At 37.3% G+C, this 117233-nt stretch overlaps 2 protein-coding genes, 1 long non-coding RNA gene and 2 pseudogenes across 3 annotated transcripts; 1 reads left to right on the top strand and 4 right to left on the bottom strand.

Annotated features, from left to right (window-relative positions):
* Positions 1 to 16465: 16465 nt before the first annotated feature.
* On the bottom strand, positions 16466 to 18495 carry LOC127125768 (uncharacterized). The gene is made up of 2 exons (XR_007804802.1): positions 18337 to 18495; positions 16466 to 18096 (listed from the first exon to the last, which is right to left on the bottom strand). It is a non-coding gene; the product is annotated as an uncharacterized LOC127125768 (long non-coding RNA).
* A 4249-nt stretch (positions 18496 to 22744) lies between these two features.
* On the bottom strand, positions 22745 to 24922 carry LOC127125769 (uncharacterized). The gene has a single exon (XM_051054592.1). The coding sequence runs from the start codon at positions 24843 to 24845 to the stop codon at positions 22974 to 22976; it is 1872 nt and encodes a 623-aa protein (XP_050910549.1). The 5' UTR covers positions 24846 to 24922; the 3' UTR covers positions 22745 to 22973.
* A 2530-nt stretch (positions 24923 to 27452) lies between these two features.
* LOC127130034 (nucleobase-ascorbate transporter 4-like) lies at positions 27453 to 86991 on the bottom strand (annotated as a pseudogene).
* LOC127130033 (uncharacterized) lies at positions 40344 to 43694 on the top strand. Its single transcript, XM_051059115.1, has 2 exons — positions 40344 to 41104; positions 41225 to 43694. Exons 1-2 carry the CDS (start codon positions 40344 to 40346, stop codon positions 43692 to 43694), a joined length of 3231 nt encoding a protein of 1076 aa, XP_050915072.1.
* A 4084-nt stretch (positions 86992 to 91075) lies between the features above and the next one.
* Positions 91076 to 97048, bottom strand: LOC127130035 (nucleobase-ascorbate transporter 4-like; annotated as a pseudogene).
* Between the last annotated feature and the right edge of the window lie 20185 nt (positions 97049 to 117233).

Genomic DNA, 117233 nt, shown 5'->3' on the forward strand with positions numbered 1-117233 from the left:
CTTGGACTTTCTTCTTAGTGCAGAAAAATGATGCATTCAAGGCGTTCAAGAAATATGCAAAGCAAATCCAAAATGAGAAATCACTAACTATTGCCTCCATAAGAAGCGACCATGGTGGAGAATTCCAAAATGGCTCCTTCGAAGAGTTTTGCGAAGAACATGGAATATTTCATAATTTCTCGGCACCAAGGACTCCTCAACAAAATGGAGTGGTGGAGAGAAAGAATATGTCACTTATGGAACTTGCACGAACGATGCTAAGCGACTCAAATCTTCCAAAGTACTTTTGGGCAGATGCGGTAAGCACGACATGCTATGTAAGTAATAGAATTATTATTAGACCTATCTTGAAAAAGACTCCTTATGAACTCTTCAAAGGAAGGAAACCCAACATATCTCACTTTCACATTTTTGGATGCAAATGCTTTGTCCTCAATAATGACAAAGACAATTTAGGTAAGTTCGACGAGAAGCCCGACGAAGGTATATTTCTTGGATACTCTCTTACTAGTAAAGCCTATAGAATATATAATAAAAGAACTTTAAAAATTGAAGAATCTATGCATGTTACTTTCGATGAATCTAACCCCTCCAAGGAGGATATTGTGTTTGTGTGATTATGATGATGATATTGTAGAAGTTCCTCAAATAGATACTTCAAGTGGAAACAATGGTGATCAACCAAAACATCAAGATGAGTAAAAAGAAAATGATAATAATCTACCTAAGGAATGGAGAACTCATCGGGATCATCCAATTGATAAAGTCATTGGTGATATCAGTCAAGGCGTTGCAACTAGATTAAATCTCAAAGATGCATGCTTAAATATGGCTTTTGTTTCACAAATTGAACCTTCCAAGGTTGATGAAGCTTTAGGTGACGACCAATGGATAATTGCTATGCAAGAAGAGTTAAACAAATTCGAAAGAAATCAAGTTTGGGAAATTGTCCCTAGGCCAAGTCATAAACACATCATAGGTACCAGATGGGTGTTTAAGAACAAGCTTGATGAGAATGGTATAATTGTTCGAAACAAAGAAAGATTGGTGGCCAAGGATACAATCAAGAGGAAGGCATTGATTTTGAAGAAACATTCGTTCCAGTTGCAAGGTTAGAAGCTATCCGTTTATTACTTACTTATGCATGTTCATTAAATTTTCAATTATTTCAAATGGATGTCAAGAGCGCATTCTTGAATGGCTACATCAATGAAGAAGTCTATGTCAAATAACCCCCGGGCTTTGAAGACTTCAAAAATCCTTCACATGTTTTCAAGTTTAGGAAAGCTCTTTATGGCCTAAATCAAGCACCTAGAGCATGGTATGATCGTCTCAGCAACTTTCTTTGTGAAAAGGGATTTGAAAAAGGTAAAATTGACAAAACCTTATTTATTAAGAAAATTAAAGGTAACACTTTATTGGTTCAAGTCTACGTTGACGACATCATATTCGGCTCAACAAACAAGGAAATGTGTGAAGAATTTTCATTGATGATGCAAGGAGAATTCGAGATGTCCATGATGGGTAAGATGAACTATTTTCTTGGACTTTAAATCAAGTAACTGAAGGATGGAATTTTCATCAACCAATCAAAGTACTGCAAAGAGTTGTTAAAAAGATTCGACATGGATAGTTGCAAGGCAATGTCTACTCCGATGGGATCCGGATCTTATGTTGATCAAGATGAATCAGGTGTTTCAATTGATATAACAAATTATCGAGGTATGATTGGTTCCTTACTTTATTTGACGGCAAGCCGTCCTGATATTATGTTTAGTGTGTGTCTTTGTGCTCGTTTTCAAGCAAATCCAAAAGAATCACATATCACCACTGTTAAGAGGATCATGAAGTATCTCAAGGGAACAACAAATGTAGGCTTATGGTATCCTAAAGGTAGTATTTGCAAATTAGTTGGTTATTCTGACGCTGCTTATGCAGGATGTAAAACTGATCGAAAAAATACTAGTGGTACATGTCACATCCTTGGAAATGCATTAGTATCGTGGGCTTGCAAGAAACAAGCGTGTGTTTCTCTAAGCACCGCCGAAGCGGAATACATAGTAGCAGGTAGCTGTTGCGCTCGAATACTTTGTCTTAAGCAACAACTTCGTGACTACGGACTCGATCTTGGATGCATTCCTCTTCTTTGTGACAACACATGTGCGATAAACATTACAAAAAATCTGATCATGCACTCAAGAACCAAACATATTGACATTCAACATCATTTTCTTCATGATCATGTGCTTCAAGGAGATGTCGAAGTCACTTTTGTGGATACTCATAATCAACTTGCCGACATCTTCACAAAACCTTTGGCGCGAGAACCATTTTACAAAATTCGAAGGGAACTTGGGATTCTAAATGAGTGTGATATATAACTCATCAAAATAACATCAAAATTTAAAAGGTGCACTCTTTCTTATAATATTTAGTAATTAATTGTTTACATCTCTTAAAAATGTTTTTATTATGATAAGTATGCTTGCTTATGTGTTAATTTAAGTATTTTTCAAAATTTATTTGGTATCAATCGATTGATGGTAGGGTGTCAATCGATTGGTCCCTCTTAATTTCTCAAATTTCATTTTATAGAAAGTTCTTACAATTGATTACATCTTTGAATCAATCGATTGGTTCCCTATTTTTTTTAATTTTTTATAAATTTGTTTTCAACCAATCGATTGTATCTCTAACATCAATCGATTGGTCCTCGTTATTTTTTCAACTTTTTCACCATGCCAATCGATTGGTCCTTGCATGTCAATCGATTGGTCCATTAAATTTTTTGTTTTATATGTTCAGCATGCGCATGATTCCTTTCCATTTTCTCCTCTCTTTAATTGTTGCCATGTGATTTCTGATTTCATTTATTGATACACTCTTCATATTGCATTTACTCTTATTTTGTCCTTTACCTCTTTTTTCTCCTTTTCCTATTTTCAAGTAAATGCCATTTGCCAAGATTTTCCTATTCTTTATGTCACTTTATTTCCTTTCATTGCCTTTTATTTTTCTTGGTCCAACTACTTGATCATTCCCATTACTACACTCCACCACCATAAAACCACATCTCTCCTCAAGCAAAAATTCAGAATTCACACGACTATTCACTTCTATTCAAAGGTTTTTACTTTATCTCTTGATTCTCACTCCAAGCAACATTCATGGCATCACAACTTTCATCCAGAGGCAAAGGCAAAGGTAATACTTCTAGTTCTAGAGGCCCCCTAGATTTATCATGACTTTTCACTATAAAGAGTCAACAGGAAAGGTATGAGACTTTTTTCTTCCAAAAGAAAATCATGAAGCCTAAGTATAGTACTTTCGTTTCTTTTCCTGATGATGTGTTTACCTTTCCTACTATCTTTGAGGAATTGGGTTTGAGTGACCTCATTGGTTACAATACAATTTTTTACCCTGAATTGGTTAAGGTGTTCTACTCCAACATGGTGAAGAAGAAATGGAAATTAACATCTGTGGTGAAGGGAGTCCCAATCTCCTTAATTGCATCTGATATATGTGCTATTTTTGAAATCCCTACTGGTGGTCACAAATTTGTTGGGACAAAAGCTACATGGGAAAACTATAGCAAACATGCTTTTCACTATAGTTTGAGTCGGTTGTCCGAGCATCAGTTTTATAACAAGAGGAAGAAGAGTTTTGGAGGAGATGACCCGGAGCGTGTCTACTGGTCCCCAGCAAAGTTTTCTATTGATGATAGGATGTTGCACTATTTTATGGTATATGTTATTGTGCCTAGATTTTCTAATCACTGCACTATAACAGAAATGATGCTCTTATATGCCATCAAAACTCATTTACGTGTTGATTGGGGACATATAATCCTGTCACATATGATGTCTCATGACGAACATGCTAAGGGTCTACCATATGCTCATTTCTTGACCAAAATTTTCCGACATTTCAACATTAACCTGGAAAATGAGATGCGTTTCTCAATGGAAAAACCTTCTTTCATGATAAGTATCAAGCAGGTAAATAGGAAGATGGTAGTCATTTTAAATCAACGGACTCATGAGATAAAATACCTGGAAAATGAAGATGAAGAACCTCAACAAGAATCCCACAATGATGATGAGTTTAACCCACCTACAGAAGCTCAACCGGATCAACCTTCCAACCAAATGATAATGGACTATCTGCAAGGATTTCGCACGGATGTTATGACCGAGATTGGTCATTTATCGTCGAGAATGGATCATTGGGAGTTGTCTCAAGCTGGCTATCAAGGTAGTGGTTATCAAGGTGGTGGTTATCAAGGTGGTGGCTATCAAGGTGGTGGCTATCAAGGTGGTGGGTCTAATGATGGGAACAACAATCAATGATTTGATATCTTATGGTGTTTTATGACTTTGTTATGTTTTAATTCTGTTTTTATCATCCTTGTTTTATGTTCTGCATGACTTCTTTGGTTCTTTGTGTTGTAATATTTAGACATCGTTTATATGGTTTAATGCTTACTTTTCTCTTAGATATTATTGTGTCTCTTTTCCCTTCTTTTTGATTATGACAAAGGGGGAAAAGATGTTTGCATATGTGTTTTGCTTGTGTTGCTTAATGCAGGGGGAGTTTTGTATGTGATCATTTCTAAGAAGATAGGGGGAGTATGAGTTCAAGCTTCAAATTGGTTGTCATCATCAAAAATGGGGAGAATGTGAAGACAAGCTTCCTACAAGATTTTGATGAAGACAACACATCAATCTCTCCATAACAAACGAATAGAAAAAGAAGATCATCTCAACATTGCTCAAGTTTTTCATGGATCTAGTAAAGGTATATGTAATTCTTGATAATATACTCCTAGTGCTCAAAAGTTTTTATCATACATTAAAATGATCACTCTAAACTTTTTCTATCATGATTATTTGTTTTAAAATAATGTTTAAAAATTGCATGTTCAAAAGTTTTTTAACTTAGAATTTTTTTTAATGTTTTGGCTATGTCAATCGATTGATGCCATACTACAATCGATTGGTCAAACTTTCTGTTTTAGAATTTTTCGTTTTTAAATCTGGACCAATCGATTGGTGTTGTATGTCAATCGATTGATCCTAGTGTATATTTTCAATATTTTGCTTATGTCAATCGATTGGTTATGTGTGTCAATCGATTGATGCTGGAAATTTTTTGAAAAATCTGAAAAATTATTTCACCATTCTTTGCACCAATTCATCATGAATCTTCGTGGCAAAAGTTTACATCTCTTCATCATCAAATCTATGATTTCCATTCTAACCATTGCCATGTTATGATTGAAGGGATGCATTCATACTATAAATAATCCTTATATTTTCATTACAAAATTCACCTCTTTCAAATCAATTTGCAAAATCTCTATACATTCATTTTCATCTATTTTTCATATTAAGATACTTTTGAAAAAGAATTTTCCTATCATTTTCTTCAAAAGTACTCTTGAGCACTTAGAGATTATTTTGTTTTGAACTTTCATATTGAAAGAGAAGAAGATTCTAATCAATTGATTAAAGTCTTATCCAATACAAATATTCATATATTTACTCAATTACTTTGTAAAATCCTAAGTACCAAGGGTTGTTTGGTTTTAGGTGTATTGCTTATTATCCAGGATTATTGGATATACGTGTCAAGAAAAGGAAGGATTGTTTTCTTTTCTTGTAAGTTAAGTTTTCAAGAGGAGTGTTCTTGACTACTTAGTTAGAGGCTTGCTTTAGGAGATCTAACAATAATAAAATCTCTTACACATTGTAAGGGGACTGGAGTACTCTCGAGTTGTGAGGGGAACTAGTATAATTCCTGGTGTTCTTTACTTTCCGCTCTTTACTGCTTTCAATATCATACCAATCCAGAAAAGAAAAGAACCTTATCCACCAAATCCGACTAAATTTCTAAAAGTCCTAATTCACCTACCCTCTTAGGCTCATTCCTAACTTATACTACCTTCATTCACTTCACGTGATACACCCTATCTTTGAGCCAAATACACTACCTTTGTGCTCCATCTTATGTCAGCTTATTAACCTTGAGTTGTTTGACTTGTACCCAAACATCTAATTCCTTATTTTTGGGTAAGACAATACAATGGGTATGCCTAGTTTCCTCCACGTCTTAGTCTATACCAGTTTGGCTCTTGGGTTCATATTTTACCCCTTGTTGTAGTTCAAACAACATAATCCTTTGGTTTAGACCATACTTTGATCATAATTCTTTTCACCTTCCACCATTATTTCTTTGAACTATGAAGCTCTGAATTCCTCATTGCACTATGAGGATACGTAGGCATGAGGGCCCTAATCCTCGTCGAGCACTTTATCTATTTCTTTCCTCTCCCTTATTCTTTTGCGATTAATCTTTAGATATCACACCTTTTCGAGCGAGAACAATCAAAACGGTTCCCATGGAGTACCATGGATGTTTGGGGTGCTAATACCATCCCTTTGCATAACGGACTTCCTTACCCAACATATCTCTTTCCCCTGGGTTTTATCGATGTTTTCCCTTTCCTTCGGGAATAAATAAAGTTCGATGGCGACTCTGTTATATGTTCGAGCATGCGATACATTCGGGTATATTTCTGCTAGCTTCAATTAGTAGAAAACATTCAACAATGTTTGGGTTATTAGTAAGGAATTTAGGTATATCAAAATTAATTACAAGTTTTCCCCTTAGATATGTTTATCCCCTTTGTCATCAATCAAAAAGACATAGACAAATAAAATAGAATAAATATGATATTTCATTAATCAATGCCAAAAGGAAAAAAGATACAAAAAAGAAAAACACTTAAAGCAAAAAAAATTAAAAGTGTGAAGGGTTCTAAGGAGGAGGCGGAGGAAGTGTGGATAATATCAGTTGAAACATCATTTCCTGTTTGTCCATACATTCTTTGACTAGAGCATTATCAACTTTTATCTCATCAAGTCTTCCGAAGCGCATTAGGAATTTCTCCATAAGAAGTTCCAGCAGAGTGTTGATGAAGAGAAACTTCAATTTGTTGGTCTTCAGAAACAACAGGTTGTACAACATCTTCTTCCATAACAAATTATGGATGCCCATAATCTACCTCAACATCCTGAACCACTTCCTTAATCTTCGGAGCAAGAAGATACAACAGTGTATTCCTTAACTTTCATATTTTCATTAAGTGAATAAACCTAGAAGGAAATTTTCTTTCAGATACTTTATATCCTAAGTTCTTTAGCTTAGAGATTTTGAAGTTAATCCACCTTCTGTAGGCTTCCCAAGCATAATCACTTTCAACCAGATTTGCTGAAGAATGAATGATCGTCATAGCTTCATGCAGATGGCTTCTTGAATCTAACTCAAATTTCCTCAAAATCTTACCAATATTGGGAATATGTTTAAGTGGTTTAGGAGTTTTGACATAAATGTCTATTATGGTTTCATCATGATCAGGACCATAAAGAGTTGGAAGAATGGGGGAAATGATTGAGGTGTTTCTGGATCAGATATTGCTGGTTCAGGTTCAAAATTGAACATGCTCTCAGGAGTACCCTCAGACATATGGTTTCCTGAATCTTTCGAGGGAGATGTTTTGAGGGTTGTTATCTTTGGATTTTCTTTGTGGGGAGCAGAAACAAATGGAGGTGGAATGAGTGAAGATTGTAATTGTGAAGAAGGTAGTGTTGATGGTATTTGTTGTTGTTGTTGTTGCAACTGAGTTTCAGAAAATTTAGGAGTTCCTGTAACAGGTTCTATGATGGTCGTTTATGTGGGAGGTGGAAGTAGGACAACTGAGAGATGGATAATATTGGTTGAGAGGGAGGTGGAATTAGTAAGGTTCTTTCAGAAATAACAGAATCGGAAACAACATGATTACTAACTTCAGGAAGCTTACAAGAAGTAGTAGTTTCAAAAGCTTCAGAAGATTGATGAACAACATTGGATGTGTCCTTCAGAAGCATTGACTTCTGGCGCTCACTGAGAGGCACCTCATCTTCATCCAGAAGGACAACAATTTTCTTCTTCTTCTTCTTCTTCTTCTTCTTATTCTTCTAAGGCCTTGAAGATCTTTCTTATCTTTATTCCTTCTTCCTTTTCCCATGAACATCAGGGTAGGTTTCTGGTAGATTTAAGGGATCCACCAATGGATCAATTCCATCCTTCAGACAGATTTCCAGATAGTATGCCGGAACTTCAAGAGGATCAATCTGGGTGAAGAATGGGAAGTTGTCTACTGGAATCCTTATTCCACAGATATCATCCTTTAAGGGAATTAAATTTGGAGTTACTACCTTAGAGATGATACCCATGCTCTTGAGATTCTTCCCCCAGAATATCTTTCTAGCATCCTTCACTAATTCATAAGTTAAACCACTGACTAGAAGGTCATCCACCAGACCATTCTCAACAAGAATATCATAAATAAGCCTTCCATTTGGAATGAACTTACTTTTGCTTTTCATTGAAGAACCACCAGTTATGGATTCTCTGATTAAATCCCTCATAAATTTGAAAAAAATAGAAGGGGGTACCAGCTTGAGACCCTTTTTCCATAAAGAACATCATAAATTACTAACGAGTGTTGACATAGTCAGAACTATTTGTGCTAGGTCTATGATGAATGCAACCCATAGTGATTTTGAACCAAACTCTTAGTTTGTTGGTCGAATCCTTGGCACGAGGACTTTTATCATCATCAAGATTAGTTACAACCTTGAAGATAACAGAGGCAATTGTTACTTCTCTCTTATCATTAGTTTTGACACTGTGAATTCTTTTTCCTCTTCTATTATGCGAGCTTAAATCAACAATGGATTTCTCAGTGATGACGATCTTCCTATTCATCACATAGGAAGTTATTGTTTCCTTTTCCGCAGTAGCATGCACCAAAATCTGCTTCACAAGAACTAGATAAATAGGACCTGTAAGACCCCAATTTTGTCCCTAAGATCCCTCATGGCATCATATCATACCATATCATTGCCTCAAGGATCTTTGTGCACCTTTGCTTCCCTCCTAGTGGGTGGGTTATCTTGTGAGTGTGGTTCTTGATCACCAAGCATGTATTGCATTTGTATATCATTGCTTTTCATCTGTTTACTAACCAAAAGTAAAAAAATATTATCATCTAACCATACTACTTGCAGATGAAGCCAGCTAGGTCAAATCAGTCAAAACAGTCATTGAGCAGTCATGGTGGCCATTCTTGAAGAATTTGGGCACCATGATCATTCATCAAGAGTTCATATGGGTTGTGACATCATTTTGAATCAAGATCTCAAGTGGTAGGGGCTTGGAACTCATCAGAACATGGTTCAGTCAACCAAAACCCTAGCAAAGTCAACTGAAGTCAACTGTGGTCAACTGTGCATTTAATCAATGATTTGATGGTGGGAATTGGTTTGAGAGGTCTCATTCATGTCCATACAAGCCTCATATAACATGTCAAACATCCACAGTGAAGAATTTGGGGTCAGACAAAAAGTTTCCAAAAATAGAAAGTTGACCTGTAATTGGAATTTGCCAAAAATGGAAAGTTCTTCTCCTCAAAATTACTTCATCATACAAGTTTCAAATGAATTTTTGTCCAACATGAAAGTTGAAGATCTTGTTCTCCCATTTCCAAAAAGTCCAAGAACACTCATTTCTCATGTGTGGTTGGCAAGTTATGATCAAATCATTCTCAAAAAATTTTGAACTTCAAAGTGAGATAACTTTCAAACCATTTGGCCAAATTGAGTGAGGTTTTTTGCTACAAGTCACATTTGATATGCTCTATACAAATCCTTCATCACATTTCACCAAAAATCATCCAATCAAAATGGCCTTTTTCAAGTGCATTGAATTAAAAAGAGAGGGGTGAAAAATGGACTTTCAAATTAATCATTGTCCACATATTTTACCAATTGCAAATGACTGAAAACCACATTTGGAGTGTGCCTAAGCCCATTTTCGCACTGTAGCATGCCATGCACATGCAACTTGAGTAAATTCACCAATTAACCAAAACACTTCATTAAGCTAAATTCAATTACCATTTCACTAACCAAGCTTATGCATTGTTAATCAAGGGTATATATTGCTCATTTCAGACTGAAAAACCCTAGCCACATTTTACAAATCAGATCTGAAATTCATTTTCTCTCAAAAACTCTCATTTCCTTACTTGGATTTTTCTGGAAAAATTGTCAAAGAATTCGTGCCTTGGTCCATTGATTCACCATCTACCATCATTGTTGAGGTCTTTGCAAGCATCATCTCCCAACTGTAGAGCCATTCCCAACACTATTGCATTGAGCTTTCTTTCATGGCAGATATTGATTGGAGCTGCCTCAAGGGTTGTTGAGCTAAAATTCGTTGTCCATTCATCAATACAAACATCATTGAGCTACTGTTTCTGCATTCCAAGGCAAAAAAAAAACACTGTTTCGAAACTGCATCTTCAAAGAGGTTGGTTTTCGATTCTCTCTATTCTTGAAATCATGATATGCTTGTTAAAGATCTTTCCATGCTGGTTGCAATGAACTTTGAATCATGAAATATTGTTGAGTATTAAGAGAGATATGTTGAAATGAAATTTGATGTTTAGATGTTATTTTGCTCGGTTCATCCATTTCAGCATGATTTAGTGTTAATGATTGTTGGTTTGTTGATGTACATGATGAGATGAACACAATGGTATATAGATTGTTAATTTTGGCCACAGTTTGTTCTTGCTGGAGATTTCGTGGAAGAACACCTTGAACATGGCATAAACCCTACTTTTTGAACCCAGAATTCGTATTTTGATCCTGTGGAACTTCGTCTGCATGCGTTTTTGCGTTTTTCCGCCATGCACCAATGAGCACACGACACGCCCTTAAGTGAAACGCAGTGTTTCACTTAAGGGACCAGATAATTACAATTATGCCATTGCCGGTTATTTATTTAATTAAATCATTTTCTTTTTTTTTCAATATTTATTTCATTTTGTATGCCAATCTTCAAAAATTCATAAGTTCTTCAATATTTATCCAAATTTGATGGGATTTTTGTGAAATGCTCCTCATGATCTCAAGTTTATTATGGTGATTTTTCCAGATTTTTTGCACGTGTGGATTTTTAAATGTGCTAGGGTTTGTTCATGTGTGTCCATTTTGTGTATGCCTTGCCATTTTGCTTATGAAATGATGATACTTAATCCAATGCCTCTGAAATTTTTTGTGCTTAAGCTAGACATGTTCATGGTGATTTTGGTGTAGAGTTTGTGATTTTATCATTGCTGGTTGATGAGATATGATTTTTTGAATAGAGGTGTGACAATTTGTGTCACACCATTCATGTCCAACTTCATGATTTTAATTACCATGCTTATTGAACTGAAAATGGTCTGGATTTTTGCATGAATATACTTATGGATGTTGAGAATACATGTGAATTTTTATGGAATTATTGATGGCATTTCCTATTTGATTGGAATTTTCTCCCCTGTTTGGTCATTTGTTGATTTTTTGTGATACATGTTTGTATTTGGATTGTGAAATTCTGGTTATTAATTGGATGGACTTGAAATTTGACATGTGAATTGTAGACATCTTAAAGTTTGTCATGGTTTTAGTCCCATTCATTTATCATGTGTTGTTTCTGTTTTATGATTAATTGAAGTTGGTGCATGTTTTGATGCTTTGTATGAGTTTGCTTGAACTTGCTTTGACTTTCTGATTTTCATTGACCTACTTCCTTTGATCCAAATGAGCTGAAATTTGGTATGCTTATCATGTTTTGGATGATGGTTGATCATGAATTATTTGAGAATTGTTTGAAATGTTTGTGATTGGATTTGACTTGAATCTTTCTGTTGACTTCTTTGAGGTTCTATATGACATGTTTTGATCTAATTTGTTTGTGAAATGATAATGATGAATGATATGAATGTGAAACCACTTGGGTTTGTTTCTTAATTGTTTGAACTTGATTTTAGATATCTTTCACTTGCTGTTTTGGATTTTTTATCTCCTTTTGACCCTAGGCTTGTCCTAGTGGTCTTGTTGCTCATGTTTGAGTTTGGTTTTTCAAGTTAAGAAGCAAATGCTTTAAGGAAATTAATGCAAGTTAATTGAGTTTGGTTGATTATCATGAACTAACTTGTTTGTTTTGTAGGATGCTTAGCTCATATGCTTTGAGCTTTGTGCTTTGCACATGGGATTGATTGTGTTGACTGTTGATCTTTATCCTATATTGGTTTTGAATTTGAGTTGTATACTGATTTTATTTGATTGATTTCAGGTACCATTAGTTGCTAATATTTCTTTGAGAACTTGCATTTCTTTGCTTGATAGCATTTGCATTGAGGTAGAATCTCTTGTCCTCATGTAGTCTGGAAGACCTGGCCTGTTACTTGGCCAGGCAACTGTCTGAAGTCCTCCTTAAGAGGCGATGTTTGTGCTTGTTTACTTTTGTCCCAAGCAGGAAAAGTCCTTTGAATAAGGCAATTGGTAGAATCCAAGAGATATGTAGCCTATCTCCTACTATTCTGTGAGTCACTCACCTTGCTCACACTACTTGTGTTGATGCATAGTGAGTAAAAACCCAAGATCTATAGAAATCTAACTTGTGGAGAGAGTTCCATCTTTCTGAACTCCCACACCTTCTGATATTCAAAGCTCTCCCTGACCAGGGATAAGAGCATGAGGCACACCCCTCATATCCTTTCATTTGCTTCACCTTGGCTCTCAATGTCAAGGTTAAGAGCACCATTAACCCTATTCCAGTTGGCTTTAATGCCTACCCTTTGTATGAGCCTAATTGTTTGGTTATAGAGTGTGCTGAATGACTTTGGTTGATTGATTACTTAGTTCATTTGTACATGTCTGCTTGCATGTTTTGTGCATTTATCATCATTAATTGCCCATTAGTGCATGATCATTTCATTTGTCTTTGTGACATATCTTTGTTGTTTGCCCATTGAGGACAATTGTAAGACCATTCATTGGCCATTGTTCCTATGATATGGAAGTGAGTATAAGACCATTTCATTGGCCACTCATATTCTCTTTGCTTGATGCATTTGTTTGATTTATGTGAGGATGCAATTGTAAGTCCATGTAATTTGGCATTTGTCTTCCTATGATCATATGTTGGAGGTTAGAGTAAGCCCAGATAGATTGGCATCTGACATCCAAGTTGTTTGCTTTGTTTTTGTTGGAGATTGGTATAAGCCCAGATAGATTGGCATCCGGTATCCACTTTTTATTCTTTTGTTGAGGAGATTGGTATAAGTCCATAGAGTGGCCTCTGATATCCAGTTCTGTTTTAGGAGATTGGTATAAGTCCAGTGATTGGCGTCCGGTATCCGCTTTTGTTGACTTTCTTCCTTTCCTTTGCTTGTTTGTTATTGCTCATTGTCTATTCCAGAGGACACACTTGAGTCATCTTCTATATGATTTCAAGAGGTGAACCTTCTAGGAAGTTTTACACTCCATCTTCATCCATTCATCCATTTTGTCCTAAACCTTTTCACACATTACTTTCAAAACTTGAGATAAATATTGTGCAAACATCTTCATGCTTTCAAATTAGAAACCTGGACCCTAAGTCCTTGACTTTTCAAACTCCATTTCATAATACTTCTTTTGAATCAATCTTAATCATACTTTGACCCTCCTTTTGTAAATACTCATAATCAATTAACTTCACCCATTCAATTGTTTTGTGGCTTTGTCCATTCTTGTTAAGTCTTCATACATTAGCCATAGGTTTGATTTATCCTAGTTGGTTGATGTTAATCTCACCTATTTGTCCTTAGTTGATTGAATTGTAAGTCTTCCTTGCTTATTATAGGGTTAACCCCTCACTAGCAAGTTGAAGCTTTTCTCACATGGTGGACTTGTTGTTTGTATAAGGTTGAGTTTTCTCCCGTGGATAACGTAAGACCTTAGGGCTTGTGTTTAAAATTGAATCCACTAACTTTTGGAAATCTTTTAGCCGAACTACGGCGTTTTGATCCTTACCTTTGATGGAAGGTACGTAGGCAACGGGTTCATCCGTTCGAACACAAAAACAATAAAAATTGTATATTCTTTTCTCATCATCCCAATCATGTTTGCACAATAAATATTTCATAACAAATAACAATTTAGTACAACAAGTGTGAAAAGGGCTCCCTAGGAGTACCTAGGACGTAGTGGGTGCCTAACACCTTCCCATTGCGTAATTTACCCCTTACTCAGACTCTCTGATCTTTTCATTGGTTTTCTATGTGTAAAACTTCTTAGGCTTTTGTTCGCTTTTTAGCCAGTCCTTTGGATAAATAAAAGTGCGGTGGCGACTCGATTCATTGTATGCTTTGCTTATGATTTAACCAATAAATCATATAGCGACGAATACACCGCTACAGGACCAGTTAGCCTTTCAAAGAAACTCTTTCATCCTTGAATTTCCAATGTTTCAGAGAAATTGAATCTATTGTCCTTCAGGTTTTTGAAGTCCACGATAGTCTCACAAAGCACCATTAACTCATTAACAGGAGTATTTAGAGTTAACTCTGGAATTCCTTCCATAACGGGATGATTTTCATCATCCATTGAGCGACCGGGAGATTTTTGAATTTGTTGTTGAGGAGCAACCATTTCTGAAGTTGAAGGAGAGGATGAACAATTGCAAAGAGGTGTTTTAGGTTTGAAAGATGAAAGTGTGGGAATATTGTGCCCGTAGTGTGAAAATTATACTGAAGTGGGTTTAAATTTAAAAAAATTGCAACGATGATAAGGTAAGAAAAATACACAGTCACGGGGGAAGCATAAGAGTTTTTAACCTAATTCTAAGAATTATGAAACCTAATGTGTCACACCATTAACACGCATGCTCAGAAAGTGAGACAACTGTCACCACTAAGAGCCACACCTTATCAATAGACACGACAAGCATTTAATGCAATGACTGTTCAAAATCAAGAAGACAAATCGATAAGATTGCTTTTGATTAAAACATTTCTGATTTATAAAACTTCCTTACTTCAAAAAAGTTTATGTTTCAGAGTCAACAAATAACTTCTCAGAATCTAATCTAGAGTTCTGAAGACTTAAACATTCTGAAATACATCTTTTCATTATGGACAAAAATCCATAAATAAGTTTTTCATAATGAAAATGAATCTATCTTCAGCAAGGGGTTTTGTAAAGATATTAGTCTGTTGATGGTTTGTATCAACAAGTTTTAGGTGAAAAATACCCTTTTGAAAAATATGGATTGTGTATGGAATTGTTTGATTGAAGGAGTTAAAATTGAATTGGTTTTGAAATTCATTTTGAAATAGTTTTTGTGAAATCTTACTTTGACATGTTTGGATGCTAATTTTGAAATGGATTTGCAGGTTAATGGAATGGTGGAATTCATGCTTGTCTATGGAGTGACTTTGGCTTGTGAAATTTATTGGCTTGACTTGGCAATAGCTTGGAGAATGGAAATTGATGGATGCCATGTTTGAATCAAGGAAGATCATCAAACTTGGAATTGATTTGGATAGAAAAAGTGCAATTTTGGTTGTTTTAGATTTGATTAGGAATTGTAACTTGAATGAAAATGTTGTAATATTGAAATTATAAATATGAATTGACTTGTAATTTGTATGAAAATGTTTGAATATTGTTCATGGAAATTGAATTGAAAGTTATAATGAACATTAGATATAAAAATTGAATTGAATTAAGTGTTGGTTTGAAATGTTTGGAATGTTATTTGGAAATTTGGAAATGAGAACAAAATTGAAATACAAATCGAAATGTAATTCTAAATTGCAAATTAAATTGAAACATAATTGGAATTGGAATGTTGGAAACATTTGGAAACTGTCGCTACGCGAAAAATACATAGTCGTCATCGGTTTTTATTTATTCCAAAGGAAAGGTAAAATATCGGTAAAACCCCAAAGAATGGTCATCGCAACCACGAACAGGTTCGGAAGCCAGTTATGCAAGGGGAAGGTATTAACGCCCCTCACATCCATGGTACTCTATGGGAACCATCTAGGATGTTTACGCTTGAATGACTGTCGTTATCGAAATGTTTGCTTGCTAAAGGTTTGTGGAGTGGAGGTAGATTTTAAATTAATGTGCTCACCAAGGATTTGGGTCCTCGTGCCTACCTATGCCCGCTTGTCGAAGTGAGAAATCAGAGCCTCGTAGTTCGTGGGTACAAACTATTATTTGTATTGTTGATTTTATACCTTGAAAAAGGGTTTCCGAAAGCGATGCTCTAAGGCTCAAACAAAAGGTTTGGATGAGTTAATGTTTTTTTTAGGTTTTGAAGAAAGTATGTTCTTGACTTCGGATTTCACTAAAGAATATGGATAAAAGTGAATACCTCAAACTACCAAGCCAAACGTTTTGTGTTCAAAGCATTCAGAACGAGTGTAGGAAAGCTCCATTCTCATTCCTTCTTTACTACTTAAGGCTCGTGATATACAATCCTAATCGCCTCTTATTATGTTTTTTAGTTTGATTTGAGAAAAGACCGTTCGACGTTGGATCAAGGGTTTGTTTATTAAATGTGAAAGAGTGATCACTCCTAATGTCTAAGGGATATCAATCAAGCAATAAGAAAGATAAGGAAAGCAAGTAAAAGTGTACATCCAAAAGGGGAGGGGGGTACATGAAAAGTACAAGGGATTGCATGAAATAAAATGTCTCATTGTCAGGTAGCCCAGGAGAAAGCCTTGTGCGTGCAATTGTGTCATAAGCTAGAAATTACACAAAAAATATTACAATTCCTTTGATTCTTGAATGCTCCTTTCGTGCTCGGGTCTAATATTTGTCCAAGGTCTAATGCAAGTGTCCTAATAGAAATCTCTAAGTCCATGGTCCATTGTCCATTCTATGCTTAGGTCTTAATCTTTTCTTTTTTCCATTTTTTATGTTGATCCATTTTAAGTCGATTATTAAGATGAAGTGAAGAATGATGATGGATGCACAATTATGGTGTAAAGCAAAGTAAAGTCAAAGTAAGTAAAAATGACAAAAGTTAAATGTTAGAAGTTAGGTACAAGAAATTAAAAGTTAGAGTGCAAAATTAAAAGTTAGGAGTTAGATGTTAGATGTTAAAAAATTAGTATTATAGAGAAATATGAGAAATATAAGAGAATTAAAATCAATACTAGAATATTAAATATAAATAATATCTAAAATTAATATTCAAATGTATCAAAACAAGTATATACTAAAGACTTCAAGAATCAAATTTTAAAATCACCTCTAAAATCAACAAATCAAACCATATTCTAAAGACATTCAAAATAATTCTAAAATCAAAACAATCTCTAAAATCAAATCCAAATCAATATCTAAACTATTAAAAAAAGAAATCAAATCAAAAGATCTAAATCGATTCTAAACAATATTCAAAACAAATATCTAGGATTTATTCAAAAAATCAATATCTAAAATTATTTCTAAAATAATATTCACAACTCAATTCTAACATAATATCCAAAAATCGATATCTAAAATTAATATTTAATCTAATCCTAAAAACTAACCTAGACTTAACCCTAATATTAATCTAAACTATATCCTAATTAACTAACTAAATTCCAATTAACCAAACCAAATCTTAATCAACTAAACCAGACCCTACTTAACTAAAGATCCACAAAAAAGCAAGTTAATGGATTCAGAAAACGGAATGGGCAAAGACTGAGGGGGTGCAAGCCCAAACAACAGTAGGCTAAACAATGAAATGGTGGTGTGGGCAACAAGGCCCAAGACTGATTCAATTGGACTGTGGGGGTGCCAAAAGCGGTGAGTTGCGCAGGGACATTCGGCTGTAGGGCACGCGGGTTCAAACTCACGACATCTCATTTATTCATCTTCATAAGGTGAAATTTCAGTCATTAGACTATTAAATTTAAAAAAATAGTAAGAATAATTCTCAGGTCTTACCATGAGATAAATGCATGATGAAATTACGAAGGTCTAATATCGACCAAGATAGGCATCAGCTACGTAAACTCCTACAACCGGCATCAATAAAACCGAACCCGACCAATTGCTAACGCTGTTTGAAGATTCCACAGTACCCTCGTGAAGCTTGTTTGTAAGATACACAACTAAATTTGTTGCTATCCCAAAATAAGTCATTCTCACAAATATTTCATACCTTGTAAATTTAAAAATTACACATAATTCATCTCAGCATCCTCACATCTCACATCACCGGCGAGAGTTGAAGTCATGATAAACTAATCTTAATTGGCCGATATAGATAGTTTATATATAAACTATGTACTTTTATTTTATGTTTTTATAATATAAGCTATACATATTTAATTAAGTTGTTTAGTTAAATAAGTCATAAGTAATCATTATATTAAGCAGCAAAATGCTTGATTAAATTTACCTACTATAAAAGAACATGCTTTCCATCTTCCAGATTTTGATCTTAAAACAGGTCTACCTTGTAAGTCTACTGTGCCATCTTCAGTGTGCTTCTCTTGACCTTTTTCTTCAACTACTGCCATAACTATGGAGTTTGGATAACAATTGACAATTTTTCTACAAGAACCATGTTTGTCTACAAGAATCATGTTTGTATAGACAGTTAAATTTTAAGGTATCAACTTTATTGACCATTATTGTCATATTTAATGCTTTTTGAAATAACTATCAACTAACTTCTGGACTACTATTTATTCATATTAATTATTTGTCATAGCAAATACTAATGCTTTTTTTTTCTCCAATATTAATTCTACCGATGATTATTTTGTATCTCATTCACCATTTTTATTCCTCCGTCTCATAAAACATATCTTATTTAAATAATTAATTATTTTTAAGGTAATGATTGAGTGTGTTAATTTTGATGATAAAATTAGTATAATTTATTAGAATATCTCTATTAATTATAATTAAAAAAGTGATTGGATAAAGTAAAAATTAATAAATAAGGGTATTATAATAGAAAAATAATAATAAATATTACATTGATATTAGAAAAGGGTAATTATTTTGAGAAAGAAAAAGTATAAATAAGATACTTTTTATAAGATAGAAGGAGTATATCTTATCAATTATTTAATTTACCCTTATCATTAATGAATGTTATTTCATTAAAACAAATACTCACTCGGTCTTAAAATAAATGTTATATTTGATACTTTTAAATAGATTAAAAAAACTGATAAAGAATAATAATTTTATAAAACTATCTGTATTGATTATTATTGCATTATAGTTACTCCCCCATTTAACTTTATAATAAATATCATCTATTCTATTTTTATTTGTCTCAAATTATTTATCATTTTAAAATATCAATATAATATTTTTTTTTAATTTACTTTTATTTATTTATTATATTTTAAATTATATAATTATTTTAATCACTCTTATTAATAAATTTATTTTAATAAATAACATTTATTTTATCATTTAAATCGACCCGTGTGAAAATATCAAAGAATGCACCTATGGTGAATATGGAGGAAGGATCATTAATATAAGGTGAGAGGAATAATAAATTGAATATTAATTAGATTATATAACTAGAAGATAAAGGTTAAAATTATATTAAAAATTAAAAGTGATATTTATTTTAAAACAAATAATTCTTATAAAATGGATAATTATTTTAGGATAGAAAGAGTAAGTTATAGTTTCTCTTTTTCATAAAATACTAATAATATTTTTTTAGTTTATGTAAAAAATTTAAAAAATCACATAATTTGAGATACAAGAAGTATAATATGAAGAAACTAACAACTTTTTAATTTTCTTTAATTATGACTATCCATTTACTCATCGTAATAATTAAAAATGTAATTTATAAGTAACTAGTTACAAGTTTCTTTTTTGTGACATATTATCTTTTCCCTACTCTTTAACGACTCAGCGCCTCTTAGCTTCACTCACTCACACATTGTATTGTTGAAAAAGAATAATACATTTGTTTTCACTAGTATTTTTATTACTTTACACACTTGTGTTAAATGCGTGCTTTATAAATTTTGAGTTACTATTACTTTTTAAAAATAAACTCTTAGATGAGAAATTTTCTTTAAATAATTATTATTTTTTTTAATTTTTTTAAATAATTATTATTTTAATTTTTTTTAAATAATAATTATTTTTCAAAACAAATGCGTCAGATGAACTAACGCATTCATTTTTCAGCAAGAGGAGACGCCAGCATGAGTGACGCATGTTTTGAAAGCCTCATGAAGAGACGCCAATGCCTCTGACGCATGAACTTTGGCTCATGAAGAGGCGCCAATGCCTCTGGCACTTACATGTCTTGACATGTGAGGCGCCAAGCCCTTTGGCGCATGCATTTTCTGGCTCCTCTATAAATATCTCGCCCTGTATGCAATATTTTTCACACAACTCTTAACCTATAGCCATATTTTCTTTCATTCAACTTTACTCTCCTTCAAATTTTTGAGTTTTAACCATGTATAAATACATTCACAAGTGAAATGTCGATTTAATATTTTCCGCCGTCGCGTCTCCAATAAACATTCAACTTTGGAATATAGATTCGTTTGAACGTCTTAATCGGTTAGTTATTGTATTGCAGTTGTTTTAATTGGTTGTGTTGTTGTTTATGTAATGGTATTTTTCTCACAAACCTATAATATGAAATAAATTTAGTTTTTCATATATTGCAACAGAGGTACATGTAAATTTATCTGGTTGTACTCGTTCCAACACTAGGACAGTTAGTACGATTGTGACCTGACTGACGACATGAACTACATAATCTAACCATTTTGTTCGCCGTATCCATTTCGGTTCGAATAAGATGTTGTTTAGACGACCCCTTTTCTTCCTTCGCATAACTTCCTTGTGCTAGACAACGTCCCCTTGATATTCTGGTCAGTAATCCTCTTTTGTCACTACGGAAAAACTAATTTTATAAACATTTGATAGGCTGATGACTTTGTAAACGTCAGATAGCAAGTATGATGGATCCCTTCGAACCTTTGAACATGCCGCAATGACATGGGAGCAGGGCGTACGAAAGGCTTGGAACTTTCCGCAGTCGCACCAACCTCTATCTAGTTCGACTCTGTACTATCCCATCGGTATGCCCTCATTGTGATCCATGGACTCGACAACACTATAACAACCTTTAGTGCGGTCAAACACCGTGACCACATGTGTGTTTGCTTTGACAGCTTCTTGTCTAATGAATTTCATTGAAGCATCACTGAACAACTGTCCAGATTGCAACACTGAACTCCATTTGGAACGTCTGGTCTCAAACAGCGCCCTAGCCTGAAATATGTTGTCTGCACCAAAGTAGTTATAGGTAGGTTATAGATGCCTTTGAAGACATAGTTCATTGATTTCACAAGATTTGTTGTCACGTGGCCCCAACGTTAACCGTTGTCGTATGCCCTAGTCCATTTCTCTAATGGAATACCGTCGATCAACCGTACTGCATCTGCGTTTGACAATCTTATTTCTTCGTGGTAGTGTTTGAAAGAAGGTTCTGATAATGCGTAACCCGCGTTGACAACTTTCTTCCATAACGTTTTGTCTTTGATCTCCCGCATAAAATTCTGAACAATATGTCTAATACAAAAGACATGCGTCGAAGGAGGATCTTGTCAGCCATTATCAAATTAAATATATGTACAATTTACTTTTATGAGTCAAATTATATATATATATATAATATATATATATATATATATATATATATATATATATATATATATATATATATATATATATATATATATATATATATATATATATTGTATTTTTTTTGACATTCTTTTATTTTTGCTAATGTATTGTTTGTGTCTTATGTGTATTGATAACTATATAAAAATCATTTATAATCACGAAACCATCTGAACTGATATTCTTGTGAATACTATGTTATGAAAGATATGTTGAATAATGTCTCTTAGGCATTAGTGATTCGTGAGTTAATGTATTTTTATTCATATGCATGTCATTTATTTATGTTAGTTATTAAGTTAATATTGTTGTTGTTAGCCAGTAAAATGTTTATTTTAAAAGGTTTATGTTAAAAGGGTTCATGTTGTTCTTTTTATGGAGATTTAATCTTTAGTGTTGTTGTGTTGGATTATTTTAATTTTAATTATGTTTAAATCATACGTGTTTAACAATCCAACACCATCCCTACAAAAATATATAAATAATATTTGTTCACATTAGGACTGTTACTTCATATTGTTTTATGAAATTCAACGACATTAGTTTCTTTTGGTCGTTGTAAACAATATGTATATATTTTCTCATATATATATATATATATATATTTGATGTTGTATAATGATTTTGTTTTCAAATATATAGATGTACCATTTTTTATGTGTATATTAGATTATATTATAAATTTTATAAACAATTTAATTTGATATTTTGCATGTATTAGATTCTGTTCAATTATAAAATGAAATGTTATAAGTTATTTTTAAATATATATGTTAAATTAAAATTTAAAATAAATTATAATCGATAAAAAAAAAATTTCTTATTCGATTATTAATTCAAATCAAAGTAGATACACACTTTCCGTCTCAGATATTAACAGAATTCGGGAGGTATAATGGTGTGCGCTTTCTAGTTTTACAAATACAAAATTTTTGTTATTGGAAATCAAATTCAGGATCAATACAATTTTTCCTCGATAAATTTATAACCATAAAAAAAATTGACAAATTTCACGATACCCTTCATTATCTCGCATATAATTAATGAAGTAAGACTTATTTTTTAACCAAAATAAAAAGGGTTTTATATAATAATGATTGTATGTAATCACCACATAACAGTAAAAAGAAACTCCACAAGCAACTATTTATTCATAATTTCACAAAGCAAATCAAACTAATCACCACATAACTATTCAATTGTTTTCCAAAAAATAGTACACACCAATTAGTAACTACAACCAAAGTACACTTCCTTTTCAAATGCAAGCAAGGGATGAACAATAAATTGAGATTAACTACACCTGTCTTTAACCAGATCTTAAATTTTGATCCAATCAATTCTTCATACTCTGACATGTCCTTCCGGCCGGGGAGTATGTGAATCCCCGGCCGCAGCCGCACCTAACATTACGCCGCGGTTGTCTTCATTTTCAAACAGAACATCACCCTTTTTCACAATCCTCGTGTCAACATCAGCTGCTTCAAGTTCTGTCCTATACTTTCTATATATATCTTTATAAAACTTTCTAGTCCTAAACGCCAAAATTAAAGAAACAAAACATCCTATTAAAGTTGATGCTGTAATTATAATAAAAGCCATTCTATAACACTCTACACCAACACAAGTTAAGTCCTTCCCTTCTTGTCTCCTAAACCCCTTTGCCTCCAATTGTTTCAAACCTTCTTTATCATACAAATAACCAGCCACTCTCACATTGAATATATAAGATCCCACAGGACTTGCCGCAGCTCCAAAATTATACAAAGTTGAGTAATATTTCAATCCAAAAATTTCTGAAATGATCGCAAACATCAACGGCCATTGAGCTCCAAAACAAAATCCAATAATCACCGAAGCGTAATAAAGAGAGTTAGAAACACCAAGAGCGATTAGAATATGACCAACGCAAGAGAGAAGCATTACAGCAGTGAGTAGATATGGACGAGGGATTTTGTATTTGGTTAACAAGATCTCTGATAAATAACCCGACGCAACTCGTCCTAGATAGTTCCAGATACTCACCAGCGACACGAAAGTCGTGGTACTTTTACTTGGATATCCCAACGAATGACCAATTTGTCCCAAATTATCAATCGCTGTTAATGTTCCACCAACACCAAAAGTTGTTGCTAGGAAAAGAATCAACATGTCGATACTAAACAAAGCTTGCAAAATTGTGTAATCTTCACCTCTATTCGGAGGTTGGAATATTGTCCTCAAACAAGAAATTTTCTTTTCAGAATGTGTTGATTCTTCAACTTCTCGTTCATTTGATGACACGTTATGAGACGGGACATCAGCGACTATGACTTTTAATTGAGATATTGAACTATCATTCTTCGAGAGGCTATTGAGTTTGAATTCTTCTCTAAATACAACAACAAGTGGAAGAAGGAGTAAGAAAATAACAACACATCCATCACCTAAATACTCCATCCTTGAGAAAGATAACTTGCTTTGAACAATGATCAAAACCATGAGAAAACAAGCTAGACCAAGTGAAATATAAAGAAGATTATAGAAAACTTTGTATTCTTTTTGTCTTAAGGTTTCTAATTTCAATATTCTAATAGTTGGAAGAAAAAGAAAAGAAATAGCAGCAGGAAGCCAAGCAATAAGCAAAATAAGAGATTGAGTGTTATCATTATTGTTCTCACTATAGTATAAAGTATGATAAATTTGTGTGATTATAGCACCACTTAAACCAACGTAACCTTTTAAAAGACCCAAAACACTACCACGAGTATTAGGAAAATTCTTAACACAAGTAACTAAAGCACCGGTGTTAGAAAAAGTCTGAGAGTTTGCACCAATGCAAATGTAAACACACATTTGCCATACTTTTGGTGTATGGATTCTTTTGGTCACCGAAAGCCATATCATGAAGTAACCAAAGAAGTTCATGATGATACCGGTGGAGAGAACAACCCAAGGTGGTGTGATTTCGTTGATTAAACCGGAGATAACACCGACGTTTGCGCCGAGGTCTTTGAAGAAACTGAGAAGGTTGAGTGTTGTTTGGTCGTAGGATAAAGAGGTTTTGATTTGGTTTGAGTATAGACCGAACATGTAGGTTGCACCTGCTACGGACATGATTAGTGATGATGCGAATAACATGAACCAACGACCTGTGAGAAGTTGGTGTGTGAAAGTTTTTGTTCTTTTCCAATTAGTAGTGTGGACACCATTGACGGTGTGCTCTCGAGCTGCCATTTTGCTAGTATTCTGTTTTTTGACACTTTTTTGTGGTTATGTGAGATCAATGGGAGATGAAGATGATGTATGTATATGAGGTGTATCTTTATAGGGGAAAATAGTGGATTTTATGGATAAGACTTCTAACTTTTTATTTAGAGTAAAAAAACAGTTTAGTATAGAGAAAAAAATAGTAACAATTATGTTTTATTTCTAAAAATTATAGGTAATTATTTTAAGAGTACGGCTATTCTTACATCCAAATGCAAATACTTACACTATATATGGTTCACCCCTTTATAAGATCAACAGTGTTTTTTATTATTTTAATAAATAAAATAAAAATATTTATAAAAAAATGTTTTTATTTTTATAACATAAATATAAATTTTTTATTAATCAACTTTATTATTATATTAACCACAAAAATACATGTGATTAACCACATATCTTATTTATAATTTATTAATCAGGTTTACTATTTAATTAACCAATAAATATATATTATTAACTAAATTATGACATTAAAATATAAAATATAGTAATTAATTTTTAATCAAAATCTGTATTTTATATTTTAATGTCAGAATTTAGTCAATATTATGTATTTTATTGGTTAATGAAATAATAAATTTGATTAACGAATTATAAATAAAATATGTGGTAGATAATCTATATTTTTGTGGTTAATTCAATATTAAAATTGATTAATGAAATTTTTTATATTTGTGTTATAAAAATAATTTTAAAAAAAATATATTTTTTTTATAATTTTCTTTCTTATTTATTAAAGAATAAAAAATACTGTTCATCGGTGAACAGTGTATGAAATAAGTATTAGGTGTAATATTTGAGTGTAAGAATAACATTATTATTTTAAAGAAATTAATTTGTATGGAGAAGTAAAATTATTTTATACAGGCAACCACATTTATATTGTATAAATCTTTTAAAGGCTAAGGATTTAGTTAATAATATGTATTTATTGGTTAATTAAATAATAAATCTCGTTAATAAATTATAAATAAAATATGTGGTTAATAACCTATATTTTTATGGTTAATTTAATAACAAAATTGGTTAATGAATTTTTTTTATATTTGTGCTGTAAAAATAATTTAAAAAATATATATATTTTTTATAATATATTTTTTATTTATTAAAAAAATAAAAAATACTACTCATCGTATAAATATAGATACCGTGTATGGAGTAAATATTGGATGAAATATTTGAGTGTAAGAATAGTATTATTTTTATTTTAAAGAAATTAATTTGTATGGAGAAGTAAAACTATTTTATACATGCAATCACATTTATATTGTATAAACTTTTTAAAGGCTAAGGATGGTTTTGTCTCTATAAATAACTTATAATTTAATTTTGTCTATAAAAAATAATTTGAATAATGATTTTTTAAAAGTTTTTCATCACAATTTTAGTTTTGCCATTGGAAGTCGCTGGGAACTTGCAAATGACAAATTTTTTAGAAAATGGCTATTTGATCATTAGTATTTAATAATTAATTGATACGTATTTATTTACTATTAAACTTCATATTAACTTATTAAAGTGGGACATCATATATACTTAATAAAAAGTTTTACAATCAATACTATGTATTTAAATGTTACGGTAGAGTTATCTTAATTTTTATTTAGAGAATTTTGTTGTTATTTGTAATCATCCTTGATTCGAGGAGATTAAAAAAAGAAGTGGTTTCATCACTTTATAAATGAGGAAATTTTATATCTAATATTTTAATATTTTAAATACACGATTGTTTCTCATTTATGTGTAATTTTATCTGATACTTCTCTCGTGATTTATCAATCATTAGAGTCACGTATATTCAGTGAGAGTTGTGAATCAACTCTGAATTTTACTATTTAGAACATGAATTATGTTAGTTCAATTCACAAATTCGTTTGTAACCCTTTAAAAAATATTTTTAAGATTAATTAAATTTTGTTAAAAAAAATTAGCTACAGGGTATATGAATATTATGAATGATTGGTTTAAAATATATATTAAAATTATTTTAAAATATTTTTTAAAATTTTTGTGTTTAGTACCTACTGTTTATAAATTTTAATTTCAAATAATCAACCATAATATTTTTAATTTAAAAATAATTAAGTTTTTTATTTATTCAATCACATCATCCTTTTCTTTTCTTTTATTTTAAAAATTAAAAATTAAAATCAATTTACACTAAAGATAGCCCTACCCAACTAAAACTTATTTAAGAATTTACTGTTTTTTGTCACTATTTTAAATTTGTATTTTAACAAAAAATAATTTACTCATTTTGTCAAGACTCCAAGTTATTTGTGAACTAAAAGCAAGCCAGACTTTGACCAATATATTAGAATTTATTAATATTAAAAATTAACTACAGTCTAGAATGAAGAAAAGTTTAAGATGACCAAAATTTAAAGAATTTTTTTCTAAAGAACTGAAAACAAAATTTGATATATTTAAAAACGATAAACATATTTACTTTTAGTTAAAATTGAAAGAAAGAAAAAATTGTACCAAATTTTCTTAAGGACTTAAATGAATTCGTAATTATCTATTATTAAAGCGTTTTTTGGAGTTATTTATTATTTCCAGGCTCTCTCAATTTTTGTATTTTTGTTACATTTATGTATATAAGATGATTCCTTTTTCTCAGTTTTATTGGGAAATACAATCTACAAAGTGAGAAAGAATGTAACTACTACCACCAAGGTTTCATGTGTCAATATCATTAATTTGTTGTTGTATATAAGTGAGGAGTCACATCACATTGCAAATAGATCCCTGCATAATAGCAAACCCATATAATTAGTTAGGAGGGATTATGACTTTCAAAAATTAAAGCAGGCAATTATATAAAATTTGGAATGGATAGAAAACAACATTGTGTCATAATGTATTAGTACAATGATATGAATGGAGAAAATGACGAGCACTAGGTGATGCTCCTCAATGATGCACTAAAGTGGGAAAGTGGGGATGACCATTACTCATAAGAGAAGTTCTCCACTTCTCTGAGCCTGTGGCCTACGACAATTTGAACTTCTTAGTCCATTAGTCTTTGGCACTTTACTCCTCGTCACGTCTCTTTAAACATGGTTAATGATTGGTATGATATTTCTTTGAAAAACTAAAAGATTATCATTGCCAACAATCAAAACAAGTGTTGTTTTTAAATATTGATATTTGACTTGTGTGACTGACTAATCTAATACGATCAATTTCACCGTTGATGAACGGGTTCTGTTTAAAGCCAAGAGTAAAGTTATGTATAAATCGACCAACAAAAAAAATTGTTAACACTTAAGAGAAATTGAATTTGAGACTTTGAATTTGTTATCTAGGTGGCAACTGTCGCCAATGTTTTCTAATTCTCACTTATCTCAATAACAAAATTGTAAAGTTGAGTGGAAGTGTATGACTTATTAATTATTTAAGTCTTCAAGATTATACTAATATATAAGGAAAAGTAGTAACGGTCTAGTTTATTTTTGAAAGGAATGCTCTAGTTTATTGTGTGTGTATAAATATGAGACTAAAATTGAAAAAAAAACATTATTCTTGAGTTTCATTTTCTTTATAATGTAATAGTCACCCAAAAGTCGGTAATTGATAGATATATATCTATCATTCTCAACTTGGATAAAAGATGTTGAAAGGTTGAGAAATGATAGATTTTGTATAATAAATAAACACAAGTTGGTTCTTAGAAGACACGTGTAGTAACTTCATGAGGCCAACTTGTATTTTTCTCTCACAATGCGATAATCAATTTCAAAGTGCTTAGTCCTTTCATGAAAGAGAAACAATGTGGATGAAATTGAGGTTATCGCAGTAAACAATATGAAGTGGTCAAATATTTTTTTGTTTTTCGAGAAATCAAAGATTAACCAATAATGAATCAGATGAGGATTTTCTTCATTAAGCACAAACAACTCAGTCAGCATAAAAAAAGCCAAGATGGTGAAATTAGCCTCTTAAGAAGAGTAAGTCTTTGTCTAGGAATCCTTGAGACACTTGAGAGCTTTGGTAGCAACTTGATGATGAATGATGGTGAGACTATTTAAAAACTAATCGGGTTGAGTGATGTAGTTCATATCCGACCTAGTTGTGGTCATGTAGAGCAATATGCTAATAAGTATTCTAAATGTAGGAATGAACTCAAATGGTATGCCAATATCTTTGTGCAATTTTAAAGATGAATCGGAGGGAGTAGACACATGTTTTGAGTCCATAAATCACACATTTTGAAGAGATCCAATTATGGGATGAGATTTTCTGCAATTATTACATTATCTACATAATCTAGTAACAAAGTGAAGGAAATTTTAGGTTTCTTTATGAATAAGGAATGGTGGGAGGTGCTTGATGGAAGTTTTGTTTGAGTAGAAAAAAGGTGAGTTTCTCATACCATTTTGTGCTAGTTTATTTAAGGTCATAAAAAGATTTGATGAGTTTGGAGACTAAGTTAGGTTTGGATAGAGTAGCACTAGATGGTATAACCATGTACACTTTTTCTTGTAAATTTCCATCTAGGAAGGTATTATTAACATCAAGTTGATACATATGCTAGTTGTGAATGGAAGTGAGTGCAATAACTAATGTAAAAATAGTAAGATTTTCGAAAAGGGAGTAGGTATTAAAGTAATCCAACCCCATAATTTGGTTATAACAATTTGCTACTATTTTGGCGTTAAACCTTTCTATAGTACCATCACGATGTTTGATTTTATAAATCCATCTACAATCTATAGTGTTAACATGAGGAAGGATATCAACAAGTTTCCAAGTATCGGTCCTATTAAGAGCATCCAATTCAATTCGCATAATTTGTTTCCAACAATCATAATTTCTAGCCTCAACATGAGATTTGGTTCAATGTGTTTAGTGTAAGAGATATAGTTTCCTAATAAGATATTCCATACTTGATAATAAGTGATTTGGTGAATCATGGGATGTGTCACATAAAAAATAAAAAATCTTAAAAGTGTGATAGTGTATACTCATGTCTAGATGAAATTCTCTTTGGTTAGGAACGAGTATCACTAAGTGGAGGAATAACAAGGTCAAAACTAGTAAGAATATGATTGTTAGAAGCAATGATTCCATCTTTTGAAATGGGATTAGGAATATGACTATCAAGGTTAGGTGAAACAAGCACAATTAAAGGGATGACAAGGTCATTTGAGTTGGGAGGAGCTATAGTAGGATTCGTATCTGAAGGGAAATATTTCCAACCATCAGTTACAGATAAGGACACACCATAATACACAAGTAAATTATACTTGGTAAAAGTACTATATGTAACAATCCATATTGATTAAGGGCTTTTATATACTTTTAAGGTTTGTTGTAAGGTTAGAGTTATCTCACATAGGGAGGTGAAAAAATATGTATGTGGTACTTTTGTGTTGTGAATTTGATCCCTTCTCAACCTTAGTTTAAGGTTTATATAGAAGTCCATGGGCATGAACCTCACACTCTTAAGAAGTAATACTCATTTCTAAGAGGATGGGAATTGAATAATTAATCCCCAATTATTCAAGATAACGTGATTAATGTTGGACTTAATACTTCATACACAAGAGGGAAGGTGAATCGGGTGGTTTGAAAAAAACGTGGATTTGAAAAACTTTGTGAAATAAAAGCATAGTTTAAAAACTATTTAAAACCTAAGTAGCGGGAAATAAAATGAGTTAAGGAAAGAGGAATGAACACCAAGAGTTATACAGGTTCAGTAAAAAACGACTTAGTCATGTCCCCAATAATTGATCTTGAGAGTCTACAATAATACGTTGAGAGCTTTTAGTAGGAAAGACTCAAGAACTCCCTTATACAAGGAAATGATGATTGATATTCGATCATAATATACATGATGATGGATATGTGTGTTTGCGTCTTTTCTTCATAATGATCTTGAGAGTGAAGGGGTCAATCTTCTTTCCCAAACGGTGGATTGAAGCGATTAGTCTTTGTTCCACAAACACGAACCTTGGAGCAGTTAATCTTCAAGTTCCATAACCTTTAAGCACAATATCTTGATTTTAACACCGGGATGACCAAGAACCTTTGAGATTTTAACACATGCTAATCTCTAACCTAAACTAGGATTGAAATACCCAATCCTAAACAAATCTTTTTACGGGTTTAGCTTTAACCCAATCAAATCCCTAATTGGACAACATTCAACCAAGATATATACAAAAGGTTCCCTTGGTGAATTTTACAATTCTACTCATTCCACAATTATAAAAGTAATCTCACTCGCAAAAGGACTTTTCTCACAAAAGCACTTAGACTAAAAATATAATAAGAGAAAGTCAATAAAATGTTTATATATATATATAGCTTTAACCCAATCAAATCCCTAATTGGACAACATTCAACCAAGATATACACAAAAGGTTCCCTTGGTGAATTTTACAATTCTACTCATTCCACAATTATAAAAGTAATCTCACTCGCAAAAGGACTTTTCTCACAAAAGCACTTAGACTAAAAATATGATAAGAGAAAGTCAACAAAATGTTTATATATATCTGTCATACCCCAATTTTGTCCGGTCATATTTAAAATTTTCATAAAATTAATTTCATTTTTTTTAAATATAACATCATATGCACATCATGGCATACCTTTCATCACGAGAATACTTCACTTTAGTTTCCTATCATTATTATGCCATTTTCATACCACCTAGAAACATGCATTTCATAAAATCCATTTCATTAAAGAGTATGATTTATTATATGAATGTAAGAAAAGGGATATAGTGAAAGGATATTTCTTAAGGTGGGATACCAATATGGATCAAGGACACGTTTGAGTTTCATCTTGACAACACCATAATACTGAATCCATAAGCAAAGTCATGAACATGGTTTATTACAGACAGTAATCGTTGACACGCCATGGACTAGCTTATTTTACTTCTTGCACCTTACTGAACCAAGTTACCAAGTTGGCAAGAGTTGAAGAGATATTAAATGAATGACTTAAATTCGCAAATTCACATTTTTTGTTCTTCATTTATAACCATCATGGCCTTAGGCCAAGGATTAAGAGATCTCTTGCTCAAACGTGTATCAAATGGCCAATGATCCCAAAATACAATATGGCACGGTTTAAAAATGTCAATAAAGAAATACATTGGCTGAATAAATTTTGGATTTTTTTTTTTTACAAACACAATTGTTTCAAGTATAACCATGAGAAGTCATGTTGTTGGTTACAAACAGTCCAATGATCTAAGTTACGTTACAATCAAGTCAAACGAAAGGAATAAGCTTCAAACTGGAAATTAAACATCCCTTTGCCATGATGCTTTCCTAGATTTTCCCTGCAGCCCATTACAATCTCGCTCCACAGCCTACAAAGTCCACAAACCAAGCAACATGCCTTAACAGTTTTGTGTTGAGGAATTAGGCCCTGCGAAAAAATACCGAGCTAAAATTCAAAGCAGCCAAGAGAATCAATGACATTACAAGAAGAAACAGATTTCCAAAAGATTTAACAAGCAACATGCCGTGTCCGGATAAGCGCAGTCCAGCCTGCATCACCTGTATCACACAAATTTAACCAAGGTTTCAGTACACTTATTATGGCATATGTTTTATAATCAATGTTCATCACTAAGCCAAGGAGAAATATGGGAATTCCACCGAGAGTGTTGCCGATAAAGAGTTTACGGCATGTTTAAACTCAGTCTTCTACATGAAAAAAAGAAAGTCCGCTTGATGCATGAAATTACATCAGAGTCTTCAAAAACTGGGACTCCAAGTCTTTCGAACTAAGGATGTCCAAAACGGCTGCGTTTGCACCGGACCGGAGTGCTATTATTTACAACAATTTGTTTGATTATGGTAGGTCATCATTCAACAAAGATTTTATCCAGAAAGATGTAAGGTTGGATGCTACGTTGAAGAACCACGAAGAGGATGTTATCCCAAATATAGACTGTCAGGATCTTCAGCAAACAGGCACCTACACTACAGTCAATTTACACCAGCATCAGGAAAATGGCAGTGAAAGGCTTATGGCGCATGAGCTGAAGGCTATGGTCATTACCTTTCAAAACAGAAGTGAAATCATGGAACTTGAAGTTACTCGCCAACTTATGTCGGCATAACAGCACCCTGCAATATAACAAATCCATTCAAAATTCCCAAGAGTTTCGGATGTCCAAGAATTGTCGAAACAGTAAGACACCGCAAGATACCATGGAGTTTAGCAAAACTGTGAGCCACAAATAACCGACCATATTGCAGGATAGAAATCCACTGCAGGGCCATTTGGTTAACATCAGAAACCTGCATATCACAAATGCACCCTTATAAGATCACCAACCATACATCTTGCAACGCTCGAATAATTTCATAACAGCCATACCAGGAGTAGAACAATAAACAAATGAAGAACAAGTTATTTTCAAGTTTGTACATAAAAAGCATCCTAAGAATGGACTTTGATACCTTAACTTGTTAATTATGCACGAGCCACCTCATGAAATTGACTGGTACATGACCTGTAAAGAAGCAACCTGCAATACATTTTTAATACCATAAGAGCCACGCGGTGACGTAAAGCAGATTCAGCATAACTACACCATGATACCAAGATGCACGACGCATAACGTACCTAAGGCCGAACAGGCCGAACAGGACAAAATGCTGCCGCTATACACCAGCCCGGAATCACTACAACAACAAAGTGATACCAAGCATCATGAATTCACCATCACCATGACTTCAATCTTTACAACAGCCAATAATGCACAACCACATGCCAAACTCATGATGCAAGTCTATCCATCACATAACTATGCCATCTACCTACCTGTCATCATTCAAAAAAAACCTGCATCAAACCAACATTTAACCTAACTAATACCAGGCTCAGACCAACACCAAACGCATAAATTCTAATGGCCTACCCATCCTTCAACCAAAACCAAACATGTCCTAAGATATGTGAGAGAAACCAATCCAGCAGTCAGCATTCAAGATAGCATGATAGCATGACAAAATCTGCAAAGCCATGGCACATTGAAGTCAGGCATAGAATTGGCAAAGTTTAAGGATTCATAAAAATCAATACAAGAAAATACCTGTCACGATGAAACATACTCGTCAATCTTCCAAACCTTGTAAACATGCATCTATCACAACATAAACCTATTGCAAAATCAGAACACGAGCTTAAAAAAAACAAATGGCAAATGCTAAGTAAAATAGACAATTACTGCAGTGAAAAGTAAAAAATAGGTGGTTACCACGGATTCACTACAGACAAAACCTCATCCTGCCATTTGAGGGACCACACCGATTTGAAGCACCACTAACTCTGAGAAATTCTGCTACCTAACGGAATGATTCTCCCACTAACTTGCCAAGCTCATGAGAGAGGAATTCAAAACCTCGTACATCAAAAATGCTATAAATAAGGACCTCCAGGGATGAAGTAGGGATCCGAATTTCTGCGCCGTTACTCTGGAGAAATCATTCCAAAGCCCTAGTTAAAAAAGCTCTGTTTTGAACTTGTTGAGATTTTCACACCGAAGCTCAACAAGCTCGAGCTAAGCCCCCTGTCAAAACCGAAACGAACCCAAATCGTTAAAGAGGAAGCGAAGAAGGCGGAAAGTTCGAGAGGAAGAAAGAACCTTGAAGGACCTAAGGATCATTTACCTCACCTTGCCGGAGTTGAAACGTCGGACTAGCTCCGATTTGGTATTTAACATTTCTCCTTTGCATGATTTGATATTGCCATCTTGTTCACATCGCCTCAAATGCCATAACCCCCATGATTATTACACGAGATTTCTGTTGTCTTGTTGTTTCGGTTTTTGTTTCGATTTCTTTGGGTCGTTTGTTTTTGATTTGGAAGCTACATGGTTAGGTTCGTGTTTGGAAATGTTTGTTTGGCTAGGATTTAGGTGTGATTTTTGTGTACCCGCGACAACGCCGCCGTGGCCTTACAGAGAGAGGTTCCGACGTGGAGATTAGGTGGTTACCACCAGGTTTTCCTCAGTGTCGACGTTGATGTTAGAATAATGAAAAAGAAAAATAAAGGTTAACAGAAGGAAGATAGACGAAAATTGGAGAGAGAGAGAGAGTTTAAGAAAGGGAATTAGTGTGATTTCTTTTAATTAGATGTCATTGGCCTTTAAGTTCCCATTTAATCTCTTTTATTTCATTAATTAATACTCAAATTTTGAATCCATAATTAAATGAGAATGATTAATGAAAAGAGGGAGACGGCTGGGCTAATGATGTTCACTTTTTGCATTCCATTCCATTAGTTTATTATTATTATTATGCATAGTAAATGATGATGATAAGTGCATATTAACCCACTTGCCTTTTTTCAAAGCCGAACATGATTATTCAGTGGTCATTTCTTGACTCTTGGTCTGACCATATACCGCCTCCCTCAATCTTCTTGCCATCACTAGGTTTTTTTTGGTGTTAAGGTTTTGGGCCTCCCCGAGCCCATTATGACCTGTTTTTTTTTTTTTGTTGTTGAGATTTTTACCCCTGTTTATCGCCCACACACCCAGATTCTTTGACCTATTATGTTCTTATTTTATATGCTTTATTAAAAGATAATTACAATTACATAATAATAGCTTAAATTTGATTATTATTCCCAATCAAGTTTAGAACATCATAGTTAATTAATATACTTTCTAAAAAATATTTTAATTAATCTTTAAATGAAAAAGAGATTAATGAGCATCCGCTTTATTATCTCTCGATTATTCGAATAATTAGCGTACGCCATATTACTCGAGTTCTCGTCATTTAATTTAAAACTCTAAAACTCTATTAAATTAATGACTTCCTCAAATTAATTATAAAATCTTAAAAGTTTCATTATTTAATAATGTAATTTTGAATGAAAAGGAGAATAGTAAGCTTCCGCTTTACTACCTCTCGACTATTCGAATAATTGGCGTACGCCATATTGCTCGAATTGTCGTCATTTAATTAAAACCTTAAAAAACTCTATAAAATTAAAATCATTTTCCCAATTTAATTATTCTAATATTCTCTTAAAATTATTTAATAATGTGATTTTGAATGAAAAGGAGAATAGTAAGCTTCCGCTTTACTACCTCTCGACTATTCGAATAATTGGCGTACGCCATATTGCTCGAATTGTCGTCATTTAATTAAAACCCTAAAAAACCCTATAAAATCAAAATCACTCTCCAAATTATTTATAAATTCTAAAAGCCCTATCTTAATAATAAACCTTTGAATGAAAAGGAGAATAATGAGCATCCGCTTCATTATCTCTCGATTATTCGAATAATTGGCGTACGCCATATTGCTCGGATCTTCGTCATTTAATTTAAACCACTATCATACAAGCTCAAATCATCTTTAAATCCAAACCTACCAATTCAAATACAAACCATTTTCGCAAAACAATTAAAAACATATCTTTTACAATTTAAACCTCGGGTGATAGGAGATGGGAGGCGCACGCCTCATTGTCTCTCGATTATTTGAATAATTGGCGTACGCCATATTGCACAAATTATCGACTTCCGATTAAAACACTTTAAATAAACTTGGATAAGGGAATAGGGGGCGGACGCCTCATTATTCTTTGAATAAGCAAGTAGGGGGCGTACGCCTCACTACTGTGCATACTCAACATCCACAAACACAACTTTCAAAATAATCAAACGAAAAAGGAGTGGAGGGCGTACGCCTTATTACTCCTCGAAGGAATTGGTCAATTGGTGTACACCACATTGCTCAATCTTTTGTCGTTCTTTAAAATACCTTAACAAATCAAACTAATGTCCCGCCCCGTGCAACCTATAACTTAAAAATTCTTTTCAAAAGAACACTGTCAATCCTTTCTAATGCGCATAACAAACCAATGCTTAAGCCTCCGCCGAGAGTAAACAAGCCAGCGTTTAGCCTTTAGAACGCGATCTACACAGTTGTTCATTAAAAGACACCAACAAAAACCGTAGTCCCCCGAACTACGAATGCTCTGACTTCCTTATTACACCATAAGGATACGTAGGCACGAGATTGCGAGATCTTGGCGAGCACACTAATAAAAAACCTCCCCTTTTCCCTCCTGAGGTCTTCATCCATATTTATTATCAATTTTAAATTACTCGAAGAAAGCAAATAACATTTAACTAACATTCAAATAGCAAATTAGACTAAAAGGTTCCCGTTGAGTACAACGGACGTGAGGGGTGCTAATACCTTCCCCTTGCGTAATCGACTCCCGAACCCGAATATGGTTGCGACGACCATTATTCTATTTTTCAAAGGTTTTATCGATATTTTCCTATTCCTTCATTGGGATAAATAAAGTTCGGTGGCGACTCTGTTCGAACAAATTTTTCCGCGACCATCGCGAGGAATCGTATTTTTCGAGATGCGACAGATGGCGACTCTGCTGGGGAGATTTAACTGCTCCAAGCTAGAGAGAGTCAAACCTAACTTAGTCAATTTGCTATGAATGTTAGAATATCGCTTTCATTTGCTTTTGTATATCTTGATGTATTATTTATGTTATATAATTTATTCTGCTATTGTGTTGGGTGATCTATGGTACTTGGCATATGTTGTGAGATAAGCTCCGTACCCGAGCTTTGAGAAGAACTTAGAACCCGGAGTTGTGTAGTATTGAACCGGGGGGTGTACACCTCATTGGGACAATACGAGAACTCCACCTAGAGTAGATCTGTTCAGAATTTCCATCATAATATGGCTAGCCCATTATTGCGAGGAAACGTTGAACATGGTCAATGACTCTGGGAACCTCATCTTAAACTGAAGTCCGTCTTCATGATTGGCGATCGTGTAGTATTGAACCGAAGGGTGTACACCCTGTTCGTACAATACGAGGATCCCACTTAGAATAGACTGATTCAGGACTTCCATTTCAATGTGGCTAGCCCATTATTGCGATGGAAGACTGAACTTAGTCCATGACTCTAAGTTCTTATCATGAAAATGGATAACCTTAGAGCAACCCTTGTTGTGTGGGGTAAAAGACATAGAACCGTTGTTAAGTTGAACCTTGTGATAGATGTGAAACCTGGATCCCTGTCATTGCATAAACATCATGTTGCATTCATTATGAGCATAGCAAAATCATTTACACACTTTTTATTCTCAGGGAATTTCAAAACTTTCAGTTAATTAAGCATTCAAGAACAAATGGAGTCAGAAAAGAAGAAAACATTCCAAATCAAAGCTAAGGTACCATGTGTGAAGAAGTTCATTGCATTCAGAGATGGGTTGACTAACATCCGTCGAGACGCATTCACACTCAAATATGGGAAGATTCTACAGTTGTTGTCTGTACCAGTACAAAAGGATGCTATTACTGCACTAGCCCAGTTTTATGATCCACCACTCAGAAGTTTCCTCTTTAAAGATTTCCAGTTGGCCCCGACTTTGGAAGAATTTGGAAGAATATTGGACTCTCCTAAGCAAAAGAAGGGACCATACAAAGGGTTAGGTCAAATCCCTGAATCCGAAGAGTTGGCAAAAGTACTAGACATCCCAGTCAAAGATCTAACCCCTAACATCAAAATTTGGGGAAAGGTGCAAGGGATTCCACAAGAGTACCTGGAGAAAACTGCTCAAAGCTTTGCCAAAGCCCAAAAGTGGGAAGCCCATGATACTATTATGGCTTTACTTATTTTTGGATTGGTGTTATTTCCTAACATGGAGAAGTTAGTTAATGTAGCAGCTATTAGCGTCTTTTGGGCCGTCAAGGTCAAGAACGAAGATCCGGTACCCGCACTCTTGGCAGATGTTTATCACACCTTGCACCTACGCTTTGAGAAGAGGGGAGGACTGATGTTATGTTGCATACCACTCCTTTACCAATGGCTTGTCTCTCATGTGTTCAAAGAGGTTGATACAATTGAAAGTATGGATGGATATGAGTGGTCTCAAAAGCTGGTAGGACTCACTGAAAATACCATTATTTGGTATCCTTATGGCTTGAATGTGGGAGACACAATTACTAGCTGTGGAGAATTCTCGAATGTACCGCTAATAGGGTCAAAAGGGTGCATTAACTACAATCCTGCTTTAGCAGTAAGGCAGTTGGGTTATCCTATCACATACAAACCAGATGACCAGTTGTTAGAAGGTTTTGTGTTCCATGATATGGAGGATCCTGTTATGCTGAGAAGGGTTATCCGAGCCTGGGAGAAAGTTCGCTTCAGAGGACAAGACAAAGGAAAGGGTGTCATAGGGGATAAAGAACCCTATCATCAATGGGTCACTAGAAGAAGTCAAGAGGTCAAACTGCCATTCATCCTCGATCCTCCAACTCAACCTCCATCACCAGAACCCATTCCTGTCTCCATGGAAGAAGTGGAAGCATTAAGAGCTACTATAGCAAGACTTGGACGAGAAAACGAAGAGCTACAGGCCAGCTTCCAACAAGTTTCAAATGAAAGAAATGAGATAAAATGGGAACTAGAGAGGAAGAAGGCCCAGCTTGAAGCAACTGAGGAAAAGGTCGACAAAGAAGAACATAAGAGAAAGAAAGTGAAAATAGGCATGGAACAAGCTGACCACTGCCTAGAAACCCTTAAAGAGCAGTTGAGACAGGTTGAGAAAGAATGCCTAAAGAATAAGCGGTGGTGGGTACGAGCCACAGAAGAGAAAAAAGAGGTTAGAGAGATATTGGAGGCAAAGATACAAGATCTCACTATCTCCCTCCATAATGCTGAGACCCAAGCCGAGCACGAGCGCCGACTTAAGGAAAGAGCCCTGGAAGCTTCTCGAGTCACACCCACGACTTGGGCCGAGAAATGCCAAGAAGCAAAAGATGCTAAAGGAGTTGCTCAACATTGGAAAGATAGATTTGAGGCATTCCATCAAGACAGTGTGATATGGCTAAGGGAAAGAGAGCAAGTCATTGAGGATTACGACACCTTTAGGAGAACTATCAATTTCTTGCAAGCAGACAAAGATGGGTACCGTGCAAAGCTCAACGGTTTGGTGCAATTCTGCAATTGGATAACCCAAGAAATGCCTTGGAGATTGAGAGAGGCAGTGGAAGGATTGGACCAGCATGACACACATCCTGCTGTAATCCATTTTGTTATGATGTGTGAGGGGATGGTGAAGAGGTTCAACTCTGAATTAGAAGAGCTCATAACTCGAAAGACTTCTGTGTGATTCTTCTGTCTTTCTTATATTCAGTTAGTATTTGAGCTGTATCGATTTGGGCGGTTATGCCTTTGTACTCCGTACTTTAAATATTTGAATGGAAGAGGATGATCCTCATTTTTATTTCCTGACTTTATGTTTTCTCTAAATGCTTAATACAACTACGATCGTGATAAAAATTCCCTGAAAATAAAATATGCATAACATTTGCATCCTCATGCATCACGCTTCATAAAAACAAAAAAAACTTACCCAACCTTTTGCCATCTACCAGTAAACGCTGACTAATCAACACCGGTACGAGACGCGAAGCCATTACAAGATGACGTTAGAGCAAGTGGAGGCTAACCAAGCTACCATGAGGTCAGACATCAATACGATCCAAGAGAAAATGGATCAGCTGCTGGAAACAATGCTCGCCATCGCCCAGAGAGAGAGGGTTGCGGATGCAGAAGATGAGGCTAGAAGGAATGATAACCCATCAAGTTTGGTCCACCCAGATGAGGGCTATGTCCATGCCAAGAAGAGTCTGGTTCACATACCAATAGGAAGCAAAGGAGAGGGGGATCGTGCAGAGCCTTCTGAGGCGCCTGCTCATTATGGGTCCGAAATAGGCGATGACCCATACGAAGCTTTCTATGTGCCTGATCATCCGAAGCCTAAGACACTTCCAGACCCATCTGCAGATAGGCTTCGTGCCTTGGAAAAGAAGGTCAAGGCTATCGAAGGGAATAATATCTTCGGTGCCTCCAACATGAACATGCGCTTGGTATCAAATTTGGTCATTCCGGCTAAATTTAAAACTCCTGATTTCGAAAAATACCAAGGCCAGACTTGCCCAAGAAGTCACCTAGTGATGTACTTCAGGAAAATGGCTGCTCATACCGAAAATGACAAACTGCTTATACACTGTTTCCAAGATAGTTTGAGTGGAGCATCTCTGAGATGGTATATGAGTTTAGAGCAAGGGCGGATTCAAAGCTGGGAAGATTTGGCTGATGCATTTCTCCGTCAGTACAAGTATAATTTGGATATGGCACCTGACCGAATGCAGTTGCAAGGCATGGCAATGAAAGAAAATGAGTCCTTTAAAGAATACGCCCAGCGATGGAGAGAGTTGGCTGCTCAGGTAGAGCCACCATTGTCTGAGAAGGAAATGACCGGAATATTTGTGGACACGCTGAAGGACCCATTCTTTGATAGATTGGTGAGTAGTGCGGCATCCGATTTTGCGCATCTGGTCACAATCGGAGATCGTATAGAAAAGGGTCTGAGGGATGGAAAGATTTCAGGAGCCGTGGCCACCTCTAGCGCACCGAAAAAGTATTCTGGAGGCTTTCAGAAGAAAAAAGAAGGTGAAACGAATGCTGTATCTAGAGGCTATAAGGGGAAGCAACAGGCTTCATATGGCCAAGTCGCTGCCGTGGTACCCATACCTTATCAACAACCCATACAACAACAACCAATGTATCAACCACAACATCAACAACCTCGTCGACAACAGAACACAGCACCACCAAGACAATTCAAGCCAAAGCCTCCAAGAAGGCAACTTGACCCTCTACCAGTACCTTACAGCCAAATATTCCCATATTTGCAAAAGGAGGGTCTTCTGACATTGAGGGAGCTGAAACCGGCTGTTCTTCCATATCCACCAGGATATGATGCTAACGCACATTGTGAATTTCACATGGGAGCGCCCGGCCATACCCTGGAGAATTGTTTTGCATTCCAAAATAGGGTACAAGACCTGATTGAAGCAAAAGTTGTTACCTTCACTCCAAGACGCCCGAACGTGAACACTAATCCCATGCCAACACATGGAGGTGCTTCCGTCAGTGCCATAGAGGAGAGTGATCAAGGAGAACTGATTCTTAAGGTTGAAGAGATTCAAACCCCTATCACCATGATAGGGGCACAACTGCTAAAAAGTGGTCTAGTCTCAGAGGAGCTAGTCAATGATGAGAATGACAAAGGGTTGAGGAATTTTATACAACAAATGCTGGATCGAGGCGAGTTACAGATCAGTCGCCGTGCTAAGAACAAAGAAGAGAAAGAGATAGCCGTTGTGGTGGATATCCTTTACGATGAAGTTAACGTGGACATCCCTTTTGATAAGGTTAACGTGGACATCCCTTTTGATAAGGTTAACGTGGACATCCCTTTCGATGAGGTTAACGTGGACATCCCTTTCGATGAGGTTAATGTGGCCATCCCTTATGATGAGGTTAATGTGGAAATCCCCATAAACCCCTTGGTGATAGAGTTTCCAGCGCCGTTCGCATATGAGGATGAGAAGGCGGTACCATGGATATATCAGCCCAGAGCTTTTAAGCAAGGGCAGGAAGACCAACCTGTGGTAATCAACGAACCAAATGTTACCTCAATTGTGGGGCCAGCCGGCATAACGCGTAGTGGCCGAGTGTTTGCACCAAGGGCTGTTGATGCTTCTACAAAAGCCAAAGGGAAAGAAATTGCTACTCCTGTCCAAATTCCTGTCCCTAGTCGAGAAATGCAAGACATGCATCTGTCGCCTAAAGCTGCGGTCACTCGAGAGGAGGCTGAGGAATTTTTAAGGATAATCAAGAAAAGTGATTATAAAGTGGTAGATCAGTTGAATCAGACACCTTCGAAAATCTCCATGCTATCTCTGTTGCTCAACTCAGAAGCACACAGGAATTCATTATTGAAAGTGTTAAGCGCAACACATATCACGAAAGACATAACAACAGAACAGTTTGACGATGTGATAGCTTGTGTAACCACTGGAAATTTTTTGGGGTTTAATGATGATGAGTTGCCAGTTGAGGGAAAGAACCATAACAAGGCCCTACATATCTCCTTGAAATGCATTGACACTATACTATCAAGGGTATTAGTAGACACAGGTTCCTCACTGAACGTCATGCCAAAAACCACGTTGATAAAGCTGCCGATGGAAGGGATGAATATGAAGCCCAGCACCCTAATTGTGAAAGCATTCGATGGCTCAAGACGAGCAGTGATAGGAGAGGTTGACCTACCAATCAAAATAGGCCCAACTTTCTTCAATATCACATTCCAGGTTATGGACATACATCCCGGTTATAGCTGCTTACTTGGGAGACCATGGATCCACTCTGCAGGTGCCGTCACCTCCACTTTACACCAAAAGCTAAAATTCATTACCGATGACAAGATGATTGTGATTGGAGGGGAGGAGGATATCTTGGTTAGCCACTTAACATCTTTCCGATATATCGAAGTGGATGGCGAGATAACCGAGACACCATTCCAGTCCTTGGAAGTGGTAAATATGATGGCTGTCCAAAAGACATTGGAGACTCCGAAGTCAGGACCGTCCATGGCCTCGTGGCAAGGAGCTAAGGCTGTGATAGAAAGTGAAAACACTCAAGACTGGGGCAAAGTGGTGGAAGTGAACCAGAAGCGAGACAAGTTTGGGTTAGGGTATGACCCGTCGTCGATTGAAGCTAGTAACCACCACGATGGAGAGCAGATTCCTCCTGTAAAAGAAACGTTCATCAGCGCTGGCCACATTTTTGGAAATCAGGTAGCCATGATCAATGTTGAAGATCATGAGGAAGGAGCGTCTAGCTGGATACGACAAGTCGCGCCTAATGAAGAACTGACAAACTGGAAGGCTGTTGAAGTCCCTCAAATTTTTCAAAAGTAATTTTATTATTTTAGACAAAACCCTGTGCTCTGCCCAAGGCACAGTGGCATGTTGTAGGGCCCCCTTTATCTTTTTTTAAGAATTTTTCTATCAATAATAAATGGAGATTTGCATTCAATTTTTTGTTCCTTTCCTTTCGTTTTTTACAAAAAATGGCATCAATTTTTATGCACGCACTTTCTAAATAAACTGCATAAATCATAACATGCAGAAACACCACCGAGACCATTGATAACGACACTGCTAGGGTCTGGCATGACTTTGATTGTCCGATTTACCAAGCTGAAGAGGAAGTGGGTGAAGAGTGCGAACTCCCTGAAGAGTTGGCCAGATTACTCAGACAAGAAGAGAAGGTCATTCAACCACACCAAGAGGACGTCGAAGTTATCAACCTGGGAACAGAAGAAGACAAAAGAGAAGTAAGGGTAGGTGCCACGCTTCAAGATGCAGTGAAGATTAGATTGATAGAGCTCCTCCGTGAATATAACGATGTGTTTGCATGGTCTTACCAAGATATGCCCGGATTAGACACTGATATCGTGACCCACAAACTTCCCCTTAAAGAAGAATGCTCTGCCGTCAAACAGAAGCTAAGAAGAACTCGACCGGATATGGCTCTCAAGATCAGAGAAGAGGTGAGAAAGCAGTTTGACGCTGGTTTCCTAGAAGTCGCAAAGTACCCACAATGGGTTGCCAACATTGTACCGGTACCAAAGAAAGATGGGAAAGTCTGCATGTGCGTAGATTACCGAGACCTAAATAGAGCTAGTCCCAAAGACGATTTCCCATTACCTCACATCGATGTATTGGTAGATAACACAGCCCAGTTCTCTGTATTTTCCTTTATGGATGGTTTCTCCGGATACAACCAAATTAAAATGGATCCCGAGGACATGGAAAAGACCACGTTCATTACCCCTTGGGGCACCTTTTGTTACAAGGTAATGCCGTTTGGATTAAAGAACGCTGGGGCAACATATCAACGCGCTATGGTGACTCTCTTTCATGACATGATTCATAAAGAGATTGAGGTGTATGTAGACGACATGATTGCCAAATCCCAGACAGAGGAGGAACATGTCACTAATCTGGAGAAACTGTTTGCTCGTTTGAGGAAGTTTAGGTTGAGACTTAATCCTAACAAATGCACATTTGGGGTTCGATCCGGGAAGCTTTTAGGCTTTATTGTAAGCCAAAAGGGAATTGAGGTAGATCCTGACAAAGTTCGAGCCATTCAGAATATGCCATCACCAAGAACTGAGAAGGAAGTCCGTGGTTTCTTGGGAAGACTGAATTACATCGCTCGGTTTATCTCTCATCTTACTGCCACATGTAAACCGATATTCAAGCTTTTAAGGAAGAATCAAGGCGTGGAGTGGAATGATGACTGCCAGATAGCCTTCGATAAAATCAAAGAATACTTGCAAGAGCCGCCGATTCTGATGCCCCTGCAGAAGGGAGACCCCTCATCATGTACTTAACGGTGCTCGACGAGTCCATGGGTTGTGTATTGGGGCAACAAGATGAGACTGGTAAAAAGGAGCATGCTATATACTATCTGAGCAAGAAGTTTAATGATTGCGAGACCAGATATTCCTTACTCGAGAAGACTTGTTGTGCACTCGCATGGGCCGCTAAGCGTCTCAGACAGTACATGCTAACTCACACGACTTGGTTGGTATCTAAAATGGATCCTATCAAGTACATATTCGAGAAACCAGCTCTTACCGGTAGGATTGCTCGATGGCAGATGTTGTTATCAGAGTACGATATTCAATATGTTGCACAAAAGGCAATAAAAGGAAGCGTACTGGCAGACCATCTTGCTCACCAACCATTGGAGGATTACCAACCTTTGAAGTTTGACTTCCCAGATGAGGACATTATGGTTGTCAAGGATGCTGAAGACTCTGAACAAGAGGAGAATCTCAAGCCAAAAGCAGAATGGACTCTCATGTTCGACGGTGCCTCAAATGCAATAGGCCATGGAATTGGGGCAGTGTTGATATCTCCCAAGAATTTCCATCTACCATTCACTGCAAAGCTCTGTTTTACATGCACAAATAACATGGCTGAGTATGAAGCTTGCATACTAGGGTTGGAAGAAGCTATTGAATTGAAGATTAAGGTGCTAGAAGTATTTGGGGATTCCGCCCTCGTGATACATCAGATCAGAGGTGATTGGGAAACAAGACACGCCAACCTAATTCCATACCGGGATTACGTGCTGAAGTTACTCCCGAAATTCGACCAAATCACTTTCTCTCATATTCCTCGAGAGGAGAATCAGATGGCAGATGCTTTGGCAACCTTGGCTTCCATGTACAAGTTGATATGGCCCAACCATCAGCCTCACATCGAAATTAGGCGTTTCGATGAACCCGCGCATTGCCTGACGACAACAGAAGAGCCAGATGGTAAACCCTGGTTCTTTGACATTAAACGATATCTAGAGAAGCAGGAATACCCGGCAGAGGCCTCTAGCCTTGACAAAAGGACCCTCCGGAGACTCGCATCAAAGTTCCTCTTGAATGGGGAAGTATTGTACAAGCAGAATTATGACATGGTTTTGTTGAGGTGTGTGGACGAACAAGAAGCTAATCAGCTTATGAAGGACATACACGAAGGATCTTTCGGCACACACGCAAATGGGCACTCCATGGCGAAGAAAATCCTGAGGGCCGGTTACTACTGGTTAACGATGGAAGCTGACTGTTATCATTACACCAGAGCCTGCCACAAATGCCAAATCTATGCTGACAAAATACATGTACCGCCTACCCCGCTGAATGTTATAGCATCACCTTGGCCTTTCTCTATGTGGGGCATCGACATGATCGGGATGATAGAACCTAAAGCATCTAATGGGCATAGATTTATCTTGGTGGCCATAGACTACTTTACCAAATGGGTGGAAGCCGCATCTTATGCGAATGTCACAAAGCACGTGGTCGCCCGTTTCTTAAAGAACAACATCATATGCCGATACGGGGTCCCCAACAAAATCATCACTGATAATGGATCCAATCTCAATAACAAGACCATGGAGGAGTTATGCACAACGTTCAAGATCGAGCATCACAACTCGTCACCATATCGACCTAAGATGAATGGGGCTGTTGAAGCCGCGAACAAAAATATCAAGAAAATCATCCAGAAGATGGTAATCACGTATAAGGATTGGCATGAGATGCTACCTTTTGCGTTACATGGTTATCGTACGTCAGTACGAACTTCAACAGGGGCAACCCCATACTCCTTAGTATACGGCATGGAAGCAGTTCTTCCCATAGAGGTGGAGATTCCCTCGATGAGAGTCTTAATGGAGGCTAAGTTAGACGAGGCAGAATGGGTTCAATCAAGGTACGACGAGCTCAACCTTATTGAGGAGAAACGCTTGAAAGCGTTAAGTCACGGTCAACTCTATCAGAGGCGTCTTAAGAAGGCATTCGACAAGAAAGTTCGTCCCAGGGTGTTTCAAGAGGGTGATTTGGTGCTGAAGAAAATCTTGCCCATTCACAAGGACTCTAGGGGGAAGTGGACACCAAATTATGAAGGTCCATTTGTGGTGGTTAGAGCCTTTTCCGGAGGCGCTCTAATCCTGGCAACTATGGATGGTGATGAATTGCCACTTCCCACTAATGCTGATGCTGTTAAAAAGTACTTTGCCTAGAAAAGTGGAATGATAAAAAGCCGCTAAATCGAAAACCTGAAAAGGCGATTTAGGCAAAAATGGCTATCCCGGTGGATCGAAAACCCGAAAGGGCGATCCAGGCAAAAATTAGGGATAAAAAAAAAAAATATATATATATATATATATAACCCGCTGAGTTGAAAACTCGAGAGGGCGGCTCAGGCAAAAATGGGTATCCCGGTGGATCGAAAACCCGAAAGGGCGATCTAGGCAAAAGTTAGGGATTAATTCCAAGGCAAAGAACTATATTCTCAAGCGTCTAACATATCCCTCGAAGACAAAAGAATCAATCTACCCGACTTTTCTCAAAGGCGAGGTGCTCGGACTATCAAAGACATAAGGATCATAGCAGTGTGGAGACTCAATGGGAACTCAGTTTTATTGCCGCTTTGTTTCTACACACAGCAATTACCTCATTAAGGAATTGCATCTTTATGTACAATCACCCATTCAAGGGTCAAATTAATAAAAGAGAAAATTTTCTCGACAAAAGTTGTGCCCAAATTATTTTGCATTTTTTCTGTTTGTTTGCAAAGCACCTTTATTTTTGATAAACATCATTCTTAAAAATCTTGAAAAAAAATATAAAAAAACGCATAATTGAATGAAGTAATAAGGTTGCTTTTGAAATAGTAAAAGGATAAACTTCTTGGTCTCCAAGTTTGCTCTTGTTTTTCATAGAGGTGTAGGACTGTGTGTAGGCACCTATGTTCATTCCAAGTGCTAATCAACACCTCTCAAAGATATACTCGTGGTATAGCCAAACCGGGGCAAGTCTCTAATGCATTTCCAGCAAAAACATTGAAATCATAGTTGGAGTATCGCGTGTTGAGAAGTCTAAACCCTTCAGTAGTTTGGGGCATCCCGAATGTATTCCCAAAACCACCCAGTGGGGCATCAAATTTTGATCTCCATCATAACAAAGTCCACACCACTGGCACCATCACCTAAAGCAAAGACGCCCTAACCAGGGCAAATCCCAATCATCCACTCGCATACCCGCATGCATCACATGCACCATATGCGTCAATTACATACATAATTTTCCTACCAGGTAGGATTCACCATTAAGAAATCATATCAATCATGGGCATCCATATGCATAGCCTTGAACGATTCGCATTCCTATATGCACAGTAAAACATCCCCAGCAAACACATAACGCATACACCTCATGCATCTTCCCATGCATGGCATTTCCACCCAAAGTGGAACATCATACGAAAATCAAACATAATATGATAAGGATCTAAGGTCATTCGCATCTATCCTAGATTTTCCTCATTTCCCAAATAAAGTTATTACCCTACATACGCTCATGGAATCATTTCCTAGCCAGTCATTTCCCCCAACTTCATGGGTGATAGTGATATTCCCAGCATTTTCTTTGCTACCATTGCTCCCCAAGCAGAGGTTACCATAAAAGTCTCTTATGAGCTTCTCCCCTGCAGAGCTTCTTCAGCATATTTCCTCCAAAAGGAATCTTTTCTAAAAAATATCCCCCAACAGACATTCTTTCTTTAAAGATATTACTTCATTTATATGGAGAATCTCGTTCGTTACTGTTTGAGATGCTGTCTCATCAATATGAGGAGTCTCATTCCAGTTTTTCTTTTGAGATACTGCTCTAGTATCCTCGGAGAGTCTCAGATTCAATTAAGGTATCATTCCCTTGTTCGGAATATCTTAATTCGATCATATGAGATGCTGCTTCGACTCGATACAGAGAATCTCATCTTTTGCTGTTTGAGATGCTGTCTCGTCAATATGAGGAGCCTCATTCCAGTTTTTCTTTTGAGATACTGCTCTAGTATCCTCGGAGAGTCTCAGATTCAATTAAGGTATCATTCCCTTGTTCGGAATATCTTAATTCGATCATATGAGATGCTGCTTCGACTCGATACAGAGAATCTCATCTTTTGCTGTTTGAGATGCTGTCTCGTCAATATGAGGAGCCTCATTCCAGTTTTTCTTTTGAGATACTGCTCTAGTATCCTCGGAGAGTCTCAGATTCAATTAAGGTATCATTCCCTTGTTCGGAATATCTTAATTCGATCATATGAGATGCTGCTTCGACTCGATACAGAGAATCTCATCTTTTGCTGTCTGAGATGCTGTCTCATCAATATGAGGAGTCTCATTCCAGTTTTTATTTTGAGATACTGCTATAGTATCCTCGGAGAGTCTCAGATTCAATTAAGGTATCATTCCCTTGTTCGGAATATCTTAATTCGATCATATGAGATGCTGCTTCGACTCGATACAGAGAATCTCATCTTTTGCTGTCTGAGATGCTGTCTCATCAATATGAGGAGTCTCATTCCAGTTTTTCTTTTGAGATACTGCTCTAGTATCCTCGGAGAGTCTCAGATTCAATTAAGGTATCATTCCCTTGTTCGGAATATCTTAATTCGATCATATGAGATGCTGCTTCGACTCGATACAGAGAATCTCATCTTTTGCTGTCTGAGATGCTGTCTCATCAATATGAGGAGTCTCATTCCAGTTTTTCTTTTGAGATACTGCTCTAGTATCCTCGGAGAGTCTCAGATTCAATTAAGGTATCATTCCCTTGTTCGGAATATCTTAATTCGATCATATGAGATGCTGCTTCGACTCGATACAGAGAATCTCATCTTTTGCTGTCTGAGATGCTGTCTCATCAATATGAGGAGTCTCATTCCAGTTTTTCTTTTGAGATACTGCTCTAGTATCCTCGGAGAGTCTCAGATTCAATTAAGGTATCATTCCCTTGTTCGGAATATCTTAATTCGATCATATGAGATGCTGCTTCGACTCGATACAGAGAATCTCATCTTTTGCTGTCTGAGATGCTGTCTCATCAATATGAGGAGTCTCATTCCAGTTTTTCTTTTGAGATACTGCTCTAGTATCCTCGGAGAGTCTCAGATTCAATTAAGGTATCATTCCCTTGTTCGGAATATCTTAATTCGATCATATGAGATGCTGCTTCGACTCGATACAGAGAATCTCATCTTTTGCTGTCTGAGATGCTGTCTCATCAATATGAGGAGTCTCATTCCAGTTTTTCTTTTGAGATGCTGCTCTAGTATCCTCGGGGAGTCTCATATTCAATTAAGATATCATTCCCTTGTTCGGAATGTCTTAATTCGATCATATGAGATGCTGCTTCGACTCGATACAGAGAATCTCATCTTTGCTGTCTGAGATGCTGTCTCATCAATATGAGGAGTCTCATTCAGTTTTAGAAACATTGTTTTGCTTATTACCAGACAGTCTTGGATACAGTTGGGACATCATTCCTTTAATGGGATACCTCGATTGCAATTATCCAAGATACTGCGCTGACAATTCCTTTTCTTATTATACTTCTCACTGCATTTTCTTTCTGCATTTCTCCATTGCATTCCAAAGGACAAAATTTGGGTCTTTTAATATTTAATTACCTTCCACCACGAATGTATGAAGACCGTTGTTATTCTTACCTTCTAGTTCAAGTTAATTAAATAGGGGCAACTGTCATACCCCAATTTTGTCCGGTCATATTTAAAATTTTCATAAAATTAATTTCATTTTTTTTAAATATAACATCATATGCACATCATGGCATACCTTTCATCACGAGAATACTTCACTTTAGTTTCCTATCATTATTATGCCATTTTCATACCACCTAGAAACGTGCATTTCATAAAATCCATTTCATTAAAGAGTATGATTTATTATATGAATGTAAGAAAAGGGATATAGTGAAAGGATATTTCTTAAGGTGGGATACCAATATGGATCAAGGACACGTTTGAGTTTCATCTTGACAACACCATAATACTGAATCCATAAGCAAAGTCATGAACATGGTTTATTACAGACAGTAATCGTTGACACGCCATGGACTAGCTTATTTTACTTCTTGCACCTTACTGAACCAAGTTACCAAGTTGGCAAGAGTTGAAGAGATATTAAATGAATGACTTAAATTCGCAAATTCACATTTTTTGTTCTTCATTTATAACCATCATGGCCTTAGGCCAAGGATTAAGAGATCTCTTGCTCAAACGTGTATCAAATGGCCAATGATCCCAAAATACAATATGGCACGGTTTAAAAATGTCAATAAAGAAATACATTGGCTGAATAAATTTTGGATTTTTTTTTTTTACAAACACAATTGTTTCAAGTATAACCATGAGAAGTCATGCTGTTGGTTACAAACAGTCCAATGATCTAAGTTACGTTACAATCAAGTCAAACGAAAGGAATAAGCTTCAAACTGGAAATTAAACATCCCTTTGCCATGATGCTTTCCTAGATTTTCCCTGCAGCCCATTACAATCTCGCTCCACAGCCTACAAAGTCCACAAACCAAGCAACATGCCTTAACAGTTTTGTGTTGAGGAATTAGGCCCTGCGAAAAAATACCGAGCTAAAATTCAAAGCAGCCAAGAGAATCAATGACATTACAAGAAGAAACAGATTTCCAAAAGATTTAACAAGCAACATGCCGTGTCCGGATAAGCGCAGTCCAGCCTGCATCACCTGTATCACACAAATTTAACCAAGGTTTCAGTACACTTATTATGGCATATGTTTTATAATCAATGTTCATCACTAAGCCAAGGAGAAATATGGGAATTCCACCGAGAGTGTTGCCGATAAAGAGTTTACGGCATGTTTAAACTCAGTCTTCTACATGAAAAAAAGAAAGTCCGCTTGATGCATGAAATTACATCAGAGTCTTCAAAAACTGGGACTCCAAGTCTTTCGAACTAAGGATGTCCAAAACGGCTGCGTTTGCACCGGACCGGAGTGCTATTATTTACAACAATTTGTTTGATTATGGTAGGTCATCATTCAACAAAGATTTTATCCAGAAAGATGTAAGGTTGGATGCTACGTTGAAGAACCACGAAGAGGATGTTATCCCAAATATAGACTGTCAGGATCTTCAGCAAACAGGCACCTACACTACAGTCAATTTACACCAGCATCAGGAAAATGGCAGTGAAAGGCTTATGGCGCATGAGCTGAAGGCTATGGTCATTACCTTTCAAAACAGAAGTGAAATCATGGAACTTGAAGTTACTCGCCAACTTATGTCGGCATAACAGCACCCTGCAATATAACAAATCCATTCAAAATTCCCAAGAGTTTCGGATGTCCAAGAATTGTCGAAACAGTAAGACACCGCAAGATACCATGGAGTTTAGCAAAACTGTGAGCCACAAATAACCGACCATATTGCAGGATAGAAATCCACTGCAGGGCCATTTGGTTAACATCAGAAACCTGCATATCACAAATGCACCCTTATAAGATCACCAACCATACATCTTGCAACGCTCGAATAATTTCATAACAGCCATACCAGGAGTAGAACAATAAACAAATGAAGAACAAGTTATTTTCAAGTTTGTACATAAAAAGCATCCTAAGAATGGACTTTGATACCTTAACTTGTTAATTATGCACGAGCCACCTCATGAAATTGACTGGTACATGACCTGTAAAGAAGCAACCTGCAATACATTTTTAATACCATAAGAGCCACGCGGTGACGTAAAGCAGATTCAGCATAACTACACCATGATACCAAGATGCACGACGCATAACGTACCTAAGGCCGAACAGGACAAAATGCTGCCGCTATACACCAGCCCGGAATCACTACAACAACAAAGTGATACCAAGCATCATGAATTCACCGTCACCATGACTTCAATCTTTACAACAGCCAATAATGCACAACCACATGCCAAACTCATGATGCAAGTCTATCCATCACATAACTATGCCATCTACCTACCTGTCATCATTCAAAAAAAACCTGCATCAAACCAACATTTAACCTAACTAATACCAGGCTCAGACCAACACCAAACGCATAAATTCTAATGGCCTACCCATCCTTCAACCAAAACCAAACATGTCCTAAGATATGTGAGAGAAACCAATCCAGCAGTCAGCATTCAAGATAGCATGATAGCATGACAAAATCTGCAAAGCCATGGCACATTGAAGTCAGGCATAGAATTGGCAAAGTTTAAGGATTCATAAAAATCAATACAAGAAAATACCTGTCACGATGAAACATACTCGTCAATCTTCCAAACCTTGTAAACATGCATCTATCACAACATAAACCTATTGCAAAATCAGAACACGAGCTTAAAAAAAACAAATGGCAAATGCTAAGTAAAATAGACAATTACTGCAGTGAAAAGTAAAAAATAGGTGGTTACCACGGATTCACTACAGACAAAACCTCATCCTGCCATTTGAGGGACCACACCGATTTGAAGCACCACTAGCTCTGAGAAATTCTGCTACCTAACGGAATGATTCTCCCACTAACTTGCCAAGCTCATGAGAGAGGAATTCAAAACCTCGTACATCAAAAATGCTATAAATAAGGACCTCCAGGGATGAAGTAGGGATCCGAATTTCTGCGCCGTTACTCTGGAGAAATCATTCCAAAGCCCTAGTTAAAAAAGCTCTGTTTTGAACTTGTTGAGATTTTCACACCGAAGCTCAACAAGCTCGAGCTAAGCCCCCTGTCAAAACCGAAACGAACCCAAATCGTTAAAGAGGAAGCGAAGAAGGCGGAAAGTTCGAGAGGAAGAAAGAACCTTGAAGGACCTAAGGATCATTTACCTCACCTTGCCGGAGTTGAAACGTCGGACTAGCTCCGATTTGGTATTTAACATTTCTCCTTTGCATGATTTGATATTGCCATCTTGTTCACATCGCCTCAAATGCCATAACCCCCATGATTATTACACGAGATTTCTGTTGTCTTGTTGTTTCGGTTTTTGTTTCGATTTCTTTGGGTCGTTTGTTTTTGATTTGGAAGCTACATGGTTAGGTTCGTGTTTGGAAATGTTTGTTTGGCTAGGATTTAGGTGTGATTTTTGTGTACCCGCGACAACGCCGCCGTGGCCTTACAGAGAGAGGTTCCGACGTGGAGATTAGGTGGTTACCACCAGGTTTTCCTCAGTGTCGACGTTGATGTTAGAATAATGAAAAAGAAAAATAAAGGTTAACAGAAGGAAGATAGACGAAAATTGGAGAGAGAGAGAGAGTTTAAGAAAGGGAATTAGTGTGATTTCTTTTAATTAGATGTCATTGGCCTTTAAGTTCCCATTTAATCTCTTTTATTTCATTAATTAATACTCAAATTTTGAATCCATAATTAAATGAGAATGATTAATGAAAAGAGGGAGACGGCTGGGCTAATGATGTTCACTTTTTGCATTCCATTCCATTAGTTTATTATTATTATTATGCATAGTAAATGATGATGATAAGTGCATATTAACCCACTTGCCTTTTTTCAAAGCCGAACATGATTATTCAGTGGTCATTTCTTGACTCTTGGTCTGACCATATACCGCCTCCCTCAATCTTCTTGCCATCACTAGGTTTTTTTTGGTGTTAAGGTTTTGGGCCTCCCCGAGCCCATTATGACCTGTTTTTTTTTTTTTGTTGTTGAGATTTTTACCCCTGTTTATCGCCCACACACCCAGATTCTTTGACCTATTATGTTCTTATTTTATATGCTTTATTAAAAGATAATTACAATTACATAATAATAGCTTAAATTTGATTATTATTCCCAATCAAGTTTAGAACATCATAGTTAATTAATATACTTTCTAAAAAATATTTTAATTAATCTTTAAATGAAAAAGAGATTAATGAGCATCCGCTTTATTATCTCTCGATTATTCGAATAATTGGCGTACGCCATATTACTCGAGTTCTCGTCATTTAATTTAAAACTCTAAAACTCTATTAAATTAATGACTTCCTCAAATTAATTATAAAATCTTAAAAGTTTCATTATTTAATAATGTAATTTTGAATGAAAAGGAGAATAGTAAGCTTCCGCTTTACTACCTCTCGACTATTCGAATAATTGGCGTACGCCATATTGCTCGAATTGTCGTCATTTAATTAAAACCTTAAAAAACTCTATAAAATTAAAATCATTTTCCCAATTTAATTATTCTAATATTCTCTTAAAATTATTTAATAATGTGATTTTGAATGAAAAGGAGAATAGTAAGCTTCCGCTTTACTACCTCTCGACTATTCGAATAATTGGTGTACGCCATATTGCTCGAATTGTCGTCATTTAATTAAAACCCTAAAAAACCCTATAAAATCAAAATCACTCTCCAAATTATTTATAAATTCTAAAAGCCCTATCTTAATAATAAACCTTTGAATGAAAAGGAGAATAATGAGCATCCGCTTCATTATCTCTCGATTATTCGAATAATTGGCGTACGCCATATTGCTCGGATCTTCGTCATTTAATTTAAACCACTATCATACAAGCTCAAATCATCTTTAAATCCAAACCTACCAATTCAAATACAAACCATTTTCGCAAAACAATTAAAAACATATCTTTTACAATTTAAACCTCGGGTGATAGGAGATGGGAGGCGCACGCCTCATTGTCTCTCGATTATTTGAATAATTGGCGTACGCCATATTGCACAAATTATCGACTTCCGATTAAAACACTTTAAATAAACTTGGATAAGGGAATAGGGGGAGGACGCCTCATTATTCTTTGAATAAGCAAGTAGGGGGCGTACGCCTCACTACTGTGCATACTCAACATCCACAAACACAACTTTCAAAATAATCAAACGAAAAAGGAGTGGAGGGCGTACGCCTTATTACTCCTCGAAGGAATTGGTCAATTGGTGTACACCACATTGCTCAATCTTTTGTCGTTCTTTAAAATACCTTAACAAATCAAACTAATGTCCCGCCCCGTGCAACCTATAACTTAAAAATTCTTTTCAAAAGAACACTGTCAATCCTTTCTAATGCGCATAACAAACCAATGCTTAAGCCTCCGCCGAGAGTAAACAAGCCAGCGTTTAGCCTTTAGAACGCGATCTACACAGTTGTTCATTAAAAGACACCAACAAAAACCGTAGTCCCCCGAACTACGAATGCTCTGACTTCCTTATTACACCATAAGGATACGTAGGCACGAGATTGCGAGATCTTGGCGAGCACACTAATAAAAAACCTCACCTTTTCCCTCCTGAGGTCTTCATCCATATTTATTATCAATTTTAAATTACTCGAAGAAAGCAAATAACATTTAACTAACATTCAAATAGCAAATTAGACTAAAAGGTTCCCGTTGAGTACAACGGACGTGAGGGGTGCTAATACCTTCCCCTTGCGTAATCGACTCCCGAACCCGAATATGGTTGCGACGACCATTATTCTATTTTTCAAAGGTTTTATCGATATTTTCCTATTCCTTCATTGGGATAAATAAAGTTCGGTGGCGACTCTGTTCGAACAAATTTTTCCGCGACCATCGCGAGGAATCGTATTTTTCGAGATGCGACAATATCTATATCTATCTATCTATCTATCTATCTATCTATCTATCTATCTATCTATATATATATATATATATATATATATATATATATATATATATATATATATATATATATATATATATATATATATATATATATATAGCTTTAACCCAATCAAATCCCTAATTGGACAATATTCAACCAAGATATATACAAAAAGTTCCCTTGGTGAATTTTACAATTCTACTCATTCCACAATTATAAAAGTAATCTCACTCACAAAAGGACTTTTCTCACAAAAGCACTTAGACTAAAAATATAATAAGAGAAAGTCAACAAAATATTATATATATATATATATATATATATATATATATATATATATATATATATATATATATATATATATATATATATATATAGAGAGAGAGAGAGAGAGAGAGAGAGAGAGAGAGAGAGATATGAAAGTGTCAAAACACAATTCTGGATGCTTTGAAACGAGAAATGAAACCTCTGTTTATAGGCCTGAGTTGCCTCAAAAGGGAATTTTCATTTAATGCATTTTGTAACAATCTAATCAATTAGCATTTATGTCTAATAGATTAGAAGATGAAAATAATCATTTGTAAATTCCATAAAAGGAAGGAAAATATATCTAGTCGTTATACATCATTAAGGCGCTAGCCGAATTTCTTAGGGCATAAGTTTTAACTAATCTATTTGATTAGACAAAGGACCTAGTCGATTATACAAGCTAAAATTTTCCCTCTAGCTATTTCAACAGTGTAAGACCCCAATTTTGACCCTAAGATCCCTCATGGCATCATAACATTGCATTTGCATCTTGCCTCAAGGATCATAGCATCTTGGCTCCTAACCTTTGGGTGGGAACACTTGTGAGTTAGTTTGAGATCGCGAAGCATGCTTGAATTGTATATTATTGCTTTTCTTACTTTGTTTACTAACCAAAAGCACAAAAATATGTCACTAACATCTTTTGACTTGTAGCTCAAGCAAGCATGTGACCCAAAGCTCCTAGGACCCTATGCTCAAAGAATGGCCAGATGAAGTTGAAAGCAAGCATGACAATGGTTCCCAAAGCTCTCATTCATCATATATGCCTCCCAAGTATCTCATTTCATCATTTTGATCAAAGCAAACCAAAGAGGCATGAGGCTTGTTTCCTAGGGAAACCCTAATTCATCTATTCATCAATTGTGCCTTGCTCATGAAGCAACCTCAACCCCTGGTCAAATACAATCAAGGGAAGTTATTTCATTCATAATTTAATGCATATTTGAGCTTGTTTGAGTTCCCTCAATCATTAATTCATCAAGATTTGAGGCATGAACTTGAGAAGTTGATCAGTCAATTCATCTGACTATTTTGAAGTATACTGAGACCTAACTTTTAATGTGTTTGTCAAATGGAGATGACCCCAAGAGAAAAAATGTTATTACGAACCATATGAACAACTTTCATGTTCATCAAAAATTGATTTAAATCTTGGAAGGTCATCATCCATTTCAAAACATTATAGGTCATTTTGACTGAAACCCTAATTTTAGGTCAACTTCCCAAAAACATAACTCATTCATTTTTCATGATTTTGAGGTGGGATCAAATGCATTGGAAATTTTAAGATATCTAATTCATTTGTCATGTTGAACAAATTTTCATAATCCTAAAATAAATACATGTGATAATGCAAAACGTTATAGGTCACTTTGGACCAAAAGCATTGAAATGTGAAAAAGTCCAACTTCAAGTGCCCATAAATTTCTCATAAAAAATCCAAATGATGAAATATTTGAGTCCAAATTGATTGTCTTGAAAATATATACAACTTTGATGTTTAAGGATTTGTCATTTGGAGCTTTCATCATTGAAACAGAAGGGCTTGAAGTTGATCATTTTTGGAAATTTTCACATACACATGTTTTGCACCTTGCACTTTATGATCAATTTTCATCAATTTCCCAATTCCAAATGAAGTTTTGCCCAACATAACAATTGATCCTCATGTAAATAGCTTTCCAACTATTACCCATAAGGCTATGTTTTATTTTTGGAAATATCATTTTCGAAGAGGATAACATTTTAGTTCATTTTTGGAAACAAGTTGAAAACACATTGCACAAGCTCATGACATCATTTATGCACGTCCATTTCACCTAAATGTGATACCAGCATTCATTTGTAATGAGAATTGGCCCCTCCATGCGCCTGTACAGGCCCATGCATGGAGGCCCTCTCCATTCATGCACACACTTTGCTCATGCATTGCCTTGCCAATTGATATAAATAGGAGTGCTAGACTTCACAATTGAGCAACCTGAAGGCGCCTGTTATGCTGCACAACTCCCTCCATAGCCATACTTAAAGGAATTTCCACTTTCTTTTCAAAAATTCAGATCTGAATTTCAACTACATTGGTTGATTTTCAGATTTATAATTCCTTGACCTTGCTTCACCTTCATCACTAGATCATACTGCAAGCATTAGCTGAGGAGAATCGTGCTCTCAAGATCCATATTTCAGAGGTGGATATTCAAACTTCCCTTCTTCGAATCTCTTTGTTTATAGCTTGTTTCTTGCATTTATTGGGTTGGCTGAAGTCCTCTCATCAGAGGCAATTGATTGATGCTTTGAATTTTGAAAATCCATTAAGTTTCAGTTGAACACCATATTTTTCAACCTCTGATTTCTCTCTCCATGGAAGTCTAGAGCGAAAATAGATGGCACAGGGGTGTTGTACATCACCCCAGCTTTCCATTGCTATATAGATCGCCTCATTTGGTGAAGGTTTATTCTCTGCAACTCTCGTTGGAATCTCTGGCCTCGCCGGAGAAGACGGTGGTGTACACCACCGTCTGGTTGCCAGATCAAACCATGGTTGTTGGATTCATTTTCCATATCTAATATGGACCTTCCTTTGTTATGACTTATTTAATGTCCACATGCTTCTCATTGACTTAAGTGTTTGGTGGACGCACGCTTAAGGATCATTTGATACGCCAACTCAATTAATGAGCCTGATCCAACGCCTCATGTTTTTCCTTATTTTTTATTTCTGATTTTAATTTCCATTTTATTTCTTTTATTCCATTTCATTTCAAAAAATCATATCTCACTCATTTAAATTCTAAAAAATGTGAGACCAATTGCATTATTTCTCTTTTAATTTCTAGTTTCTAAAAATGATTTTTAATATTTTTTATTTTACCATTTGATAGTTTTTATGAATTTTCTCTTTTATGGTTGTTTTTAATTCATTTTAAATAGTTTTTGATATTCAAAAAATACAAAAATATTTTCTTAACCTCTTTGAATGATGATGAATCTATGAAAAATATTCTCATCAATTTATTAATTGATTTGAGATTTATTTGAGATTTTAATTCAATTAGGTTATTTTTTATGCATTTTTAATTGATTAAAAATAGTTTCTAGTTTCTAAAAATGCTGAATTTTTTTGTCAAACTTTGTTTGACCTTGTTGAACTTAGGATGATCCATTTGGACTTTTCAAAGTTGATTTGAAATGGATTTAAAGTTTGACCTTTAATTGTTTATTTTAATTCAAGCATTATTTTAATTTTGAAAAATACCAAAAATATTTTATTTGTTTCTTGACTTCTAAGTTTCATCATGCTTCTGTTTATCAATGTTTGACCTTCCTTGATTTAAATCTAATTCATCTTGATCATAGATCAAGTGAATGGCTTTGCATTAAGGATAGGTTGCTTCCTAATCAAGCAAAGAACCTAAATCAATACAAGATCATTTCTCATCTTCTTTTGGCATGGCAAGTTGTAGGAGCTTGATTCACTAATCAAGATCTCTAACTTGTGTTGTTGCCTATATTTTATTGACCGAACTCAGATAGGTGTGACTACTACATTAGTCCACTTACGATTGCTTAACATAGCGCTAAATTGCCTTATGGCACACTAACTCTAATTATTGACCATTAACATTTAATTCTTGCACTTTACATTTATGCAATTTAATATTCTTGTACATATTATTCATTTGCTTTTGCCCTTTGCTCATTTGAGCACATGTTTATGTTAATGCAATTTGCCTTTTGCTCAATTGAGCACATAATTGTGTATATACTATTGTGCTTGTGTTTTATTTTGATTGTTGTGAACCAATTGCAAATGGACAAAAGGACTTAGACTTTAGGACATCCCCTATGCAAAAATGGAGTCAAAGAGCAACTAGGCCTTATGCCTTTAGAGTGCTATAAAAGTCAAATAGCAACTAGGCCTCCTGCCTTTAGAATGCTTAATGTTGAAGAGGAATTGAAAGGACCTATTCTCTAAACTCCCTCTTGTCCATTCTTTGTTTGAATTATAGAACTTTTTGATGTGTGTGTTCTTGTGCTAGGGATTCCAACTTGAGCCTAAGTGAAGAACCATTGTCATGAGCTTCTAAAGTGAGAGATATAAGAGCCATTGGAGGATTCCTAAGTGCTTGCTTGATTGATTGCTTGAGTATTTGCTTATTTGCTTGCTTATTCCAAAGGATGGGAGCTACTTGGATCATCCATATGATCTCAAGAAGGGAACTCCATTTGTGGTTTTATTTCTTTTCCTTCATCTCTTGTATGTTTAGGACTTAGCCATTCTTCTTCTTCCCCCCACTCTAACCCAAGCCAAAACTTTTGTGCAAACATTAACACTTGTTTTCAAACATTAGAAACCTAAGCATTATGCTTTTGATTTTCAAACTTTCTTTTCATAACACTTATTTTGAATTGAATCTTTAAGTCAACTTTGACCATATTTTGTAAATACTTTTCATTGGTAAATATAACTCATTCAAATGTTTTTGTGGTTTCAATGGCCACTTTCTTATCAAAACTTTTCATAACCATTAGCTATTAGGTTTGAGTTATCCTTGAGGTTGATATAATACTCACCTATATCCTTAGTGATGGACAATGAGTCTTCCATGCTTATTATAGGGTTAACCCCTCACTAGCATGTTAAAGTTATCCTCACATGGTGGATTTGTGGTTTTAGGTTGAGTTTTCTCCCTTGGATAACAAAAGACCTTAAGGCTTTTGGACCAATAAATTCACCAACTTGTTTTGAGATTTTTACCCCGAACTATGAGGTTTTGATCCTAATCTTTTTTAAGATGGTACGTAGACAGTGGGTTTATCCATTCAAACACAAAAATTGTAAATAACTTGTATATTCTTCTCTCATCTCCCCAATCATGTTTGCACAAATAAATTTCACAAATACCAACCTACCTTACAACGAATTATGAAAAGGGCTCCCTAGGAGTACCTAGGATGTTTTGGGTGCTTAAAACCTTCCCATTGCATAACCAACCCCCTTACCCTGATCTCTGACATTTTTATTAGTTTTTGAATTGATAAAACTTCTCGGTTTTTGTTCGCTTTCTAACCTTTCCTTTGAATAAATAGAAGTGCGGTGGCGACTCGACTTGTATGGTTTACTTTTGATTTAGTCAATAAATCTAAAGGTAATGAATACCCCGCTACAAACAGCTCCTAAGTCATCTGGCACAACTTCAAGACATTTTTTATGATATTTTCTTTGATAAAACAGTTTGAGAAATGTTTTAGTGTATGTGCTTTTAGCCATATACTTTTATGAGAAAGTCAATTTGCCTTACAATCGTTCACTCATTAATAAATTGTGAGATCACTAATATTAAGTTAGGAGATCACCATATATTGTTTTAAGCCTTTTGTTAGATACTTCTCTTTATGTTGACCCGTGCTTAAGTGGATTTAAGATGAGGCTTTAGGTTATTCTTTGTTTTCCATCATCGCATCGTCAAGTTTATCAAACCCTAAAGATAGGTTTGCATCTTTCTTCGTTAATCGTTCATGCTTGACTTATTGTAATACTCTAGTTGTCATCATCAAAAGTAGATGTCCTTGTTAAAAGCATATCACCTGCAAAACAAGGTTCCACATTCTCCCCATTTTTTATGATGACAACACATCTCTCAAGGGAGGTGGTAAAAGAAACAATATATATATATATATATATATATATATATATATATATATATATATATATTCAAAGTGATTATCTCCTATTTAGTTTGATAGAGAATATATTATACTCCCCTTAAGAGTATGTTTCTCCCTCTTTATCAAAATTAAAAAGGCGGATATTGATAATTTTCATCATTCCTTAATATTAATTTCTTAATATCCCCAACTATAGTTTGGCAGAGCTTGATGATTTTTTAGTATTGATGCTTTAGTCCTTAGTTGGTTCATCCTCTTCTTATTCTTATTTAAAGGATGAGTCTACTTCTATCTCTTCATGCCTAATGTGAACTTTTATATCTTTTAAGGCATTTTAGGTGATCTTATAGTTTTTAGGGTCCTCTACCTCATTTACTGTATCAACTTTGAAGGTGGATAGTAGTTTTGTGATTAGTTGTCCATAGGATAGCCCTGCATACGGGTTTTCCTTGCACCAGATCATGTAGTTGAATATGCCATCTAGCTAATTAGTTGGGATTTCTTGGTTCAAGAGCGACAAAGGTACTACATATTCCCTAATTACATAACTATGGTTTATTTCTCTATGAAATAGGATTCTAGTGAGAAAGTAGTGAAGGATTTTGATCTTTGGTTTTAGGTGGGTGACTTTGAAGGGTACTCTCTTCTTATCCATTGGGTTGGTTACTAGGTGGTTTATGGCAGTTGAGTGTTTAAAGTTTTTGAAGCCTGTTGGTTTGTCAAGAGTTTAGGTCATCCCTTCATAGGGTAGCTCGAGGATTCTCCCAAAGTGATCTTTGTGGATAGCAATTTCAACTCCTCTTACAAATGTTCTTAAATGTGATCCTACAAGTCTTAGGTTTAAGTAGAATTCTTTTACTAAGCTTGGAATGGGCGTTGTCTACAGATGGTGCATCCAATATAAAAGGAAGTGTATTAAGAATAGTTCTCGAAGGACCATGAGACATAGTTATTGAGCAGGAATTGAAATTCAAGTTCACATCTAGCAACAACCAGGAAGAATATGAGGCTCTCATTGTCGGTATGAATCTTGCCCTAGAAATGGGAGCTACTCGCCTAAAGGCCAAACATGATTCGCAGCAGATCGCCAATCAAGTCTCGGAACAGTACCAGGCCAAGGAACCTCAACTGATAAAAATATCTACAAAAGGTATGGAATTTATCCTCACGCTTCCTTTCTTTTGAAGTAGAACACATCCCTAATGAATAGAATGTTAGGGCCGACCTCTTGTCCAAATTAGCCACCTCGATGGTCACGGGTTTTAATAGGATAGTCATACAAGAAACTCTCATCTCCCCCAGCATTCAGGCGGAAGAAGCATGCTCTTTGGACCTCGTCCCTGATTTAAGCTGGATGTCTCCCATACTATGCTATTTACAGTCTAGCGAACTTTCGCAAGAAAAAGGGGGAGCAAGGAAAATCAGGAGAAAAGCTTCCAAGTAGACATTACTTTCAAGAAAGATTTATAATATGGGAAAGGCTACCCCCATGCTGAGAGGTCTAAGCGAGGATGATATCACCCTAGTACTCGTGGAGGTCCAAAAGGGAACCTGTAGCAGTCATATCAGTGGAAAAGCCCTTGCTCTCAAGCTATTGGGGGCCGAATATTAATGGCCCACACTAATGCAAGATAAAATAGCCTTCACCAAAAGGTGTGATCAGTGCTAGAGGCATGTTGAACTTCACCATGCTCTTGTAGAACTTCTACGATCCATGACCTTGCATTGGACTTTCTACCTATGGCTCATGGATATCCTGGGTTTGTTTCCTTTGGCTCAGAAAAAATTGTAGTTCCTAATTGTGGGAGTCAACTTCACCAAATGGATAGAAGCTGAAGCAGTATCCAAAATTACGGTGGTAAGGGTACGGTGTTTCTACAGGCAAAAGATTATATGCCAATATGGACACCCTAACACGATTATCTCGGACAATATGACCCAATTTTCTAGCACCCTGGTCACAGACTTCTATAAAGACCTATGCATTCATACAAAAGTCATGTTCATAGTACACCCTCAACCCAAAGGCCAATCTAAGTCGGCCAATAAGGTGATCCTCAATGGACTCAATAATAAACTTGACAATTCCAAGGGACTGTGGGAGGAACTACTAACTTAGATTCTATTGTCATACCACACCATGCCATAATCCACTACCAAGTACACCACATTCTCTATGCTTTATGGGGCAGACGCAATAATTCCCATTTGAGATCAAGACACTATCATGGAGACAAACTAATTTCATTGAAGAGGCCAACAAAATAGGCCTCAAGTAAGCGGTAAACCTGATCGAAGAGCTGTGAGAAGCCACACATGTACGAGAGTTTTGCCACAAGAAAAAGATCCGCAAGAAGATATAACTCTGAGGTGAAGTCGAGGAAAATGCAAGTGGGTAACCTAGTGCTCAAGGAAGCAGTCATATGCGTACAACAGGGGAATTTGTAACTAACTAGGAAGGATCGTACCGCATATACCAGAAGCTCCCCCATAGAGTATAGAAGTTACATGAGCTTGAAGGATCACTTTTACCTGGAACTTGGATCACTATTCACCTTTAATATTATTATAGTTAGAATTGTTTGTAACCTTTCTATAATCATTATGCCCATATAACTCTAAACTATTACTAAAGCATTTTGTTTTTGCTAAGGTGTCGCACCTCAAAAAATGATAATGCGATCCCTCGCGATGGAACGTGGAAAAAATGTTAGTTCGAAATAGAGTCGCCATCGAACTTTATTTATCCCAATGAAGGAATAGGAAAATATCGAGAAAACCTTTAGAAATAAGAATAATGGTCGTCGCAACCATATTCGGGTTCGGGAGTCGATTACGCAAGGGGAAGGTATTAGCACCCCTCACGTCCGTTGTACTCAACGGGAACCTTTTAGTCTGATTTTGCTATTTGACTGTTAATTGACTATTATTTGCTTGCTTCGAGTGATTAGAATCAATGATAGATATGGATGAAGACCTCAGGAGGGGGAAATGGGAGGTTTTTTATTAGTGTGCTCGCGAAGATACAACAATCTCCTGCCTACGTATCCTTATAGTGCAATAAGTAAATCAGAGCATTCGTAGTTCGGGCTACTATGAATAATTGGTGTGTTTTGTTTGATGAACGACTGTGTAGGTCGGCGTTCTAACGGCTAAACGCTGGCATGTCTACTCTCGGTGGAGGCTCTAGCACTGGTTTGTTGTGCGCATTAGAAAGGATTGACAGTGTTCTTTTGAAAGGGTTTTGGTCACGCGGGGGGTGACAAGTTGAATTGATGTGTTTGTGTGTTTTGGTTTGGTTGGTTTCGATCGCACGGGGGCGAGAAATTAGATTTGATTTGTTGGAGATGTTTTTTGAAGAACGACGAAAGATTGAGCAATGTGGTGTACACCAATCGTCCAATTCTTTCGAGGAATAATAAGGCGAACGCCTTCAAATCCCTTTTCGTTTGAATTATTCTGAAAGTTTGTTTGTGGATGTTGAATATGCACGGTAGTGAGGCGTACGCCTCCTACTTGCTTATTCAAAGAATAATGAGGTGTGCGTCCCTATTCCCTTATCCATGTTTATTTAGCGTGTTTTAGTCGGAAGTCGATAATTTGTGCAATATGGCGTACGCCAATTATTCAAATAATCGAGAGATGGCGAGGCGAATGCCTCCCATCTTTTGTCATCCGAAGTTTAAATTGTAAAAGATATGTTTTTTAGATGTCGTATTTGATATAGGAAAATAGTTTGGATTTGAATTGGTGAGTTTTGAAAGGTCGATGATTTGAGCAATGTGGCGTACGCCAATTATTCAAATAATCAAGGAGTGGTGAGGCGAACGCCTCCCATTCCCTATTGAAGTTTAAGTTAAAGTTTATTTTTGAAACCGTGTTTGACATAAAAGATGATTTTGAGTTTATATGATTGGTTTTGAATTGATGACGAAGATTCGAGCAATGTGACATACGCCAATTATTCGAATAATCGAAAGATAGTGAGGCGTACGCCTCCTATCCTTTTTCATCCAAGATTTTAGAATCAAAAGTGTTTTTAGAAATTGTATTGATTTAGAAGAAATGATTTAAATATTGTATGATTAAGGTTTAATCGGGTGACAAGAACTCGAGCAATATGGCGTACGCCAATTATTCGAGTGTTTGAGAAATAGTGAAGTGAATGCTTCCTATCTCCTTTTCATCCCAAACTTAAAATTCTTTAGAAGTTAAATGGTTTGGAAAAGGATTGAATTCGTGTTTATGAATGAAATGAATTTTATTTAGTGTATTGTTCATGTACTCGGTTAATCAATAACCAAATAGGTCTCATTGTAAGAAAGCCCAAGAGTAAGCTATGTGAGGTTGATGGCAATGCTAAGAGCAATCTACTTACAAGGGTATTTGAAAGTGGGCTCGACATTGAATCGAGAAGTTTATGGTTTATTCTTGAAATTGAGTGAAATGGTTTTAAGTTGATGGAATTTGAAATGATTGTAATGCACCACACAGATGAAATCCATAATTTGTACACATGAAGAAACAAACATAGAATAATAATTCATATAAATTCCAAAAGTGAATAATTATCTAAGTTATGCTAAGTAAGAAATGATGATAATATAACATATTAATTAATTAAATTGTAGTAAATTAAATAATTAATATTAGATAATTATGATAATATAGTTTTTCTTAATAAATAAAATTAATGTTTTAAATCAAATAAATTCATACCAATCCTATGCTAATAAAAAATAAATAAAGAAATCCTCCAAAAAAAGAGATGGGCCTTGATGGCCTCTGAGGCCCATTAGGGCGCACAACAACAAGGAGAAAGGGAGCGGGCCTTAAGCCTGAGTCTTCTCTCCCATCAAGGAAAGGCAGCCGGCAGCTGTACAGCTGTCAGAGACACGTGGCGGCGAATGGCCTTTTGGCCTTCCCAATGGCGGACAGCATGCTTATGAAGTGGCCTGCATGTAGCCAGCGAAAAGCGTACAGACTGCTGTCTCGAAAACACAGTCATTAATGATAAATCGTCCTTATTAAAACCAACCAATCCTATTTTAATAATACCATTAATTACTGGGAATTTTTTAAAAGGAAGTTTCCTTTGGAAACTGAAATCGAAAATAAAGCGGTATACTTCTCCTCTTCATTCGTTTTTAAAACTCACCCTAAACATGAGAAAGGCCTCTGATCATTACCAAACGGGAAACATCAAACGCAACAAGAAGATCGGACGAACCTCGGTTATTGTTCCTCCGTTGAAACCTAAAGCGAAGGTGACGAGGTTTCTCAGGAACTTTGGAAATCCGGCGAAACTCTGGTGGTGGTGACGATTTCAGGTATCTATCCCTTCTTTCGTCCTCGCTTGTTTGTCATTGTTGTTTGCATACGATTGATGGGGTCAAGCTCTTCAAACCCTGATTTTCAGTGTGAAAATCAGAGTTGAAATACAGAAATTTTAGCGGAGCTTTTCAGTGTAAGGTTCGTTTGGGATTTCAACAGAATGACGGTATTTTCCCCTCCCCTTTTGCAAAGACTCGTGGTCTGTTATATAGAGCTCTGGATTACCAAGTCTCTCACCTGTGAGCTGGCCAAAATCCAAGATTTTCCGTTGGAATAAAAATCTCATCTAGATTTGGTGTGGTCCCTAATTTGATGCAGGTGGCAAGGCGGGTTTGTGTTGTAATATCTACCCAAAAGAAGCGTGGATATTTGTTTAAATCTCTTCATGGACTTTCTACTGATGTAAAACATGTATTCATTATGGTAAGAGTCTGATTTATTACCGTCGCGTGAAATTCAACCTTTTAGTTAAGGATGTTCTGGTTTTTACTAATATGAGGATTTTTTAGAAGATAGTTGGAAATATCTGTTAGTTGTTCAAATACATGCTTATATCTATCTCGCTTGCTTCTTCTAGGTGTAAGTTGATCTACAATTCATTCGGCAATACCCTGCGTGGTTATAGCGACCATATGGCTTTAAGCAAATTATTTCCTTTTGCAAGTTGCAGAATTGGAGAAAGCCAAATCTAACTGATGCGACGTAGGCAAAGAGGACGCAATAAACAGTTGCTTCTACCGGCAATGGTATTACAACCATCACTGCTCCAAATTTACCGAGTATAGAGAAAAAGAGCATGAATCCAGCTGATATTTGAATGACTCTCCGACTCCTGACTCGTGATAGACTCAACAGTCCTGCATTCTGGACTGATGCAGCGAATCCAGTTGCCATGCCAAACATGTTATCCAAAAGAAGGGCCTATGCCCAGCCAACCAAAGCCACGATTTAGTACAGAAGGTGGAACAGGCGTTATACTACCAAATCTCGACGCTGTGATGAATGTCCCAATTGAATCTTCAATGGCAACAAGAGAAACAACAATCATTGTAAAAAAAATCACCCGCGTTGAAAGAAAGAAGTTCTCCATTACAACGAGCTGCGGTGATCTACCAGATTGGTCAGTATGGCAATTGAATTTAGTCGGTTGTGGTCTTTTTATTATATGCACCAGCCACTGTCAAAATTTCAGCAAATAGCCAAGCAATTTCAATTGTGACTATGATTGCAATGCGGTCGACTCCTCTTGATATCATCTTTTATGGAATGTATTTGGATAGGATGACTAGAAGCACCAATGCAAGGAGACCGATTTCAGCGTAATCTGCCAATCTTGGAAACCATAGGCCAAAGAATCCTAGGCCGATTAGAGTGACAAGAGGAAACATACTGAGAGGGCTGAGAACTTGTGAAAATTCCCCAGAATCCAAAAAAAGCCAATCATGATTTGAACAAAAGAAGAAATAATCAAAGCTCCCTTGTATGGCTCTCATTGAATGTCTAAATCTCTCATGCGGATCAGGGAACAGACCCATCCTGGTTGACAAAGCAACAGCAATAGCAGGAATGAGAAAAGAAAACGATGCTCATACAACCACAGGAAGCCTTGTTCCAAACCAGGTCTGCAACAATGTCTTAATCCTTCCAACAGACGGTAGTGTTTGTATCATCTCAAATTTTCACATTGCCACCACTCGTCACAGGAATAGGTACAGTTGAAATAATGACAATGGTTCCAAGCATAACAAGGTAGTGTTGAATACGCAAGTAAAATCCTATTAGGCCAAGAAGGTGAGCTTGTAACTTAGTAATTAATACCCGAAAGTTGATCCTTGGCGGGATGTGGTTGAAACTCATCAACTTCTTTTTTCTCTAAAGTTTACACCTTTTTCATGTAATAAATAATGGAATGTAATCTAATAGCTAGTTGCATGAGATCTTTGTCATTAATTTGCTATTGTAATGACTGAATTTGGTATGAACTTGAAATGTATGATTTAGACATAGATTGTAAATGAGCTAAGAACATGACTCAAAATAAACCACTAATCATGAATCAATGGATACCACTTGTGGATGAACCATAGACCTAGCAAAAAATGAACAAAGACCATGACATGACTCATGGATCAAACACCCATTATAGGAAGTGGATTTGTGACAAATAACTTGGTGAAAATGAATTTAAACAAAACATGAGTGAGCTATGATGATCAAACGAAAGTTTGTTGGGCCCTGGATTTGGGTTAGAACTAGCGGTTATAAGAATGCATAAGATGCACATAAAATCAATGGACTTAAACCAAAGACACAAAATGAATGGCTATGCCCTAAAGATTGTTTGAGTGACCCCAACAAAATGAAATCCATTTATGAACGATGAAGGATTTAGGGGAACCTAAAGTTGCTAACCCATTCAAAAGAAACTAGACCTGATTAGGTCTGTGACACTTTGATCAAGTGGAGATCCCTGAGTCTTGAGTATATGCACTGTGCTTCATGATTGTGAATGCTTGATCAAAACTTTAAAATGCTCGGACAAAATTGGGGTATGACAGTTGCCCCTATTTAATTATCTTGAACTAGAAAGTAAGGATGACAACAATCTTCATACATTCGTGGCGGAAGGTAATTAAATATGAAAAGACCTAGATTTTGTCCTTTGGAATGCAATGGAATGGATGCGAAAGAAAATGCAATGGATTCTAACATCACCAAGGTGATAGGGGTAGAATGCCAAATCAATGTTGTTGATTCCTTAGGATTGGCATTAATTTTAGTAAACAAATAATGTAATCATCTCTGTTGTTTTAATATGTTGGGTTGAAGAAATTCAACATCTGGACCAACATGTCATGTACGATGTCACGACATCAGGTCTGTGACATCGCACATGTGTAGAACACTGAATTAATTAATTCAGTATATATTCTGGGATCAGCAAGGATATCTGGTGAATATCCTAACTCCCATGTGGAGGTCTTGAAGACTCAATCAGAAGATATATAGGCTCAAAATATGGAGATATATATGGAGAGATTCTAGGATTGAAGACCTTGTTTGTAGCAGAATTTTTCTGCTGAAGTTGTAACAGCAAAGAACAAGTCTGCTGCGATTTCTGAAGGCCCAAATCCAGTTGGGTGATTAGGTTATAAATAGCTGAGTGTAACCTAGTTTTTGTAAGCCTCCTAGAATGAAAATTTAGGGGTGTGTGTGAGGTAAACCTCCCAATCTGTGGGAAGGTTACCATATGTTTCTCAATGGTAAAAGCTGAGAATTTTGTAACTCAAAGCCTGTAGGCAAGAGTGATTTTGTTCTTGAATGAAGCTGTGAAGCAAGTTCAAGGTGTGTTAACATTACATTGTACTTGTAGTGATAGGAATGGAAACTAGAGGTTTCTATCTAGGAGTTCCTAGGTATAAATTGCATTGGGTAGGGATTAAGTGAAGAGTTGTAAACGGGTGAGTTTAACTCTGAATTAATACTGCTAATAGTGGATCTTCTTCCTGGCTTGGTAGCCCCCAGATGTAGGTCATGTTGGACTGAACTGGGTTAACAATTTCCTGTGTTTGTTTTCCCTCTGCATGTGTTTATTACTGCCATAACTCAGCAGGTATTCCAGTCAGCTTATCAAGATGATAACTGACCTGGCATATAGCCTTCTGTTTGAATGTCAATCAGAAAGCTGTAACATTCATCAGGGACAGTGCATACTGAATGATAAGTAAGTTAACTTTAGTTCAGTATTTATTTAAGTCTGTTCTCTTTAAGGATAACAGACCTGGCTGAAGGATCATAGTGAAACTGTCAGACTGGATGTTCTGACAGTTGATACTGAAGTAGAGACTAGTTGGTCTTTTACAGTATTGCAAACTTAGCACAGCACGTGTCCAGGAACATAACAGACTCAGCACATGTTCTGGATGTCGAACTGAATGTTGTGACATTCACTCCCAACAGCAGGTGCTAAAGTGTAGGATGATTGGTTTTTCTGGTTCAGTATTTTTCTCAGGCTATTCTTCTGGGATTCAATAGCTTAGAGAAAACCAGGAAACCAACTACCAACCTACAATTAATGAACCTAACAAATAGCCTAGTTGTTAGCAATCTAATAAGTGGAAATTAGATTGACGTGTTCAACCGTTAATTCAGGAAATACAAGTGAAAGATATACATACTGGAACAATGTGACAGATGATGTCCTCTTACAACAGTAAGACATCATGCTGATAACTGTGGAAGAAAACAACAGAAGTGAGTGCTAGGTTTGATTTCTGTTGAGTCCTTCTTCCTGATGCACAGAACCAGGTGTTCATACATTCTAGGGTTACATAGAATGAGATGTCGTGACATCTGTGAACTTGTGCATATTAGTACAGTGGTTAATAACTATCTTGCTGTATTGGTTACAATGTTAGATCAGATGTCATGACGAGGAGTAGAACATCTGAATTCTGACTACACCAGAATTTCAATTGGTATCAGAGCAGGCATCCTGTTCTGCTTCTGGATGAGATCCATGGGTGATACTTTCTGGTATCTTGCAAGAAGTTATGTTGGAACCAGTGGAAGGTTCTGTAATTTCCCTGAATGGTCCCTTGAAGTAGGTGGATGGATTGTTCATGACAGGAATAATGTGTACCTGTATCTGGAGGTTGGCAATTGGCCTGTGTGTGGGACAGCTGTGCCAGTATTGAATCTCATTCAAACTTGGTATGGTCTTTGAGGCTGATCTGATGAAAAGTGTGTGTTCATAGGTTGAGTTGTATTATGATTTCCGCTGCATAATACCTGGCAAAACTCAAACTCTGATGTTGTTTCCCCTCATGTGGATGAAAGGCTGCTGTATTCAAGATCTCATCATAATCTACTGAAGATGTCAAAGATACTTGAGTCTCCTCAAGTCCACTCATCATGACGTTCTCACTTCAGGATGGTAAGAATCACTTAATCACTGATTCTTTTACTCACTTGAGTAGGGTGTATGAAGACCTTGAAGACCTTCAAGGAAGGTTTGTTCCAAGGAGGTGGAACTAATGTTCTATGCGATGTCAGAACATGTTGTTCAACAAGTATGCAGCTACTGGTTGAAGAGCAGATGTTTTTAGGTATCAAACAAAGGGATACTTCTGTTTGGAACCTAATCCTAACCTGGAAGAGGAGACATCTGTGTGTGTTAAGTTGACAAGGGTAGGGTCAACTATGTGTATGCTCAAGAAGGTCACATGTAGAGGTCTGGTCTCTAGAAGTGGAGCTGGGTGAGATGTGACATTGAGCAATTTCCTGCTGCTTGTCCTACTCCTGTAGATTGATCAGGGATGGATGGCTGTTCTCTGGAGTACTATGGAGTGTTAGAAGACAAGTCCTCTGGATGTTCGCAGTCAACAATGGGGTAACCTGACTGCTGCTTCAACTCAGAGGATTGGGACCATGAATCTTGTTATTCAAGCACCACGATCAGAAGTGGCAGTTCTCTCAAGGAGTGAGAATATGAAGATTCATAGGTTGGTTGATGAAGTATGCTCTGGCAATGCATATCTGCTATTGACTGGTGTTCCTCTAGTACTTATGGTCAGCTAAAGTCTGATTGGTGTGGTAGGAGTATGCGGAGGTATAACTCATAGAGTTAGTTACCACTGGTAGGGATGGAGTATGTCTGTACAATGCATGGATATTAGTGTGAAGTTTCCATGATTGTTAATTTGAGGGGGAGTTGTGGTTAACCTCCTCACATTTGGTCAGCCTAGGATCTGGTTGGCTGTTGACCTGTGTCACATGGGTTCTGGTAGTGGTGTGACACAATTTGCAAGGAAGAATTCATCTCTCTCATTCCTAAGGGTGAATTTAATCTGGGAAGACTTTCAAAATTGTCTAGGTGCTTGCAAGTAGAAGATGTTGACACAAGAAGAGTACTTTCAAAGTATTCTTATGGTGGAAGTATCTGAAAGGAAAATTGGGAAAGGATTTAAGATCAATGTCTACTTGTGTCAAGTACAAGTGTTTAATTGATTATCCTTGGAGCTCAAGATAACGGATGTTCTTAAAGATGTTGGAACATCACTTCTTCAAGACCCTGTGCAGAATCACAGGAAGGATAGTACATTGGCTTATGATCTATATCTTTGGTGGCAGCAAAAGCATATGATCTCTGAAAAGGTTTCCTGGCAAGAAACATGACTCAGCCTTGGTATGTACAAGAAGAAGAAGACATCATAGTCTTGATGGTGGTTGCTTGGATCAGTTTATTTCTGATCTAGGTAAGAAAGTGCATTAGCTTATGCACACTGTGGAGTCAAGAACTAGTGGCAGCAGTCTTGACATCATGGAAACAACCTTGCCTTAGGATATGGAATCCTTGGTAGAGCTGAAGGGTTGGTTTCTAACTGGTCCTTCTGAAGACTCATACATCAGAGTGTCTGATGTCTTTGGAGAAGAAGCAGGGATTCATCAAGGTGTGAGCTTGGATGACTTAACTGCAAACCTGCAGGATGGAGGTTGCTTACTCAAACTTGGTTCCACAATCAAGTCTATGAGAACATTGAACTCAGTTCTGTGAAGGGAGGAAGTTCCTTCAAGTGGCAGAAGAAGGAGCTGAATTCAACAGCTAGATGTCAAAACACAATGTTGTGACATTTGGTTCAACATCAGATTCTTAGTTGGTGAAGTGACACATCAACTTGAGATAGAAAGGCCTACAGGGTTGTAGATTGGATACTTCAAAAAGCTTGAAGTTCTAGTCTCACTTGGAAGGTCAGAATATCTTTGGGAGAAGTCTGATAAACTTGGGGAGGTCAAAAAGCAGCATTTGACTTTTTCATATGAGGATTCATGAAGGAGGTAATCAACCAGTGGCAATTGGTTTACCTCAGAAGTGAGTTCGAAGAATCAAGATAATCAACATATGGCAGCTGATTATTCTTGAGGAAAGTCTGAAACAAATTACTCTTGAGTAGAAAAGTAGTAACTTGAAGACTAAAGGAGGTGCCTTCTATTCATCCCTTGGAGCTTGTGGTAGGAGTTCTGAGCTATCTATGGAAGATTATCTCGTGTAATGGGATGAAAATGTTTGCGTCCCAATGAAGGTCTGGGTTCTTCTTGATCAACCCGATGACTCAGTGATATCTGAAGACTATCAGATGGTGTGCCTTGTCCTGGTGTGAAGGATGTCCCAGCTGATGTTAGAACATCCAGTGAAGTGGTCTCTGTTCTGGTTAGGAGAGAGATTGACACAGAGTGTGAATGTGTTCAGCTAAGAGGGTTGAACAGAGGGTGTGCTCTTGAAGACATGAAGATGCGTCTTGTGTTTTCCATTCATCAAGTGGTCTGGATTCTCTATGAATCAGGAAGTATGTGAAGGTCCAACTTTGGGATGTTGGATATGCCCATGTGTGATCTCCAATCTTCAAGAGGAGAGTGGGGTGTTCATGACAGGGGGAGTTCTGGCCTTGAAGCTGCAAGTAATCATCAAGCTTGTGGTCTATGTGCACTCAGATAAACAGGTATGACACCTTGTCAGTTATCAGGATGCTGTGTCAAGGCTGAGTGAGCTGAAGAATGTCTGACCGAATGTCATGACATTGCCCTGGACAATGCTGCTAATTCCTTCTAAAACTTAAAGTCAGTAGGAATTATGAAGGTGATGTGTCAAATTCTGGTAAATCCGAATAAGCCAGATGGCTACAGCTGTGTGGTACAGGGGGAGTAACCATCTGCTGAAGTGTGGGAATTTGACTGTATCAGTGCCAGATGTCAAGTCTCTACTGGAGGTATGACAGGAACCTTGGAAAATGCTGAATACTAGCAGAATGCAGGAAAAAGCCGCGTGAAATGTTAAGACATCGCGTGCAACGTGTCTGACTGCATATATGGAATAGTCTCCATGCACTGGAACGGCTGTTTTGGAAAAGAAACAGTCAAGAGCTATAAAAGGTATTCAAAGATAATCTGAGATTTTGTTGGTGATTCTCTGACTGTTTCTCAGCAAAAATAAATGCATCTTGACCAAGCATTTATTTCTACCGGAAATTCCTAGGCACGAGCTGGACTATTTAAAGGATGCAATAGCCCTCTTCCTCTCACAAGAAAAACACTCCATTCTGAGAATCATGGGGTATGTTAAGGTTTGGGCAAGCTGCGCCTGGATCTGGTTTTGTGAAGGGTGTCTTTACAAATCTTTAGCTAAAAAGGGGGAGAGAAATATAGTCCTGGGGTTGAGAATGTACCAGAAGCAAGCCAACTGTGGATGTGGCAGCAAACAGAAGTTGGCATCAGGCACAAAATCCACCAACTGGGTTTACCACTTGTGTCTTGGGATCTGAGTTAAGAAGACAGTTGTGCCTTGTGATCTGAGTTACATTGTCTATGTACTCAGCATTACATACTCTTCAGGAAGCTCTCCGGTTAAGGGGAAGGGTTCTGGTACAACTGAGTCTTGTCCCTCTTCTTCCCCATGTACACCAACTTTGGTGTTTGTGGGGGTGGAGCCAATGACGGAGATGAAGAGCATTCCCAAATTGGGATGTTTTGTCCAGTGTATTGTTTATTTGTTTTAGCTAAAATTTGCCAAAGGGGGAGATTGTTGATTCCTTAGGATTGGCATTAATTTTAGAAAACAAATAATGTAATCATCTCTGTTGTTTTAATATGTTGGGTTGAAGAAATTCAACATCTGGACCAACATGTCATGTACGATGTCACGACATCAGGTCTGTGACATCGCACATGTGTAGAACACTGAATTAATTAATTCAGTATATATTCTGGGATCAGCAAGGATATCTGGTGAATATCCTAACTCCCATGTGGAGGTCTTGAAGACTCAATCAGAAGATATATAGGCTCAAAATATGGAGATATATATGGAGAGATTCTAGGATTGAAGACCTTGTTTGTAGCAGAATTTTTCTGCTGAAGTTGTAACAGCAAAGAACAAGTCTGCTGCGATTTCTGAAGGCCCAAATCCAGTTGGGTGATTAGGTTATAAATAGCTGAGTGTAACCTAGTTTTTGTAAGCCTCCTAGAATGAAAATTTAGGGGTGTGTGTGAGGTAAACCTCCCAATCTGTGGGAAGGTTACCATATGTTTCTCAGTGGTAAAAGCTGAGAATTTTGTAACTCAAAGCCTGTAGGCAAGAGTGATTTTGTTCTTGAATGAAGCTGTGAAGCAAGTTCAAGGTGTGTTAACATTACATTGTACTTGTAGTGATAGGAATGGAAACTGGAGGTTTCTATCTAGGAGTTCCTAGGTATAGATTGCATTGGGTAGGGATTAAGTGAAGAGTTGTAAACGGGTGAGTTTAACTCTGAATTAATACTGCTAATAGTGGATCTTCTTCCTGGCTTGGTAGCCCCCAGATGTAGGTCATGTTGGACTGAACTGGGTTAACAATTTCCTGTGTTTGTTTTCCCTCTGCATGTGTTTATTACTGCCATAACTCAGCAGGTATTCCAGTCAGCTTATCAAGATGATAACTGACCTGGCATATAGCCTTCTGTTTGAATGTCAATCAGAAAGCTGTAACATTCATCAGGGACAGTGCATACTGAATGATAAGTAAGTTAACTTTAGTTCAGTATTTATTTAAGTCTGTTCTCTTTAAGGATAACAGACCTGGCTGAAGGATCATAGTGAAACTGTCAGACTGGATGTTCTGACAGTTGATACTGAAGTAGAGACTAGTTGGTCTTTTACAGTATTGCAAACTTAGCACAGCACGTGTCCAGGAACATAACAGACTCAGCACATGTTCTGGATGTCGAACTGAATGTTGTGACATTCACTCCCAACAGCAGGTGCTAAAGTGTAGGATGATTGGTTTTTCTGGTTCAGTATTTTTCTCAGGCTATTCTTCTGGGATTCAATAGCTTAGAGAAAAACCAGGAAACCAACTACCAACCTACAATTAATGAACCTAACAAATAGCCTAGTTGTTAGCAATCTAATAAGTGGAAATTAGATTGACGTGTTCAACCGTTAATTCAGGAAATACAAGTGAAAGATATACACACTGGAACAATGTGACAGATGATGTCCTCTTACAACAGTAAGACATCATGCTGATAACTGTGGAAGAAAACAACAGAAGTGAGTGCTAGGTTTGATTTTTGTTGAGTCCTTCTTCCTGATGCACAGAACCAGGTGTTCATACATTCTAGGGTGACATAGAATGAGATGTCGTGACATCTGTGAACTTGTGCATATTAGTACAGTGGTTAATAACTATCTTGCTGTATTGGTTACAATGTTAGATCAGATGTCATGACGAGGAGTAGAACATCTGAATTCTGACTACACCAGAATTTCAAATGCCAACCCTCGAGTCGCCGTTCAAATCTTGTACCTGTCGTTGTTGTTGTAAAGACAAATGTGGGATTGGTTTTCTGCCACAAAAAGGATGACAGTGGATTTATTGCCATCACCAAAACGATGATAGGAATTCACCATGATTTTCAGGATTGCCATCACCAAAAGGATGATGGAAAGATCCAAGCTTCAAAAGTAGTCATCACCAAAAGGATGATGGTTATAGCGCCACAACCAAGATCGCCATCACCAAAAGGATGATGGTAAGATCAACAACAAATCTTGCTATCACCTAAAGGATGAAAGTTAAACACATTTCAAAGATTTCCATCACCAAAAGGATGATGTTCGTCACCCCAAAAGGATGAAGGTATAGTCACACAACAAACTTGTTATCACCAAAAGGATGATAATAAGTCGACAATCACCATCACCAAAAGGATGAAGGTATTATCAAACACCGAAACTTGTTACCACCAAAAGGATGATAATAAGAACACAACCCAAACAATCACCATCACCAAAAGGACGAAGGTAAGATCGAACAACCAAACTTGCTACCACCAAAAGGATGATAATAAGTCAAGAACTCAAATGATCACCATCACCAAAAGGATGAAGGTAAGATAAAGACAAAAACTTGTTATCACCAAAAGGATGATAATAAGTCAACAATCACCATCACCAAAAGTAGGAAGGTATAATTAAAAGATAAAACTTGTTATCGCCAAAAGTACGATAATAAGTCGACAATCACCATCACCGAAAGGATGAAGGCAAGGTCAAACGACAAAACTTGTTACCACCAAAAGGATGATAATAAGCACACAACGCAATTGATCACCATCACCAAAAGGATGAAGGTAAGATCAAGACAAAACTTGTTACAACCAAAAGGATGATAATAAGTCAAAACAATCACCATCACCAAAAGGATGAAGGTAAGGTCAAACGACAAAACTTGTTACCACCAAAAGGATGATAATAAGCACACAACACAAACGATCACCATCACCAAAAGGATGAAGGTAAGTTACAACATAAAACTTGTTATCATCAAAAGGATGAAGGTAAGTTACAAGATAAAACTTGTTATCACCAAAAGGATGATAATAAGTCAACGATCACCATCACCAAAAGGATGAAGGTACAATAAAACAAAACCTGTTATCACCAAAAGGATGATAATAAGTCAAAATAACTTTAATTATCACTGACACCAAAAGGATGACAGTAAGATCAAACAAACAGAACTTGTTATCACCAAAAGGATGATAATAAGGACATAACTTCAAAACTTGTTATCACCAAAAGGATGATAATAAGCTGAAACAGACTCAATGATCGCCATCACCAAAAGGATGAGGGTAATATCAAAACAAAACTCGTTATCACCAAAAGGATGATAATGAGCCCATAACTCAAATGGTCACCGTCACCAAAAGGATGAAGGTAGGTTTAAACCACAAAACTCGTTACCACCAAAAGGATGACAATAAGTTAATAACTTTTACTGATCGCCGTCACCAAAAGGATGAAGGTAGGATCGAAACACAAAACTTGTTATCACCAAAAGGATGATAATAAGTCGATAGTCACCATCACCAAAAGGATGAAGGCACTACAACACAACAGACCTCGTTATCACCAAAAAGGATGATAATGAATCAACAATCACCATCACCAAAAGGATGAAGGTGAGATTATAACTTCGAAACTTGTTACCACCAAAAGGATGATAATAAGCTATAAAAACTTCAAATATTGCTGACACCAAAAGGATGACAGTGGGATTGGACTTTTCAAATGTCACCATCACCAAAAGGATGATAGCTTAAACCAAACTCCATAATCTTTATCACCAAAAGGATGATTTTAGATTAAACTGGACGTCATCACCAAAAGGATGATGTTTGAACCAAAATGACAAGGATCCTTATCACCACAAGGATCGCCGACACCAAAAGGATGACGGTAAGCTGTAATATTTGTAGAGGTCACCATTCACCGAAAGGATGAAGGTTGAACCAAAACTTCAAGGATCTTCGACACCAAAAGGATGACGGTAAGATCATAAATGTCAAGGATTTACCATTACCAAAAGGATAACGGTTACCGTAAACAGGACAATGATCAATATTATTCCTCAATGGACTTTCACCAAAAGGATGACAGTGAGATAAATATTGGAAAAATAAGGCTACTGCCAAAGTTCAGTAAACCTGATTTGCTGGGTAGTATTGGAGCATTATTGGGTAAGACTTGCTTGGGGTATCCATCAACAAAAGGTTGCAAAACCAATATTCTCTAGGGAGATGTAGTTTCTGTCAACAAAAGGTTACAGGAAATGACTCATTGAGGGACGCTCAACGTGAAGCCAGGGTAAGTGTCTAAAGAAACAATGTTTGACTTAGCTGAGGATAACATCTTATCAACAAAAGGTTGAAAGATATAACTCAATGGGGAACGCCCAATAGTAGGGCAGGAACTCACTTAGAGGAAGTGACAATGACTCAACTGAGGGTTGGCCTGGATGCCTACGACTAAACCTTGGATTTTGATTTGTGTTATATGCGTAAGTGATATGCATGCAAAGATGTATGAGATGATGAATGTAATGTATGTGTCGCATGTTTGAATGAAAAGAATGATTGGTTTGATAAGGATTGCCCCCCCTTTTCAAAGGCGATGTATTTTGTGGACACCAACGCTGGTTGTATTTGTTTTTATGTGGAATGCTAGCAAGGTGGGCTTTAGCTTTTTTTGTAATTGTCGTTGTGGATTGAGCTATTGATTGGTGGAAGGATCTGAATTCCCGACACTCGGTAGTTGATGATGTGATGAACACGTAATAGATGCGGATACTCTTGGTGCCCCAAGTTTGATTCCTTCTGATATGTTGTATCTTTGTCTTTTGAGAAGATCTCGATTTCTTCTTCTGATGCGTTTGGCCAGCCCGTAACTGAGCATAGCGACGTGATCAACGCATGATGATTATGCTTTTGACGTGCCCTAAGGATTCTTGTCAAGGTATGATGTTGTACTGGTATAAACTTTCGACGTTTTGGTTGTGGATTCAAGCAGTCACTACTGTCCGACGCAATCTGCTTGATTGTCTCGAAGATATGAAGGGAATTTGCCCCGTGCAACTTGTCTTGCCCCAGCATGTAGGGTATTCAAAGGAATCCTCCTTGAAAGGAAACCTTTAGGAGTGATCATCCCGTGATATGGTCTGAGTTTTTTTTTTAGCTCCTGAATCTTGCAATGGTCTGCCCCTGATTAGCCTTTGAGGGACCCGCCTCAGACGGATTGAGTATTGAAGTGTCTTTCCTCCCTGATCAACCGATGCTTGGAGATTTATCTTATACTGACTGCTTCTTAAGTCAATATAATCAAGAGATGTTGTGCCCTTGGTTCACAGGATGGTGAGATGGATTTGATTCGTGTCAGCACCAACGATCAAGTGCCTCTTAAATTGCCCCTTGTTGGAATTTTCTCGATGTCAAGTACTGACTGACAATTAAGAATTGTTATTCAAGAAATGGTGATTTTAATGCAACAGTTATGCAAGTTTTGAAAAACAATTATTCATTTGGAGTGTTGTGGTAGTGTGTGGCGAGTGGATCATGAGTCCAAACGCGGTGCTGATTTAGCTAGTGTGTGAGTGTAAAGTGAGAAGAGAATATTAACAAATCTCTAGGAGTCAGTTTACTCAACCTTGCTATAGTATACTTTCAGAACAAACCTTACTTCAATTAGGTCTTTTGAAGGTTGTAACGTGGCTTGTGTAGCGGGGTATTCGTTACCATTAGAGATATTGACTAAATCCAAGGTAAATCATGCAAGTCGAGTCGCCACCGCACTTCTATTTATCCAAAGGAATGGTTAGAAAGCGAACAAAAACCTAAAAGTTTTATCGAATCAAAAACTAGTAAAAATGTCAGAGATCTAGGTAAGGGGGTTGGTTATGCAATGGGAAGGTGTTAGGCACCCAAAGCATCCTAGGTACTCCTAGGGAGCCCTTTTCACATATGTTGCAAAGGTTGTTGTTTTGGTGAAAATTTATTTGTGCAAACATGATTGAAGGGATGAGAAAAGCGTGTATGTTTATCTAATGCACTACTTACTAAAAGAAGGGTCAAAAGAAAATGACTCGCACGGATGTCGCATCCACTGCATACGTATCTCATCTGAATCTGAGAATCAGAGTCTTCGTAGCTCGACTACCTATGGGTTAAAGGGAAGTGTGCTCGATAAGACATCGCATCTTATGCATACGTATCTCATCTGGAATGAGAATCAGAGCGAAACGTAGTTCGACTAACTACGGGGTAAGGGTTGAACGACGTTACTACGCAATCTACCGGATACTCGACCTTTGGAGACTTAATCGCCTGTAGTAGAAGGAGTAAACGTGTTCTTAGGAGAAGAAAAATCAATGAGTTGTTGGTGTTTTAGGGATGTTCATGCAAAAGGGCAGCCCTAGACGAAGGAACCGCGCTACCTTAAATGACATGCCACGAGAGGCTATACGAAACCTAAGAAATCGGTAACATGCGGGAAAAGTAAAGGGATTGAGAGATCTACCGTACGGATAAAGATCCGAAGTAACAACAATTAGATAAATAAGAAACCCAAAGACTCTTCCAAGCTAAACACCATCAAAGAAAGCAAGTCAGCACAGGTAATCGGAATAGACCTCCAGGGTGGTATCCCACAAATAAAGCGGAACACCAAACAAGCTATCCCTGCAAGAGTATGTGAGTCCTTACAAAAACTCAACAAAAAGGTTAGAGTAACAGGATGGAATCGGGAGAAAACAATGCCATAACAAACACAAAACGGGTTAGAGCAAACAGAAAACACAAATGCTGTCGCGATCGCTGCTGCATCGCTTAGCGAAAGCTTAGCGAAGCTTCGTTGCAGGCTCGCCTAGCGAAGGTGCTAGCGAACGCCTGCGGGTTCTGGATTTCCCATTGATAACAGTACGATTTTAGGGATTCCAAATCCTATGGCCTCCATCTCAGAAATTAAGTGATCAAAACATTCAAGGTATTGTTTACACATTCATGCATATCTAAACCCGTGGGCAAAAACTAAACGATACCTCATACATTCAGAGCATTCAAATTGAAAGTAATGGGAATAAGGGCAAACCTGATTAGAGAGACCGATAAAAATCGAATGGCACGGCTGGGTTTGCAAGGCAATGTGAGGGTTTGCGTGAGGCGGAGGTGAAAAAGTGTGTGAGTCAGGGTGAACTTCTCAGAGCTGCCTGGAGGTTGCTGCAGATTAGTTCGTAGGTTTCCCTTTCTCTTCTTTTCCCTCTCTTTTTCTCCAGGGTTTGTAATAGTCTCCAGCCTGTTTTTCTCAAATGAAGCTCTGGTATTTATAACCTGATTTTGGTGACTTGATGGGCTTCAAATGAGGGCAGCTCAAACCCATAACTTTTTGTTATTTTCTAAAATACGCGCGCTTTGCCTAGCGAAGGATCTGCTCGCTTAGCGAGCATGACAGTTCCTTTCGCTAAGCGAACCATGATGCTCGCCTAGCGAGCATGACAGCTCAGAGACAAATTTTTCTCTTTCCAGATTAGCATTTTGAATGATGAATATGCCCCATTTGAACCTGTTGGGAGTAACTCAAGTCTTTCCCTTGTATTGACTGATCACCCGAATAGGATCCACAAAGTGTCTTGGATGATACTCAAGCTTCAAACAAAAGATGTTAGTGACACATTTTTGTGCTTTTGGTTAGTAAACAAAAATAAGAGAAACAATGATATATAATTCAAGCATGCTTGGTGATCTCAAACCAATCACAAGGAGTCCCACCCAAAGGCAAAGGGAACCAAGATGCTTATGATTCTTGCGGCTATGCAAATGCAATGTTATGATGCCATGAGGGATCTTAGGGTCAAAATTGGGGTCTTACAGCTTGGTTCATGGTTATTGAAACAAAAGGATATAAGGCTCAAAGTTTATTTTAACCCACCCCTTCTTCATGATGATCTCCAATCCTATGTTCAGTTAGTTCACACACATTCGTCTTTTGCAGCTGTAAGGATAAAGATGGTGATTCAAGGTCTCTTGGAATGGCAACCACCTTACTTCGTTTTTTTGGATGTTGGTGACCCTTCGATTTTGGTATGGTGGTCACTGAATCTTGTTTTGTTTTGTTGGAGACTTTCGTTGTCTCGCTCGATTTTGTTTTGATCCTTAACTTTTGCATGGACCGCTATGTTTGAAGCTTTAATCCATCGGGATTGCCCCTGTTTTTGCCTAAGTCTCCTTTTTGGGTGTTTGACTTAGCGGGCTCTTTCTTTGATTTTTTTTTGAAATTGTGACTGCCAAGTCATTGGTCATTGAAGAACAACAGACCTAAAATTTGGATTTGTATGGTTTCTTCGACACTTCAAGATGTGTGCGAAGAATATCATGTGGTTGATCCTTGTATGAGATATTTCATCTTTGTAATTCGTATATGTGGTCAGATTAACTGAACACTACCCTGCCCCAGGTTAAGCGTAAGGGTTTTTTAGATATGAAAGAAACTCCTACTTCTAGGCTCGAAGTGGTTGACTAGGGATTAACTCATTATCTATCCAGTGTTTGGGGATTTGAAACAATGCCTGTACATCATTAGTAAGGTTTTATCCGACAATATACAATCAGCAATTATGAGTATTTTGCTTTCGTCATCCTCCTTCCAACATTTACTAACAATAGTGTGATGAAGAAGGTGAAGTGGAAAAGTATGTGTTTGTGATTTGCAAATGTGATAGATGAGTGAATATGAAAGATTGATTCAAAGTATGCATAATCATCCCATTAATAAGACCAAATACAAATAACAATGTTTAAAGCATACGGTACTTAAACAAACAAGATCAAATTACAAGAATGCAAAAATGGTAAAACTGGCATAATGATCTCCTTCATTCAAATAAACAGGCCTTCATCTTTGGATTCTTTGGCGGAATTGCTCTGCTTGTTCAGGCCGGTGGGAAGCTTTATCTTCGACCTTCACTCGACTCTGCATGCGCTGGCATGGGATTTGTTGCAACGTTTGGCCTCACTGGTGTGAATGTAACTGCCTCACTATCAATCAGGTCCTGGACCTTGTGCTTGAAAGCCTTACAGTTCTCTATTGTGTGCCCTGGAGCACCCAAGTGATACTCACAGTGAGCATTGGCATCATAACCTAGAGGATATGGTGGAGTTGCAGGTGCTATCTCCTTCAGAACAACCGATCCATCCTTTAGCAGGTAGGAGAGGATCTTGCTATATGATACTGGCAAAGGATCGAAATGTCTTTCTGGCCTCCTTGCCCTCTGTTGGTTAGGTTGACGTTGTGGAGCACGTTGCTGTTGATTTTGATGTTGTTGTTGGTAAGCCGACTGTTGATAAGGATGTTGATACTGTTGCTGATAGGATTGCTGATATGGCGTTGGGATGACAGCAGCAACCTGAGGGTAAGACGTATGAGTATACGGAGGTGCCCTATATCCCCCTCCTCTCATTACAGCATTGGTCTGACCTTCTGGCTTCTTTGGGAGATTGGGATAGGGTTTCTTCATCCCACTTGAAGCATTAGCGGTGCAGGGTAACTTTCCCTTCTTGATCCGGCTCTCGATTCGTTCTCCCACGGAGACAACCTCAGCAAAAGTTGGGAAACTGGATCCTACCATCTTTTCCATGTACTGGGTGGGCAGGGTTCCCATAAACATATCAATTAACTCCTTATCAAGAAGAGGAGGTTGGACACGAGCTGCAAGCTCTCTCCACCGCTGGGCGTATTCCTTGAACGACTCATTGTTGCGTTGAGTCATATCTTGCAGCTGTGTGCGATTGGGTGCTAGATCAGTATTGTACTGATAATGCCTTAGGAAGGCTTCAACAAGGTCTCTCCATGATTGGACCTGACCTCTTTCCAGTTGCATATACCACTCCAGGGATGCCCCACTGAGGCTATCTTGGAAGTAATGAATCAGGAGTTGATCATTACTGATGTGGGCGGCCATCTTGCGACAGTAGGCTCTGAGGTGTGTTCTTGGGCAGCTGATCCCTTTGTACTTGTCAAAGTCCGGGACTTTGAACTTTTGTGGAATCACTAAACCTGGCACCAGGCACATATCAACAGCGTCCAAACCGGGAGTAACGTGAACCTCCAAGGACTTGAATTTCTCTTCCAGAGCATGGAGTCTATCAACAGCTGGGTCTGGAATACCTCCAACAACAAGTTTGGCGGGTTGTGGCATAAAGAAAGCGTCATATGGATCCTCATCACCCATCATGGATCCATGTCGAGCAGATGTAGCAGAATGATCATGGGGATTCATGTTGACCATGGGAACAGGAATAGGGATGGGTCCTCCTTCAGGATGGGCAGGATTACCATCAAGGTTAGTTACTCCAGGGATGCTATGTGATGGAGATCCAAACTGGGCAGCAACTCTTCTGGCTTCGGCGTTAGTCTCAGCATCTTTCTCCTTCTGGGCTAGGAGCAACATGGTTTCAAGCAAACGATCCATCTTTTCCTGCATGGAGTCAATGTCTGTTCTCATCGAAACCTGGTTTGCTTCAAGTTGTTCGAGTGTCATCTTGTAATTGCGGCGTGTCTCGTACCGGTGTCGAGTAGTCAGTGTTACTGGACAAAGGGTAGAATATGGTGTAAGTTTTTGTTTCTGGAAGATGAAATGCAATGCATGTTTATGATATGCAAATGCATGAAATTGCCATGTTTTCCACAAAGGAATACAGATGCTCAAGATCATTCATATGTCGGGTACATCAGGATAATAGGAAGAAGCACGGGTCTCTCTGATTAAAAATTCCCCAAAGGTAGGTTCTAAATTTATGTTTTCAAGGAAGGAACTTAGACTCACGGATCAAGTTCAAAGCTTCCTCGCAATGGTGGGCTAGCCACATCGTGATGGGAGTTTTGAACTGATCTAATCTAAGTGGGATTCTCGTATTGTTCGAACAGGATGTAGACCCTTCGGTTCAATACTACACAATCACCAATCATGAAAACAAAACTTGGGTTTAAGGCGAGGTCCCTAGAGTCACGGACCGTGTTTAGAACCTCCCCCACAATGATGGGCTAGCCATATTATGATGGAAACTCCAAACAGATCTACTCTAGGTGGAGTCTTCGTATTGTCCCAATGAGGTGTACACCCCTCGGTTCAATACTACACAACTCCGGGTTCTAAGTTTTTCTCGAAGCTCGGGTATGAAGCTTATCTCACATCATACACCAAGTCCCATATAAGAGTATCAAAACACATTACGTACAACACAAGTAATCAAAATAAAATACAAAGAGATAAACATGGAAAGAAAGAATATCTTCCAACAGTCATAGCAAAATCAGACTAAGTTAGGCTAGACTCTCTCTTGCTTGGAGCAGGCTCCCCAGCAGAGTCGCTAGTCTATCGCACCTCAAAAAATGATAATGCGATCCCTCGCGATGGAACGTGGAAAAAATGTTAGTTCGAAACAGAGTCGCCACCGAACTTTATTTATCCCAATGAAGGAATAGGAAAATATCGAGAAAACCTTTAGAAATAAGAATAACGGTCGTCGTAACCATATTCGGGTTCGGGAGTCGATTACGCAAGGGGAAGGTATTAGCACCCCTCACGTCCGTTGTACTCAACAGGAACCTTTTAGTCTGATTTTGCTATTTGACTGTTAATTGACTATTATTTGCTTGCTTCGAGTGATTAGAATCGATGATAGATATGGATGAAGACCTCAGGAGGGGGAATTGGGAGGTTTTTTATTAGTGTGCTCGCGAAGATACAACAATCTCCTACGTACGTATCCTTATAGTGCAATAAGGAAATCAGAGCATTCGCAGTTCGGGCTACTATGAATAATTGGTGTGTTTTGTTTGATGAACGACTGTGTAGGTCGGCGTTCTAACGGCTAAACGCTGGCATGTCTACTCTCGGTGGAGGCTCTAGCACCGGTTTGTTGTGTGCATTACAAAGGATTGACAGTGTTCTTTTGAAAGGGTTTTGGTCACGTGGGGGTGACAAGTTGAGTTGATGTGTTTGGGTGTTTTGGTTTGGTTGGTTTCGATCGCACGGGGGCGAGAAATTAGATTTGATTTGTTGGAGATGTTTTTTGAAGAACGATGAAAGATTGAGCAATGTGGTGTACACCAATCGTCCAATTCTTTCGAGGAATAATAAGGTGAACGCCTTCTACTCCCTTTTCGTTCGAATTATTTTGAAAGTTTGTTTGTGGATGTTGAATATGCACGGTAGTGAGGCGTACGCCTCCTACTTGCTTATTCAAAGAATAATGAGGTGTGCGCCTCCTATTCCCTTATCCATGTTTATTTAGCGTGTTTTAGTCGGAAGTCAATAATTTGTGCAATATGGCGTACGCCAATTATTCAAATAATCGAGAGATGGCGAGGCGAACGCCTCCCATATTTTGTCATCCGAAGTTTAAATTGTAAAAGATATGTTTCTTAGATGTCGTATTTGATTAGGAAAATAGTTTGGATTTGAATTGGTGAGTTTTGAGAGGTCGATGATTTGAGCAATGTGGCGTACGCCAATTATTCAAATAATCAAGGAGTGGTGAGGCGAACGCCTCCCATTCCCTATTGAAGTTTAAGTTAAAGTTTATTTTTGAAACTGTGTTTGACAATAATGATGATTTTGAGTTTATATTATTGGTTTTGAATTGATGACGAAGATTCGAGCAATGTGGCGTACGCCAATTATTTGAATAATCGAAAGATAGTGAGGCGTACGCCTCCTATCCTTTTTCATCCATGATTTTAGAATCAAAAGTGTTTTTAGAAATTGTATTGATTTGGAAGAAATGATTTAAATATTGTATGATTAAGGTTTAATCGGGTGACAAGAACTCGAGCAATATGGCGTACGCCAATTATTCGAGTGCTTGAGAAATAGTGAAGCGAACGCTTCCTATCTCCTTTTCATCCCAAGCTTAAAATTCTTTAGAAGTTAAATGGTTTGGAAAAGGATTGAATTCGTGTTTATAAATGAAATGAATTTTATTTAGTGTATTGTTCATCTACTCGGTTAATCAATAACCAAATAGGTCTCATTGTAAGAAAGCCCAAGAGTAAGCTATGTGAGGTTGATGGCGATGCTAAGAGCAATCGACTTACAAGGGTATTTGAAAGTGGGCTCGACATTGAATCGAGAAGTTTATGGTTTATTCTTGAAATTGAGTGAAATGGTTTTAAGTTGATGGAATTTGAAATGATTGTAATGCACCACACATATGAAATCCATAATTTGTACACATGAAGAAACAAACATAGAATAATAATTCATATAAATTCCAAAAGTGAATAATTATCTAAGTTATGCTAAGTAAGAAATGATGATAATACAACATATTAATTAATTAAATTGTAGTAAATTAAATAATTAATATTAGATAATTATGATAATATAGTTTTTCTTAATAAATAAAATTAATGTTTTAAATCAAATAAATTCATACCAATCCTATGCTAATAAAAAAAATAAAGAAATCATCCAAAAAAAGAGATGGGCCTTGATGGCCTCTGAGGCCCATTAGGGCGCACAACAACAAGGAGAAAGGGAGCGGGCCTTAAGCCTGAGTCTTCTCTCCCATCAAGGAAAGGCAGCCGACAGCTATACAGCTGCCAGAGACACGTGGCGGCGAATGGCCTTTTGGCCTTCCCAATGGCGGACAGCGTGCTTATGAAGTGGCCTGTATGTAGCCAGCAAAAAGCGTACAGACTGCTGTCTCGAAAACACAGTCATTAATGATAAATCGTCCTTATTAAAACCAACCAGTCCTATTTTAATAATACCATTAATTACTGGGAATTTTTTAAAAGGAAGTTTCCTTTGGAAACTAAAATCGAAAATAAAGCGGTATACTTCTCCTCTTTATTCGTTTTTAAAACTCACCCTAAACATGAGAAAGGCCTTTGATCATTACCAAACGGGAAACATCAAACGCAACAAGAAGATCGGACGAACCTCGGTTATTGTTCCTCCGTTGAAACCTAAAGCGAAGGTGACGAGGTTTCTCAGGAACTTTGGAAATCCGGCGAAACTCTGGTGGTGGTGACGATTTCAGGTATCTATCCCTTCTTTCGTCCTCACTTGTTTGTCATTGTTGTTTGCATACGATTGATGGGGTCAAGCTCTTCAAACCCTGATTTTCAGTGTGAAAATCAGAGTTGAATACAAAAAGTTTAGCGGAGCTTTTCAGTGTAAGGTTCGTTTGGGATTTCAACAGAATGACGGTATTTTCCCCTCCCCTTTTGCAAAGACTCGTGGTCTGTTATATAGAGCTCTGGATTACCAAGTCTCTCACCTGTGAGCTGGCCAAAATCCAAGATTTTCCGTTGGAATAAAAATCTCATCTAGATTTGGTGTGGTCCTTAATTTGATGCAGGTGGCAAGGCGGGTTTGTTTTGTAATATCTACCCAAAAAAAGCGTGGATATTTGTTTAAATCTCTTCATGGACTTTCTACTGATGTAAAACATGTATTCATTATGGTAAGAGTCTGATTTTTTACCGTCACGTGAAATTCAACCTTTTAGTTAAGGTTGTTCTGGTTTTTACTGATATGAGGATTTTTTAGAAGATAGTTGGAAATATCTGTTAGTTGTTCAAATACATGCTTATATCTATCTCGCTTGCTTCTTCTAGGTGTAAGTTGATCTACAATTCATTCGGCAATACCCTACGTGGTTATAGCGACCATATGGCTTTAAGCAAATTATTTCCTTTTGCAGGTTGCAGAATTGGAGAAAGCCAAATCTAACTGATGCGACGTAGGCAAAGAGGACGCAATAAACAGTTGCTTCTACCTGCAATGGTATTACAACCATCACTACTCTAAATTTACCGAGTATAGAGAAAAAGAGCATGAATCCAACTGATATTTGAATGACTCTCCGACTCCTGACTCGTGATAGACTCAACAGTCCTGCATTCTGGACTGATGCAGCGGATCCAGTTGCCATGCCAAACATGTTATCCAAAAGAAGTGACTATGCCCAGCCAGCCAAAGCCACGATTTAGTACAGAAGGTGGAACAGGCATTACACTACCAAATCTCGACGCTGTGATGAATGTCCCAGTTGACTCTTCAATGGCAACAAGAGAAACAACAATCATTGCAAAAAAAATCACTCGCGTTGAAAGAAAGAAGTTCCCCATTGCAACGAGCTGCGGTGATCAACCAGATTGGTCAGTATGGCAATTGAATTTAATCGGTTGTGGTCTTTTTATTATATGCACCAACCACTGTCAAAATTTCAGCAAATAGCCAAGCAACTTCAATTGTGACTATGATTGCAATGCGGTCGACTCCTTTTGATATCATCTTTTGTGGAATGTATTGGGATAGGATGACTAGAAGCACTAATGCAAGGAGACCGATTTCAGCGTAATCTGCCAATCTTGGAAACCATAGGCCAAAGAATCCTAGGCCGATTAGAGTGACAAGAGGAAACATACTGAGAGGGCCGAGAAACCTTGTGAAAATTCCCCAGAATCCGAAAAAAGCCAATCATGATTTGAACAAAAGAAGAAATAATCAAAGCTCCCTTGTATGGCTCTCATTGAATGTCTAAATCTCTCATGCAGATCAGGGAACATACCCATCCTGGTTGACAAAGCAACAACAATAGCAGGCATGAGAAAAGAAAACGACGCTCATACAACCACAGGAAGCCTTGTTCCAAACCAGGTCTGCAACAATGTCTTAATCCTTCCAACAGACGGTAGTGTTTGTATCATCTCAAATTTTCACATTGCCACCACTCGTCACAGGAATAGGTACAGTTGAAATAATGACAATGGTTCCAAGCATAAAAAGGTAGTGTTGAATACGCAAGTAAAATCCTATTAGGCCAAGAAGGTGAGCTTGTAACACAGTAATTAATACCCGAAAGTTGATCCTTGGCGGGATGTGGTTGAAACTCATCAACTTCTTTTTTCTCTAAAGTTTACACCTTTTTCATGTAATAAATAATGGAATGTAATCTAATAGCTAGTTGCATGAGATCTTTGTCATGAATTTGCTATTGTAATGACTGAATTTGGTATAAACTTGAAATGTATGATTTAGACATAGATTGTAAATGAGCTAAGAACATGACTCAAAATAAACCACTAATCATGAATCAATGGATACCACTTGTGGATGAACCATAGACCTAGCAAAAAATGAACAAAGACCATGACATGACTCATGGATCAAACACCTATTATAGGAAGTGGATTTGTGACAAATAACTTGGTGAAAATGAATTTAAACAAAACATGAGTGAGCTATGATGATCAAACGAAAGTTTGTTGGGCCCTGGATTCGGGTTAGAACTAGCGGTTATAAGAATGCATAAGATGTACATAAAATCAATGGACTTAAACCAAAGACACAAAATGAATGGCTATGCCCTAAAGATTGTTTGAGTGACCCCAACAAAATGAAATCCATTTATGAACGATGAAGGATTTAGGGGAACCTAAAGTTGCTAACCCATTCAAAGGAAACTAGACCTGATTAGGTCTGTGACACTTTGATCAAGTGGAGATCCCCGAGTCTTGAGTATATGCACCGTGCTTCATGATTGTGAATGCTTGATCAAAACTTTAAAATGCTCGGACAAAATTGGGGTATGACATAAGGGGCATCCCCTTCTTTGAAAGTACCTTTCCATTGGATTTCCCCATGAAGATTCTTGCCTCCCTCGAGGCGAATAGATTCGTTGGACTTCCACAGGAAGATCCTTGATGCCCATTGATCCTAATATATCCACTGGACTTCAACATGAAGATCCTTGCCGCCCCTCGCGGAGGATACATCCACTGGACTTCTACAAGAAGATTCTTATCGCCCCTCGATGCCAATACATTCGTTGGACTTCCATAGGAATATCTTTTTTGGCCATCAAGAAGAATACATTCGCTGGACTTCCACAGGAAGTTATTTTCCTCCCATTGAGGCAAGTACATCTGTTGAACTTCTACAAGAAGATCCTTGCTGCCCCTCGAGGCAAATACATTCACCGGACTTCCCTTGGAAAACCTTTGGTAGTCTCTCGGACTATACCAATAACTGGGTTAAGGTATGCCTAAGAGGTGAGACCTGTATCGAGCCCTGGAGAGTTAATTTACAGTCTTGCTAAAGGGCTCGACGAAAGTCCCGCCTAAAAGGTTAATACGCCTCACCTGAGGGACTATATCCCCTAGTCGTGTCTTACATTATTTGAGGAACTTAGCTTCCTCAAGATAATTAAATTCTAGCCTTAGAGACTTAGTGTCTCATCATTATAGCCACATATTACTATGTCTAGGAGATTTAGTTCCCCCTCAGGCGGGGTTACTTCTAACAAATCATGCCTAAGAGGCACGACTTGTATCAAGCCCTATATACTTGATTTATAGTCTTGCTAGAGGGCTCGATGAAAGTCCCGCATGAAAGGTCAACATGCCTCGTCTGGGGGACTCTGTCCCCCAACCGGGCCACACATTATTTGAGGAAGTAAGCTTCCTCAAGCTAATTAAATTCTTGCCTGGGAGACTTATTATCTCGTTAGTCGAGCCACATATTACTATGTTTGAGGGACTTAGTTCCCCCTCAGGCAGGGTTACTTATAATATATAACGCCTAAAAGGCGTAGGCGTGACCTATATCAAGCCCCGGAGACATGATTTCCAGTCTTGCTTGAGGGTTCAGCGAAAGTCCTTTCCAAAAGGTAAACATGCATCACCTGGGGGATTCTATCCCTTAGCCGCCTATACATTATTCGAGGAAATTAGTTTCCTCAAGCTAATTAAATGCTTTCCTGAGAGACTTAGGGTCTCTTCAGCTGAGCCACATATTACTACGCATGAGGGAATTAGAGCCCCTTCAAGAGGGGTTATTCTAATAAATCATGCCTAAGAGGTGTGACCTATATAAAGCCTCGAAGAGTTGATTTCCAGTATTACTAGAGGGCTCAATGAAAGTCCCACCTAAAAGTTCAACATACCTCATCTCGGGGACTCTTTCCCCCCAGTCGAGCCATATATTATTCAAGGAACTTAGCTTCCTTAAGCTAATTAAATCCCTACCTGAGAGACTTAGCGTCTCATCTTCGAGCCATATGTTACTATTCCTGAGGTACTTAACGCCCCCTCAGGCGGGGTTACTTCTAATAAATCACGTCTAAGAAGCACGACCTGCATCAATCCCCAAAGACTTGATTTCCAATCTTTCTAGAGGGCTCGAGGAAATTCCTGAAGGTGGAAAGAAACACAATAAATGGGGTTTGAATTGGGTCTCTAAAAATAAAAGCTTTTTCAAAACCAACTCAATCAAACAATAACACGAACAAGAAAAATAACAAAGTTATTTTTATATTGGTTCGTTATTAACGAAGCTACCTCCACCCCACCCCACCAAGGTGATTTTCCTTCTCAATAAGTACTTAATCAACTGTAACTGAAATTGATTACAAACACCACAAAGACAAACCATATTTGTCTTCTTAAGTCTATCTGACTAAAACCTAGTGACTTAAGTAAACCACTCAAACAACTTTGAGATTTACAAGTGTGTGTTTACAAGTATTGCTTCTAAGAAAGCAAATTAGCACAAGTTAAATACAATGTATATCTTCTTACGATAACGAGCAAATACTCTTGTGTATTTACAAAAACTATGCACATAAAATAATATACTTTAGTAGAGAGCGTGTGTATGTTCAATAGCGTAAGCATTAACAAGCATGAGCATTAGCAACTTCTTCCATTCTTCAAAGACTCCTTTATATCGGCAGTTAAAAGATCCGTTGGAGGGTATAATTGGAATAGCAAATTACAGTTGTCTCTTTGTGTAACAGTTTGCATATAGGAGACAAAATGGTACAATAGTACTGTCCTTAGCCCACAAAATCACCGTAGTGGAGGGAAAGGTGATCTTGTACTGTGTACTATTTTTTTGATGCAAAACCTTTTGATCTTATCTTCTAATCTTCAGAGGCTTCTGATGAAATTATGTTGAATCATGATTAGAAGGAGTATGATACTTGTTGACATAATATTTAGAACCCCGATCTTCAGAGTCTTGACACAGTTCCTCAGAACCCGGTCTTCAAAGTCTTCAGATCTTGTTCTTCAGAACTTGAGCGCAAAATCTTGAAGGCTGGAAATCCTTTAAAGCCTCTTTAATTAGAGTCATAGTCAAAAGCTTTAGCGCAAACGTTCATTAGAACTGTAGTCTAAGATCTTTCTTGAACTTGACATCATATTGTAAAGGACTTGTATCTCTTCAGAGTCAGAGTGTGTTGATTCTAGAATCTGATGATGTCACATGTCAATGCTTCAGAGTCAAAACCTGTTAGCAAAATCTACACACTATATAAAAACCATTAATGTACAAAACTATTCTCTAAGAAACAATGCATTGTTATCATCAAAACTAAAGACCATATGAAGAACCAAATCTTATTCTTACAATCTCCCCCATTTTGATGATGACAAAACCATGTATTTTGATGAACAATTTTTACTTGGTTTAATCATATAAAATTATCAGAGTGGGGTTTGTAAGCTCCCCCTGAAATTTATACTGTTAAAAATTATTTTTCATCTTAGAAAATCAGAGTTAGGTTTGCAAGCTCCCCCTGAATTTAAGACTTAAAATAATCTTAGCACATATAAAAATCCCAGTCAGCATGAAATTAATAACTTCCCATAAGGCAGAAGCTTGATTAAGGAAGCATGGTTGTTATCTTCCCATAAGGCAGAAGCCTGGTTGTAATGGATGAAGTAACTTCCCATAATGCAACAACTTGGGTACATAAGTATTTCATTCAGAATCCTTGCTTGAGTGTCAGAAAGTCTGGATATCAATCTCGTCACAGAGCATAATTTGTCAGAGCTTTCATATCCTGGTTATATTCCTCATGTCTGGTTCTTATCTGAACTTGTATATATCTGGTTCAAAGCTTGTATACGCCTGGTTTAACCTTGATCACTTGAACTTAGTTCAGAATAAGAATATGTATGGTTAACTGCAAACTGCTTAGTTAACTATTCAGAACATAAGCCTGATTCTTAAACATAATTCTGGTTCCTATGAACTTGATTCAACTTCCTTGGTTAATGCCTTAGAACCTGAAACACTTGGTTAACATGATGAACTTTTTCAAAGTTCTCAGAATTACCAATGTCAGAACATATAAAGACATGTTTGGGTTTTAGAATTAGAATTAGATATATCAAAATCAGATTCACTCTTTCATCCCCTCTGTCATCATTCAAAAAGATAAAATAAAATACAAAGTAAACCAAGAATAGAATTTTCATTTCATTAAACAGAAAACTCACTACAAAAGTGAAACAGAAAACAAAGATAACACAATGTTTTTAAAAAACTAAGGTTTACGAGGGGGTGATAGTCTTGATAATATCTCTCTAAGAATCCCTTCAATCTTTGAAGTCTTTTCATCCTGATGCTTGAGTCTCTCTTTAACTTCAGAATTCTCAGCCACAAGATGCACCAAAGTCTTCAAAATAAATTCCTCAGAAACCATAGTCTTCTTGAGTCCATAGTTACTTCCATATTCAAAAGAAATCTTAGAAGCAACCATAGTATTCTGGTCTGGAGAAGGAGGTGGAGTCATTACTGGGTCAGGAAGCAGAAGTGTTGGAGGAACCTTCTAAAGTAAAGGTTCAACTATATCAGAGAGTCTGGCATGGAAGTTCCTTTTATCTTCCTTCAGGAAAGTAATCTCCAACTCTTCAGAGCTGGCTTCTATCAGACTTCTGAAGTTGTTAGTTAGAGAACACATTTCAGAGAGGTTTTGTTAGAAGTTCAAGCCTCAGTGAAAGCATTAAGTTTGCCAGCAGCCTCACCTTCAAATTGAGTAAACAATTCATCCAAGGGTGTTGGGTGAATGTTGGTTTGAGAGGTCGTTTGGTCAGAGTAGGGCTGAGGGGTTCTATCTAGAAGGGCTAGGAGCTCAACTTCTGGCTCATTATCAAAATCAATGTTTGATTCTGCAATAGGGATGTTAGAGTGAGTGGGGATTGATGGTTGAGGGTTTTATGATTGAATGAGGTGGGATACAAGAAAAAGTGGTAATAATGGTTGAGGTGTTGGTGAGATGGTGGATGTTAGAATTTCAGAAATAGATGGCGAGGGTGGTGGAATGGTGATATCTAGATTTGAGGATTAGGGAGCAAAAGATATTGGTTCCAGAACATAAGGAACATTGTGAGAAAGAGTGGTTGAAGGGAGTGAGAAACCTTGTAAAGAGGTATGTGGGAAAGAGATATATGAAAGTGGTGTGGTTGTTGAAATGGATGAACTGTAAACAACAGTAGGACGACGAGCTTCAGAAGGAGCATTCATTTTAGAAGTAGCTTCAGAGGCTCTGGGTTCTTCAGCAGAAGTATCCCAATGCTCTCTAGAAGATTTAAACTTCTTGGCCATCCTTTCAGAATGCTTCTTAGCAGTATTCCTCTTCTTCTTATGAGATATAGCTTAAGAAGCTTCCAGAAGAGCACCAACATGACACTTCTCCAGAAATTCTACCACCTCTTTCAGAGGATATGGATTTGAGAAGATAGGGAAATATTTAAAGGAATCCTTCCGTTGAGGATGATATCCTTGGGAAATTTAGCAGGCGGACTTATCACTTCAGTAATAATCCCCATATTCTTTAGAGCCTTGGCATTCAACATCCTACAAGCCAGAGGTTGTATACCTTTGGAGAATTTGTCATATGTTAGAGAGTTAATAAGTTGGCTTTCCATCAGAATGTATGAGATCATCCTACCTATATGGATGTAGCTCTTTATCCTTTTGCTACCACCTATAGTATCCCTTACAATCTCTGTTAGATGCTGAAATAGAAGTACATGAAGATTCACCTTCTTTTCAGATTCAATATAGTAAAGTATATATTGTTGGTTACCATTGATGCAATCATATGAGTTACTTTATGGTTTGGGATGAATGCATCCAAGAAGGATTATAGCCCAAAACTTCAAATGAGGAATATGATTATTGATCTAACTAGAGTGATTATTGAGGAATATGATTATCAATCAAATTGGATTCCTTTTCCACCATTTGTTCACACCTTATACCAGACTTATCATGTCCAATGAGTTTGGCTATCAGCTTCTCAGATATCACTATCTTTTTTCCAAACACGAAGAAGGTAACTTAGAAAGGAGAAGATTTGGCATGTATCCAGAATTCTCTCACCAGGTTGAAGAAAATTGGGCCTTAAAGATGGTCGAAGAAACTTTCCCAACCTTGAAATTTTATAGCAGGGAGAAGGTTAATCCCACTGTCCTTCATATTTCTAAACTCAACTAAGAGTTCACCTAGTACTTCCAGTTTCTCTGCAGGAATACTCAAAGTGATTTCAGGAACATCATATGCATCTTCAGTACGAATAAGTTGATCTAAAGAAGATCTTAATGAAGCTATCTGAAGCAGATGAGGGATTTAAGGTTGTGGTTGCAATAAAGAAGAACCATAGCCAGTTCTTTAAGTTGTAGCAACACTTTGTTGTTGAACTTGTTAATGTTCTTGAGTTTGTTGAGCAGATTGTTGTGAGTATGCCATTGTTGATGAAGAAAAGGGTTTTAGGGTTTGCTGAAAGTTTCTCAAGCTCAAAGAGAGAAAGTGTAGGTTGTGATAGTAGCGAAAGTGTGTGAATTGGGTTTAAGTAGACGTTTTTGCAATCATGAAAAAGTATAGAGAAAAGCAAAAATTCTAACAAGGAGGAAAAGCATGAAAGATTTTACCTAATCCCAAGATTTATTCACCCAACATATCACATCATCAGATCAGAAACTGTCAGTTTTCTAAGACAGTTGTCTTAAAATGTTCCACTAATCGAGACTGATTGATAACTATTTAATGAAAAATTATTCAATAGCCATAAAGCAGATTTCTTTAACCAAACAAATTTTGACTGGATACATCTGAGCTTATGAAACCTTCTCGCTTTAGAAGATTCACACGTTCAAAACAACCAACAAATCTCAGAGTCTCATTTTTCAATTCTGAGAGATTAACATTATGAGAAAAACATCTTTTTCATTATGGACAAAAGTCCATTTTCAAATTTTTTTAGAATGAAAACAAATATATCTTCAGCAATGGGTTTTGTAAAGATATCAGCCCATTAATGGTATGTATCAATAAATTTTAGATTTAGAATTCCCTTCTAAACATAGTCACGTATAAAGTGATGTTTTATCTTAATATGTTTTGCTCTAACATGGAAAATGGGATTCTTAGATAAACAAATAGCAGAAGTATTACCACAGAGTATAGGAATGTTTCTCTCATATATCTGGAAATCTTCTAGCTGACTTTTCTTCTAGAGCATCTAAGTACTGCATCCAGAGGCTGCAATATATTCAGCTTCAACAGTTGCAAGTGCTATTGTTGATTTCCTTTTGATGGACCATGAGATAAGGTTATCTCTTAGAAACTGACATCTTCCAGAAGTGCTTTTCATCTCAAATATGTCTCCAACATAATCAACATCACAATAAACCACTAGCTTTTAGTATTTATATCTTCTATAACACAAGCAAAGGTTAATCACACCTTTTAGATACCAGAAAATCCTCTTAACAACTGTTAAGTGGGACTCTCTAGGATTTGATTGGAAACGAGCATACAAACAGACACTAAACAAAATGTCAGGTTCAGAAGTAGTCAAGTATAGAAGAAAACCAATCATATATCTATATACCTTTTGTTCTACCTTAGCACTTACCCCATCCTTCTCTAGGATACATGTAGGATGCATAAGAGTCTTTGACATCTTGCATTCGGACATGTCAAACTTCTTTAGAAGTTCTTTGGTGTACTTGCTCTGATGGATGTACGTTCCTTCTAGACTTTGATTGATTTGAATTCTCAAAATTAACTTGAGTTCTCCCATCAGATTCATCTCAAACTCTTCCTGCATAGACTTAGCAAATTCCTTGCACAAAGTAGCATTGATAGAACTAAATATGATATCATCAATGTAAACTTGAACAATAAGAATATCATTTTTTAATGAGTTACAGAAAAGATTTATATCAACTTTCCCTCTGGTGAAATCATTTTCTAAAATAAAATTGCTTAGTCTTTCATACCATGCTCTGGGAGCTTGTTTCAGAATATACAATGATTTCTTAAGCTTGAAAATAAAATCTGGATTTATAGGATTTTCGAAACCAATAGGTTGGTGTACATACACTTCTTCAGTAATGTAACCATTCAGAAATGCACTCTTAACAACCATCTAATATAATATGATGTTATGATTAACATCAAAGGAAATTAAGAGACATATAAACTCTAACTTGGCAATTGGTGCAAAGGTTTCTGTATAGTCAATCCCTTCTTGCTGATTATAACCTTGTGCTACCAGTCGAGACTTATTTCTTAATACCTCTCCTTGTTCGTTCATCTTGTTACTAAAGTTCCACTTTGTTCCAATAACGTGAGACCCTTAGGTATTGGCACCAGACCTTACACGTCATTTCTAGAGATTTTATTGAGATCCTCTTGCATAACCATAATCTATTTTGTGTCCAGAAATGCTTCATCAATTGATGTAGGTTCTATCAAATACATCAAACTCAGAAGAGTTTATTTAGAAGGTTTGAATGAGTATCTGGTTCTAATAGGTTCAGAAATGTGAAAATCTATGTATGTGCCTTCTCATAGGAGCCCGAGCTTCAACATCTTCTGGTTAAGGAGCTTCAAAGTCTTTTGCTTTAGCTTCTTTGGCTTCTGAAGTTTTTCCTTCAGAACCTGAATAAGTGATCTTTAGGTCTGCAAATTTCTCAACTAGCTTTGAATTTTTAGAGTCAAGCTTATCATTGAATCTGACATGTATTGATTCTTCAACAATATATGTCTCAGTATTGTATACTCTATAGCCTTTTGAGCATTTAGAGTATCCTAACATGATGCACTTATGTTCCTTAGAATCAAACTTGCTCAGATTCTCTTTAGTGTTCAACATAAAACAAGAACATCCAAAAGGATGGAAATATGAAATGTTAGGCTTCAGATTCTTCCATAATTCATAATGATTCTTATCAAGAATAGGTCTTATAGAGATCATGTTCTGAATATAATACGTTATTATTATTAATTTAAATTCTGTTAATTAATTAAAATCAAATTAAATTTTGGCGACTAATCACACTACGCAGAGTTAGTCGGGGGTTCCGCAAATTTTAAAGAACAATTCATTTGAAATCAACGTCGTTTTTCGCATCAACGCTTGATACTTTAAAACACAACTCTTGCGCAATCACAACCCTAATCACATAACTCTTTGACAGCACAACCCTTGTGTCGTCATTAACCCTAATGCACCAATTTCAGACCGTCAAACACACCTCGATTGTTAATTCAGTATGATTGATTAACATGTCATTGCTTCATCATACTAATGTCGGATCAAGAAGAAAATGACCATTGATCGCTCAAAGGAAAACAACCATGAAGTGTTTGAATGAATGAAATAGAAACAGTATATCATATATACCGTATTTTGCATCAGGATTACTTATATCATATATATATATATATATATATATATATATATATATATATATATATATATATATATATATATATATATATATATATATATATATATATATATATATATATATATATATATATATAACTTGATCGATCTCAATTGCGTAACCTATGGACGATCGATGTATCGCTGCTTCACCATACTAATATCGGATACCGAAGTATAGTCAACACCAACCATCTAAATTGTACACCCATGATACCAAATTTAATTACTCGTTTATTCTTTGATTCATTCTGTATTTTAATCATATTAATACAAAAAATATAGAAAATAAACAGCTATCAGATGCATGGTTTCGTAAGTGGCTCTGATACCACTGAATGAGAAGGGCGATCCAAAATGCAGCGGAATTTAAAAAAATTCTCGTTTAGTGATCCTTATGAATGGGCATGATCAGTGATAGAATCGTTATCTCTTGTGACGATCGAAACCTTTCCTGCTCTAATTCCTCCATAGGTGTATCAATGCTTTTTGATTCTTTAATTTCTTCAAGCTCTACTTTCCTCACACTAATTCCTTTGGAAATTAAATCCGATTCTAGGAAGACTCCAGTTCGAGCGACAAACACTTTGCCCTCAGAAGGATTGTAGAAGTAATACCCTCTCGTTTCTTTAGGATACCCCATAAATAAGCATTTGTCAGATTTAGGCTCAAGCTTAATTAAAAAATTCCGTTTCACATAAACTTCGCAACCCCAAATCTTCATGTAAGACATATGTGGTTTCTTACCACTCCATGTCTCATATGGTGTCTTCACAACCTTTTTTGTTGGAACACGGTTAAGTGTGTAAGTTGATATTAATAATGCATGCCCCCAACAGGAGTTTGGAAGATCGGTGTGACTCATCATGGATCGGACCATGTCTAACAAGGTTCAATTTCTTCTCTCAGATACACCGTTCCATTGGGGTGTTCCAGGAGGAGCAAGTTGGGATAGAATCCCACAGTCTTTCAGATGGTCATCAAACTCTAGGCTTAAATATTCACAACCTCGATCTGATCGAAGAGTTTTAATATTCTTACCTAGTTGGTTTTGTACTTCATACTTGAATTCCTTGAATTTTTCAAAGGACTCTGATTTATGTTTCGTTAAATACACATAACCATATCTACCGAAATCATCAGTAAATGTGATGAAGTACTAAAAACCTCCTATGGCTGGTATGTTCAGTGGTCCACATGCATCAGTATGTATGAGGGCCAAAAGATCATTAGCTCTTTCACCTTTTCCTGTGAATGGAGACTTTGTCACCTTTCCAATTAAACAAGATTTGCATGTCTCATATAATTCATAATCAGAAGATTCCAAGAGTCCATCTTTATGGAGTTTGGAAATGCGTTTCTCATTTATGTGGCCTAATCGACAATGCCAAAGGTAAGTTGGATTTAAATCATTAGGTTCATCCTTTTAATATTAATGTTATAAATAAGCATTTCAAGATCAAGGACATATAGTCCATTGTTCATTTGTGCAGTAGCATAGAATATATCGTAAATAATATTCCTGCTAATTGCAGGTACATAATAACAGTTCTCTAACTAAATTATTAAACCACTAAGTAAAGTCAATACATAAGTTCCTACGGCTAAAGCAACAACCTTTGCTCCATTGCCAACTCGTAGGTCAACTTCACCTTTTGCCAAATCTCTACTCCTTTTTAGCCCCTGCACATTGGTACAAATGTGAGAACCGCATCCAGTATCTAATACCCATGATGCAGAAGTAGATAAATTAATTTCAATAACAAAAATACCTGAAGTTGAAGTCTCTACTCCATTCTTCTTATCTTCCAGGTAGTTTGGGCAGTTTCTCTTCCAGTGTCTGGTCTTACCGCAATGGAAGCAAGTTTCATCCTTTGTCATGTGTCATACGGTGAACTGACTTTTTGTGTTTTTTTAATCGCAATGTCGCGGTTAGCAAGAGTCGCCACCGACTTTTCTTTTATCCAATAAGGAAAGGTGGAAAAGAACAGGAAAGACCTTAATTTAGATTCTTAGGTTCGGGAGGTACATTATACAAAGGGAAGGTGTTAGCACCCTTTGTATCCATGGTTATCCATGGGCTCTTAATTGCTCAATCATTTATGTTTTCTAGTTTGAAAATGTGGTTGAGAAATGTGTAGGAAATGTTTTGAAAAGGAGAATTTAACTTTGTAATGATTCTTGAATGAATGTATACAAAGTGGTTATCTCGTTTAGTTTTGAAAATAGTTTAGAAAAATATAACTCGGCAATGATTCTAGTGCGAATGTATGCCAAGTGGTGATTTTCTAATGGAGGTTTTGAAAGGTGTAAGGTGTGAAAAGTAGTTTTAAATTGTGAATAAGCAATTAAGAGTTATACCTATCCGAGGTCTTTCCGGGCATTTCCTATCCTTATGAGGGTAAAACTGTCCTTACTATTGAGAAGTAAGCAGTTTTATCCTTTGGATGTAGAAGGGTCATCGAAGGGTCATCGATTGGTCATCGATTGGTCATTGAAGGCAACAGTTGTGAGGATACCTTAGCATTCGAAGGGACGATCATCATTTAACCGTAGGCTACACCGAAGGGTCATCGAGGGACAAAGGCAACATTCGAGGGACTATGATGATTTAACTGAAGGGTCATTGCTAAGTGTATCCCCACATTCGCGGGACATGACCATAATACCGTAATCGTAGGGTAACAAAGAGAGGTCCAAGATCGCATATTAAAAGGCAATGTGTTGTAATTACTTAGATAGCCGTAATCAAGTAGGTAATTAGGTCCATATTAAAATCAATACATTAAGATCAATTAAGCCATTAGAGTGGATCTTCGCCATGAAATGAATACATTAAAATCAATTGAGTAATTCAGGGTGAATCTCCATAAGGGAATCCCACACATAAAGTTGGATACCTAGCCGGCCGTTTCCTCGGGAATATGTAAACCTTTGCACAATTCAACACACGGGTTAGAGCATCAAAGTAAAGTACAATTGAAAATTGCATTACAACACAACAGTCATAATCTCAGGCCAAACGATGCAGAATTATAATAAGTCTTGGTTAGATAGACATAAGGTATAATAGAAAAGAAACAAAGCAGCCTCTGTCCCGTTCGCCTCTGCTTCGCCTGGCGAAGGCTCAGCGAATGCTCGCTACAGGCTCGCTTAGCGATGTGCTAGCGAGCGGCCACGGGTTTGGATTTTGACAGTAGCATGACCTCCTAAAACCTGAACTTGTATGGCACTTGATTACAGGAATAGCATGGACAAACATTCATGATATTCAAGCATATTTAAATTCGCATGTGAAATCAAATTACATATTCGAAACTTCAATCATGATACTTTATGTATATAGAGATTACCGATTAAAAGCATAAAACAATAGCGATGCGCAAACCTGCTTGCAACTGAGCTGCTATTGTAACACCCTTCTAAAATACCCCAAATATTTAATTAAAACAACAGCATATAAATCAATATCAGAGTAATCATGCACCAAGGGTGTCACATAATACTTCACATAATTCACCGTAAAAATCAGTCATGCTCATTATTTAATTCAACATAAACACTTCTTTAAGAACTCGCAGCGGATAGAAACATTCAACATCTGTAATATCTTAAAATTAACATTTATTCAACAAATAAAACATCCCGTCCCGATGTTACATCTATCAGAGCATGACCCACTAAAACCACTCTAGACTTCAAGCACTAGCTTCTACTCAACTCACTGCTCGTTACCTGAAAAATATAACTGTAAGGGTGAGTTCCTCAATCGATATAACAAATATTATAAATCATCATGTTATGTTAAGTAACTTTACACGTTAATCACCCACATCATATCATGCATTCGGTAGCAGCATATTCAACTCAACATCATATTCAAACACAACGTAAATGCAACTCAAATGAGACTCGACTCTTCATGCATGTGGTACCATTTGGAGTAAAACTCCCAACTTAAAATCATTGCCAGTTTAGTGGGCATCAAGGCATAAGCCTTCAACTTTCAACTTAAAATTTTTGCCAATCCAGGCCAACGTGGTGTGAGCAAAAGCCCCATAATTTTGCCAATCCAGGCCAACGTGGTGTGAGCAAAAGCCCCGACTTAATGCATATGAATGTATATGGCATGTACGACTTGAAAGTTCAACAACATAATAACAACGACAACATAACAGCTTTTTCAGCAACAACAACTTAAAAATCAACCTTGGCTCATCAGCCTCCAACTCAGCATTTTCAACCAAACAACTTGTATTCAACTTTGGCTCATCAGCCTACAACTTAATATTTTCCACAAAACAACTTATCAACATATTTGCATCAACATTTCACAACATAGACTCCACGAATTTATTTATCACAATTGGATACAATAGGCCAATCACCAAGTACACTTACATCATAAAAAAATCAACCATTTTTACATACTGCAACAGTGTTAACCGGTTAACGCTATAGGTTAACCGGTTAACGCAGGAAAATTTACACTTCCAGGCAAAACGCAACAGTGTTAACCGGTTAACACCCTGGGTTAACCGGTTAACGCAGGCGAAACAGCAGTTCCTGCGCTAACACAAGGCAGAATGCAGAGTTTCCGCATTTTCCGCCGTTGGAGGACTTCCGGACCTCCGATTCAACTTCCGTAAAAAGCTATACGCTCAGAAATTCACAATACACTCAAACACAAATTCAATTTCAGCTTTAATACAACTTATTCAACATAATTTCTCAGCATTCTAAATCCCAATTAGGGTCAATCGACGGCTTATCACTACCCATTACATGTTAATCGATAATACCCATTAAACGACGATAAACCCCCTTACCTTAACAATCCGGCAACTCTTCGAGCTTCAAGCTTTTCCGTTCTCCAACCTTTGCTCTACAGCTCCTTCTCTTGCCCTTTTCCTCTTTCACGATGCTTCTCTGCTTTTTCACGTAAAACCCTTCTGTTCCAAAATGAGACTCTTTCTCTTATTTCCAACTTATATATTTTCCAAATAATTATTATTCCAAATAATAATAATAATAATAATCCAATAATTCAACTTTATTTAATTAAATTAATAAAATAATATTAACTCAATTAAATAATTCTCTTATTTTATTTGGGGTGTTACAACTCTCCCCCACTAAAAGAGTTTTCGTCCTCGAAAACATACCTCAAACAAATAACTCTGGATAGGACTCCTTCATCTGACTCTCCAGTTCCCAAGTTACATTGCCACCTGCTGGTCCTCCCCAAGCTACCTTCACTAAGGCAATCTCTTTACCCCGCAACTGCTTCAACTCTCGATCCTCATAGGTGATGTTTCAACAGTCAGGTTATCTCTCACCTGTACATCATCCACTTGGACTACATGCGACGGATCATGAATGTACCTCCTCAACTGAGACACATGAAAAACCTCATGCAAATTCGCAAGTGACGGCGGTAAAGCGACACGATAGGCTACCTCTCCTATCCTCTCTAAAACCTGATAAGGACCAATAAATCGAGGTGTCAACTTCTTCGACTTCAAAGCCCGACCAACACCTGTTATCGGAGTAACACGAAGAAACACATGATCTCCCTCTTGAAACTCAAGTGACTTCCTCCTCTTATCATGATAACTCTTCTGACGACTCTGAGCAATTCTCATCTTCTCCTGAATCATCTTAATCTTTTCCGTAGTTTGTTGAACAATTTCCGGTCCGACCACAGCACTCTCACCGGACTCACACCAACATAACGGTGTCCGACATCTCCTACCATACAAAGCTTCAAACGGCGCCATACCAATGCTCGAATGAAAACTATTGTTGTAGGTAAACTCAATCAACGGTAAATAACAATCCCAACCACCTCCTTTTTCCAAAACACAAGCTCTCAAAAGATCCTCTAATGACTGAATCGTCCTCTCAGTCTGACCGTCAGTCTGCGGATGGTATGCAGAACTCAATCTCAGCTTAGTTCCCAAAGCTCTCTGCAAACCTTCCCAGAACTTCGATGTAAATCTAGGATCTTTGTCCGAAACAATACTCGACGGAATACCATGCAAACTTACAATCTTCTCAATATACAACTCAGCCAATTTTTCTAACGGATAATCCATTCTAATCGGAATGAAATGAGCCGACTTTGTTAATCTGTCAACAATCACCCAAATAGCTTCAAAATTCTTACTTGTCCTCGGTAAACCAGAAACAAAATCCATACTGATACTATCCCACTTCCACTCTGGAATAGCCAACGGTTGCATTAGCCCAGACGGCTTCTGATGCTCAATCTTTGACTTCTGACAAGTCAAACAAGAATAGACAAAACTCGCAATTTCTCTTTTCATTCCCGACCACCAAAATAACTTCTTCAAATCATGATACATCTTCGTAGCTCCAGGATGAATACTCAGACCACTACGATGTCCTTCTTCAAGAATACTCTTCTTAAGCTCGGTAACATCCGGAATACACACCCGACTACCAAACTTCAAAATACCATTCTCATCAACTCTGAATTCGCCACCTTGACCTTGATTCACTAGAGTCAACTTATCAACCAAAAGCATATCAGATTTCTGACCCTCTCTGATCTCATCCAGAATACCACTCGTCAACTTCAACATTCCCAATCTAACACTATTGTGAGTACTCTCACACACCAAACTCAAGTCTCTAAACTGTTCAATTAAATCCAATTCCTTAACCATTAACATAGACATATGTAATGATTTCCGACTCAATGCATCAGCCACTACGTTTGCTTTACCCGGATGGTAATTCAAACCAAAGTCATAATCCTTCAGAAACTCTAACCATCTTCTCTGTCTCATATTCAGCTCTTTCTGATCAAACAAATACTTTAAACTTTTATGGTCACTGAAAACCTCAAATCTTGACCCGTACAAGTAATGTCTCCATAACTTCAGAACAAACACCACAGCTGCCAACTCTAAATCGTGCGTCGGATAGTTCCTCTCATGAACCCTCAGCTGTCTTGAAGCATAAGCTATAACCTGCTTATTCTGCATCAACACGCCACCCAAACCCAACAATGAAGCATCGCAATAAACTTCAAATGATTCCGACGAACTCGGTAATATCAGAATAGGAGCAGTAGTCAACCTTCTCTTTAGCTCTTGGAAACCTTCTTCACATTTTGAGTCCCAAACAAACGCTTGCCCCTTTCTAGTCAACATCGTCAACGGTAACGCCAACTTAGAAAATCCCTCAATGAACTTCCTATAATAACCAGCCAAACCAAGAAAACTTCGAATCTCAGCAACAGACTTCGGAGCTTCCCACTTAGATACCGCTTCTATCTTAGAAGGATCAACAGCCACACCACCTCTTGAAATCACATGACCAAGAAAACTTACCTCTCCTAACCAAAATTCGCACTTGGACAATTTAGCAAATAACTTCTTTTCTCGTAGGACTTCTAAAACCACTCTCAAATGTTCAGCATGCTCTTCTTCAGATTTCGAATACACCAAAATATCATCAATAAACACCACAACAAACTTGTCTAGGTACGGATGGAAAATCCTATTCATATACTCCATAAATACTCCAGGTGCATTAGTCACACCAAAAGGCATTACAGAATACTCATAATGTCCATACCTTGTTCTGAAAGCAGTCTTCTGAATATCCTCTGTTTTCACACGGATCTGATGATACCCAGATCTCAAATCTATTTTACTGAACACACTTGCACCAACCAACTGATCCATCAAATCATCAATCCTCGGCAAAGGATACCGATTCTTGATCGTCACTTTATTCAGTTGCCTGTAGTCCACACACAACCTCATAGTACCTTCTTTCTTCTTAACCAATAGCACTGGTGCACCCCACGGTGACACACTCGGACGAATAAATTTCTTATCCAATAGATCTTCCAACTGACTCTTCAATTCAGTTAACTCAACAGCAGACATACGATACGGAGCCATCGATATCGGTCTAGTACCAGGTACCAAATCAATCGAGAACTCCACTTCACGTTCTGGTGGTAATTCATTCACTTCTTCTGGAAACACATCAGGAAAATCACACACCACGGCTAGATTGCCAATCACCAGTTTATCCTTAGCCTCCAAAGTCGCTAACAGCATAAACAACCCTGCCCCCTCAGCTACTGCCTCATTCACTTGCCTTGCTGATAGAAACAAACTCTTTCCCTCCTCAATCTCAGGAAAGATCACAGTCTTATCAAAACAATTGATAGAAACTCGGTTAAACACCAACCAGTTCATACCCAGAATAACATCAATCTGCACTAGTGGAAGACACACTAGGTCCATTCCAAAGTCTCTACCAAAAATGCTCAAAGGACAATTTAAACAAACCGAAGTAGTAGTCACTGAACCCTTCGCAGGAGTATCAATTACCATACTACCAAACATCTCAGATATCTCTAACTTAAGTTTCACAGCACAATCCAAAGATATAAAGGAATGAGTCGCACCTGTGTCAATAATAGCTACAAGAGGAAAGCCATTAATATAACACGTACCTCGGATCAAACGATCATCTGCAGAAGTCTCAGAACCCGATAAAGCAAAGACCTTGCCTCCTGACTGATTCCCTTTCTTCGGCTTCTGACACTGACTTCCAATATGCCCTTCTTCTCCGCAATTAAAACAAATCACTTCCTTGTGCTTGCAATCAGCTATTGCATGGCCAATCTTACCACAGCGAAAACACCTCTTTACTTCAGCAGTGCATACATTACTCTTATGACCAGCCTGACCACACTTGAAGCAAACTATACCAGTAGGAGCACCTCCCCCACTAGCTCTCTGAGCCGGAGCAGCTCTTTGTCTCCCTTTTCCAGCTGGAACATCATACGGCTTGCCACGGTTTTGATGTTGCTTGCCTCTGCGGTCACTGACAATCTTGTAATGAGCATTATTGTCTTCTTCAAATATCCTGCAGCTATCAACCAAATCAGTAAAAATGCGTATCTTCTGATACCCAACAACCTTCTTAATTTCAGAGCGCAATCCGTTCTCAAACTTGATGCACTTCGAAAATTCAGCACCACCACCAGTGTAATGAGGATAAAATTTGGACAGCTCCACAAATTTCGCAGCATAATCAGTGACAGACATGTTTCCTTGCTTCAGCTCAAGGAATTCAATTTCCTTCTTACCACGGACATCTTCCGGATAATACTTCCTCAGAAATTCCCTACGGAATACATCCCAAGTAATGACTTCACCTGCCACGGTCAACCTCTCGTGAGTCTCTAGCCACCAGTCATCAGCTTCGACTGCTAGCATGTGAGTACCATACCGAACCTTCTGAGCTGGAGTGCAATCCATAACACGGAAGATTCTCTCAATCTCTTTCAACCATCCCAAGGCTGCATCTGGATCATGCTTCCCTTTAAACACCGGCGGATTCTCTCTCTGAAAAGTCGCCAAGCTACGTGACCCAGCATCACCACTAGCATTTGGCAAGTTCTGCACCGCTTGTGCCATTGCTTGCATTGCGGCAGCCATTGCAGCGTCATTCCTTCCAGCCATTTCAACTTATCAATACAACACAACTTAACGTTAGATTAATAACAATTACACAATTGTTAGACAGTAACGACACGACAACTGGCCGGACAGACCGACCTGCTCTGATACCACTAATGTAACACCCTTCTAAAATACCCCAAATATTTAATTAAAACAACAGCATATAAATCAATATCCGAGTAATCATGCACCAAGGGTGTCACATAATACTTCACATAATTCACCGTAAAAATCAGTCATGCTCATTATTTAATTCAACATAAACACTTCTTTAAGAACTCGCAGCGGATAGAAACATTCAACATCTGTAATATCTTAAAATTAACATTTATTCAACAAATAAAACATCCCGTCCCGATGTTACATCTATCAGAGCATGACCCACTAAAACCACTCTAGACTTCAAGCACTAGCTTCTACTCAACTCACTGCTCGTTACCTGAAAAATATAACTGTAAGGGTGAGTTCCTCAATCGATATAACAAATATTATAAATCATCATGTTATGTTAAGTAACTTTACACGTTAATCACCCACATCATATCATGCATTCGGTAGCAGCATATTCAACTCAACATCATATTCAAACACAACGTAAATGCAACTCAAATGAGACTCGACTCTTCATGCATGTGGTACCATTTGGAGTAAAACTCCCAACTTAAAATCATTGCCAGTTTAGTGGGCATCAAGGCATAAGCCTTCAACTTTCAACTTAAAATTTTTGCCAATCCAGGCCAACGTGGTGTGAGCAAAAGCCCCATAATTTTGCCAATCCAGGCCAACGTGGTGTGAGCAAAAGCCCCAACTTAATGCATATGAATGTATATGGCATGTACGACTTGAAAGTTCAACAACATAATAACAACGACAACATAACAACTTTTTCAGCAACAACAACTTAAAAATCAACCTTGGCTCATCAGCCTCCAACTCAGCATTTTCAACCAAACAACTTGTATTCAACTTTGGCTCATCAGCCTACAACTTAATATTTTCCACAAAACAACTTATCAACATATTTGCATCATTATTTCACAACATAGACTCCACGAATTTATTTATCACAATTGGATACAATAGGCCAATCACCAAGTACACATACATCATAAAAAAATCAACCATTTTTACATACTGCAACAGTGTTAACCGGTTAACGCTATAGGTTAACCGGTTAACGCAGGAAAATTTACACTTCCAGGCAAAACGCAACAGTGTTAACCGGTTAACACCCTGGGTTAACCGGTTAACGCAGGCGAAACAGCAGTTCCTGCGCTAACACAAGGCAGAATGCAGAGTTTCCGCATTTTCCGCCGTTGGAGGACTTCCGGACCTCCGATTCAACTTCCGTAAAAAGCTATACGCTCAGAAATTCACAATACACTCAAACACAAATTCAATTTCAGCTTTAATACAACTTATTCAACATAATTTCTCAGCATTCTAAATCCCAATTAGGGTCAATCGACGGCTTATCACTACCCATTACATGTTAATCGATAATACCCATTAAACGACGATAAACCCCCCTTACCTTAACAATCCGGCAACTCTTCGAGCTTTAAGCTTTTCCGTTCTCCAACCTTTGCTCTACAGCTCCTTCTCTTGCCCTTTTCCTCTTTCACGATGCTTCTCTGCTTTTTCACGTAAAACCCTTCTGTTCCAAAATGAGACTCTTTCTCTTATTTCCAACTTATATATTTTCCAAATAATTATTATTCCAAATAATAATAATAATAATAATCCAATAATTCAACTTTATTTAATTAAATTAATAAAATAATATTAACTCAATTAAATAATTCTCTTATTTTATTTGGGGTGTTACAGCTATGTTGGAGAGACTGATCACTTTTGGTATCGGATGGAGTTGGGCGGCGGTAGCTTCGGAGCGGAGGAGCGGCCTTCAGGGTTTCTTCACTCGGAACTCTCTAAAGTAGCCTCTAGGGTTTCTGTGCCAGGGTTTTCGTCTGTCTTCCCCCCCCCCCTCTTCCTCTTATTTTTTTCGTGACTGAAGCTTGGCTATTTATAGTGCTCTTGTTGTGACCTAATGGGCTCAGAATGAAGCCCAGAAATTCTGACATTCGCAAGCTTCGCTAGGCGAAGGAGTTGCTCGCCTAGCGAGCAAGCTATTTTGGGCTTTTACTGGATCTGGTGCTTCGCTGGGGCGAGTGTCATAACGAGGGGTTCGCTAGGCGAAGGAATTGCTCGCCTAGCGAGCAGGCCAGTTTGGGCCATTTTCTGGATTGGGCCTATTGTGAGCTGGGCTTTCGTCCCTTGAAGACTAGTGCCTTGCAGAATAAGTCGGAGTATCTTGAAAAAATGTTTTATAATATCAACGGGCAAATTTTGGGGTATGACAGCTGCCCCTGTTCAATATTCTTGAACCGAGAGAGTTAGAATGGTGTGTACGTCATTCGTGGTCTGGAGGTGGAAGATTATTGAACACTAGAATGCCCCAAAAATTTGCTCTTGTTAATCAAAGGTTAGTCTTGATGAAGATGGGCTTAAAGATACCATCCAGGAAGTTTGATGATGAGAGCTTCAGATTGTGTCGTACGTTAGGCGATATCTGAAGACATGGGTGTCATACCGGGTCATACGCTAGCCCGTATAGTGAGTTATCCATTATGCTGTCGACTTCGTTGGGGAGTCAGAGTGTGTTATACGCTGCTGGGGATAAGGGGTCAGAATGGATCATACGCTAGACCGCATCTGAATACCAGAGTGAGTTGTTCGTTGGGTGGATGACTTCGCTGAGGATGAAAAATTAGAATAGATCGTACGCTAGATCGTCTCTGAGTTGCAGAACGAAACCTCCATTAAACCGTATCTGAGCAGAATGAGCCGCCCATTAGGCTGAATCTGATCATAAAAAGGGGGTAGTCATATGCTAGACTACAATTCAGAAATATACCGTACACTAGGTAGCATCTGAGTAGATGAAGGTCTAACTGGGTCGTACATTAAACCGTATCTGAGCAGAATGAGCCGTCCACTAGGCTGAATCTGACGATGAAAGGGGGTAGTCATATGCTAGACTACACTTCAGAAATATACCGTACACTAGGTAGCATCTGAGCAGATGAAGGTCTAACTGGGTCGTACATTAAACCGTATCTGAGCAGAATGAGTCGTCCATTAGGCTGAATCTGATGATAAAAGGGGGTAGTCGTACGCTAGACTACAATTCAGAAATGTACCGTACACTAGGTAGCATCTGAGCAGATGAAGGTCTAACTAGGTCGTACATTAAACCGTATCTGAGCAGAATGAGCCGTCCATTAGGCTGAATCTGCTTATAAAAGGGGTAGTCGTACACTAGACTACAATTCAGAAATGTACCTGTCACTAGGTAGCATCTGAGTAGCAGAATGAGTCGTCCATTAGGCTGAATCTGCTTATGAAGGGAGGTAGTCGTACACTAGACTACAATTCAGAAATGTACCTGTCACTAGGTAGCATCTGAGGAGATGAAGGTCTAACTTGGTCGTACATTAGACTGTATTGGAGTTGTTGAAGGTCAGAATGGACCGTACGTTAGATCGCATCTGAGTTGAAGGAGTCATATGTTGGGCTGAATCAGAATGAACCGTACGCTAGGCTATATCTGATAGTATTTGCATATGTTGTATTTGCAATGAATATTTGGGATGGGCTTATAGATGCCATCGTTAGGAGGATGTCAGAATGAATGTTGACATGGAGTATATCTGAAAGATGTATCTGAAGAAGAAAGTAGTCGTACGCTAGACTACACCTAGGAATGTACCATACGCTAGGCAGTATCTGAGGGATATAGTTGAATCTTGAATGTAATTGATAAAGATGTCCGTCTGAATGGACCTTTGTTTTGACTGTGTCAGGAGGATAATTGACCTGCTAAATAAAGTTAGCTTCATGCCATGTCATGATGCATGAGATGTTTTATGCTTCTGAAACTAAATGCGAACAATGTATGCATGTGTATGCTGTGAAACGATATAATGTATATGATGCGGAATGAAAATTGTATGTAGGTATGTGATGTGAAATGATGTAATGAATGCACCATGCGTCTGAAACATTCTTCCAGGGGACTCTACTGGGAAAATAAATCTCATTCTTCTGGTTGGAGATATTTGTATTGACGACCCTTTCTTAGCTGGGGGGTACTTGATTGCCGTCTGACGATGGAAACACTTAACAGAGCCTGGCTGGGGGTGGAAGAGATGACCAGTCTGTCTGGCGATGCCAACCTCTTCTGGGAAATAGCTGGTTTTTGTTGGGGAATGGATTTGTAACCGGACTTGTTGGAAAGCCTGGTTAGACCTTATCCTCGATCCTGAAGTCTTTTAGTAACTGCCATTGCTATTTTATGCATGTATTTTGATAAACATTGATCATATTCAAATGCATATATCAATTCAAGTTAAATCAATGGACGTTTACGCAAACAAAACAGATAAAGTAAAACAAAAGCATCTTTTTGGAAATGAAATTGTATTGATTTTGAAAGAGGGCCTATAAATAGGCAATTTGAGTACAAGGAGACAGAAATCCTAGTAAGAGGAAATTGTCAGGCAAACAAAGAGAAAGCTATGCAGAAAAAGTCCTATCGATTCTAATTCCACCACTGTCATTATGTCTTCAAGCATCTCATCTCCTGTTGTCGGATAAAAGTGATTGGCTTGTTCAGTCCCTTTGATTTGGGTGAAGTTGACCGAGAACGGGACATAGTCATACGCTTTAATCCCTAATTTTTGCCTGGACCGCCTTTTCAGGTTTTCAGCCCACCAGGATACCTTTTTTTGTCCAAGCCGCCTTTTCAGGTTTTCGACTTGCCGGGTGTACGTCTTTATATGTTTATCCCTAATTTTTGCCCGAACCCTTTTGGTTCGCCGGGATGCCCTTACTTTTGCCTAGGTACGTCGACCTAGCGGGTCTCTTTTATGCATAGTATTTTTTAACTATGTCCGCATTCACAGGATGCGGGAAGTCTTCGCCATCCATTGTAGCAAGTCTCATGGCTCCACCAGAGAATATCTTCTTAACCATAAGTGGCCCTTCGTATGTGGGAGTCCATTTACCTCTGGGATCACCTTGCGGTAGAATGATACGCTTGATCACCAAGTCGCCAATTTGATATACCTGTCTCTTGACCTTTTTGTTAAATGCCTGGATCATGCGCTGCTGATATATCTGCCTATGACAAACAGCCGCGAGTCTCTTCAATCAAATTTATCTGATCGAGTCGAGTCTGAATCCATTCATCTTCATCTAAGCCCGCCTCTTTCATGATTCTTAGAGAGGGAATCTGAACTTCCACTGGTAAGATGGCTTCCATTCCATAGACTAAAGAGAACGGAGTTGCCCCTGTCGAAGTGCGCACTGAAGTGCGATAACCGTGGAGAGCGAATGGTAACATCTCATGCCAGTCTTTGTACGTTACTGTCATCTTTTGTATGATTTTCTTGATATTCTTATTAGCAGCCTCCACGGCGCCGTTCATCTTTGGCCGGTACGGAGAAGAGTTATGGTGTTTTATTTTGAACTGCGTGCAGAGTTCAGTAATCATCTTGTTGTTCAAATTAGTACCATTGTCAGTGATAACTCTTTCAGGAGACAGCAGGTTTCTCAAATAGATATTTGATAGAATCCATCTTAGAAGTCAATAAAGTGGTATGATTCAACATATACTGTCTTAGTCGGCGAGCAGCCCAAGCCAAAGCATAGCAAGC

This window comes from Lathyrus oleraceus, chromosome 3 (genome assembly GCF_024323335.1).
Source record: "Lathyrus oleraceus cultivar Zhongwan6 chromosome 3, CAAS_Psat_ZW6_1.0, whole genome shotgun sequence".
In the NCBI taxonomy this organism is placed as follows: domain Eukaryota; kingdom Viridiplantae; phylum Streptophyta; class Magnoliopsida; order Fabales; family Fabaceae; genus Lathyrus; species Lathyrus oleraceus.

What these genes read in the sequence shown, in the direction of transcription:
- LOC127130033 (XM_051059115.1), top strand. Translation starts at nt 40,344, where the DNA reads ATGACGTTAGAGCAAGTGGAGGCTAACCAAGCTACCATGAGGTCAGAC. An exon ending in ATGGCAATGAAAGAAAATGA is followed by an intron (nt 41,105 to 41,224) that starts GTCCTTTAAAGA and finishes ATTCTTTGATAG; the next exon opens with ATTGGTGAGTAGTGCGGCAT.
- LOC127125769 (XM_051054592.1), bottom strand. Translation starts at nt 24,845, where the DNA reads ATGGCAGCTCGAGAGCACACCGTCAATGGTGTCCACACTACTAATTGG.